The following is a 144,179-nucleotide window of genomic DNA, read 5'->3' on the forward strand; positions in this document are numbered from 1 at the left end:
ATGCACTGCTTCCTCATAGGAAGACGTGTTCGTGGGATTGAGGAGGTATTCGAAGTATTCCCTCCACCGATCCACAACATCCGTAGTCGAGGTCAGCAGAACACCATCCTCACCATACACGGTGTTGACAGTGCACTGCTTCCCCTTCCTGAGGCGGCGGCTGGTGGTCCAGATCGCTTCGAAGCCGTCCGGAAGTCGTTTTCCATGGCTTCCCCGAACTCCTCCCATGTCCGAGTTTTTGCCTCCACGACCGCTGAAGCCGCACACCGCTTGGCCTGTCGGTACAAGTCCGCTGACTCCGGAGTCCTATGAGCCAAAAGAACCCGATAGGACTCTTTCTTCAGCTTGACAGCATCCCTCACCGCCTGTGTCCACCAACGGGTTCTAGGATTACCGCCACGACAGGTACCAACTACCTTGCGGCCACAGCTCCAATCAGCCGCCTCGACAATAGAGGTGCGGAACATGATCCACTAGGACTCAATGTCCAGCACCTCCGTCGTGACATGTTCAAAGTTCTTCCGGAGGTGGGAATTGAAATTGTCTCTGACAGGAGACTCTGACAGACGTTCCCAGCAGACCCTCACAATGCGTTTGGGCCCGCCAGGTCTGTCCGGCATCCTCCCCCACCATCGCAGCCAACTCACCACCAGGTGGTGATCGGTAGAAAGCTCCGCCCCTCTCTTCACCCGAGTGTCCAAAACATGAGGCCGTAAATCCGATGACACAACTACAAAGTCGATCATGGAACTGCAGCCTAGGGTGTCCTGGTGCCAAGTGCACATATGGACACCCTTATGTTTGAACATGGTGTTTGTTATGGACAATTTGTGACGGGCACAAAAGTCTAATAACAAAACACCACTCGGGTTCAGATCCGGACGGCCATTCTTCCCAATCACGCCTCTCCAGGTTTCACTGTTGTTGCCAACATGAACGTTGAAGTCCCCCAGTAGGACAAAGGAATCACCCGGGGGACCACTTTCCAGTACTCCCTCGAGTGTATCCAAAAAAAGCATTCGCCGTTTTCCGTAGTCTTCCCTCGACGCTACCTTTTTTATCACATCCATGGGAGCCCGCATTCTCGTTTACTCTCCTTCGACAAATGGACAAAGTTTTTCGGTAAGTAGAATCACAGCTGACCTGGACATTCGAATGTTCTCTTGTCGTTTGAGAAGTGTTGTATCCCAAATAGCTGCAATCGCTTTTTCTTAAGGTATCCATGTGTGAATTCCACAAGCGTCTGTACATGTAGAAGAAGGAGAAAGCTTTGACTGTAAGCAGAAACTTAGAGTCAAATAATAATTTTACAAGGTTAAAATATAAATTAAAATGCATTAAACACATTGGACTTGTCTCGTTGCACTCAAATAACAATTTACAATTTTCCATATTACATATAGTCTGCTATAATCAAGGATTAGATTAGAATAGAACATAAAGTTTTACTGACATTATATTAAATTATTCATGATTTATGGTTGCCACTCCTGGTCTGTGCTTTAAGAAATATACAATTATTAATTAAGTACTAAAAACAAAACTATGGATAAATGCACACAGATAAGCCATGTAGCAGGTAAAACACATTTATTAAAGACAAAACATTGTAGGAATTTGTTACAAAATGGAGTCATTTCACTTGCATTAGTTGACTGCTAATTGGGCAGTTTTAACTGCGCTAATATTTGGCATCAAGTTAACCAGCAGGGGAGCTGGTTAACTTATGAGAGTAGTATGTGTGTTTGTGAGAATGTCAACGTGTTGTCTGAGTGACGTCAGTGAGTGAGCGGGCGAGTAAGGAGAGGTAGTGGTAGCATGTGCAGGAGTGTTAATAGCATGGTGGATGTCCGGTTGAGCCCTGTGGAAATAATAAATAAAGTGACCAAGTTGTAACTAATCGACGGCCTCGTCCTTCCGACCAAAGAGTGGAGCTTAATGGACCCAGTCTTACCCCCGACAAAACATGGGCCCTGGAGTAAGTCACCGCCGCACAACGGCATTCAGATGAAAGAACTGTACCGGTTCTTTTCAAAGGTGGTATAGTACCGATTTCAATTGATTACTACCACGATACTTTATTAGTAGCAGTATACTGTACAACCCTACTACACACACATACAGTACATAGAAGAAAGTGTGTTTTCGTTGTTTGTGTCTTGCAGACGTCCAGCAGCTGATCGGTAATCCAGAAGAAGTTACCCCTCAGTTAGGGGGGAGCTCCACTTTGAAGCAGGAGACTCCACAACCACCCTGCATCAAAAAGGAAGAGGAGGAACTCTGCATCACTCAGGAGGGAGAGTGTCTTCTAGGACGAGAGGAAGCTGATTACACCAAGTTTCCACAGAGTATTCTCTCTGTGAAGACTGAAGATGATGAAGAGAAACCACAAGTAGACAACCTCTTAGCTCCACTATCAGACAGTGAGGCTGAAGATGATGAAGAGAAACCACAAGTAGACAACCTCTTAGCTCCACTATCAGATAGTGAGGCTGAAGACGAGGTTGAAGAACCTTTGAGCAGCGATAAAGACTGTGAAGGTGATATGAGGACTCACACTGACAACAAACACTCTGAATGCTCTACAAAGAAGAGAGGTAAAACATGTTTGAGCTGCTCAGTTTGTGCTGAAAGTTTTACTAAAAAGAGCCATTTGACTCGACACATGAGAACACACACAGGAGAAAAAACATTTATTTGTTCAGTATGTGGCAAAAGCTTTTCTCAAAATAGGTCTTTGACTCGACACATGAGAACACACACAGGAGAAAAACCATGTACTTGTTCAGTTTGTGGCAAAGGCTTTTATGAAAATAGCTATTTGACTAAACACATGAGAACACACACAGGTGAAAAACCATTTAGTTGTTCAGTTTGTGGCAACAGCTTTTCTCAAAATAGCCATCTGACTCAACACATGAGAACACACACAGGAGAAAAAACATGTAATTGTTCAGTTTGTGGCAAAGGCTATTCTCAAAATAGCATTTTGACTAAACACATGAGAACACACACAGGTGAAAAACCATTTAATTGTTCAGTTTGTGGCATAAGCTTTTCTCAAAATAGCTGTTTGACTCACCACATGAGAATACACACAGGAGAAAAACCATGTACTTGTTCAGTTTGTGGCAAAGGCTTTTCTCAAAATAGCTATATGACTAAACACATGAGAACACACACAGGTGAAAAACCATATAGTTGTTCAGTTTGTGGCAACAGCTTTTCTCAAAATAGCAATCTGACTCAACACATGAGAACACACACAGGAGAAAAAACATGTAATTGTTCTGTTTGTGGCAAAAGCTTTTCTTTTAAGGGTAATTTGACTGAACACATGAGAACACACACAGGTGTAAAACCATATAAGTGTTCAGTTTGTGGCAAAAGCTTTTCTGTTAAGAGCAAATTGACTCAACACATGAGAACACACACTGGAGAAAAACCATTTAGTTGTTCAGTGTGCTGTAAAAGGTTCCAACATAATGCAGACGCAGTAAAACACATGAGAACACACAAGGGAAATTAACCAATTAGTTGTTTAGTTTGTGGTATGTTGCTCATATGTGGCGACATCCACCCTACCCAGGACCTCCTCACTGCTTCTTTCACAAATATCTGAGGTATTCATACAAACTTGGATTATTTGAAGCATAATCTTATCTACTCATGACCCCATGTCTTCTCTGTATCTGAAACCTTCCTGAACAGTAAGATAGATGATGCTTCAAGTGCTTGGTTACTCCTTCTTCAGTCCAGGGACCTGGGGCCTCATGTGTCAAGTTTGTACATGCTCAAAAACCTGCACTACACCCTTTTTCACTGCAAAATTGAGATGTATCAAAACTGACTAACGCATAAGTGATGCTGGGTAACTGTTTGCATAACCAAGTGCCAACTTTTACTCCTCAGACTGATTGATGTGCAAATCAGAGACATATGAACAATTAACCCCCAACACCCACAACCCAACCCCCACCTCCCTCGACATGGTCCTGGTGGAGATCTACACTCTTAGTGCTTTTCGTCTTTATTCAGAGTAATGATTTGACTTTCTAAAGGTTTTGAACTACTAAGTGGGTTGAAAAATATGTATGTGTTTCTTTTAGTATTTAAAATGTAGAATTGTTTTTCTTCAATGTTTGCCCTTTTTCTGGTTTGAACAACAGCCATGGAAAAAGTCTGTGCACATGCTTGTATATATACATTTTTTATTTTCAAACAGTAGTTGTCCGTTATTTGATGTTAGATACTTTTGCCAACCATTGTTTTAAAACAAGATTAAATTGCCTTTATTTTGAAAAACATCTGTTGTGGAGTAGGAAACAAAAGTGTCTGTATTCTAGCGCAAATGTACTTGACACCAAGCAAAAAGACAAAGACCGCATGCTATGATTTTTTGGAGAATTTTCGAATTCACGATCTTAAAGTCATATGATTCACAGCAAATATAGCAACAAATATCTCAATCCGTATTTTCCAAAGCCACGAAACGTGCATTGAGTTTGGAGCGATATCTGAAGTGAAGATTGAAGACGTGATAGAAGATGGACGACTACTGCTATGCTAAGATGGCGACGTCCGCTAAAAGAGAACATGAAAGAGAATCAACTTCCAGCAAATCACCAACGGAGATAAAGACGAAAGATGAAGGTGAGTGAGTTGAAGTTTTGTCATTTGAAAGCTATTTCAAGCCCTTAAAGTCTAAATGAGCCGACCTTGTTGAAGAATGTAAAGAAAGAGCCGCCATGATTCAGAGGTGGGACCAAGTGATTGTTTTGCAAGTCACAAGTAAGTCTCAAGTCTTTGCCCTCAAGTCTCGAGCCAAGAATGGAAAGTCTCAAGTCAAGTCCCAAATCCTACATTTTGAGTTTCGAGTCCTTTCAAGTCCTTTTAACCACAGACTAGGGCTGGGCGATATGGCCTTTTTTTAATATCGCAATATTTTAATACCATATCACGATACACGATATATATGTGGATATTTTGCCTTAGCCTTGAATGAACACTTGATGCATATAATCACAGCAGTATGATGATTCTATGTGTCTACATTAAAACATTCTTCTTCATACTGCATTAATATATGCTACTTTTAAACTTTCATGCAGAGAAGGAAATCACAACTAAAAAAATCACCATTTTTTTCATACAGTGTTGATCTGGAAATGTTTGCCTCGGCATTTTGATGGTGTGGGCGTGTGGCACCGAAAGGAGATGTTGACGTGCGGAGTAAGCACAGTTCATTCTCTAGCGGGTGACTTTTCAAATGATGCTACATATTAGCAGAAAGGCTCATTTTTATAGCAACGCTTTCGCCCCACATTTGACAAATTACGGTTGTCTGTTCAACATATTCCCACTTGAAGCCAAACCACCGCCAGACGATGGACCCCCTGCTGTTTTTTGGGGGAATTAATTATTCCTTCATTTGTTACCAGATTCGCACCTTCTTTCTCTCGTATTACCGCTAGCATCACAGCTAACGTTAGCCATGCTGCTACCTCTCTGCTGCGAGAGGTCGTATACGTATGTGACGTCTGACGTGACAGTATGTGACGTATGTAGAAGCTGCACTTGCTGTCTGAGAGAAGGAGACACAGGAAAGAGCGAGTAGAGCCTGTAGTGTAATGCCAGCAGCTAAAAGCAACGACGTGAGAACGCATACTCGAATATCACGATAGTCATTTTCTATATCGCACAGAGACGAACCCGCGATATATCGCGCATACCGATATATCGCCCAGCCCTACCACAGACTAATATATTTACACAGATTGTGTATGCTTATCAAACGCTGTTTTTATTTATTAAAACAAGTGCATTTGAAATTGCAGGAAAAAAATAGTGCTGATATTGCACTTCATAATAGCACTATTAACCAGTGCAACTGTACTTATTTGCACAAAAGTGTAAACATTGTATTTCCATGGCATATTGCATTGTAACTAGTTCCATAGCGGTTTCTATCCTGTTCTTACCTTATCTCATTGATCTCATCTCATACTGTATGTGTGTTTATGTGTGCGTACACATGAAAAACATAACAAATACATGAACATGACAATGAACCGAGTTGGTACTTTTTAGATGTCAGGGCTCTATGCAATATGTACACATATTCTTAATATAGTATACATTTTAACTGACCTTTATTTGACTATGTTTGTCTTTTTGTAGGTGGCTAAAATCCGCGGTGCTGCTGACCGCCGTCTAACGTTACGTTGCTGTGTGTGATACATTGACTAACGTAACGTTACGTGTAGGTACCTCATGCAAGCCTGCTTAAATAAAATCACTTGACAAAAAGTATGAATACGGTAGCGAACTGCAGTGGACGCAACAGATTGCCGTGTTTGCAATGAAGTTATAACCATAGACATCTTATAAGTAGACGCAGCATTGGCTGCTGTGACGCGAGCAATTTGGCCGCCATCTTGAAGTGGTTATGAGGGGCCGGCGAGCAGCCTAAACTGACAGTTGACAGGTAGAAAACAAAGATGCCGAGCTGGTGTTCAGCGTTTTCCTGCTCAAATGAGCGGACTGTTGAAAATAGGAATCGGGGGACTACTTTTCGTAAGTAAGATTTGACATTAACGTACTATTGGTTTGTTTTGTGAAAAGAATAGCACAGAGTTGAGAAGGAGCAAAGATCTTCAATATTTGTATGTGAAAATCACAAAGAAATCTTCTGGGGGGCGGATAACCTCCCTACATACCATACCAACTTTATTTATAAAGCCATTTAAAAACAAGCACAGTTGAAAAACAAAGGGCTGTACACCACAAATAAATAGAGGCAAAGGACAGACTAAAAAATAACATTTAAAACAGAAATAAAAATACACATTTAAAAAGCAAATATAAATTACCCTAAGAACAGTTTGTTAGATAAAAAACAGTTTAAAAAAACAGGGGTTTGGTTTACAAACTTTCAGCCCCACCTAAAACAAAATTCACCAACCGCCACTGATTATGATGCATTCTCATTTTAGGCAAAATATAAAATAATACTTTCTTAACAGTATAATTGTAACCAGGAATAAGTCTTCAAGTAACAATAATCAAATACTAACATTGTTGGGTAAACCAGAATTTGGTTTTATTCGGAATCCAGTGAAACAGATTGGTGGTTTTAGCTGATATAAAGACTTTAAGGTGTTTATATATGTTTATGTTGAAGTATTTGGCAGACGCTTTTATCCAAAGCCACTTACGTAAAAAATACATATAAAACAATCACTATAAACATGATCATTTAAGGGAAGAATGTAATACAAAATATCAATACAATGTGTCAAGACAGAATAAACTCTCTGCTGCTGAAGCAACAGAGATACAGTCTATAAAGTATATAGATATCTAATGTATTCATACATTGTTTATGCAGGATATACACATGTATATATAACCTAATCATATTGTTTCTTCAACTTAAAAATAGTTTACCGTTTTTTCCCCTTCTCTGGGATTATATTCCCAGTTTTGATCTCGGAAGTCTGGTCACTTATAGCATATAAGAATATTACATTACTGTTAAGCAAACTATTAATAATAAATCATGTGTCTGTTATCATAGCTACACGTATGACAAAAAAGTGCGTGAAAATCAGTGGGATTCAGTGAGGTAAAATGAATTAAATGCGCTGACAGTTCATTGCTCCTGCCAAATGAATTGCTCTGAGTGGAGCGGATCACCACTCCAAGATGGCGGCCACGCGTCTCGTCTGCGCCAGTAGGCAGTAGCGCTCTATGCTGCGTCTACTTATAAGATGTCTATGGTTATAACGTTAGCAGTGAGTTTGCAGCCTCACTGATTTAACTACACAGCAAATAAAAGTCACGTTACTTAGCCAATAAACGTTATTTTGCATTCAAAACTTACCCTTCTTTGTGCAACTTCAAATGTCGAACGAAGTTGGAAGTTGTTGCATCTCCGTATGTAATATTCGAACTGCGTGATTTGCATATGGCAATTCGTTTTTTGTTGACCAAGTCGTAGTTTTTATACCCGAACGAAACCAACTTTGGCATAATTGTTTCTCACCGCCGTGTTGTTTGACAACTCTTGGTCATTAGTTCTCCTGCAATTCGATTGGATGAATGCTGCGTGATGAAAACAACGTAGTTCTAATTTGATTGGCTGTTGTACTGAGAGCACACCAGCTGACAGGAACAACACGCTGAGAGACACAGACGAAGAAAATGAAAGATACGGAGCGCTCCAAAATAACTTTTTAAGCTTTGGGTTTTGGGGAAAGTAGCAAGTCAAAAGGCTCAAGTCCAAGTGAAGTCACAAGTCATTGATGTTAAAGTCTAAGTCGAGTTGCAAGTCTCTTTACATTTTGTCAAGTCGAGTCTAAAGTTATCAAATTCATGACTCGAGTCTGACTCGAGTCCAAGTCATGTGACTCGAGTCCACACCTCTGGTATTTAAAATGTATGATTTTTTTCTTCAATGTTTGCCCTTTTTCTGGTTTGAACAACAGCCATGGAAAAAGTCTGTGCACGTGCTTGTATATATATATTTTTTTTATTTTCAAAGAGTTGTTGTCCATTATTTAATGTTAGATACTTTTGCCAACCATTGTTTTAAAACAAGATTAAATTTACTTTATTTTGAAAAACATCTGTTGTGGAGTAGGAAACGGAAGTTGCTGTCTTTTAGCGCATGCGCAAATGTACTTGAAGCCAAGCAAAAAGACGAGGACTGCATGCTATTGTTGTTCGGAGATTCTTCGAATTCACGATCTTAAAGTCATATGATTCACAGCAAATATAGCAACAAATATCTCAATTCGTATTTCCCAAAGCCACGAAACGTGCATTGAGATTGGAGCGATATCTGAAGTGAAGATTGAAGACGTGATAGAAGATGGACGACTACTGCTATGCTAAGATGGCGACGTCCGCTAAAAGAGAACATGAAAGAGAATCAACTTCCAGCAAATCACCAACGGAGATAAAGACGAAAGATGAAGGTGAGTGAGTTGAAGTTTTGTCCTTTGAAAACTATTTCAAGCCCTTAAAGTGGAAATTAGGCGACCTTGTTGAAGAATGTAAAGAAAGAGCCGCCATGATTGTTAGCTTGAAGAAGGCAGTGGAGTTCACATCAGAGGAGATGAAAGAATGCAAAAGTCACATTTAGAAACTAAAAGCAAAACAACAACTCTGTTAGGCTCGTTTGGTGTGTGTAAGGAAGGGATAGTAGTTCTTTTAGAGTTGGGACACGATGGACAGATTCCGGCCAGAGAATCCTTTAATCATCTTTATTGCTGAAAGGTAGATGTGAAAGTGTGTGTGTGTGTGTGTGTGTGTGTGTGTGTGTGTGTGTGTGTGTGTGTGTGTGTGTGTGGTCTAAACAAATAGAGAAAAGAGGAAAAATTACAATCCAATTATATACTCATTAATATGCAGCAATATACATGTATATGCATACATAATATAATATAATATAATATAAAGGTGTGCATGACAACAACATATATACTGCATTTAACTATGCATGAACTTCAAACAAGTTTCTAAGCTTCAGAGCCATAAATGGCGATTATGTGGTCTCTGTCGCCATCTAAAGGCCAAACTCCGCCATCGCAGTTGCAATGACGTTAAATAAACTACTCGTGAATGTAAACGCCGTCAACGAGACTATCCATCCATCCATCCATTTTCTACCGCTTATTCCCTTTGGGGTCGCGGGGGGCGCTGGAGCCTATCTCAGCTACAATCGGGCGGAAGGCGGGGTACACCCTGGACAAGTCGCCACCTCATCGCAGGGCCAACACAGATAGACAGACAACATTCACACTCACATCCACACACTAGGGCCAATTTAGTGTTGCCAATCAACTTATCCCCAGGTGCATGTCTTTGGAAGTGGGAGGAAGCCGGAGTACCCGGAGGGAACCCACGCAGTCACGGGGAGAACATGCAAACTCCACACAGAAAGATCCCGAGCCCGGGATTGAACCCAAGACTACTCAGGACCTTCGTATTGTGAGGCAGATGCACTAACCCCTCTGCCACCGTGAAGAGACTAATTATCTCTCAATTGACCCAAACACAACTGAACTTAGCATACGATGCACCAAACATTTGCAGAAGTAGCAAGGCACGACATTCAGTTCAAATGCTGTAACAGTATGTGACAAAACTTACATTTAGTCGTCAACGCACACAAGGCTGGCTGCCACCATTGATTGAAACCGGCTATTCTGACAAAGACGTGCTTTAAAGGGGAAATGACGTCACAGATTGACCTATCAACTTAAAGACACAGGAACATTACAAAACTGGTTAAAGACACACAATAGGCTTTCGTTTGGTGTGTTTTTATTTTCATCATGTCGTGGTCTTGAGGTGAGGTGAGTATTTAGTCACATTTAACAAAGTCTCTGTACAGTTTGTCGTGTCGTCAAGTAACAGAAAAGAATGGACGTGTTCAAGTCGCGAGCAACGACTCGTTTGCAGCGTGTTTTGAAGACTAGCCTACAGTTGTTTGGTCACTGTCTGAATTTTTTAATCAAAACAGAAGAGTTTCTTTTTCCTATGTTTGGCAAATGCCACTAATAAAAAAGTTAGCGAGCATTACTAAACTAAGTTGTTCCTCGAGTCCATCAAGTTATTGGATGGATTTTTGAGTGGACATAACAGCCACTATCTCTAAGGCCCCTTCTACACTAAGCAAGCTAAGGTTATCCAGGATAAATCCCACCTAACCTTATCCTTGTCCACACACACACAATGCCACCGTTTAAGACCCCCTCCCACTCCGTCTGCCGGCGCAACACGACCTAATACGCATGCGTGGAAAATGCGCCCTCATAGCCATCTCCAGTGTTGCTTTGTGTGCAAGTTCTTAAATGTAACTTATCTGAACAATATCCAGTGTTGTGGTATTTCAATTAACTGGAATCCAGTGTGCTGTGGGGCCTTATTGTAGTGAATCACACCTGAGCCATCTTCTATCCATCATCTTCCGCTTATCCGAGGTCGGGTCGCGGGGGCAGCAGCATAAGCAGGGAAGGCCAGACTTCCCTCTCCCCAGCCACTTCCACCAGCTCTTCCCGGGGATCCCGAGGTGTTCCCAGGCCAGCCGGGAGACATAGTCTTCCCAACGTGTCCTCGGTTTTCCCCCTGGCCTCCCACCGGTTGGACATGCCCTACACACCTCCCTAGGGAGGCTTTCAGGTGGCATCCTGACCAGATGCCTGAACCACCTCATCTGGTTCCTCTCCATGTGTTGGAGCAGAAGCTTTACTTTGAGCTCCCCCCGGATGGCAGAGCTTCTCACCCTATCTCTAAGGGAGAGACCCGCCACCCGGCGGAGGAAACTCATTTTGGCCGCTTGTACCCGTGATCTTGTTCTTTCGGTTTTAACCCAAAGCTCATGACCATAGGTGAGGATGGGAACGTAGATCGACCGGTAAATTGAGAGTTTTTCCTTCCAACTCAGCTCCTTCACCACAACGGATCAATACAGCGTCCGCATTACTGAAGACGCCGCACCGATCCGCCTGTCGATCTCACGATCCACTCTTCCCTCATTCGTGAACAAGACTCAGAGGTACTTGAACTCCTCCACTTGGGGCATGGTCTCCTCCCCAACCCGGAGATGGCACTCCACCCTTTTCCGGGCAACAACCATGGACTCGGACTTGGAGGTGCTGATTCTCATCCCAGTCGCTTCACACTCGGGTGCAAACCGATCCAGTGAGAGCTGAAGATGCTGGCCAGATGAAGCCATCAGGACCACATCATCTGCAAAAAGCAGAGACCTAATCCTGCAGCCACCAAACCGGATCCCCTCAACGCCTTGACTGCGCCTAGTAATTCTGTCCATAAAAGTTATGAACAGAATGGGTGACAAAGGGCAGCCTTGGCGGAGTCCAACCCTCACTGGAAACGTGTCCGACTTACTGCCGGCAATGCAGACCAAGCTCTGACACTGATCGCACAGGGAGCGGACCGACACAATCAGACATTCCGATACTCCATACTCTCTGAGCACTCCGCACAGGATTTTCCGAGGGACACGATCGAATGCCTTCTCCAAGTCCACAAAGCACATGTAGACTGGTTGGGCAAACTCCCATGCACCCTCAAGGACCCTGCCGAGAGTATAGAGATGGTCCACAGTTCCACGACCAGGATGTCCACGCGATGCTGCAGAGTCTTGTCAACCAAGACAGCGCCACAGCATCCAGAGCCTGAAGGAACTCCGGGCGGATCTCATCTACCCCCGGGGCCTTGCCACCGAGGAGCTTTTTAACTACCTCAGCAACCTCAGCCCCAGAAATAGGAGAGCCCACCACAGATTCCCCAGGCACTGCTTCCTCATAGGAAGACGCAGCCAACTCACCACCAGGTGGTGATCGGTAGAAAGCTCCGCCCCTCTCTTCACCCGAGTGTCCAAAATCGGTAAATCCGATGACACAACTACAAAGTCGATCATGGAACTGCGGTTTAGGGTGTCCTGGTGCCAAGTGCACATATGGACACCCTTATGTTTGAACATGGTGTTTGTTATGGACAATCTGTGACAGACACAAAAGTCTAATAACAAAACACCACTCGGGTTCAGATCCGGATGGCCATTCTTCCCAATCACGCCTCTCCAGGTTTCGCTGTCGTTGCCAACATGAACGTTGAAGTCCCCCAGTAGGACAAGGGAATCACCCGGGGGACCACGTTCCAGTACTCCCTCGAGTGTATCCAAAAAAAGCATTTGCCATTTTCCGTAGTCTTCCCTCGACACTACCTTTTTTTTTATCTAATCCATGGGAGCCCGTATTCTCGTTAACTCTCCTTCGACAAATGGACAAAGTTTTTCGGTAAGTAGAATCACAGCTCACCTGGACATTCGAATGTTCTCTTGTCGTTTGAGAAGTGTTGTATCCCAAATAGCTGCAATCGCTTTTTCTTAAGGTATCCATGTGTGAATTCCACAAGCGTCTGTACATGTAGAAGAAGGAGAAAGCTTTGACTGTAAACAGAAACTTAGAGTCAATTAATAATTTTACAAGGTTAAAATATGAATTAAAATGCATTAAACACATTGGACTTGTCTCGTTGCACTCAAATAACAATTTACAATTTTCCATATTACATATAGTCTGCTATAATCAAGGATTAGATTAGAATAGAACATAAAGTTTTACTGACATTATATTAAATTATTCATGATTTAACGTTGCCACTCCTGGTCCGTGTTTTAAGAAAAATACAATTATTAATTAAGTACTAAAAACAAAACTATGAATACATGTACACAGATAAGCCATGTAGCAGGTAAAACACATTTATTAAAGACAAAACATTGTAGGAATTTGTTACAAAATGTAGTCATTTCACTTGCATTAGTTGACTGCTAATTGGGCAGTTTTAACTGCGCTAATATTTGGCATCAAGTTAACCAGCAGGGGAGCTGGTTAACTTATGAGAGTAGTATGTGTGTTTGTGAGAATGTCAACGTGTTGTCTGAGTGACGTCAGTGAGTGAGCGGGCGAGTAAGGAGAGGTAGTGGTAGCATGTGCAGGAGTGTTAATAGCATGGTGGATGTCCGGTTGTGCCCTGTGGAAATAATAAATAAAGTGACCAAGTTGTAACTAATCGACGGCCTCGTCCTTCTGACCAAAGAGTGGAGCTTAATGGACCCAGTGTTACCCCCGACAAAACATGGGCCCTGGAGGTAGTCACCGTCGCACAGCGGCATTCAGATGAAAGAGCGGTACCGGTTCTTTTCAAAGGTGGTATAGTACCGATTTCAATTGATTAGTACCACAATGCTTTATTAGTAGCAGTATACTGTACAACCCTACTACACACACATACAGTACATAGAAGAAAGTGTGTTTTTGTTGTTTGTGTCTTGCAGACGTCCAGCAGCTGATCGGTAATCCAGAAGAAGTTTCCCCTCAGTTAGGGGGGAGCTCCACTTTGAAGCAGGAGACTCCACAACCACCCTGCATTAAAAAGGAAGAGGAGGAACTCTGCATCACTCAGGAGGGAGAGTGTCTTCTAGGACGAGAGGAAGCTGATTACACCAAGTTTCCACTGAGTATTCTCTCTGTGAAGACTGAAGATGATGAAGAGAAACCACAAGTAGACAACCTCTTAGCTCCACTATCAGACAGTGAGGCTGAAGATGATGAAGAAAAACCACAAGTAGACAACCTCTTAGCTCCACTATCAGATAGTGAGGCTGAAGACGAGGTTGAAGAACCTTTGAGCAGCGATACAGACTGTGAAGGTGATATGAGGACTCACACTGACAACAAACACTCTGAATGCTCTACAAAGAAGAGAGGTGAAACATGTTTGAGCTGCTCAGTTTGTGCTGAAAGTTTTACTAAAAAGAGCCATTTGCCTCGACACATGAGAACACACACAGGTGAAAAACCATGTACTTGTTCAGTTTGTGGCAAAGGCTTTTCTCAAAATAGCTATTTGACTAAACACATGAGAACACACACAGTTGAAAAACCATTTAGTTGTTCAGTTTGTGGCAAAAGCTTTTCTCAAAATAGCTATTTGACTAAACACATGAGAACACACACAGGTGCAAAACCATTTAGTTGTTCAGTTTGTGGCAACAGCTTTTCTCAAAATATCAATCTGACTGTACACATGAGAACACACACAGGAGAAAAAACATTTATTTGTTCAGTTTGTGGCCAAAGCTTTTCTCAAAATAGCTCTTTGACTCGACACATGAGAACACACACAGGAGAAAAACCATGTAATTGTTCAGTTTGTGGCAAAAGCTTTTCTCGAAATAGCATTTTGACTGAACACATGAGAACACACACAGGAGAAAAACCATATAAGTGTTCAGTGTGTGACAAAAGCTTTTGTGTTAAGACCAATTTGACTAAACACATGAGAACACACACAGGTGAAAAACCATTTAATTGTTCAGTTTGTGGCAAAAGCTTTTCTCAACATAGCTATTTGATTAAACACATGAGAACACACACAGGTGAAAAACCATTTAATTGTTTAGTTTGCGGCATAAGCTTTTCTCAAAATAGCTATATGACTAAACACATGAGAACACACACAGGAGAAAAATCATGTAATTGTTCAGTTTGTGGCAAAAGCTTTTCTGTTAAGAGTCATTTGACTGAACACATGAGAACACACACAGGTGAAAAACCATTTAATTGTTCAGTTTGTGGCAAAAGCTTTTCTGGTAAGAGCAATTTGACTAAACACATGAGAACACACGCTGGAGAAAAACCATTTAGTTGTTCAGTGTGCTGTAAAAGGTTCCAACATAATGCAGACGCAGTAAAACACACAAGAACACACAAGGGAAAATAACCAATTAGTTGTTTAGTTTGTGGTATGTTGCTCATATGTGGCGACATCCACCCTACCCAGGACCTCCTCACTGCTTCTTTCACAAATATCTGAGGTATTCATACAAACTTGGATTATTTGAAGCATAATCTTATCCACTCATGACCCCATGTCTTCTCTGTATCTGAAACCTTCCTGAACAGTAAGATAGATGATGCTTCAAGTGCTTGGTTACTCCTTCTTCAGTCCAGGGACCTGGGGCCTCATGTGTCAAGTTTGTACACGCTCAAAAACCTGCACTACACCCTTTTTCACTGCAAAATTGAGATGTATCAAAACTGACTAACGCATAAGTGATGCTGGGTAACTGTTTGCATAACAAATTGCCAACTTTTACTCCTTAGACTGATTGATGTGCAAATCAGAGACATATGAACAATTAACCCCCAACACCCACAACCCAACCCCCACCTCCCTCAACATGGTCCTGGTGGAGATCTACACTCTTAGTGCTTTTCTTCTTTATTCAGAGTAATGATTTGACTTTCTAAAGGTTTTGAACTACTAAGTGGGTTGAAAAATATGTATGTGTTTCTTGTAGTATTTAAAATGTAGAATTGTTTTTCTTCAATGTTTGCCCTTTTTCTGGTTTGAACAACAGCCATGGAAAAAGTCTGTGCACGTGCTTGTATATATACATTTTTTATTTTCAAAGAGTTGTTGTCCTTTATTTGATGTTAGATACTTTTGCCAACCATTGTTTTAAAACAAGATTAAATTGCCTTTATTTTGAAAAACATCTGTTGTGGAGTAGGAAACGGAAGTGTCTGTATTCTAGCGCAAATGTACTTGACGCCAAGCAAAAAGACAAAGACCGCATGCTATGATTTTTTTGGAGAATTTTCGAATTCACGATCTTAAAGTCATATGATTCACAGCAAAAATAGCAACAAATATCTCAATTGGTATTTTCCAAAGCCACGAAACGTGCACTACTGCTATGCTAAGATGGCGACGTCCGCTAAAAGAGAACATGAAAGAGAATCAACTTCCAGCAAATCACCAACGGAGATAAAGACGAAAGATGAAGGTGAGTCAGTTGAAGTTTTGTCATTTGAAAGCTATTTCAAGCCCTTCAAAAAGTGTTGATGAGAAATTAGCCGATTTTTCAACACTGTACAAACCCCGTTTCCATATGAGTTGGGAAATGGTGTTAGATGTAAATATAAACGGAATACAATGATTTGCAAATCCTTTTCAACCCATATTCAGTTGAATATGCTACAAAGACAACATATTTGATGTTCAAACCGATAAACTTTTTTTTTTTTTTGCAAATAATCATTAACTTTAGAATTTGATGCCAGCAACACGTGACAAAGAAGTTGGGAAAGGTGGCAATAAATACTGATAAAGTTGAGGAATGCTCATCAAACACTTATTTGGAACATCCCACAGGTGAACAGGCAAATTGGGAACAGGTGGGTGCCATGATTGGGTATAAAAGTAGATTCCATGAAATGCTCAGTCATTCACAAACAAGGATGGGGCGAGGGTCACCACTTTGTCAACAAATGCGTGAGCAAATTGTTGAACAGTTTAAGAAAAACTTTTCTCAACCAGCTATAGCAAGGAATTTAGGGATTTCACCATCTACGGTCCGTAATATCATCAAAGGGTTCAGAGAATCTGGAGAAATCACTGCACGTAAGCAGCTAAGCCCGTGACCTTCGATCCCTCAGGCTGTACGGCATCAACAAGCGACATCAGTGTGTAAAGGATATCACCAAATGGGCTCAAGAACACTTCAGAAACCCACTGTCAGTAACTACAGTTGGTCGCTACATCTGTGTGTGCAAGTTAAAACTCTCCTATGCAAGGCGAAAACCGTTTATCAACAACACCCAGAAACGCCGTCGGCTAATATGAACTGATACAAAGTGGAAAAAAGTTCTGTGGTCTGACGAGTCCACATTTTAAATTGTTTTTGGAAACTGTGGACGTCGTGTCCTCCGGACCAAAGAGGAAAAGAACCATCCGGATTGTTATAGGCGCAAAGTTGAAAAGCCAGCATCTGTGATGGTATGGGGGTGTATTAGTGCCCAAGACATGGTTAACTTACACATCTGTGAAGGCGCCATTAATGCTGAAAGGTACATACAGGTTTTGGAGCAACATATGTTGCCAACCAAGCAACGTTACCATGGACGCCCCTGCTTATATCATCAAGACAATGCCAAGCCACGTGTTACATCAACGTGGCTTCATAGTAAAAGAGTGCGGGTACTAGACTGGCCTGCATGTAGTCCAGACCTGTCTCCCATTGAAAATGTGTGGTGCATTATGAAGCCTAAAATAGCACAACGGAGACCCCCGGACTGTTGAACAACTTAAGCTGTACATCAAGCAAGAATGGGAAAGAATTCCACCTGAGAAGCTTCAAAAATGTGTCTCCTTAGTTCCCAAACGTTTACTGAGTGTTGTTAAAAGGAAAGGCCATGTATGTCATACCAGCACACGATACACATGAGATGGCACACAATTTAGTAGCACGTGAACAATAGGATTGGTCCTGGTGGAGATCTACACTCTTAGTGCTTTTCTTCTTTATTCAGAGTAATCATTTGACTTTCTAAAGTTTTTAACTAAAACAACTAAGTATGTTGAAAAATATTTCTGTTTCTTGTAGTATTTAAAATGTATGATTTTTTTCTTCAATGTTTGCCCTTAGATTAAATTTACTTTATTTTGAAAAACAACTGTTGTGGAGTAGGAAACGGAAGTGGCGGGCTTTTAGCGCATGCGCAAATGTACTTGAAGCGAAGCAAAAAGACGTAGACCGCATGCTATGGTTGTTCGGAGATTCTTCGATTTCACGATCTTAAAGTCATATGATTCACAGCAAATATAGCAACAAATATCTCAATTGGTATTTTCCAAAGCCACGAAACGTGCATTGAGTTTGGAGCGATATGTGAAGTGAAGATTGAAGACGTGATAGAAGATGGACGACTACTGCTATGCTAAGATGGCGACGTCCGCTAAAAGAGAACATGAAAGAGAATCAACTTCCAGCAAATCACCAACGGAGATAAAGACGAAAGATGAAGGTGAGTGAGTTGAAGTTTTGTCATTTGAAAGCTATTTGAATTTCAAGCCCTTAAAGTCTAAATGAGCCGACCTTGTTGAAGAATGTAAAGAAAGAGCCGCCATGATTCAGAGGTGGGACCAAGTCATTGTTTTGCAAGTCACAAGTAAGTCTCAAGTCTTTGCCATCAAGTCTCGAGCCAAGAATGGAAAGTCTGAAGTCAAGTCCCAAATCCTACATTTTGAGTTTCGAGTCCTTTCAAGTCCTTTTAACCACAGACTAGGGCTGGGCGATATGGCCTTTTTTTAATATTGCGATATTTTAATACCATATCACGATACACGATATATATGTGGATATTTTGCCTTAGCCTTGAATGAACACTTGATGCATATAATCACAGCAGTATGATGATTCTATGTGTCTACATTAAAACATTCTTCTTCATACTGCATTAATATATGCTACTTTTAAACTTTCATGCAGAGAAGGAAATCACAACTAAAAAAATCACCATTTTTTTCATACAGTGTTGATCTGGAAATGTTTGCCTCGGCATTTTGATGGTGTGGGCGTGTGGCACCGAACGGAGATGTTGACGTGCGGAGTAAGCACAGTTCATTCTCTAGCGGGTGACTTTTTAAATGATGCTACATATTAGCAGAAAGGCTCATTTTTATAGCAACGCTTTCGCCCCACATTTGACAAATTACGGTTGTCTGTTTAAAATATTCCCACTTGAAGCCAAACCACCGCCAGACGATGGACCCCCTGCTGTTTTTGGGGGAATTAATTATTCCTTCATTTGTTACCAGATTCGCACCTTCTTTCTCTCGTATTACCGCTAGCATCACAGCTAACGGTAGCCATGCTGCTACCTCTCTGCTGCGAGAGGTCGTATACGTATGTGACGTATGACGTGACAGTATGTGACGTATGTAGGAGCTGCGCTTGCTGTCTGAGAGAAGGAGACACAGGAAAGAGCGAGAAGAGCCTGTAGTGTAATGCCAGCAGCTAAAAGCAACGGCGTGAGAACGCATACTCGAATATCACGATAGTCATTTTCTATATCGCACAGAGACGAACCCGCGATATATCGTGCATATCGATATATCGCCCAGCCCTACCACAGACTAATATATTTACACAGATTGTGTATGCTTATCAAACGCTGTTTTTATTTATTAAAACAAGTGCATTTGAAATTGCAGGAAAAAAATAGTGCTGATATTGCACTTCATAATAGCACTATTAACCAGTTCCACTGTACTTATTTGCACAAAAGTGTTAACATTGTATTTCCATGGCATATTGCATTGTAACTAGTTCCATAGCGGTTTCTATCCTGTTCTCACCTTATCTCATTGATCTCATCTCATACTGTATGTGTGTTTATGTGTGCGTACACATGAAAAACATAACAAATACATGAACATGACAATGAACCGAGTTGGTACTTTTTAGATATCAGGGCTCTATGCAATATGTACATATATTCTTAATATAGTATACATTTTAACTGACCTTTATTTGACTATGTTTGTCTTTTTGTAGGTGGCTAAAATCCGCGGTGCTGCTGACCGCCGTCTAAAGTTACGTTGCTGTGTGTGATACATTCACTAACGTAACGTTACGTGTAGGTACCTTATGCAAGCCTGCTTAAAAAAATCACTTGACAAAAAGTATGAATACGGTAGCGAACTGCAGTGGACGCAACAGATTGCCGTGTTTGCAATGAAGTTATAACCATAGACATCTTATAAGTAGACGCAGCATTGGCTGCTGTGACGCGAGCAATTTGGCCGCCATCTTGAAGTGGTGATGAGGAGCCGGCGAGCAGCCTAAACTGACAGTTGACAGGTAGAAAACACAGATGCCGGCCGGGCTGGTGTTCAGCGTTTTCCTGCTCAAATGAGCGGACTGTTGAAAATAGGAATCGGGGGACTACTTTTCGTAAGTAAGATTTGACATTAACGTACTATTGGTTTGTTTTGTGAAAAGAATATTAGCACAGAGTTGAGAAGGAGCAAAGATCTTCAATATTTGTATGTGAAAATCACAAAGAAATCTTCTGGGGGGCGGATAACCTCCCTACATACCATACCAACTTTATTTATAAAGCCATTTAAAAACAAGCACAGTTGAAAAACAAAGGGCTGTACACCACAAATAAATAGAGGCAAAGGACAGACTAAAAAATAACATTTAAAACAGAAATAAAAATACACATTTAAAAAGCAAATATAAATTACCCTAAGAACAGTTTGTTAGATAAAAAACAATTTAAAAAAACAGGGGTTTGGTTTACAAACTTTCAGCCCCACCTAAAACAAAATTCACCAACCGCCACTGATTATGATGCATTCTCATTTTAGGCAAAATATAAAATAATACTTTCTTAACAGTATAATTGTAACCAGGAATAAGTCTTCAAGTAACAATAATCAAATGCTAACATTGTTGGGTAAACCAGAATTTGGTTTTATTCTGAATCCAGTGAAACAGATTGGTGGTTTTAGCTGATATAAAGACTTTAAGGTGTTTATATATGTTTATGTTGAAGTATTTGGCAGACGCTTTTATCCAAAGCAACTTACATAAAAAATACATATAAAACAATCACTATAAACATGATCATTTAAGGAAAGAAAGTAATAGAAAATATAAATTCAAAGTGTCAAGACAGAATAAACTCTCTGCTGCTGCAGCAACAGAGATACAGTCTATAAGATGTATAGATATCTAATGTATTCATACATTGTTTGTGTAGGATTTACGCATGTATATATAACCTAATCATATTGTTTCTTCAATTTAAAAATAGCTGACCATTTTTTTCCCCTTCTCTGGGATTATATTCCCAGTTTTGATCTCGGATGTCTGGTCACTTATAGCATATAAGATTATTCTATTACTGTTAAGCAAACTTTGAATAATAAAAACATGTGTCCTTTATCATAGCTACACGTATGACAAAAAAGGGGGTGAAAATCAGTGGTATTCAGTGAGGTAAAATGAATTAAATGCGCTGACAGTTCATTGCTCCTGCCAAATGAATTGCTCTGAGTGGAGCGGATCACCACTCCAAGATGGCGGCCACGCGTCTCGTCTGCGCCAGTAGGCAGTAGCGCTCGATGCTGCGTCTACTTATAAGATGTCTATGGTTATAACGTTAGCAGTGAGTTTGCAGCCTCACTGATTTAACTACACAGCAAATAAAAGTCATGTTACTTAGCCAATAAACGTTATTTTGAATTCAAAACTTACCCTTCTTTGTGCAACTTCAAATGTCGAACGAAGTTGGAAGTTGTTGCGTCTCCGTATGTAATATTCGAACTGCGTGATTTGCATATGGCAATTCGTTTTTTGTTGACCAAGTCGTAGTTTTTATACCCGAACAAAACCAACTTTGGCATAATTGTTTCTCACCGCCGCGTTGTTTGACAACTCTTGGTCATTAGTTCTCCTGCAATTCGATTGGATGAATGCTGCGTGATGAAAACAACGTAGATCTAATTTGATTGGCTGTTGTACTGAGAGCACACCAGCTGACAGGAACAACACGCTGAGAGACACAGACGAAGAAAATGAAAGATACGGAGCGCTCCCAAATAACTTTTTAAGCTTTGGGTTTTGGGGAAAGTAGCAAGTCAAAAGGCTCAAGTCCAAGTGAAGTCACAAGTCATTGATGTTAAAGTCTAAGTCGAGTTGCAAGTCTCTTTACATTTTGTCAAGTCGAGTCTAAAGTTATCAAATTCATGACTCGAGTCTGACTCGAGTCCAAGTCATGTGACTCGAGTCCACACCTCTGGTATTTAAAATGTATGATTTTTTTCTTCAATGTTTGCCCTTTTTCTGGTTTGAACAACAGCCATGGAAAAAGTCTGTGCACGTGCTTGTATATATATATTTTTTATTTTCAAAGAGTTGTTGTCCATTATTTAGTGTTAGATACTTTTGCCAACCATTGTTTTAAAACAAGATTACATTTACTTTATTTTGAAAAACATCTGTTGTGAAGGAGGAAACGGAAGTGGCGGGCTTGTAGCGCATGCGCAAATGTACTTGACGTGAAGCAAAAAGACGAGGACCGCATGCTATGGTTGTTCGGAGATTCTTCGAATTCACGATCTTAAAGTCATATGATTCACAGCAAATATAGCAACAAATATCTCAATTGGTATTTTCCAAAGCCACGAAACGTGCATTGAGTTTGGAGCGATATCTGAAGTGAAGATTGAAGACGTGATAGAAGATGGACGACTACTGCTATGCTAAGATGGCGACGTCCGCTAAAAGAGAACATGAAAGAGAATCAACTTCCAGCAAATCACCAACGGAGATAAAGACGAAAGATGAAGGTGAGTGAGTTGAAGTTTTATCTTTTGAAAACTATTTGAATTTCAAGCCCTTAAAGTGTAAATGAGCCGACCTTGTTGAAGAATGTAAAGAAAGAGCCGCCATGATTGTTAGCTTGAAGAAGGCAGTGGAGTTCACATCAGAGGAGATGAAAGAATGCAAAAGTCACATTTAGAAACTAAAAGCAAAACAATAACTCTGTTAGGCTCGTTTGGTGTGTGTAAGGAAGGGATAGTAGTTCTTTTAGAGTTGGGACACGATGGACAGATTCCGGCCAGAGAATCCTTTAATCATCTTTATTGCTGAAATTGTGTGTGTGTGTGTGTGTGTGTGTGTGTGTGTGTGTGTGTGGTCTAAACAAATAGAGAAAAGAGGAAAAATTACAATCCAATTATATACTCATTAATATGCAGCAATATACATGTATATGCATACATAATATAATATAATATAATATAAAGGTGTGCATGACAACAACATATATACTGCATTTAACTATGCATGAACTTCAAACAAGTTTCTAAGCTTCAGAGCCATAAATGGCGATTATGTGGTCTCTGTCGCCATCTAAAGGCCAAACTCCGCCATCGCAGTTGCAATGACGTTAAATAAACTACACGTGAATGTAAACGCCGTCAACGAGACTAATTATCTCTCAATTGACCCAAACACAACTGAACTTAGCATACGATGCACCAAACATTTGCAGAAGTAGCAAGGCACGACATTCAGTTCAAATGCTGTAACAGTATGTGACAAAACTTACATTTAGTCGTCAACGCACACAAGGCTGGCTGCCACCATTGATTGAAACCGGCTATTCTGACAAAGACGTGCTTTAAAGGGGAAATGACGTCACAGATTGACCTATCAACTTAAAGACACAGGAACATTACAAAACTGGTTAAAGACACACAAGAGGCTTTCGTACACAGCCGCCCCCAACTGTCCGTATGGCAGTTGAAACCAGGAGAAAGTCTATGAGGTAGTGTCCTTGTCATCAAGAGGTGGAAGCATGATCAGTCGGGCGACTGGGCGAAGGTAGGTGCGATTCTTCACTTGTACTCTGGCAGTCCGGACCCGTCCATCTGCTCCTGGATGTGTCTGAATGATCCGTCCTACAGGCCACGATCCTCGGGGGAGTTGGGGATCCACTATCAAGACAACTTGACCAGCCAAAAGGGTCTTGCCATCGTTCCTCCACTTGTTACGCTCTTGAAGCCCTGGCAGGTAATGCTGGGTTAAAGACGACCAGAAGTGATCTGCTAGGACTTGGCTGTGCCTCCGTCTTTTTCCGAGACCACAGGGATCGTAGATTGCTTGAGGTAGAGATGAATCGTGACGGCCCATAAGAAGGAGATTTGGCGTGACAGGGTCTGGGTCTGAGGCGTCCGAAGACAGGTAACCAAGAGGTTTAGCATTCATTATGCCTTCAACCTCTATCAATGTTGTCAGTAATACTGGTTCAGGGACTGTTTGGTCTTTGGGAACAACTCTGAGTGCTGTCTTAATGGATTTTACTTCTCTCTCCCATGTGCCCCCAAAATGCGGCTTTCGTACAGTGTGTTTTTATTTTCATCATGTCGTGGTTTTGAGGTGAGGTGAGTATTTAGTCACATTTAACAAAGTCTCTGTACAGTTTGTCGTGTCGTCAAGTAACAGAAAAGAATGGACGTGTTCAAGTCGCGAGCAACGACTCGTTAGCAGCGTGTTTTGAAGACTAGCCTACAGTTGTTTGGTCACTCTCTGAATTTTTTAATTAAAACAGAAGAGTTTCTTTTTCCTATGTTTGGCAAATGCCACTAATAAAAAAGTTAGCGAGCATTACTAAACTAAGTTGTTCCTCGAGTCCATCAAGTTATTTAATGGATTTTTGAGTGGACATAACAGCCACTATCTCTAAGGCCCCTTCTACACTAAGCAAGCTAAGGTTATCCAGGATAAATCCCACCTAACCTTATCCTTGTCCACACACACACAATGCCACCGTTTAAGACCCCCTCCCACTCCGTCTGCCGGCGCAACACGACCTAATACGCATGCGTGGAAAATGCGCCCTCATAGCCATCTCCAGTGTTGCTTTGTGTGCAAGTTCTTAAATGTAACTTATCTGAACAATATCCAGTGTTGTGGTATTTCAATTAACTGGAATCCAGTGTGCTGTGGGGCCTTATTGTAGTGAATCACACCCGAGCCATCTTCTATCCATCATCTTCCGCCTATCCGAGGTCGGGTCGCGGGGGCAGCAGCTTAAGCAGGGAAGCCCAGACTTCCCTCTCCCCAGCCACTTCGTCCAGCTCTTCCCGGGGATCCCGAGGTGTTCCCAGGCCAGCCGGGAGACATAGTCTTCCCAACGTGTCCTCGGTTTTCCCCCTGGCCTCCTACCGGTTGGACATGCCCTACACACCTCCCTAGGGAGGCTTTCAGGTGGCATCCTGACCAGATGCCTGAACCACCTCATCTGGTTCCTCTCCATGTGTTGGAGCAGAAGCTTTACTTTGAGCTCCCCCCGGATGGCAGAGCTTCTCACCCTATCTCTAAGGGAGAGCCCCGCCACCCGGCGGAGGAAACTCATTTTGGCCACTTGAACCCGTGATCTTGTTTTTTCGGTTTTAACCCAAAGCTCATGACCATAGGTGAGGATGGGAACGTAGATCGACCGGTAAATTGAGAGTTTTGCCTTCCAACTCAGCTCCTTCACCACAACGGATCAATACAGCGTCCGCATTACTGAAGACGCCGCACCGATCCGCCTGTCGATCTCACGATCCACTCTTCCTTCATTCGTGAACAAGACTCAGAGGTACTTGAACTCCTCCACTTGGGGCATGGTCTCCTCCCCAACCCGGAGATGGCACTCCACCCTTTTCCGGGCAACAACCATGGACTCGGACTTGGAGGTGCTGATTCTCATCCCAGTCGCTTCACACTCGGCTGCAAACCGATCCAGTGAGAGCTGAAGATGCTGGCCAGATGAAGCCATCAGGACCACATCATCTGCAAAAAGCAGAGACCTAATCCTGCAGCCACCAAACCGGATCCCCTCAACGCCTTGACTGCGCCTAGTAATTCTGTCCATAAAAGTTATGAACAGAATGGGTGACAAAGGGCAGCCTTGGCGGAGTCCAACCCTCACTGGAAACGTGTCCGACTTACTGCCGGCAATGCAGACCAAGCTCTGACACTGATCGCACAGGGAGCGGACCGACACAATCAGACAGTCCGATACTCCATACTCTCTGAGCACTCCCCACAGGATTTTCCGAGGGACACGATCGAATGCCTTCTCCAAGTCCACAAAGCACATGTAGACTGGTTGGGCAAACTCCCATGCACCCTCAAGGACCCTGCAGAGAGTATAGAGATGGTCCACAGTTCCACGACCAGGATGTCCACGCGATGCTGCAGAGTCTTGTCAACCAAGACAGCGCCACAGCATCCAGAGCCTGAAGGAACTCCGGGCGGATCTCATCTACCCCCGGGGCCTTGCCACCGAGGAGCTTTTTAACTACCTCAGCAACCTCAGCCCCAGAAATAGGAGAGCCCACCACAGATTCCCCAGGCACTGCTTCCTCATAGGAAGACGCAGCCAACTCACCACCAGGTGGTGATCGGTAGAAAGCTCCGCCCCTCTCTTCACCCGAGTGTCCAAAATCGGTAAATCCGATGACACAACTACAAAATCGATCATGGAACTGCGGTTTAGGGTGTCCTGGTGCCAAGTGCACATATGGACACCCTTATGTTTGAACATGGTGTTTGTTATGGACAATCTGTGACAGACACAAAAGTCTAATAACAAAACACCACTCGGGTTCAGATCCGGACGGCCATTCTTCCCAATCACGCCTCTCCAGGTTTCGCTGTCGTTGCCAACATGAACGTTGAAGTCCCCCAGTAGGACAAGGGAATCACCCGGGGGACCACGTTCCAGTACTCCCTCGAGTGTATCCAAAAAAAGCATTTGCCATTTTCCGTAGTCTTCCCTCGACACTACCTTTTTTTTTATCTAATCCATGGGAGCCCGTATTCTCGTTATCTCTCCTTCGACAAATGGACAAAGTTTTTCGGTAAGTAGAATCACAGCTGACCTGGACATTCGAATGTTCTCTTGTCGTTTGAGAAGTGTTGTATCCCAAATAGCTGCAATCGCTTTTTCTTAAGGTATCCATGTGTGAATTCCACAAGCGTCTGTACATGTAGAAGAAGGAGAAAGCTTTGACTGTAAACAGAAACTTAGAGTCAATTAATAATTTTACAAGGTTAAAATATGAATTAAAATGCATTAAACACATTGGACTTGTCTCGTTGCACTCAAATAACAATTTACAATTTTCCATATTACATATAGTCTGCTATAATCAAGGATTAGATTAGAATAGAACATAAAGTTTTACTGACATTATATTAAATTATTCATGATTTATGGTTGCCACTCCTGGTCTGTGCTTTAAGAAAAATACAATTATTAATTAAGTACTAAAAACAAAACTATGAATACATGTACACAGATAAGCCATGTAGCAGGTAAAACACATTTATTAAAGACAAAACATTGTAGGAATTTGTTACAAAATGTAGTCATTTCACTTGCATTAGTTGACTGCTAATTGGGCAGTTTTAACTGCGCTAATATTTGGCATCAAGTTAACCAGCAGGGGAGCTGGTTAACTTATGAGAGTAGTATGTGTGTTTGTGAGAATGTCAACGTGTTGTCTGAGTGACGTCAGTGAGTGAGCGGGCGAGTAAGGAGAGGTAGTGGTAGCATGTGCAGGAGTGTTAATAGCATGGTGGATGTCCGATTGAGCCCTGTGGAAATAATAAATAAAGTGAGCAAGTTGTAACTAATCGACGGCCTCGTCCTTCCGACCAAAGAGCGGCGCTTTATGGACCCAGTGTTACCCCCGACAAAACATGGGCCCTGGAGGTAGTCACCGTCGCACAGCGGCATTCAGATGAAAGAGCGGTAGCGGTTCTTTTCAAAGGTGGTATAGTACCGATTTCAATTGATTAGTACCACGATACTTTATTAGTAGCAGTATACTGTACAACCCTACTACACACACATACAGTACATAGAAGAAAGTGTGTTTTTGTTGTTTGTGTCTTGCAGACGTCCAGCAGCTGATCGGTAATCCAGAAGAAGTTACCCCTCAGTTAGCGGGGAGCTACACTTTGAAGCAGGAGACTCCACAACCACCCTGCATTAAAAAGGAAGAGGAGGAACTCTGCATCACTCAGGAGGGAGAGTGTCTTCTAGGACGAGAGGAAGCTGATTACACCAAGTTTCCACTGAGTATTCTCTCTGTGAAGACTGAAGATGATGAAGAGAAACCACAAGTAGACAACCTCTTAGCTCCACTATCAGATAGTGAGGCTGAAGACGAGGTTGAAGTAACTTTGAGCAGCGATAAAGACTGTGAAGGTGATATGAGGACTCACACTGACAACAAACACTCTGAATGCTCTACAAAGAAGAGAGGTAAAACATGTTTGAGCTGCTCAGTTTGTGCTGAAAGTTTTACTCAAAAGAGCAGTTTGACTCGACACATGAGAACACACACAGGTGAAAAGCCATTCAGTTGTTCAGTTTGTGCCAAAAGCTTTTCTCGAAAATGTGGTTTGACTGAACACATGAGAACACACACAGGAGAAAAAACATTTAATTGTTCAGTTTGTGGCAAAAGCTTTTCTCAAAATAGCTGTTTGACTCGACACATGAGAACACACGCAGGAGAAAAACCATGTACTTGTTCAGTTTGTGGCAAAGGCTTTTCTCAAAATAGCTATTTGACTCTACACATGAGAACACACACAGGTGAAAAACCATTTAATTGTTCAGTTTGTGGCAAACGCTTTTCTCAAAATAACTATTTGTCTAAACACATGAGAACACACACAGGTGAAAAACCATTTAATTGTTCAGTTTGTGGCATAAGCTTTTCTCAAAATAGCTGTTTGACTCGACACATGAGAACACACGCAGGAGAAAAACCATGTACTTGTTCAGTTTGTGGCAAAGGCTTTTCTCAAAATAGCTATTTGACTCTACACATGAGAACACACACAGGTGAAAAACCATTTAATTGTTCAGTTTGTGGTGAAAGCTTTTCTCAAAATAACTATTTGTCTAAACACATGAGAACACACACAGGTGAAAAACCATTTAATTGTTCAGTTTGTGGCATAAGCTTTTCTCAAAATAGCTGTTTGACTCGACACATGAGAACACACGCAGGAGAAAAACCATGTACTTGTTCAGTTTGTGGCAAAGGCTTTTCTCAAAATAGCTATTTGACTAAACACATGAGAACACACACAGGTGAAAAACCATTTAGTTGTTCAGTTTGTGGCAACAGCTTTTCTCAAAATAGCAATCTGACTCAACACATGAGAACACACACTGGACAAAAATCATTTAGTTGTTCAGTTTGCTGTAAAAGGTTCTCACGTAATGCAGACGCAGTAAAACACATGAGAACACACAAGGGAAAATAACCAATTAGCTGTTTAGTTTGTGGTATGTTGCTCATATGTGGCGACATCCACCCTACCCAGGACCTCCTCACTGCTTCTTTCACAAATATCTGAGGTATTCATACAAACTTGGATTATTTGAAGCATAATCTTATCTACTCATGACCCCATGTCTTCTCTGTATCTGAAACCTTCCTGAACAGTAAGATAGATGATGCTTCAAGTGCTTGGTTACTCCTTCTTCAGTCCAGGGACCTGGGGCCTCATGTGTCAAGTTTGTACACGCTCAAAAACCTGCACTACACCCTTTTTCACTGCAAAGTTGAGATGTATCAAAACTGACTAACGCATAAGTGATGCTGGGTAACTGTTTGCATAACAAAGTGCCAACTTTTACTCCTCAGACTGATTGATGTGCAAATCAGAGACATATGAACAATTAACCCCCAACACCCACAACCCAACCCCCACCTCCCTCGACATGGTCCTGGTGGAGATCTACACTCTTAGTGCTTTTCTTCTTTATTCAGAGTAATGATTTGACTTTCTAAAGGTTTTGAACTACTAAGTGGGTTGAAAAATATGTATGTGTTTCTTGTAGTATTTAAAATGTAGAATTGTTTTTCTTCAATGTTTGCCCTTTTTCTGGTTTGAACAACAGCCATGGAAAAAGTCTGTGCACATGCTTGTATATATACATTTTTTATTTTCAAACAGTAGTTGTCCGTTATTTGATGTTAGATACTTTTGCCAACCATTGTTTTAAAACAAGATTAAATTGCCTTTATTTTGAAAAACATCTGTTGTGGAGTAGGAAACGGAAGTGTCTGTATTCTAGCGCAAATGTACTTGACGCCAAGCAAAAAGACAAAGACCGCATGCTATGATTTTTTTGGAGAATTTTCGAATTCACAATCTTAAAGGCTATACCGAGGATGTCGTTGTGGCTTGTGCAGCCCTTTGAGACACTTGTGATTTAGGGCTATATAAATAAACATTGATTGATTGATTGATTGATATGATTCACAGCAAATATAGCAACAAATATCTCAATTGGTATTTTCCAAAGCCACGAAACGTGCATTGAGTTTGGAGCGATATGTGAAGTGAAGATTGAAGACGTGATAGAAGATGGACGACTACTGCTATGCTAAGATGGCGACGTCCGCTAAAAGAGAACATGAAAGAGAATCAACTTCCAGCAAATCACCAACGGAGATAAAGACGAAAGATGAAGGTGAGTGACTTGAAGTTTTGTCATTTGAAAACTATTTCAAGCCCTTAAAAAAGTGTTTAACAATGTACAAACCCCGTTTCCATATGAGTTGGGAAATTGTGTTAGATGTAAATAAAAACGGAATACAATGATTTGCAAATCATTTTCAACCCATATTCAGTTGAATATGCTACAAAGACAACATATTTGATGTTCAAACTGATAAACTTTTTTTTTTTTTTCAAATAATCATTAACTTTAGAATTTGATGCCAGCAACACGTGACAAAGAAGTTGGGAAAGGTGGCAATAAATACTGATAAAGTTGAGGAATGCTCATCAAACACTTATTTGGAACATCCCACAGGTGAACAGGCAAATTGGGAACAGGTGGGTGCCATGACTGGGTATAATAGTAGATTCCATGAAATGCTCAGTCATTGACAAACAAGGATGGGGCGAGGGTCCCCACTTTGTCAAAAAATGCGTGAGCAAATAGTTGAACAGTTTAAGAAAAACCTCTCTCAACCTGCTATTGCAAGGAATTTAGGGATTTCACCATCTACGGTCCGTAATATCATCAAAGGGTTCAGAGAATCTGGAGAAATCACTGCACGTAAGCAGCTAAGCCCGTGACCTTCGATCCCTCAGGCTGTACTGCATCAACAAGCGACACCAGTGTGTAAAGGATATCACCACATGGGCTCAGGAACACTTCAGAAACCCACTGTCATTAACTACAGTTGGTCGCTACATCTGTGTGTGCAAGTTAAAACTCTCCTATGCAAGGCGAAAACTGTTTATCAACAACACCCAGAAACGCCGTAGGCTAATATGAACTGATACAAAGTGGAAAAAAGTTCTGTGGTCTGACGAGTCCACATTTTAAATTGTTTTTGGAAACTGTGGACGTCGTGTCCTCCGGACCAAAGAGGAAAAGAACCATCCGGATTGTTATAGGCGCAAAGTTGAAAAGCCAGCATGTGTGATGGTATGGGGGTGTATTAGTGCCCAAGACATGGGTAACTTACACATCTGTGAAGGCGCCATTAATGTTGAAAGGTACATACAGGTTTTGGAGCAACATATGTTGCCATCCAAGCAACGTTACCATGGACGCCCCTGCTTATTTCAGCAAGACAATGCCAAGCCACGTGTTACGTCAACGTGGCTTCATAGTAAAAGAGTGCGGGTACAAGACTGGCCTGCTTGTAGTCCAGACCTGTCTCCCATTGAAAATGTGTGGTGCATTATGAAGCCTAAAATACCACAACGGAGACCCACGGACTGTTGAACAACTTAAGCTGTACATCAAGCAAGAATGGAAAATAATTCCACCTGGGAAGCTTCAAAAATGTGTCTCCACAGTTCCCAAACGTTTACTGAGTGTTGTTAAAAGGAAAGGCCATGTAACACAGTGGTGAACATGCCCTTTCCCAACTACTCTGGCACGTGTTGCAGCCATGAAATTCTAAGTTAATTATTATTTGCAAAAAAAGTTTATCAGTTTGAACATCAAATATCTTGTCTTTGTAGTGCATTCAACTGAATATGGGTTGAATATGATTTGCAAATCATTGTATTCCGTTTATATTTACATCTAACTCAATTTCCCAAATATATGGAAACAGGTTTGGAAAGAAAGAGATGCCATGATTGTTAGCTTGAAGAAGGCAGTGGAGTTCACATCAGAGGAGATGAAAGAATGCAAAAGTCAAAATAAGAAAGTGAAAGAGCAAAACCACCGCTTCCTATTTTGGGCAAATGCCACTAATGAATTATTTAGCTTGCATTACTAAGCTCAAAATAGCTATTTGAGTCGACACAAGAGAACACGTAGGTGAAAAAACATTTAATTGTTCAGTTTGTGGTAAAAACCTTTTTTGAAATTGCAGTTTGACTTAACACATGAGAACACACACAGGTGAAAAACCATTTAATTGTTCAGTTTTTTTGGCAAAAGCTTTTCTCAAAATGTCAATTTGACTCAACACATTAGAACACACTTAGGTGAAAAACCTTGTAATTGTTCAGTTTGTGGCAAAAGCTTTTCTCAAATAGCTATTTGAGTCGACACATGAGAACAAACACAGGAGAAAAAACATTTAATGGTTAAATTTATGGTAAAAGCTTTTCTCGAAATTGCAGTTTAACTGACCAGATGAGAACACGCGTGGAAATCCATTTAATTGTTCAGTTTGTGGCAAAAGTTTTTCTCAAAATAGCATTTTGACTCAACACATGAGAACACACACAGGTGAAAAACCATTTAACTGTTCAATTTGTGGTGAAAACTTTTCTATTAAGAACCGTTTGACGGAACACATGAGAACAGACACATGTGAAAAACCATTTAGTTGTTCAGTGTATTGTAAAATGTTCCAACATAAAGCTGTCACAGTAAAACACATAAGAACACACAAGAGAAAATAACCAATTAGCTTTTTAGTTTGTGGTATGTTGCTCATATGTGGCGACATCCACCCTACCCAGGACCTCCTCACTGCTTCTTTCACAAATATCTGAGGTATTCATACAAACTTGGATTATTTGAAGCATAATCTTATCCACTCATGACCCCATGTCTTCTCTGTATCTGAAACCTTCCTGAACAGTAAGATAGATGATGCTTCAAGTGCTTGGTTACTCCTTCTTCAGTCCAGGGACCTGGGGCCTCATGTGTCAAGTTTGTGCACACTCAAAAACCTGCACTACACCCTTTTTCACTGCAAAATTGAGATGTATCAAAACTGACATAATTAAAATGCAGCATGAGACACTGCACACTGATATAGTTCTGTGAAAATGATTGTCTTCTGTGCAAATGTAAAGAAAGTGAACAGTGTGTGATTTACTGCAATACTGTCAGTCTTTGAACTTTTTATTTGTGCTTTCTTGAAATTGTTCACACATTGCACAGCTTTTATTTTTCTATCAATACACATTATGTCTAGAAGACAGGAAGTAACTCAACACTCTTGAATAGTTTCTACCTCAGTTTGTATGGTTTGTTGAGTTAGCACAGGATTAATATGTGGAAATGACAAATGAGGTAGTTGATACATAGAATAGTTTTTCTCTATGCTTTATTTTGTTTTTTGTTCAAACCTAGATGGGTTGTGACTTAAAGTTTAATAGAAACACTGAGATTAAGTCTAAGTTCATTGTGTTCTTCAAGGTGTTTTTGAAAAGGTGCCATTTTTTTCCCTCAAAATATTTTACTAACTTGGAGTATTTGTCAAGATGATTATTTGTGATAAGTACATTTTCAGGATGTGCTTGTTCTATGGCCGAAGTAAAAAATAAAGAAAATACTCTGAAGTTGTCGTAGTCGTATTTTTAAGTTATCATGCCATGATTTTACCCGTCCCGCCCACGTGGAAATAGATTTTCCTCCATGTGGCCCCTGAGCTAAAATGAGTTTGACACCCCTGCTGTAATGTGACTCATGTGAGCAGGTTACTGTATAAACACATTTTGTTATAAGTTATAAAAATGTGTTCAGTTCTCAGAGACACATCAATGTCAGGCTGACAATCGCTCTTCCGCTTTCTCCAAACACGAGAACAAAGCAGCTCCTACTGACTTGTGATTGGTCAGACCGTGCCCATCTTAATCACATGGCTAATTTCAATATAATAAATTGCGATGTAACACAATTGAATATCTTATATGCTCAGACAGTAATGTGTTTATATAAGTTTAGATTGTGTTATGATGTTTGTAATGGGGAAAGATGTTAATGTGTCTTGTTTTCATGTTTGCATTTAAGATAGTTGGCATTTAGCATGATAGCTGTTAACTGGCGATTAGTGATGTTAAGTGCCTAAGATGGTAGTTATTGATTAGCAGTGTGATGAGGGCTTTCTGCTGGTGAGTGATTAGCACTACAGTTAGAGCCACCTATCGCTAGGTAGAAATGAGCAGTTTCACCAACATTTTTATGTGAAACCATATTACTAACTGTCTGGTGTTTGACAGGATTCATGGAAGTTTATTGTCATACCAGCACACGATACACATGAGATGGCACACAATTTAGTAGCACGTGAACAATAGGATTGGTCCTGGTGGAGATCTACACTCTTAGTGCTTTTCTTCTTTATTCAGAGTAATCATTTGACTTTCTAAAGGTTTTTAACTAAAACAACTAAGTAGGTTGAAAAATATTTCTGTTTCTTGTAGTATTTAAAATGTATGATTTTTTTCTTCAATGTTTGCCCTTTTTCTGGTTTGAACAACAGCCATGGAAAAAGTCTGTGCACGTGCTTGTATATATATATTTTTTATTTTCAAAGAGTTGTTGTCCATTATTTAATGTTAGATACTTTTGCCAACCATTGTTTTAAAACGAGATTATATTTACTTTATTTTGAAAAACAACTGTTGTGGAGTAGGAAACGGAAGAGGCGGGCTTCTAGCGCATGCGCAAATGTACTTGAAGCCAAGCAAAAAGACTTAAAGACCGCAAGCTATGGTTCTACGGAGAATGTTCGAATTCACGATCTTAAAGTCATATGATTCACAGCAAATATAGCAACAAATATCTCAATTGGTATTTTCCAAAGCCACGAAACGTGCATTGAGTTTGGAGCGATATGTGAAGTGAAGATTGAAGACGTGATAGAAGATGGACGACTACTGCTATGCTAAGATGGCGACGTCTGCTAAAAGAGAACATGAAAGAGAATCAACTTCCAGCAAATCACCAACGGAGATAAAGACGAAAGATGAAGGTGAGTGAGTTGAAGTTTTGTCATTTGAAAGCTATTTCAAGCCCTTAAAGTCTAAATGAGCCGACCTTGTTGAAGAATGTAAAGAAAGAGCCGCCATGATTGTTAGCTTGAAGAAGGCAGTGGAGTTCACATCAGAGGAGATGAAAGAATGCAAAAGTCAAATTTAGAAACTAAAAGCAAAACAACAACTCTGTTAGGCTCGTTTGGTGTGTGTAAGGAAGGGATAGTAGTTATTTTAGAGTTGGGACACGTTGACAGATTCCGGCCAGAGAATCCTTTAATCATCTTTATTGCTGAAAGGTAGATGTGTGTGTGTGTGTGTGTGTGTGTGTGTGTGTGTGTGTGTGTGTGTGTGTGTGTGTGTGTGTGTGTGTGTGTGTGTGTGTGTGTGTGTGTGTGTGTGTGTGTGTGTGGTCTAAACAAATAGAGAAAAGAGGAAAAATTACAATCCCATTATATACTCATTAATATGCAGCAATATACATGTATATGCATACATAATATAATATAATATAATATAAAGGTGTGCATGACAACAACATATATACTGCATTTAACTATGCATGAACTTCAAACAAGTTTCTAAGCTTCAGAGCCATAAATGGCGATTATGTGGTCTCTGTCGCCATCTAAAGGCCAAACTCCGCCATCGCAGTTGCAATGACGTTAAATAAACTACTCGTGAATGTAAACGCCGTCAACGAGACTAATTATCTCTCAATTGACCCAAACACAACAGAACTTAGCATACGATGCACCAAACATTTGCAGAAGTAGCAAGGCACGACATTCAGTTCAAATGCTGTAACAGTATGTGACAAAACTTACATTTAGTCGTCAACGCACACAAGGCTGGCTGCCACCATTGATTGAAACCGGCTATTCTGACAAAGACGTGCTTTAAAGGGGAAATGACGACACAGATTGACCTATCAACTTAAGGACACAGGAACATTACAAAACTGGTTAAAGACACACAATAGGCTTTCGTTTGGTGTGTTTTTATTTTCATCATGTCGTGGTCTTGAGGTGAGGTGAGTATTTAGTCACATTTAACAAAGTCTCTGTACAGTTTGTCGTGTCGTCAAGTAACAGAAAAGAATGGACGTGTTCAAGTCGCGAGCAACGACTCGTTAGCAGCGTGTTTTGAAGACTAGCCTACAGTTGTTTGGTCGCTGTCTGAATTTTTTAATTTAAACAGAAGAGTTTCTCTTTCCTATGTTTGGCAAATGCCACTAATAAAAAAGTTAGCGAGCATTACTAAACTAAGTTGTTCCTCGAGTCCATCAAGTTATTGGATGGATTTTTGAGTGGACATAACAGCCACTATCTCTAAGGCCCCTTCTACACTAAGCAAGCTAAGGTTATCCAGGATAAATCCCACCTAACCTTATCCTTGTCCACACACACACAATGCCACCGTTTAAGACCCCCTCCCACTCCGTCTGCCGGCGCAACGCGACCTAATACGCATGCGCGGAAAATGCGCCCTCATAGCCATCTCCAGTGTTGCTTTGTGTGCAAGTTCTTAAATGTAACTTATCTGAACAATATCCAGTGTTGTGGTATTTCAATTAACTGGAATCCAGTGTGCTGTGGGCAGGCCCACCTAACCAATCTGGCGCCCTAGGCAAGATTTTAGGTGGCGCCCCCCCACATCGGCAGTGAAGTGTATATACTCACAAGAAACCAAATAGCTTTGTCTTTGACCTTTTTTTTTTTACTTAAAGAAAGCAAATTAACAATCAGAATAGTTAACAAGATAAAAAAAAAATATGAATAAATAAATGAATATAAAAAATGAATACCGTATTTTCCGCACTATAAGCCGCCCTGGGTTATAAGCCGCGCCTTCAATGAACGGCATATTTCAAAACTTTGTTCACCTATAAGGCGCCCCGGGTTATAAGCCGCGCCTTCAATGAATGGCATATTTCAAAACTTTGTTCACCTATAAGCCGCCCCGCGTTATAATTCGCGCCTACGCTGCGCTAAAGGGAATGTCAAAAAAACAGTCAGATAGGTCAGTCAAACTTTAATAATATATTACAAACCAGCGTTCTAACAACTCTGTTCACCCCCAAAATGTAATGTGCAAATGTGCAATCACAAAAATAGTAACACTCAAAATAGTGCAGAGTAATAGCAACATCAATAACTCAACGTTGCTCGAACGTTAATGTCACACAACACACAAAATAAACATTTAAAGCTTTTTTTTTGAAATTATTCCTCATCCATAAATCCCTCGAATTCTTCTTCAGTGTCTGACTTAAAAAGTTGGGCGAATACGGCATCCAAAATGGCCGGCTCCGTCTCGTCGAAGTCATCAGAGTCAATGTTGCTGTTGTTGTCCAGCAGTTCCGTGAATCCTGCCTTCCGGAAAGCTCGGGCCACAGTTGAGACCGATATATCCGCTCAGGCATTTACAATCCACTGGCAGATGTTGGCGTATGTCGTCCGGCGCTGTCTCCCTGTCTTAGTGGCGCAGGTCATCTTGTTGCTTCCTCTACCTACGCACCATTGATTAATTTATGTTCAATTCTCTCGCTGCTGCTCTATTTCCGTGTTCTACTGCGTGACTTATTGCCTTGAGTTTGAATTCTGCGTTGTACGCGTGTCTCTTAATAGGAGCCATTTTGTGGTCTTTACAGATGTAAACACAAATGAAATGAAACGTAATATCCGCGCGCTTCTTCTTCCACGGGGGCGGGTGCTTACCTTGGTGGTTGCTTACAGTAGAAGAAGAAGCGCTTCCTCTTCTATGGGGGCGGGTGCTTACCTTGGCGGTTGCTTACCGTAGAAGAAGAAGCGCTTCCTCTTCTGTCATGGGTCAGAGTAGCACTCAGGGTTTGGCACTGCTGTAGCAGCTCTTCTTTTTGTAAGTTGTGGAAATTGAGGAGTACTCCAAACTTGTCATTCACCTCTCCAAGGCTCTGAAATCTCTCATCAAGGGAAGAGATGGCTGTATCCACTACGGTGGTTTCCATTTTTTTAAGTGCATCTTGTATGGGCTCATCTGGAGACTCATAACCGAAGTGCCTTTTGGTGGTTCTCAATCGCTTTTGTTTGAGTTCAGCCTCCACATTCATTTCTTCACACATCTCCTTTGCCGTTGTCTGTGCATCAGAAAATCCAGTGTTTCTGTAGCTGGTGAGGGAATCTTTGGTTTTCTTCAGCAAGTCGACAGCCACATCGAGCTGCATGGAGGGCGACTGCATGAGTTTACTCACATACTGGATCTTGCTGAGAATGTCATACCAGATGGCTGTACAAATGCAAAAACGATAGGATCCAATCTCCTCAGCCAAAGACTGGGCTTCAACTCTCACCACAGGGTCTGTAGTTGTTTCCCTCACCTCCAGAAGAGCCTCTCTGACTTGCCGAGCCTGATATCTGACTGCCTCAATGCTTTTTATCCTGCTTTCCCATCTGGTCTCAGCCCATGATTTCAAAGTGGTTTTAACATGTTTCAGCAGGACACCCCACCTATGGGTGGAGGCTGAGAAGAGCTTGAATAACTTTGCTAAATGCCCAAAGTAGCCAAGGGCATCTGGTGAGCTTTTTCCAGCATCAGCTACTACCAGATTTAAAGTGTGGGCACCACATGGGACAAAAAAAGCTCTTGAGTTTAGCTGAAGCAACCTTGCCTGAACACCTTTAATTTTTCCCTTCATGTTGGCCCCATTGTCATAAGACTGTCCTCTGCAGTCTTCAAAAGGAATGTTAAGCTCCTCTAACCGTTTTAGGATGAGAGTTGACAAATGATCTCCTGTTGATTCCTCTGCAACAAGAAAGCCCAGGAAATGCTCTTTAACTTGTGGTATGTCTTCTTGTGACACTATCCTGACTATGACAGACAGCTGTTCCTTATGACTCAGGTCAGGTGTGCAATCTAAAATGATGGAGAAATACTTTGATGTTTTGATCTCTTCCACGATGCGTTTTATTATTCTTGAACTGATGGAGTCAATCAGTTCATTTTGGATTGTTTTTCCCAGATAATGTACGTGACTGCCAGCTCCACTTTCTACTCTACTGACATGCTGCTTCATCACTGGATCAAATTTGGCCATAAGCTCCACTTCTTTCAGAAAATTGCCATTGTCTGGTTTATTTAATGTGTCTGTGGACCCCCTGAAAGCCATGTTTCTTTCAGCTAAGGACTGAATTATTGCCACCAAACGATGTAGAACTTCACGCCACCTTTTTCTCTCAGCCTCAGCAAGTGCCATCTCTTGTTTATCTATTGTGAGTCCTTTCGCAAAACGGACCTCCAAGTCCTTCCATGTTGCCATGTGAGCATTATGCTCCTGGCTATCCTCATGGACCTTGAGCAAGTGGCTTGCATTTTTCCAGTCCTTCAGACCTTCCCTAGTCAGTTTGTAATCTCTCTTGGAAAACATTTTGCAGCAGAAGCAGTGCAAGATATCCTCTTTTTTCGAGTACATAAGCCAGGTTCTTCTCACCTTTTCCCCATTGATTAAGAGTCTGTTAAAATAATCATGCTGACACCTTCGTCCGTCTTTCTGTTTCGGGAATGTGAAGTCACCATCAATTACAAATGGACCTCTGTGAACTAACTCTGTTCGTAACTTTTCAGTTAAAGCAGAAGGCCAGTCAGCAGGGTCTATTGGTGCAGCAGGAGGACCGCTTGATGCGGCTGCATCACTGCTGGGTTGTGCTGCTGAGGTAGAGGCAACAGGAGGAGCGCTTGATGCTGCTGCAAAACTGGTGGGTTGTGCTGCTGAGGTGGAGGCAACAGGAAGACCGCTTGATGCTGCTGCATCACTGCTGGGTTGTGCTGCTAATGCTGCATCACTGGTGGGTTGTGCTGCTGAGGTGGAGGCAACAGGAAGACCGCTTGATGCTGCTGCATCATGGCTGGGTTGTGCTGCTGATGCTGCATCACTGGTGGGTTGTGCTGCTGAAGTGGAGGCAGCAGCGGTAGATGTGGTAGATGGCCCAGGGGTGGGATTTAGAAACTTCAACAGTGCATCTGAAGAGAGGAGGAGTATGTGACACCATTGAGTATTACAGTCTAATAATAAAAACATATGATTCCAGGAATAAAATTAAATGATATAATATAGATGAAAAACCAAAGAGATATATGTATGATGTTGACTGATATGCAAATTAAATTAGATTCAATTTATTGTCATCATTACAGTGAAATGCTGAATAGCAGAATTCAAAGTAACAGTATAATATATTATATGAGAATGTTATGTTATGATTATCTTTAACCGAATCACAGCAGTGCTCAAATTTAAAAAACAGCATTCCCTCTCATGTGATATTGCTTAATTAACATTAATGATGTGCACTTTAACAACTAGGCTTACAACTATACCTAATATATAAAGGGGTGGAAAAGTGACTATTACCTGCAGGGCAAACATTAGCTAACCAGAAGGCAATAACAATGTAAACAAAAAACACCTGCTTAAAAGATCTAATACAAATGTCCCTGAGGAATGTAAGGTGGGAGTACTGTAATTACCTAACGTTACATTATTATTTTCCATAACAATTTAGCCCCCTCCACAATATTAACCCGACGTTAAAACAGAACTCGCTATTTATTGATTAGCAATTGCCGAATCATGTAACATTAGCTTAATGCTAAAAAGCCAGGTTACTATCACATTCTGGAACATACAAATAATTTCATGTAGGCTACCTCTGTCTTTTTCTCGTTTCTCCTCCTCTTCTTTTCTCTTTTTTCTTCCCTGGGCACCTGACAGTTTTGGCCGTTTTGACATCTTGTGTTGAATTTTTTGATGTGGTGACGTCCAAAAAGAGTCATGTTACGGGAAGGGAGGGGGCGCACCGTGCCACTTCGACCAGCTCTTCCCGGGGATCCAGAGGCGTTCCCAGGCCAGCCGGGTGACATCGTCTTCCCAACGTGTCCTGGGTTTTCCCCCTGGCCTCCTACCGGTTGGATATGCCCTACTCACCTCCCTAGGGAGGCATTCAGGTGGCATCCTGACCAGATGCCTGAACCACCTCATCTGGTTCCTCTCCATGTGGTGGAGCAGAAGCTTTACTTTGAGTTCCCCCCGGATGGCAGAGCTTCTCACCCTATCTCCAAGGGAGAGCCCCGCCACCCGGCGGAGGAAACTCATTTTGGCCGCTTGTACCCTTGATCTTGTTCTTTCGATTTTAACCCAAAGCTCATGACCATAGGTGAGGATGGGAACGTAGATCGACCGGTAAATAGAGAGTTTTCCCTTCCAACTCAGCTCCTTCACCACAACGGATCGATACAGCGTCTGCATTACTGAAGACGCCGCACCGATCCGCCTGTCGATCTCACGATCCACTCTTCCCTCATTCGTGAACAAGACTCCGAGGTACTTGAACTCCTCCACTTGGGGCATAGTCTCCTACCCAACCCGGAGATGGAGGAGCTGATTCTCATCCCAGTCGCTTCACACTCGGCTGCAAACCGATCCAGTGAGAGCTGAAGATGCTGGCCAGATGAAGCCATCAGGACCACATCATCTGCAAAAAGCAGAGACCTAATCCTGCAGCCACCAAACCGGATCCCCTCAACGCCTTGACTGCGCCTAGTAATTCTGTCCATAAAAGTTATGAACAGAATGGGTGACAAAGGGCAGCCTTGGCGGAGTCCAACCCTCACTGAAAACGTGTCCGACTTACTGCCGGCAATGCAGACCAAGCTCTGACACTGATCGCACAGGGAGCGGACCGACACAATCAGACAGTCCGATACTCCATACTCTCTGAGCACTCCCCACAGGATTTTCCGAGGGACACGGTCGAATGCCTTCTGCAAGTCCACAAAGCACATGTAGACTGGTTGGGCAAACTCCCATGCACCCTCAAGGACCCTGCCGAGAGTATAGAGATGGTCCACTGTTCCAGGACCAGGATGTCCACGCGATGCTGCAGAGTCTTGTCAACCAAGACAGCGCCACAGCATCCAGAGCCTTAAAGAACTCCGGGCGGGTCTCATCTACCCCCGGGGCCTTGCCACCGAGGAGCTTTTTAACTACCTCAGCAACCTCAGCCCCAGAAATAGGAGAGCCCACCACAGATTCCCCAGGCACTGCTTCCTCATAGGAAGACCTGTTGGTGGGATTGAGGAGGTATTCGAAGTATTCCCTCCACCGATCCACAACATCCGCAGTCGAGGTCAGCAGAACACCATCTTCGCCATACACGGTGTTGATAGTGCACTGCTTCCCCTTCCTGAGGCGGCGGATGGTGGTCCATAATTGCTTCGAAGCCGTCCGAAAGTCGTTTTCCATGGCTTCCCCAAACTCCTCCCATGTCCGAGTTTTTGCCTCCACGACCGCTGAAGCCGCACACCGCTTGGCCTGTGGGTACCTGTCCGCTGCCTCCGGAGTCCTATGAGCCAAAAGAACCCGATAGGACTCCTTCTTCAGCTTGACAGCATCCCTCACCGCCGGTGTCCACCAACGGGTTCTAGGATTACCGCCACGACAGGTACCAACTACCTTGCGGCCACAGCTCCAATCAGCCGCCTCGACAATAGAGGTGCGGAACATGATCCACTAGGACTCAATGTCCAGCACCTCCCTCGTGACATGTTCAAAGTTCTTCCGGAGGTGGGAATTGAAATTGTCTCTGACAGGAGACTCTGCCAGACGTCCCCAGCAAACCCTCACTATGCGTTTGGGCCCGCCAGGTCTGTCCGGCATCCTCCCCCACCATCGGAGCCAACTCACCACCAGGTGGTGATCGGTAGAAAGCTCCGCCCCTCTCTTCACCCGAGTGTCCAAAACATGAGACCGCAAATCTGATGACACAATTACAAAGTCGATCATGGAACTGCGGCCTAGGGTGTCCTGGTGCCAAGTGCACATATGGACACCCTTATGTTTGAACATGGTGTTTGTTATGGACAATCTGTGACGGGCACAAATGTCTAATAACAAAACACCACTAGGGTTCAGATCCAGGTGGCCATTCTTCCCAATCACGCCTCTCCATGTTTCGCTGTCATTGCCAACATGAACATTGAAGTCCCCCAGTAGGACAAGGGAATCACCCGGGGGACCACGTTCCAGTACTCCCTCGAGTGTATCCAAAAAAAGCATTTGCCATTTTCCGTAGTCTTCCCTCGACGCTACTTTTTTTTTAATCTAATCCATGGGAGCCCGCATTCTCGTTATCTCTCCTTCGACAAATGGACAAAGTTTTTCGGTAAGTAGAATCACAGCTGACCTGGATATTCGAATGTTCTCTTGTCGTTTGAGAAGTGTTGTATCCCAAATAGCTGCAATCGCTTTTTCTTAAGGTATCCATGTGTGAATTCCACAAGCGTCTGTACATGTAGAAGAAGGAGAAAGCTTTGACTGTAAGCAGAAACTTCGAGTCAAATAATAATTTTACAAGGTTAAAATATAAATTAAAATGCATTAAACACATTGGACTTGTCTTGTTGCACTCAAATAACAATTTACAATTTTCCATATTACATATAGTCTGCTATAATCAAGGATTAGATTAGAATAGAACATAAAGTTTTACTGACATTATATTAAATTATTCATGATTTATGGTTGCCACTCCTGGTCTGTGCTTTAAGAAAAATACAATTATTAATTAAGTACTAAAAACAAAACTATGGATAAATGCACACAGATAAGCCATGTAGCAGGTAAAACACATTTATTAAAGACAAAACATTGTAGGAATTTGTTACAAAATGTAGTCATTTCACTTGCATTAGTTGACTGCTGTTGTTCACGAGTGAGGGAAGAGTGGATCGTGAGATCGACAGGCGGATCGGTGCGGCGTCTTCAGTAATGCAGACGCTGTATCGATCCGTTGTGGTGAAGAAGGAGCTGAGCCGGAAGGCAAAACTCTCAATTTACCGGTCGATCTACGTTCCCATCCTCACCTATGGTCATGAGCTTTGGGTTAAAACCGAAAGAACAAGATCACGGGTACAAGCGGCCGAAATGAGTTTCCTCCGCCGGGTGGCGGGGCTCTCCCTTAGAGATAGGGTGAGAAGCTCTGTCATCCGGGAGGAGCTCAAAGTAAAGCCGCTGCTCCTCCACATCGAGAGGAGCCAGATGAGGTGGTTCGGGCATCTGGTCAGGATGCCACCCGAACGCCTCCCTAGGGAGGTGTTTAGGGCACGTCCGACCGGTAGGAGGCCGCGAGGAAGACCCAGGACACGTTGGGAAGACTATGTCTCCCGGCTGGCCTGGGAACGCCTCGGGGTCCCACAGGAAGAGCTGGACGAAGTGGCTGGGGAGAGGGAAGTCTGGGCTTCCCTGCTTAGGCTGCTGCCCCCGCGACCCGACCTCGGATAAGCGGAAGAAGATGGATGGATGGATGGATAGTTGACTGCTAATTGGGCAGTTTTAACTGCGCTAATATTTGGCATCAAGCCAAGCAGCTGTGTGCGCGTCTACGTATCTACATGTGCACAGCAGGGGAGCTGGTTAACTTATGAGAGTAGTATGTGTGTTTGTGAGAATGTCAACGTGTTGTCTGAGTGACGTCAGTGAGTGAGCGGGCGAGTAAGGAGAGGTAGTGGTAGCATGTGCAGGAGTGTTAATAGCATGGTGGATGTCCGGTTGTGCCCTGTGGAAATAATAAATAAAGTGAGCAAGTTGTAACTAATCGACGGCCTCGTCCTTCCGACCAAAGAGTGGAGCTTAATGGACCCAGTGTTACCCCCGACAAAACATGGGCCCTGGAGGTAGTCACCGCCGCACAGCGGCATTCAGATGAAAGAACGGTACCGGTACTTTTCAAAGGTGGTATAGTACCGATTTCAATTGATTAGTACCACAATGATTTATTAGTAGCAGTATACTGTACAACCCTACTACACACACATACAGTACATAGAAGAAAGTGTGTTTTTGTTGTTTGTGTCTTGCAGACGTCCAGCAGCTGATCGGTAATCCAGAAGAAGTTTCCCGTCAGTTAGGGGGGAGCTCCACTTTGAAGCAGGAGACTCCACAACCACCCTGCATTAAAAAGGAAGAGGAGGAACTCTGCATCACTCAGGAGGGAGAGTGTCTTCAAGGACGAGAGGAAGCTGATTACACCAAGTTTCCACTGAGTATTCTCTCTGTGAAGACTGAAGATGATGAAGAGAAACCACAAGTAGACAACCTCTTAGCTCCACTATCAGATAGTGAGGCTGAAGACGAGGTTGAAGAACCTTTGAGCAGCGATAAAGACTGTGAAGGTGATATGAGGACTCACACTGACAACAAACACTCTGAATGCTCTACAAAGAAGAGAGGTGAAACATGTTTGAGCTGCTCAGTTTGTGCTGAAAGTTTTACTAAAAAGAGCCATTTGACTCGACACATGAGAACACACAAAGGAGAAAAAACATTTATTTGTTCAGTTTGTGGCAAAAGCTTTTCTCAAAATAGATCTTTGACTCGACACATGAGAACACACACAGGAGAAAAACCATATACTTGTTCAGTTTGTGGCAAAGGCTTTTCTCAAAATAGCTATTTGACTAAACACATGAGAACACACACAGGTGAAAAACCATTTAGTTGTTCAGTTTGTGGCATAAGCTTTTCTCAAAATAGCTGTTTGACTCACCACATGAGAATACACACAGGAGAAAAACCATGTACTTGTTCAGTTTGTGGCAAAGGCTTTTCTCAAAATAGCTATATGACTAAACACATGAGAACACACACTGGAGAAAAAACATGTAATTGTTCTGTTTGTGGCAAAAGCTTTTCTTTTAAGGGTCATTTGACTGAACACATGAGAACACACACAGGTGTAAAACCATATAAGTGTTCAGTTTGTGGCAAAAGCTTTTTTGTTAAGAGCAAATTGACTCAACACATGAGAACACACACTGGAGAAAAACCATTTAGTTGTTCAGTGTGCTGTAAAAGGTTCCAACATAATGCAGACGCAGTAAAACACATAAGAACACACAAGGGAAAATAACCAATTAGTTGTTTAGTTTGTGGTATGTTGCTCATATGTGGCGACATCCACCCTACCCAGGACCTCCTCACTGCTTCTTTCACAAATGTCTGAGGTATTCATACAAACTTGATTTATTTGAAGCATAATCTTATCTACTCATGACCCCATGTCTTCTCTGTATCTGAAACCTTCCTGAACAGTAAGATAGATGATGCTTCAAGTGCTTGGTTAGTCCTTCTTCAGTCCAGGGACCTGGGGCCTCATGTGTCAAGTTTGTACACGCTCAAAAACCTGCACTACACCCTTTTTCACTGCAAAATTGAGATGTATCAAAACCGACTAACGCATAAGTGATGCTGGGTAACTGTTTGCATAACAAAGTGCCAACTTTTACTCTTCAGACTGATTGATGTGCAAATCAGAGACATATGAACAATTAACCCCCAACACCCACAACCCAACCCCCACCTCCCTCGACATGGTCCTGGTGGAGATCTACACTCGTAGTGCTTTTCTTCTTTATTCAGAGTAATGATTTGACTTTCTAAAGGTTTTGAACTACTAAGTGGGTTGAAAAATATGTATGTGTTTCTTGTAGTATTTAAAATGTAGAATTGTTTTTCTTCAATGTTTGCCCTTTTTCTGGTTTGAACAACAGCCATGGAAAAAGTCTGTGCACATGCTTGTATATATACATTTTTTATTTTCAAACAGTAGTTGTCCGTTTTTTGATGTTAGATACTTTTGCCAACCATTGTTTAAAACAAGATTAAATTGCCTTTATTTTGAAAAACATCTGTTGTGGAGTAGGAATTGGAAGTGTCTGTATTCTAGCGCAAATGTACTTGACGCCAAGCAAAAAGACAAAGACCGCATGCTATGATTTTTTTGGAGAATTTTCAAATTCACGATCTTAAAGTCATATGATTCACAGCAAATATAGCAACAAATATCTCAATTGGTATTTTCCAAAGCCACGAAACGTGCATTGAGTTTGGAGCGATATCTGAAGTGAAGATTGAAGACGTGATAGAAGATGGACGACTACTGCTATGCTAAGATGGCGACGTCCGCTAAAAGAGAACATGAAAGAGAATCAACTTCCAGCAAATCACCAACGGAGATAAAGACGAAAGATGAAGGTGAGTGAGTTGAAGTTTTGTCATTTGAAAACTATTTCAAGCCCTGAAAAAAGTGCCGACCTTGTTGAAGAATGTAAAGAAAGAGCCGCCATGATTCAGAGGTGGGACCAAGTCATTGTTTTGCAAGTCACAAGTAAGTCTCAAGTCTTTGCCCTCAAGTCTCGAGTCAAGTCCAAAGTCAAGACTGGAAAGTCTCAAGTCAAGTCCTAAATCCTGCATTTTAAGTTTTGAGTCTTTTCAAGTCCTTTTAACCACAGACTAGGGCTGGGCGATATGGCCTTTTTTTAATATCGCGATATTTTAAGGCCATATCACGATACACGATATATATGTGGATATTTTGCCTTAGCCTTGAATGAACACTTGATGCATATAATCACAGCAGTATGATGATTCTATGTGTCTACATTAAAACATTCTTCTTCATACTGCATTAATATATGCTACTTTTAAACTTTCATGCAGAGAAGGAAATCACAACTAAAAAAATCACCATTTTTTCATACGGTGTTGATCTAGAAATGTTTGCTTTGGCATTTTAATGGTATGGGCGTGTGGCACCGAACGGAGATGTTGACGTGCGGAGTAAGCACAGTTCATTCTCTAGCGGGTGACTTTTTAAATGATGCTACATATTAGCAGAAATGCTAATTTTTATAGCAACGCTTTCGCCCCACATTTGACAAATTACGGTTGTCTGTTCAACATATTCTCACTTGAAGCCAAACCACCGCCAGACGATGGACCCCCTGCTGTTTTGTGGGGGAATTAATTATTCCTTCATTTGTTACCAGATTCGCACCTTCTTTCTCTCGTATTATTGCTAGCATCACAGCTAACGTTAGCCATGCTGCTACCTCTCTGCTGCGAGAGGTCGTATACGTATGTGACGTCTGACGTGACAGTATGTGACGTATGTAGAAGCTGCGCTTGCTGTCTGAGAGAAGGAGACACAGGAAAGAGCGAGAAGAGCCTGTAGTGTAATGCCAGCAGCTAAAAGCAACGGCGTGAGAACGCATACTCGAATATCACGATATAGTCATTTTCTATATCGCACAGAGACGAACCCGCGATAAATCGCGCATATCGATATATCGCCCAGCCCTACCACAGTCTAATATATTTACACAGATTGTGTATGCTTTTCAAACGCTGCTTTTATTTATTAAAACAAGTGCATTTGAAATTGCAGGAAAAAAAATAGTGCCGACATTGCATTTCATAATATCACTGTTAACCAGTGCAACTGTACTTATTTGCACAAAAGTGTTAACATTGTATTTCCATGGCATATTGCATTGTAACTAGTTCCATAGCGGTTTCTATCCTGTTCTCACCTTTTCTCATTGATCTCATCCCATACTGTATGTGTGTTTATGTGTGCGTACACATGAAAAACATAACAAATACATGAACATGACAATGAACCGAGTTGGTACTTTTTAGATGTCAGGGCTATATGCAATATGTACACATATTCTTAATATAGTATACATTTTAACTGACCTTTATTTGACTATGTTTGTCTTTTTGTAGGTGGCTAAAATCCGCGGTGCTGCTGACCGCCGTCTAACGTTACGTTGCTGTGTGTGATACATTGACTAACGTAACGTTACGTGTAGATACCTCATGCAAGCCTGCTTAAAAAAAATCACTTGACAAAAAGTATGAATACGGTAGCGAACTGCAGTGGACGCAACAGATTGCCGTGTTTGCCATGAAGTTATAACCATAGACATCTTATAAGTAGACGCAGCATTGGCTGCTGTGACGCGAGCAATTTGGCCGCCATCTTGAAGTGGTGATGAGGAGCCGGCGAGCAGCCTAAACTGACAGTTGACAGGTAGAAAACAAAGATGCCGGCCGGGCTGGTGTTCAGCGTTTTCCTGCTCAAATGAGCGGACTGTTGAAAATAGGAATCGGGGGACTACTTTTCGTAAGTAAGATTTGACATTAACGTACTATTGGTTTGTTTTGTGAAAAGAATATTAGCACAGAGTTGAGAAGGAGCAAAGATCTTCAATATTTGTATGTGAAAATCACAAAGAAATCTTCTGGGGGGCGGATAACCTCCCTACATACCATACCAACTTTATTTATAAAGCCATTTAAAAACAAGCACAGTTGAAAAACAAAGGGCTGTACACCACAAATAAATAGAGGCAAAGGACAGACTAAAAAATAACATTTAAAACAGAAATAAAAATACACAGTTAAAAAGCAAATATAAATTACCCTAAGAACAGTTTGTTAGATAAAAAACAGTTTAAAAAAACAGGGGTTTGGTTTACAAACTTTCAGCCCCACCTAAAACAAAATTCACCAGCCGCCACTGATTATGATGCATTCTCATTTTAGGCAAAGTATAAGACAATAATTTCTTAACAGTATAATTGTAACCAGGAATAAGTCTTCAAGTAACAATAATCAAATACTAACATTGTTGGGTAAACCAGAATTTGGTTTTATTCTGAATCCAGTGAAACAGATTGGTGGTTTTAGCTGATATAAAGACTTTAAGGTGTTTATATATGTTTATGTTGAAGTATTTGGCAGACGCTTTTATCCAAAGCAACATACATAAAAAAATACATATAAAACAATCACTATAAACATGATCATTTAAGGGAAGAAAGTAATAGAAAATATCAATACAAAGTGTCAAGACAGAATAAACTCTCTGCTGCTGCAGCAACAGAGATACAGTCTATAAGATGTATAGATATCTAATGTATTCATACATTGTTTGTGTAGGATTTACGCATGTATATATAACCTAATCATATTGTTTCTTCAATTTAAAAATAGCTGACCATTTTTTTCCCCCTTCTCTGGGATTATATTCCCAGTTTTGATCTCGGATGTCTGGTCACTTATAGCATATAAGATTATTCTATTACTGTTAAGCAAACTTTGAATAATAAAAACATGTGTCCTTTATCATAGCTACACGTATGACAAAAAAGGGGGTGAAAATCAGTGGTATTCAGTGAGGTAAAATGAATTAAATGCGCTGACAGTTCATTGCTCCTGCCAAATGAATTGCTCTGAGTGGAGCGGATCACCACTCCAAGATGGCGGCCACGCGTCTCGTCTGCGCCAGTAGGCAGTAGCGCTCGATGCTGCGTCTACTTATAAGATGTCTATGGTTATAACGTTAGCAGTGAGTTTGCAGCCTCACTGATTTAACTACACAGCAAATAAAAGTCACGTTACTTAGCCAATAAACGTTATTTTGCATTCAAAACTTACCCTTCTTTGTGCAACTTCAAATGTCGAACGAAGTTGGAAGTTGTTGCGTCTCCGTATGTAATATTCGAACTGCGTGATTTGCATATGGCAATTCGTTTTTTGTTGACCAAGTCGTAGTTTTTATACCCGAACGAAACCAACTTTGGCATAATTGTTTCTCACCGCCGCGTTGTTTGACAACTCTTGGTCATTAGTTCTCCTGCAATTCGATTGGATGAATGCTGCGTGATGAAAACAACGTAGATCTAATTTGATTGGCTGTTGTACTGAGAGCACACCAGCTGACAGGAACAACACGCTGAGAGACACAGACGAAGAAAATGAAAGATACGGAGCGCTCCAAAATAACTTTTTAAGCTTTGGGTTTTGGGGAAAGTAGCAAGTCAAAAGGCTCAAGTCCAAGTGAAGTCACAAGTCATTGATGTTAAAGTCTAAGTCGAGTTGCAAGTCTCTTTACATTTTGTCAAGTCGAGTCTAAAGTTATCAAATTCATGACTCGAGTCTGACTCGAGTCCAAGTCATGTGACTCGAGTCCACACCTCTGGTATTTAAAATGTATGATTTTTTTCTTCAATGTTTGCCCTTTTTCTGGTTTGAACAACAGCCATGGAAAAAGTCTGTGCACGTGCTTGTATATATATATTTTTATTTTCAAAGAGTTGTTGTCCATTATTTAGTGTTGGATACTTTTGCCAACCATTGTTTTAAAACAAGATTAAATTTACTTTATTTTGAAAAACATCTGTTGTGGAGTAGGAAACGGAAGTGGCGGGCTTTTAGCGCATGCGCAAATGTACTTGAAGCGAAGCAAAAAGACGTAGACCGCATGCTATGGTTGTTCGGAGATTCTTCGAATTCACGATCTTAAAGTCATATGATTCACAGCAAATATAGCAACAAATATCTCAATTGGTATTTTCCAAAGCCACGAAACGTGCATTGAGTTTGGAGCGATATCTGAAGTGAAGATTGAAGACGTGATAGAAGATGGACGACTACTGCTATGCTAAGATGGCGACGTCCGCTAAAAGAGAACATGAAAGAGAATCAACTTCCAGCAAATCACCAACGGAGATAAAGACGAAAGATGAAGGTGAGTGAGTTGAAGTTTTGTCATTTGAAAGCTATTTCAAGCCCTTAAAGACGAAATGAGCTGACCTTGTTGAAGAATGTAAACAAAGGACCGCCATGATTGTTAGCTTGAAGAAGGCAGTGGAGTTCACATCAGAGGAGATGAAAGAATGCAAAAGTCAAATTTAGAAACTAAAAGCAAAACAACAACTCTGTTAGGCTCGTTTGGTGTGTAAGGAAGGGATAGTAGTTATTTTAGAGTTGGGACACGATGGACAGATTCCGGCCAGAGAATCCTTTAATCATCTTTATTGCTGAAAGGTAGATGTGAATGTGTGTGTGTGTGTGTGTGTGTGTGTGTGTGTGTGTGTGTGTGTGTGTGTGTGTGTGTGTGTGTGTGTGTGTGTGTGTGTGGTCTAAACAAATAGAGAAAAGAGGAAAAATTACAATCCAATTATATACTCATTAATATGCAGCAATATACATGTATATGCATACATAATATAATATAATATAATATAAAGGTGTGCATGACAACAACATATATACTGCATTTAACTATGCATGAACTTCAAACAAGTTTCTAAGCTTCAGAGCCATAAATGGCGATTATGTGGTCTCTGTCGCCATCTAAAGGCCAAACTCCGCCATCGCAGTTGCAATGACGTTAAATAAACTACACGTGAATGTAAACGCCGTCAACGAGACTAATTATCTCTCAATTGACCCAAACACAACTGAACTTAGCATACGATGCACCAAACATTTGCAGAAGTAGCAAGGCACGACATTCAGTTCAAATGCTGTAACAGTATGTGACAAAACTTACATTTAGTCGTCAACGCACACAAGGCTGGCTGCCACCATTGATTGAAACCGGCTATTCTGACAAAGACGTGCTTTAAAGGGGAAATGACGTCACAGATTGACCTATCAACTTAAAGACACAAGAACATTACAAAACTGGTTAAAGACACACAATAGGCTTTCGTTTGGTGTGTTTTTATTTTCATCATGTCGTGGTCTTGAGGTGAGGTGAGTATTTAGTCACATTTAACAAAGTCTCTGTACAGTTTGTCGTGTCGTCAAGTAACAGAAAAGAATGGACGTGTTCAAGTCGCGAGCAACGACTCGTTAGCAGCGTGTTTTGAAGACTAGCCTACAGTTGTTTGGTCGCTGTCTGAATTTTTTAATTTAAACAGAAGAGTTTCTCTTTCCTATGTTTTGGCAAATGCCACTAATAAAAAAGTTAGCGAGCATTACTAAACTAAGTTGTTCCTCGAGTCCAACAAGTTATTTAATGGATTTTTGGACATAACAGCCACTATCTCTAAGGCCCCTTCTACACTAAGCAAGCTAAGGTTATCCAGGATAAATCCCACCTAACCTTATCCTTGTCCACACACACACAATGCCACCGTTTAAGACCCCCTCCCACTCCGTCTGCCGGCGCAACGCGACCTAATACGCATGCGCGGAAAATGCGCCCTCATAGCCATCTCCAGTGTTGCTTTGTGTGCAAGTTCTTAAATGTAACTTATCTGAACAATATCCAGTGTTGTGGTATTTCAATTAACTGGAATCAAGTGTGCTGTGGGGCCTTATTGTAGTGAATCACACCTGAGCCATCTTCTATCCATCATCTTCCGCTTATCTGAGGTCGGGTCGCGGGGGCAGCAGCCTGAGCAGGAAAGGCCAGACTTCCCTCTCCCCAGCCACTTCCACCAGCTCTTCCCGGGGATCCCAAGGTGTTCCCAGGCCAGCCGGGTGACATTGTCTTCCCAACGTGTCCTGGGTTTTCCCCCTGGCCTCCTACCGGTTGGCCATGCCCTACACACCTCCCTAGGGAGGCGTTCAGGTGGCATTCTGACCAGATGCCTGAACCACCTCATCTGGTTCCTCTCCATGTGGTGGAGCAGAAGCTTTACTTTGAGCTCCCCCGGATGGCAGGGCTTCTCACCCTATCTCTAAGGGAGAGACCCGCCACCCGGCGGAGGAAACTCATTTTGGCCGCTTGTACCCGTGATCTTGTTCTTTCGGTCATAACCCAAAGCTCATGACCATAGTTGAGGATGGGAACGTAGATCGACCGGTAAATTGAGAGTTTTGCCTTCCAACTCAGCTCCTTCACCACAACGGATCGATACAGCGTCTGCATTACTGAAGACGCCGCACTGATCCGCCTGTCGATCTCACGATCCACTCTTCCCTCACTCGTGAACAAGACTCCGAGGTACTTGAACTCCTCCACTTGGGGCATGGTCTCCTCCCCAACCCGGAGATGGAGGTGCTGATTCTCATCCCAGTCGCTTCACACTCGGCTGCAAACCGATCCAGTGAGAGCTGAAGATGCTGGCCAGATGAAGCCATCAGGACCACATCATCTGCAAAAAGCAGAGACCTAATCCTGCAGCCACCAAACCAGATCCCCTCAACGCCTTGACTGCGCCTAGAAATTCTGTCCATAAAAGTTATGAACAGAATGGGTGACAAAGGGCAGCCTTGGCGGAGTCGAACCCTCACTGGAAACGTGTCCGACTTACTGCCGGCAATGCAGACCAAGTTCTGACACTGATCGCACAGGGAGCGGACCGCCAAAATCAGACAGTCCGATACTCCATACTCTCTGAGCACTCCCCACAGGATTTTCCGAGGGACACGGTCGATCGAATGCCTTCTCCAAGTCCACAAAGCACATGTAGACTGGTTGGGCAAACTCCCATGCACCCTCAAGGACCCTGCCGAGAGTATAGAGATGGTCCACAGTTCCACGACCAGGATGTCCACGCGATGCTGCAGAGTCTTGTCAACCAAGACAGCGCCACAGCATCCAGAGCCTTAAGGAACTCCAGGCGGATCTCATCTACCCCCGGGGCCTTGCCACCGAGGAGCTTTTTAACTACCTCAGCAACCTCAGCCCCAGAAATAGGAGAGCCCACCACAGATTCCCCAGGCACTGCTTCCTCATAGGAAGACGTGTTGGTGGGATTGAGGAGGTATTTGAAGTATTTCCTCCACCGATCCACAACATCCGCAGTTGAGGTCAGCAGAACACCATCCTCGCCATACACGGTGTTGATAGTGCACTGCTTCCCCTACCTGAGGCGGCGGATGGTGGTCCTAAATTGCTTCGAAGCCATCCGGAAGTCGTTTTCCATGGCTTCCCCAAACTCCTCCCATGTCCGAGTTTTTGCCTCCACGACCGCTGAAGCCGCACACCGCTTGGCCTGTCGGTACCTGTCCGCTGCCTCCGGAGTCCTATGAGCCAAAAGAACCCGATAGGACTCCTTCTTCAGCTTGACAGCATCCCTCACCGCCGGTGTCCACCAACAGGTTCTAGGATTACCGCCACGACAGGTACCAACTACCTTGCGGCCACAGCTCCAATCAGCCGCCTCGACAATAGAGGTGCGGAACATGATCCACTAGGACTCAATGTCCAGCACCTCCCTCGTGACATGTTCAAAGTTCTTCCGGAGGTGGGAATTGAAATTGTCTCTGACAGGAGACTCTGACAGACGTTCCCAGCAGACCCTCACAATGCGTCTGGGCCCGCCAGGTCTGTCCGGCATCCTCCCCCACCATCGCAGCCAACTCACCACCAGGTGGTGATCGGTAGAAAGCTCCGCCCCTCTCTTCACCCGAGTGTCCAAAACATGAGGCCGTAAATCCGATGACACAACTACAAAGTCGATCATGGAACTGCAGCCTAGGGTGTCCTGGTGCCAAGTGCACATATGGACACCCTTATGTTTGAACATGGTGTTTGTTATGGACAATCTGTGACGGGCACAAAAGTCTAATAACAAAACACCACTCGGGTTCAGATCCGGATGGCCATTCTTCCCAATCACGCCTCTCCAGGTTTCGCTGTTGTTGCCAACATGAACGTTGAAGTCCCCCAGTAGGACAAGGGAATCACCCGGGGGACCACTTTCCAGTACTCCCTCGTGTGTATCCAAAAAAAGCATTTGCCATTTTCCGTAGTCTTCCCTCGACGCTACCTTTTTTTTATCTAATCCATGGGAGCCCGCATTCTCGTTAACTCTCCTTCGACAAATGGACAAAGTTTTTCGGTAAGTAGAATCACAGCTGACCTGGACATTCGAATGTTCTCTTGTCGTTTGAGAAGTGTTGTATCCCAAATAGCTGCAATCGCTTTTTCTTAAGGTATCCATGTGTGAATTCCACAAGTGTCTGTACATGTAGAAGAAGGAGAAAGCTTTGACTGTAAACAGAAACTTAGAGTCAAATAATAATTTTACAAGGTTAAAATATAAATTAAAATGCATTAAACACATTGGACTTGTCTCGTTGCACTCAAATAACAATTGACAATTTTCCATATTACATATAGTCTGCTATAATCAAGGATTAGATTAGAATAGAACATAAAGTTTTACTGACATTAAATTAAATTATTCATGATTTATGGTTGCCACTCCTGGTCTGTGCTTTAAGAAAAATACAATTATTAATTAAGTACTAAAAACAAAACTATGGATAAATGCACACAGATAAGCCATGTAGCAGGTAAAACACATTTATTAAAGACAAAACATTGTAGGAATTTGTTACAAAATGTAGTCATTTCACTTGCATTAGTTGACTACCGTATTTTCCGCACTATAAGGCGCACCTAAAAACCACAAATGTTCTCAAAAGCTGACAGTGCGCCTTATAACCCGGTGCGCTTTATTACGATTCATTTTCATAAAGTTTCGATCTCGCAACTTCGGTAAACAGCCGCCATCTTTTTTCCCGGTAGAACAGGAAGCGCTTCTTCTTCTACGCAAGCAACCGCCAAGGAAAGCATCCGCCCCCATAGAACAGGAAGCGCTTCTTCTTCTACCCGCCCCCGGAAGAAGAAGAAAAAACGCGCGGATATCACCGTACGTTTCATTTCCTGTTTACATCTGTAAAGACCACAAAATGGCTCCTACTAAGCGATCCGGTTCATAAAAAGACGCAATCTCTCCATCCGCACACGGATTACTACCGTATTTCACAGCAACTGAACCGCACTGTGGAACGGGAGCACGTACGGTGAATATTCGCACCACAGGGAATGAGAAGTCATCCTTCACTGTGGTTCTAGCTTGCCATGCTAACTTCCACCCGTGGTGATATTCAAAAGGAAGACCTTGCCAAAAGAGACCTTTCCAGCCGGCGTCATCATAAAAGCTAACTCGAAGGGATGGATGGATGAAGAAAAGATGAGCGAGTGGTTAAGGGAAGTTTACGCGAAGAGGCCGGGTGGCTTTTTTCACACAGCTCCGAAGGCGAACACACCTTCACTAAGACGGGCAGACAGCCTCGGACGACATACGCCAACATTTGCCAGTGGATCGTAAATGCCTGGGCAGATATTTCGGTCACAACTGTGGTCCGAGCTTTCCGGAAGGCAGGATTCACAGAACAACAGCGACACTGACTCCCGATGACTTCTACGAGACGGAACCGGCCATTTTGGATACCACGCTTGCGCAACTTTTCAATTCGGACACCGAAGACGAAGAATTCGAAGGATTTACGAATGAAGAATAACTTCAGAAGGTGAGCGCTATGTTTATTTTGTGTGTTGTGACATTAACGTTCGAGCAACATTATGTTACTATTGCTCTACACCATTTTGAATTTTACTATGTTTGTGATTGCACATTTGCGTACATTTTGGGACAGAGTTGTTAGAACGCTGGTTTTCAATATATTATTAAAGTTTGACTGAACTATCTGACTGTTTTTTTGACATTCACTTTAGCGCAGCGTTTTTTTGACATTCACTTTAGCGCAGCGTAGGCGCGGCTTATAGTCCGGGGCGGCTTATTGGTGGACAAAATTATGAAATATGTAATTCATAGAAGGTGCGGCTAATAATCCGGTGCGCCTTATAGTGCGGAAAATACGGTAATTGGGCAGTTTTAACTGCGCTAATATTTGGCATCAAGTTAACCAGCAGGGGAGCTGGTTAACTTATGAGAGTAGTATGTGTGTTTGTGAGAATGTCAACGTGTTGTCTGAGTGACGTCAGTGAGTGAGCGGGCGAGTAAGGGGAGGTAGTGGTAGCATGTGCAGGAGTGTTAATAGCATGGTGGATGTCTGGTTGTGCCCTGTGGAAATAATAAATAAAGTGAGCAAGTTGTAACTAATCGACCGCCTCGTCCTTCCGACCAAAGAGTGGAGCTTAATGGACCCAGTGTTACCCTCGACAAAAATGGGCCCTGGAGTAAGTCACCGCCGCACAGCGGCATTTAGATGAAAGAACGGTACCGGTTCTTTTCAAAGGTGGTATAGTACCGCTTTCAATTGATTAGTACCACGATATTTTATTAGTAGCAGTATACTGTACAACCCTACTACACACACATACAGTACATAGAAGAAAGTGTGTTTTTGTTGTTTGTGTCTTGCAGACGTCCAGCAGCTGATCAGTAATCCAGAAGAAGTTTCCGCTCAGTTAGGGGGGAGCTCCACTTTGAAGCAGGAGACTCCACAACCACCCTGCATTAAAAAGGAAGAGGAGGAACTCTGCATCACTCAGGAGGGAGAGTGTCTTCTAGGACGAGAGGAAGCTGATTACACCAAGTTTCCACTGAGTATTCTCTCTGTGAAGACTGAAGATGATGAAGAGAAACCACAAGTAGACAACCTCTTAGCTCCACTATCAGATAGTGAGGCTGAAGACGAGGTTGAAGTAACTTTGAGCAGCGATAAAGACTGTGAAGGTGATATGAGGACTCACACTGACAACAAACACTCTGAATGCTCTACAAAGAAGAGAGGTGAAACATGTTTGAGCTGCTCAGTTTGTGCTGAAAGTTTTACTAAAAAGAGCCATTTGACTCGACACATGAGAACACACACAGGTGAAAAAACATTTATTTGTTCAGTTTGTGGCAAAAGCTTTTCTCAAAATTGCATTTTGACTGAACACATGAGAACACACACAGGAGAAAAACCATATAAGTGTTCAGTGTGTGGCAAAAGCTTTTGTGTTAAGACCAATTTGACTAAACACATGAGAACACACACTGGTGAAAAACCATTTAGTTGTTCAGTTTGTGGCATAAGCTTTTCTCAAAATAGCTATTTGACTCGACACATGAGAACACACACAGGAGAAAAACCATGTACTTGTTCAGTTTGTGGCAAAGGCTTTTTTCAAAATAGCTATTTGACTAAACACATGAGAACACACACAGGTGAAAAACCATTTAGTTGTTCAGTTTGTGGCAACAGCTTTTCTCAAAATAGCAATCTGACTCAACACATGAGAACACACACAGGAGAAAAAACATGTAATTGTTCAGTTTGTGGCAAAAGCTTTTCTGTTAAGGGTAATTTGACTGAACACATGAGAACACACACAGGTGAAAAACCATTTAATTGTTCAGTTTGTTCCAAAAGTTTTTCTGTTAAGAGTAATTTGACTGAACACATGAGAACACACATTGGTGAAAAAACATTTAATTGTTCAGTTTGTTGCAAAAGCTTTTCTGCTAAGAGCAATTTGACTGAACACATGAGAACACACACTGGACTAAAACCATTAAATTGTTCAGTTTGTGGTACAAGCTTTTCTCATAACGGCTCTTTGTGGCGACACATGAGAACACACGCTGGAGAAAAATCATTTAGTTGTTCAGTGTGCTGTAAAAGGTTCCAACATAATGCAGACGCAGTAAAACACATAAGAGCACACAAGGGAAAATAACCAATTAGCTGTTTAGTTTGTGGTATGTTGCTCATATGTGGCGACATCCACCTTACCCAGGACCTCCTCACTGCTTCTTTCACAAATATCTGAGGTATTCATACAAACTTGGATTATTTGAAGCATAATATTATCTACTCATGACCCCATGTCTTCTCTGTATCTGAAACCTTCCTGAACAGTAAGATAGATGATGCTTCAAGTGCTTGGTTACTCCTTCTTCAGTCCAGGGACCAGGGGCCTCATGTGTCAAGTTTGTACACGCTCAAAAACCTGCACTACACCCTTTTTCACTGCAAAGTTGAGATGTATCAAAACTGACTAACGCATAAGTGATGCTGGGTAACTGTTTGTATAACCAAGTGCCACTTTTTACTCCTCAGACTGATTGATGTGCAAATCAGAGACATATGAACAATTAACCCCCAACACCCACAACCCAACCCCCACCTCCCTCGACATGGTCCTGGTGGAGATCTACACTCTTAGTGCTATTCTTCTTTATTCAGAGTAATGATTTGACTTTCTAAAGGTTTTGAACTACTAAGTGGGTTGAAAAATATGTATGTGTTTCTTGTAGTATTTAAAATGTAGAATTGTTTTTCTTCAATGTTTGCCCTTTTTCTGGTTTGAACAACAGCCATGGAAAAAGTCTGTGCACATGCTTGTATATATACATTTTTTATTTTCAAACAGTAGTTGTCCGTTATTTGATGTTAGATACTTTTGCCAACCATTGTTTTAAAACAAGATTAAATTGCCTTTATTTTGAAAAACATCTGTTGTGGAGTAGGAAACGGAAGTGTCTGTATTCTAGCGCAAATGTACTTGACGCCAAGCAAAAAGACAAAGACCGCATGCCATGATTTTTGGAGAATTTTCGAATTCACGATCTTAAAGTCATATGATTCACAGCAAATATAGCAACAAATATCTCAATTGGTATTTTCCAAAGCCACGAAACGTGCATTGAGTTTGGAGCGATATCTGAAGTGAAGATTGAAGACGTGATAGAAGATGGACGACTACTGCTATGCTAAGATGGCGACGTCCGCTAAAAGAGAACATGAAAGAGAATCAACTTCCAGCAAATCACCAACGGAGATAAAGACGAAAGATGAAGGTGAGTGAGTTGAAGTTTTGTCATTTGAAAGCTATTTCAAGCCCTTAAAAAAAGTGTTGATGAGAAATTAGCCGATTGTTCAACAATGTACAAACCCCGTTTCCATATGAGTTGGGAAATTGTGTTAAATGTAAATATAAACGGAATACAATGATTTGCAAATCATTTTCAACCCATATTCAGTTGAATATGCTACAAAGACAACATATTTGATGTTCAAACTGATAAACTTTTTTTTTTTTCAAATAATCATTAACTTTAGAATTTGATGCCAGCAACACGTGACAAAGAAGTTGGGAAAGGTGGCAATAAATACTGATAAAGTTGAGGAATGCTCATCAAACACTTATTTGGAACATCCCACAGGTGAGCAGGCAAATTGGGAACAGGTGGGTGCCATGATTGGGTATAAAAGTAGATTCCATGAAATGCTCAGTCATTCACAAACAAGGATGGGGCGAGGGTCACCACTTTTTCAACAAATGTGTGAGCAAATTGTTGAACAGTTTAAGAAAAACCTTTCTCAACCTGCTATTGCAAGGAATTTAGGGATTTCACCATCTACGGTCCGTAATATCATCAAAGGGTTCAAAGAATCTGGAGAAATCACTGCACGTAAGCAGCTAAGCCCGTGACCTTCGATCCCTCAGGCTGTACGGCATCAACAAGCGACATCAGTGTGTAAAGGATATCACCAAATGGGCTTAGGAACACTTCAGAAACCCACTGTCAGTAACTACAGTTGGTCGCTACATCTGTGTGTGCAAGTTAAAACTCTCCTATGCAAGGCGAAAACCATTTATCAACAACACCCAGAAACGCCGTCGGCTAATATGAACTGATACAAAGTGGAAAAAAGTTATGTGGTCTGACGAGTCCACATTTCAAATTGTTTTTGGAAACTGTGGACGTCGTGTCCTCCGGACCAAAGAGGAAAAGAACCATCCGGATTGTTATAGGCGCATAGTTGAAAAGCCAGCATCTGTGATGGTATGGGGGTGTATTAGTGCCCAAGACATGGGTAACTTACACATCTGTGAAGGCGCCATTAATGTTGAAAGGTACATACAGGTTTTGGAGCAACATATGTTGCCATCCAAGCAACGTTACCATGGACGCCCCTGCTTATTTCAGCAAGACAATGCCAAGCCACGTGTTACGTCAACGTGGCTTCATAGTAAAAGAGTGCGGGTACTAGACTGGCCTGCATGTAGTCCAGACCTGTCTCCCATTGAAAATGTGTGGTGCATTATGAAGCCTAAAATAGCACAACGGAGACCCCCGGACTGTTGAACAACTTAAGTTGTACATCAAGCAAGAATGGGAAAGAATTCCACCTGAGAAGCTTAAAAAATGTGTCTCCACAGTTCCCAAACGTTTACTGAGTGTTGTTAAAAGGAAAGGCCATGTAACACAGTGGTGAACATGCCCTTTCCCAACTACTTTGACAAGTGTTGCAGCCATGAAATTCTAAGTTAATTGTTATTTGCAAAAAAAGTTCATGAGTTTGAACTTCAAATATCTTGTCTTTGTAGTGCATTCAACTGAATATGAGTTGAATATGATTTGCAAATCATTGTATTCCGTTTATATTTACATCTAACACAATTTCCCAACTCTATGGAAACAGGGTTTGTAAAGAAAGAGATGCCATGATTGTTAGCTTGAAGAAGTCAGTGGAGTTCACATCAGAGGAGATGAAAGAATGCAAAAGTCAAAATAAGAAAGTGAAAGAGCAAAACCACCGCTTCCTATTTTGGGCAAATGCCACTAATGAATTATTTAGCTTGCATTACTAAGCTCAAAATAGCTACCGTATTTTCCGCACTATAAGGCGCACCGGATTATTAGCCGCACCTTCTATGAATTACATATTTCATAATTTTGTCCACCAATAAGCCGCCCCGGACTAAAAGCCGCGCCTACGCTGCGCTAAAGTGAATGTCAAAAAAACGCTGCGCTAAAGTGAATGTCAAAAAAACAGTCAGATAGTTCAGTCAAACTTTAATAATATATTGAAAACCAGCGTTCTAACAACTCTGTCCCAAAATGTACGCAAATGTGCAATCACAAACATAGTAAAATTCAAAATGGTGTAGAACAATAGCAACATAATGTTGCTCGAACGTTAATGTCACAACACACAAAATAAACATAGCGCTCACCTTCTGAAGTTATTCTTCATTCGTAAATCCTTCGAATTCTTCGTCTTCGGTGTCCGAATTGAAAAGTTGGGCGAATACGGGATCCAAAATGGCCGGTTCCGTCTCGTCGAAGTCACCGGAGTCAGTGTCGCTGTTGTTGTGCAGCAGTTCTGTGAATCCTGCCTTCCGGAAAGGTCGGACCACAGTTGTGACCGAAACTATCTGCCCAGGCATTTACGATCCACTGGCAGATGTTGGCGTATGTCGACCGGCGCTATCTGCCCGTCTTAGTGAAGGTGTGTTCGCCTTCGGAGCTGTGTGAAAAAAGCCACCCGGCTTCTTCGCGTAAACTTCCCTTAACCACTCGCTCATCTTTTCTTCATCCATCCATCCCTTCGAGTTAGCTTTTATGATGACGCCGGCTGGAAAGGTCTCTTTTGGATGGGTGGAAGTTAGCATGGCAAGCTAGAACCACAGTGAAGGATGACTTCTCATTCCCTGTGGAGCGAATATTCACCGTACGTGCTCCCGTTCCACAGTGCGGTTCAGTTGCTGTGAAATACGGTAGTAATCCGTGTGCGGATGGAGAGATTGCGTCTTTTTATGAACCGGATCGTTTTGTAGGAGCCATTTTGTGGTCTTTACAGATGTAAACAGGAAATGAAACGTACGGTGATATCCGCGCGTTTTTTCTTCTTCTTCCGGGGGCGGGTGAAGCGCTTCCTGTTCTATGGGGGCGGATGAAGCGCTTCCTGTTCTATGGGGGCGAGTGCTTTCATTGGCGGTTGCTTGCGTAGAAGAAGAAGCGCTTCCTGTTCTACCGGGAAAAAAGATGGCGGCTGTTTACCGAAGTTGCGAGACCGAAACTTTATGAAAATTAATCGTAATAAAGCGCACCGGGTTATTAGGCGCACTGTCAGCTTTTGAGAAAAATTGTGGTTTTTAGGTGCGCCTTATAGTGCGGAAAATACGGTAATTGAGTCGACACAAGAGAACACGCAGGTGAAAAAACATTTAATTGTTCAGTTTGTGGTAAAAACCTTTTTCGAAATTGCAGTTTGACTTAAAACATGAGAAGACACACAGGTGAAAAACCATTTAATTGTTCAGTTTGTGGCAAAAGCTTTACTCAAAATGTCAATTTGACTCAACACATGAGAACACACTTAGGTGAAAAACCATGTAATTGTTCAGTTTGTGGCAAAAGCTTTACTCAAAATGTCAATTTGACTCAACACATGAGAACACACTTACGTGAAAAACCTTGTAATTGTTCAGTTTGTGGCAAAAGCTTTTCTCAAATAGCTATTTGAGTCGACACATTAGAACAAAAACAGGAGAAAAAACATTTAATGGTTAAATTTAGGGTAAAAGCTTTTCTCGAAATTGCAGTTTAACTGAACAGATGAGAACACACAGGTGAAAAACCGTTTAATTGTTCAGTTTGTTGCAAAAGCTTTTCTCAAAATTGCTAATTGACTCGACAAATGAGAACACACACAGGTGAAAAAACATTTAATTGATCGGTTTTGTGGCAAAATCTTTTCTTAAAATACCTATTTGAGTCGACACATGAGAAAACACAGGTGAAAAAACATTTAATTGTTCAGTTTGTGGTAAAAACCTTTTTCGAAATTGCAGTTTGACTTAACACATGAGAACACACACAGATGAAAAACCATTTAATTGTTCAGTTTGTGGCAAAAGCTTTTCCCAAAATAGCAATTTGACTCAACACATGAGAACACACACAGTTGGAAAACTATTTAATTGTTCAGTTTGTGGCGAAAGTTGTGTTGACAGTTGGAAAACCATTTAATTGTACAGTTTGTGGCGAAAGTTGTGTTGAGTCAAAATGCTATTTTAAGAAAAGCTTTTGCCACAAACTGAACATTTATATGGTTATTCACCTGTGTGTGTTCTCATGTGTCGCGTCAAACGGCAATTTTGAGAAAAGCTTTCGCCACAAACTGAACAATTAAATGGTTTTCCAACTGTGTGTGTTCTCTTGTGTTGAGTCAAATGGCAATTTTGAGAAAAGCTTTTGCACAAACTGAAAATATATATGGTTTTTCACCTGTGTGTGTGTTCTCATGTGTTGAGTCAAACCACTATTTTGATAAAAGGTTTTGCCACAAATTGAACAATTAAATGGTTTTTCACCTGTGTGTGTGTGTGTGTGTGTGTGTGTGTGTGTGTGTGTGTGTGTGTGTGTGTGTGTGTGTGTGTGTGTGTGTGTTCTCATGTTTTGAGTCAAAGAGGTATTTCAATTAAAGATTTTGCCACAAAATGGACAGCTAAATGGTTTTTCACATGTGTGTTTTCTCATGTGTTGAGTCAAATGGCAACTTTGAGAAAAGCTTTTGCCACAAACTAATCGGGTTTTCACCTGTGTGTTCTCATCTGTTCAGTTAAATTGCAATTTCGAGAAAAGCTTTTACAACAAATTGAACCATTCAATATTTTTTCTCCTATGTGTGTTCTCATGTGTCGATTCAAAAAGCTATTTTGAGAAAAGCTTTTGACACAAATTGAACAATTAAATGGTTTTTCACCTGTGTGTTCTCATTTGTCGACTCAAATAGCTATTTTGAGAAAAGTTTATAACACAAACTGAAAGTGTATACCGTATTTTCCGCACTATAAGGCGCACCGGATTATTAGCCGCACCTTCTATGAATTACATATTTCATAATTTTGTCCACCAATAAGCCGCCCCGGACTATAAGCCGCGCCTACGCTGCGCTAAAGTGAATGTCAAAAAAACGCTGCGCTAAAGTGAATGTCAAAAAAACAGTCAGATAGTTCAGTCAAACTTTAATAATATATTGAAAACCAGCGTTCTAACAACTCTGTCCCAAAATGTACAAATGTGCAATCACAAACATAGTAAAATTCAAAATGGTGTAGAGCAATAGCAACATACCGGTAATGTTGCTCGAACGTTAATGTCACAACACACAACACACAAAATAAACATAGCGCTCACTTTCTGAAGTTATTCTTCATTCGTACCGGTAAATCCTTCGAATTCTTCGTCTTCGGTGTCCGAATTGAAAAGTTGCGCAAGCGTGGCTTCCAAAATGGCCGGCTCCGTCTCTTCGAAATCATCGGATTCAGTGTCGCTGTTGTTGTGCAGCAGTTCTGTGAATCCTGCCTTCCGGAAAGCTCGGACCACAGTTGTGACAGAAATATCTGCCCAGGCATTTACAATCCACTGGCAGATGTTGGCGTATGTCGTCCGGCGTTGTCTGCCCGTCTTAGTGAAGGTGTGTTCGCCTTCGGTCATCCATTTTTCCCACGCAGTTCGCAGTCGTGATTTGAATGCCCTGTTGACACCAATATCCAGCGGTTGGAGTTCTTTGGTTAATCCACCCGGAATGACGGCGAGTGTTGTATTTGTGTGCTTCACTTGTTTTTTGACACCATCTGTGATGTGGGCGCGCATAGAGTCGTATATCAACATGGACGGAGCAGCGTGAAAAAAGCCACCCGGCCTCTTCGCGTAAACTTCCCTTAACCACTCGCTCATCTTTTCTTCATCCATCCATCCCTTCGAGTTAGCTTTTATGATGACGCCGGCTGGAAAGGTCTCTTTTGGCAAGGTCTTCCTTTTGAATATGACCATGGGAGGAAGTTTCTGGCCATTAGCATGGCAAGCTAGAACCACAGTGAAGGACGACTTTTCATTCCCAGTGGTGCGAATATTCACCGTACGTGCTCCCGTTGTATCAACAGTGCGGTTCACAGGAATATCAAAAGTCAGTGGAACCTCGTCCATGTTGATAATGTTCTCTGGCCGGATCTTTTTTTCCGCTATCTTCTTTTTACAATATGCACGGAAAGTAGCCAGCTTTTCTTTAAAGTCGTTAGGCAGTTGCTGTGAAACAGTGGTCCGTGTGCGGATGGAGAGATTGCGTCTTTTCATAAACCGAAAACACCAAGAAGCACCACCTTTAAAATCATCCAGGTGAAGTTCGCTTGCTAGCGTTGTTGCCTTCATTCGAATAGTGATGGTGCTGACACTTCTGCTTGCTGCTCTCTGCTCAACAACCCACTGTTCGAGTTCGTCCTCCAACTGTTGCCATCGTGCTTTGTTCCCTCGGAAGCTCTGTTTTGTCTTCTTTACCTGGCGCAGGTCATCTTCTTGCTTCCTCCACCTACGCACCATTGATTCATTTATGTTATATTCTCTTGCTGCTGCTCTATTTCCGTGTTCTTCGGCATGACTTATTGCCTTAAGTTTAAATTCTGCGTTATAAGCGTGTCGTTTAGTAGGAGCCATTTTGTAGTCTGGTCTTTACAGATGTAGACAAACAAAGGAAATGAAACGAAATATCCGCGCGCTTCTTTTTCTTCCGGGGGCGGGCGGTAGCGCTTCCTGTTCTATGGGGGCGGGTGCTTACCTTGGCGGTTGCTTGCGTAGAAGAAGAAGCACTTCCTGTTCTACCGGGAAAAAAGATGGCGGCTGTTTACCGAAGTTGCGAGATCGAAACTTTATGAAAATGAATCGTAATAAAGCGCACCGGGTTATAAGGCGCACTGTTAGCTTTTGAGAAAAATTGTGGTTTTTAGGTGCGCCTTATAGTGCGGAAAATACGGTATGTCTTTTTTCCTATGTGTGTTCTCATGTGTCGAGTCAAACCACAATTTTGAGAAAAGCTTTTGCCACTAACTAAACAATTAATTGGTTTTTCACCTGTGTGTGCTCTCATGTGTTCAGTCAAACTGCAATGTTTGAGAAAAGTTTTTACCACAAACTGAACTGAACAATTAAATGGTTTTCCTCCTGTGTGTGTGTTCTCATGTGATCAGTCAAACTGCAATTTAGAGAAAAACTTTCGCCACAAACTGAACAATTAAATGGTTTTCCACCTGTGTGTGTTCACATGCGTTGAGTCAAATTGGTGTTTTGAGAAAAGCTTTTGCCACAAACTGAACGATTAAATGGGTTTTCACCTGTGTGTGTTCTCATGTGTTGAGTCAAACTACAATTTCGAGAAAAGCTTTCACCACAAACTGAACAATTTAATGGTTTTTCACCTGTGTGTATTCCATGTGTTGTGTCAAACGGAAATTTTGAGAAAAACTGAACAATTAAATAGTTTTTCACCTGTGTGTGTTCCATGTGTTGCGTTAAACCGCAATTTTGACAAAAACCTTCGCCAAAAACTGAACAATCAAATGGTTTTCCACCTGTGTGTGTTCTCATGTGTTGAGTCAAATTGCTATTTTCAGAAAAGCTTTTGCCACAAACTGAACAAAAAAATGTTTTTTCACCTGTGTGTGTGTTCTCATGTATTGAGTCAAAGAGGTATTTCGATAAAAGATTTTGCCACAAACTGAACAAATATGTGGTTTTTCATCTGTGTGTGTTCTCATGTGTTCTATCAAACTACCCTTAAAAGAAAAGCTTTTGCCACAAACTGAACAGCTAAATGGGTTTTCACCTGTGTGTGTTCTCATGTGTCACGTCAAATGGCAATTTTGAGAAAAGCTTTCGCCACAAACTGAACAATTAAATGGTTTTCCAACTGTGTGTGTGCTCATGTGTTGAGTCAAATGGCAATTTTGAGAAAGGCTTTTTGCCACAAACTAAAAATATATATGGGGTTTCACCTGTCTGTGTTCTCATGTGTGGAGTCAAACTACAATTTAGAGAAAAGCTTTTACCACGAACTGAACAATTAAATGGTTTTTCACCTGTGTGTATTCCATGTGATGTGTCAAACGGCAATTTTGAGAAAAACCTTCGCCACAAACTGAACAATTAAATAGTTTTTCACCTGTGTGTGTTCCATGTGTTGCGTTAAACCGCAATTTTGACATAAAACTATCGCCACAAACTGAACAATTAAATGGTTTTCCACCTGTGTGTGTTCTCATGTGTTGAGTCAAATTGCTATTTTCAGAAAAGCTTTTGCCACAAACTGAACAAAAAAATGTTTTTTCACCTGTGTGTGTGTTCTCATGTATTGAGTCAAAGAGGTATTTCGATAAAAGATTTTGCCACAAACTGAACAAATATGTGGTTTTTCATCTGTGTGTGTTCTCATGTGTTCTATCAAACTTGTTGTGTTTACTGAGAGAGGTGACGGCTCACACACCAGGGGGCAGTATATACAATAATTTATTATATATAATAAATATATATAATAATAAACAATACAACTAAACTATAGAAATAGAGTGTGTGACTAAAATACAAGAGTGTGTGTGGTGTAAGACTATGTGTGTAGATATCTGAAGTGTGTTACCAAGTGTTGATGAGAAAAGGCAGACAAGTCCAAAGAGGGCAAGGCAAAAGGGGTCCAAGATCAGCGAGGGGTCCGTGGGGGCAGAGAGAGACGTCAGAGTCCAGGGGCAAGTGAGGAGTCGGGAAACGAAGAAGGCAGTCCAAAACACCGGGGAAACAACGGGAGATCTCGAGGAGGGAAGACTCGGGAAGGCACTGCGGAAGAGCAACAGACGTCAGAATCACGGAGGGAAAAACAACACAGTAAGAGCGCATAAGGCTTACGGTACACCATGAGAAAAACTAAGTTCCCGCCTCGATCCTTGGGTACACTGGTCCTTTATTGATCTCACTCTGATCAGTCGCAGGTGTGCAGATTGCCAGCGAGTGATTGCAGCTGGTGGCTGCAGCAGGGCGGAGACGCGCACGGCGCGTCCCTGGATGTGCGCACCCGTGGGCGTGTCCCGAGGTGCGCACAAACGGATGAGCGGCGTTGGCAGGAGCCTGAGCCGTAACAGTATCCCCCCCCTATGGACAGATTCCAGATGTCCAACATACTCACGAAACAAGGGAGGGTGGAGGGGAGAACTGGTGGTGGGTCGCCGGCCCCAGTGTCCCCGAATCCACCGAGGACGAGTCTGATGGCGGCGGCGAGAAGAACACCGCTGAAGCCGGCGAGGCGGGCGACCAAGGGACGGCCACCATCTTGGCCGTCGGGAAGGCGGACGTGATTGGCGCCATGGTGCGTCTCGCCGGAAACGAGGATATGACATCGGCGGCGGCGTGGAGGAAGACGTCATCGGCGAGGCAGGCGTGGAGGAAGACGTCATCGGCGAGGCAGGCGTGGAGGAAGACTTCATCGGCGGCGTGGAAGCGGCAGACGTCATCGGCGGCGTGGAAGCGGCAGACGTCATCGGCGGCGTGGAAGCGGAAGACGTCATCGGCGCCGTGGAAGCGGCAGACGTCATCGGCGCCGTGGAAGCGGCAGACGTCATCGGCGCCGTGGAAGCGGCAGACGTCAAAGGCGTGGAAGCAGCGGACGTCAAAGCCGGAGACGAGGAGGGCAGCTGAGGAGCTGGCCGAGGTGCTGAAGTCGGCGGAGCAGGCCGAGGTGCTGGAGTCGGCGGAGCAGGCCGAGGTACTGGAGTCGGCGGAGCAGGCAGAGGGGCAGAGGTCGAGGCCAGCCTGGGAGCTGGTGGAGACGTGGGGGCCAGCCTGGGAGCTGGTGGAGACGTGGGGGCCAGCCTGGGAGCTGGTGCTAGCTCGGAGGCTAGCCGAGGGGCTGGTGCTAGCTCGGAGGCTAGCCGAGGGGCTGGTGCTAGCTCGGACGCTAGCCGAGGGGCTGGTGCTAGCTCGGACGCTAGCCGAGGGGCTGGTGCTAGCTCGGACGCTAGCCGAGGGACTGGTGCTAGCTCGGGCGCTAGCCGAGGGACTGGTGCTAGCTCGGGCGCTAGCCGAGGGACTGGTGCTAGCTCAGACGCTAGCCGAGGGACTGGTGCTAGCTCGGACGCTAGCCGAGGGACAGGTGCTAGCTCGGACGCTAGCCGAGGGACAGGTGCTAGCTCGGACGCTAGCCGAGGAACAGGTGCTAGCTCGGACGCTAGCCGAGGGACAGGTGCTAGCTCGGACGCTAGCCGAGGGACAGGTGCTAGCTCGGACGCTAGCCGAGGGACAGGTGCTAGCTCGGACGCTAGCCGAGGGACAGGAGCTAGCTCGGACGCTAGCCGAGGGACAGGTGCTAGCTCGGACGCTAGCCGAGGGACAGGTGCTAGCTCAGGGGCTAGCCAGGGGGCTGGTGGCTTCGGCTGGGAAAAGCGGAAGACAGATGGTATTTGTCTGGCAGGGGGTAGTCTGGCTGGGTGCAACTGCGCCACCACACCAGCACAGCCACCAGTACTATCCCCCCCCTCTGAAAGCGGATGCCAGACGCTTCCTGCTGACTGAGTCTCTAAGCGTGGGAGGAGGGTGTCCAGGCGACGAGAAAATTCCTCCTTGCTTATCTCGCTACTGAACATGCCTTTCCAAGACTGCTCGGAAGGACAAGACAAATCCTCTGGTTTGAAGCGAAAAAAAGAAAAAGACATGGTGAATGGGGCAAGAGGCAGAAAAAAAAATGTTCACAGGGGGCGGAACTAAAGTCACTGGGGGCGGGGCTAAAGAACTGTGCCGTCAGATCCTTAATTTTGGCGGGAACTTACTGTTGTGTTTACTGAGAGAGGTGACGGCTCACACACCAGGGGGCAGTATATACAATAATTTATTATATATAATAAATATATATAATAATAAACAATACAACTAAACTATAGAAATAGAGTGTGTGACTAAAATACAAGAGTGTGTGTGGTGTAAGACTATGTGTGTAGATATCTGAAGTGTGTTACCAAGTGTTGATGAGAAAAGGCAGACAAGTCCAAAGAGGGCAAGGCAAAAGGGGTCCAAGATCAGCGAGGGGTCCGTGGGGGCAGAGAGAGACGTCAGAGTCCAGGGGCAAGTGAGGAGTCGGGAAACGAAGAAGGCAGTCCAAAACACCGGGGAAACAACGGGAGATCTCGAGGAGGGAAGACTCGGGAAGGCACTGCGGAAGAGCAACAGACGTCAGAATCACGGAGGGAAAAACAACACAGTAAGAGCGCATAAGGCTTACGGTACACCATGAGAAAAACTAAGTTCCCACCTCGATCCTTGGGTCCACTGGTCCTTTATTGATCTCACTCTGATCAGTCGCAGGTGTGCAGATTGCCAGCGAGTGATTGCAGCTGGTGGCTACAGCAGGGCGGAGACGCGCGCGGCGCGTCCCTGGATGTGCGCACCCGTGGGCGTGTCCCGAGGTGCGCACAAACGGATGAGCGGCGTTGGCAGGAGCCTGAGCCGTAACAAAACTACCCTTAAAAGAAAAGCTTTTGCCACAAACTGAACAGCTAAATGGTTTTTCACCTGTGTGTGTTCTCATGTGTCACGTCAAATGGCAATTTTGAGAAAAGCTTTCGCCACAAACTGAACAATTAAATGGTTTTCCAACTGTGTGTGTGCTCATGTGTTGAGTCAGATGGCAATTTTGAGAAAAGCTTTTGCCACAAACTAAAAATATATATGGGGTTTCACCTGTGTGTGTTCTCATGTGTGGAGTCAAACTACAATTTAGAGAAAAGCTTTTACCACGAACTGAACAATTTAATGGTTTTTCACCTGTGTGTATTCCATGTGATGTGTCAAACGGCAATTTTGAGAAAAACCTTCGCCACAAACTGAACAATTAAATAGTTTTTCACCTGTGTGTGTTCCATGTGTTGCGTTAAACCGCAATTTTGACATAAAACTATCGCCACAAACTGAACAATTAAATGGTTTTCCACCTGTGTGTGTTCTCATGTGTTGAGTCAAATTGCTATTTTCAGAAAAGCTTTTGCCACAAACTGAACAAAAAAATGTTTTTTCACCTGTGTGTGTGTTCTCATGTATTGAGTCAAAGAGGTATTTCGATAAAAGATTTTGCCACAAACTGAACAAATATGTGGTTTTTCATCTGTGTGTGTTCTCATGTGTTCTATCAAACTACCATTAAAAGAAAAGCTTTTGCCACAAACTGAACAGCTAAATGGTTTTTCACCTGTGTGTGTTCTCATGTGTCACGTCAAATGGCAATTTTGAGAAAAGCTTTCGCCACAAACTGAACAATTAAATGGTTTTCCAACTGTGTGTGTGCTCATGTGTTGAGTCAGATGGCAATTTTGAGAAAAGCTTTTGCCACAAACTAAAAATATATATGGGGTTTCACCTGTGTGTGTTCTCATGTGTGGAGTCAAACTACAATTTAGAGAAAAGCTTTTACCACGAACTGAACAATTTAATGGTTTTTCACCTGTGTGTATTCCATGTGATGTGTCAAACGGCAATTTTGAGAAAAACCTTCGCCACAAACTGAACAATTAAATAGTTTTTCACCTGTGTGTGTTCCATGTGTTGCGTTAAACCGCAATTTTGACATAAAACTATCGCCACAAACTGAACAATTAAATGGTTTTCCACCTGTGTGTGTTCTCATGTGTTGAGTCAAATTGCTATTTTCAGAAAAGCTTTTGCCACAAACTGAACAAAAAAATGTTTTTTCACCTGTGTGCGTGTTCTCATGTATTGAGTCAAAGAGGTATTTCGATAAAAGATTTTGCCACAAACTGAACAAATATGTGGTTTTTCATCTGTGTGTGTTCTCATGTGTTCTATCAAACTACCCTTAAAAGAAAAGCTTTTGCCACAAACTGAACAGCTAAATGGGTTTTCACCTGTGTGTGTTCTCATGTGTCACGTCAAATGGCAATTTTGAGAAAAGCTTTCGCCACAAACTGAACAATTAAATGGTTTTCCAACTGTGTGTGTGCTCATGTGTTGAGTCAAATAGCAATTTTGAGAAAAGCTTTTGCCACAAACTAAGAATATATATGGGGTTTCACCTGTCTGTGTTCTCATGTGTGGAGTCAAACTACAATTTAGAGAAAAGCTTTCACCACGAACTGAACAATTAAATGGTTTTTCACCTGTGTGTATTCCATGTGATGTGTCAAACGGCAATTTTGAGAAAAACCTTCGCCACAAACTGAACAATTAAATAGTTTTTCACCTGTGTGTGTTCCATGTGTTGCGTTAAACCGCAATTTTGACATAAAACTATCGCCACAAACTGAACAATTAAATGGTTTTCCACCTGTGTGTGTTCTCATGTGTTGAGTCAAATTGCTATTTTCAGAAAAGCTTTTGCCACAAACTGAACAAAAAAATGTTTTTTCACCTGTGTGTGTGTTCTCATGTATTGAGTCAAAGAGGTATTTCGATAAAAGATTTTGCCACAAACTGAACAAATATGTGGTTTTTCATCTGTGTGTGTTCTCATGTGTTCTATCAAACTACCCTTAAAAGAAAAGCTTTTGCCACTAACTGAACAGCTAAATGGTTTTTCACCTGTGTGTGTGTTCTCATGTGTCACGTCAAATGGCAATTTTGAGAAAAGCTTTCGCCACAAACTGAACAATTAAATGGTTTTCCAACTGTGTGTGTGCTCATGTGTTGAGTCAGATGGCAATTTTGAGAAAAGCTTTTGCCACAAACTAAAAATATATATGGGGTTTCACCTGTCTGTGTTCTCATGTGTGGAGTCAAACTACAATTTAGAGAAAAGCTTTTACCACGAACTGAGCAATTAAATGGTTTTTCACCTGTGTGTATTCCATGTGATGTGTCAAACGGCAATTTTGAGAAAAACCTTCGCCACAAACTGAACAATTAAATAGTTTTTCACCTGTGTGTGTTCCATGTGTTGCGTTAAACCGCAATTTTGACATAAAACTATCGCCACAAACTGAACAATTAAATGGTTTTCCACCTGTGTGTGTTCTCATGTGTTGAGTCAAATTGCTATTTTCAGAAAAGCTTTTGCCACAAACTGAACAAAAAAATGTTTTTTCACCTGTGTGTGTGTTCTCATGTATTGAGTCAAAGAGGTATTTCGATAAAAGATTTTGCCACAAACTGAACAAATATGTGGTTTTTCATCTGTGTGTGTTCTCATGTGTTCTATCAAACTACCCTTAAAAGAAAAGCTTTTGCCACAAACTGAACAGCTAAATGGGTTTTCACCTGTGTGTGTTCTCATGTGTCACGTCAAATGGCAATTTTGAGAAAAGCTTTCGCCACAAACTGAACAATTAAATGGTTTTCCAACTGTGTGTGTGCTCATGTGTTGAGTCAAATAGCAATTTTGAGAAAAGCTTTTGCCACAAACTAAGAATATATATGGGGTTTCACCTGTCTGTGTTCTCATGTGTGGAGTCAAACTACAATTTAGAGAAAAGCTTTCACCACGAACTGAACAATTAAATGGTTTTTCACCTGTGTGTATTCCATGTGATGTGTCAAACGGCAATTTTGAGAAAAACCTTCGCCACAAACTGAACAATTAAATAGTTTTTCACCTGTGTGTGTTCCATGTGTTGCGTTAAACCGCAATTTTGACATAAAACTATCGCCACAAACTGAACAATTAAATGGTTTTCCACCTGTGTGTGTTCTCATGTGTTGAGTCAAATTGCTATTTTCAGAAAAGCTTTTGCCACAAACTGAACAAAAAAATGTTTTTTCACCTGTGTGCGTGTTCTCATGTATTGAGTCAAAGAGGTATTTCGATAAAAGATTTTGCCACAAACTGAACAAATATGTGGTTTTTCATCTGTGTGTGTTCTCATGTGTTCTATCAAACTACCCTTAAAAGAAAAGCTTTTGCCACAAACTGAACAGCTAAATGGGTTTTCACCTGTGTGTGTTCTCATGTGTCACGTCAAATGGCAATTTTGAGAAAAGCTTTCGCCACAAACTGAACAATTAAATGGTTTTCCAACTGTGTGTGTGCTCATGTGTTGAGTCAAATAGCAATTTTGAGAAAAGCTTTTGCCACAAACTAAGAATATATATGGGGTTTCACCTGTCTGTGTTCTCATGTGTGGAGTCAAACTACAATTTAGAGAAAAGCTTTCACCACGAACTGAACAATTAAATGGTTTTTCACCTGTGTGTATTCCATGTGATGTGTCAAACGGCAATTTTGAGAAAAACCTTCGCCACAAACTGAACAATTAAATAGTTTTTCACCTGTGTGTGTTCCATGTGTTGCGTTAAACCGCAATTTTGACATAAAACTATCGCCACAAACTGAACAATTAAATGGTTTTCCACCTGTGTGTGTTCTCATGTGTTGAGTCAAATTGCTATTTTCAGAAAAGCTTTTGCCACAAACTGAACAAAAAAATGTTTTTTCACCTGTGTGTGTGTTCTCATGTATTGAGTCAAAGAGGTATTTCGATAAAAGATTTTGCCACAAACTGAACAAATATGTGGTTTTTCATCTGTGTGTGTTCTCATGTGTTCTATCAAACTACCCTTAAAAGAAAAGCTTTTGCCACTAACTGAACAGCTAAATGGTTTTTCACCTGTGTGTGTGTTCTCATGTGTCACGTCAAATGGCAATTTTGAGAAAAGCTTTCGCCACGAACTGAACAATTAAATGGTTTTCCAACTGTGTGTGTGCTCATGTGTTGAGTCAGATGGCAATTTTGAGAAAAGCTTTTGCCACAAACTAAAAATATATATGGGGTTTCACCTGTCTGTGTTCTCATGTGTGGAGTCAAACTACAATTTAGAGAAAAGCTTTTACCACGAACTGAACAATTAAATGATTTTTCACCTGTGTGTATTCCATGTGATGCGTCATACGGCAATTTTGAGAAAAACCTTCGCCACAAACTCAACAATTAAATAGTTTTTCACCTGTGTGTGTTCCATGTGTTGCGTTAAACCGCAATTTTGACATAAAACTATCGCCACAAACTGAACAATTAAATGGTTTTCCACCTGTGTGTGTTCTCATGTGTTGAGTCAAATTGCTATTTTCAGAAAAGCTTTTGCCACAAACTGAACAAAAAAATTTGTTTACACCTGTGTGTGTGTTCTCATGTATTGAGTCAAAGAGGTATTTCGATAAAAGATTTTGCCACAAACTGAACAAATATGTGGTTTTTCATCTGTGTGTGTTCTCATGTGTTCTATCAAACTACCCTTAAAAGAAAAGCTTTTGCCACTAACTGAACAGCTAAATGGTTTTTCACCTGTGTGTTCTCATGTGTCACGTCAAATGGCAATTTTGAGAAAAGCTTTCGCCACAAACTGAACAATTAAATGGTTTTCCAACTGTGTGTGTGCTCATGTGTTGAGTCAAATAGCAATTTTGAGAAAAGCTTTTGCCACAAACTAAGAATATATATGGGGTTTCACCTGTCTGTGTTCTCATGTGTGGAGTCAAACTACAATTTAGAGAAAAGCTTTCACCACGAACTGAACAATTAAATGGTTTTTCACCTGTGTGTATTCCATGTGATGTGTCAAACGGCAATTTTGAGAAAAACCTTCGCCACAAACTGAACAATTAAATAGTTTTTCACCTGTGTGTGTTCCATGTGTTGCGTTAAACCGCAATTTTGACATAAAACTATCGCCACAAACTGAACAATTAAATGGTTTTCCACCTGTGTGTGTTCTCATGTGTTGAGTCAAATTGCTATTTTCAGAAAAGCTTTTGCCACAAACTGAACAAAAAAAATGTTTTTTCACCTGTGTGTGTGTTCTCATGTATTGAGTCAAAGAGGTATTTCGATAAAAGATTTTGCCACAAACTGAACAAATATGTGGTTTTTCATCTGTGTGTGTTCTCATGTGTTCTATCAAACTACCCTTAAAAGAAAAGCTTTTGCCACTAACTGAACAGCTAAATGGTTTTTCACCTGTGTGTGTGTTCTCATGTGTCACGTCAAATGGCAATTTTGAGAAAAGCTTTCGCCACAAACTGAACAATTAAATGGTTTTCCAACTGTGTGTGTGCTCATGTGTTGAGTCAGATGGCAATTTTGAGAAAAGCTTTTGCCACAAACTAAAAATATATATGGGGTTTCACCTGTCTGTGTTCTCATGTGTGGAGTCAAACTACAATTTAGAGAAAAGCTTTTACCACGAACTGAGCAATTAAATGGTTTTTCACCTGTGTGTATTCCATGTGATGTGTCAAACGGCAATTTTGAGAAAAACCTTCGCCACAAACTGAACAATTAAATAGTTTTTCACCTGTGTGTGTTCCATGTGTTGCGTTAAACCGCAATTTTGACATAAAACTATCGCCACAAACTGAACAATTAAATGGTTTTCCACCTGTGTGTGTTCTCATGTGTTGAGTCAAATTGCTATTTTCAGAAAAGCTTTTGCCACAAACTGAACAAAAAAATGTTTTTTCACCTGTGTGTGTGTTCTCATGTATTGAGTCAAAGAGGTATTTCGATAAAAGATTTTGCCACAAACTGAACAAATATGTGGTTTTTCATCTGTGTGTGTTCTCGTGTTCTATCAAACTACCCTTAAAAGAAAAGCTTTTGCCACAAACTGAACAGCTAAATGGATTTTCACCTGTGTGTGTTCTCATGTGTCACGTCAAATGGCAATTTTGAGAAAAGCTTTCGCCACAAACTGAACATTTAAATGGTTTTCCAACTGTGTGTGTGCTCATGTGTTGAGTCAAATAGCAATTTTGAGAAAAGCTTTTGCCACAAACTAAGAATATATATGGGGTTTCACCTGTCTGTGTTCTCATGTGTGGAGTCAAACTACAATTTAGAGAAAAGCTTTCACCACGAACTGAACAATTAAATGGTTTTTCACCTGTGTGTATTCCATGTGATGTGTCAAACGGCAATTTTGAGAAAAACCTTCGCCACAAACTGAACAATTAAATAGTTTTTCACCTGTGTGTGTTCCATGTGTTGCGTTAAACCGCAATTTTGACATAAAACTATCGCCACAAACTGAACAATTAAATGGTTTTCCACCTGTGTGTGTTCTCATGTGTTGAGTCAAATTGCTATTTTCAGAAAAGCTTTTGCCACAAACTGAACAAAAAAATGTTTTTTCACCTGTGTGTGTGTTCTCATGTATTGAGTCAAAGAGGTATTTCGATAAAAGATTTTGCCACAAACTGAACAAATATGTGGTTTTTCATCTGTGTGTGTTCTCATGTGTTCTATCAAACTACCCTTAAAAGAAAAGCTTTTGCCACTAACTGAACAGCTAAATGGTTTTTCACCTGTGTGTGTGTTCTCATGTGTCACGTCAAATGGCAATTTTGAGAAAAGCTTTCGCCACAAACTGAACAATTAAATGGTTTTCCAACTGTGTGTGTGCTCATGTGTTGAGTCAGATGGCAATTTTGAGAAAAGCTTTTGCCACAAACTAAAAATATATATGGGGTTTCACCTGTGTGTGTTCTCATGTGTGGAGTCAAACTACAATTTAGAGAAAAGCTTTTACCACGAACTGAACAATTTAATGGTTTTTCACCTGTGTGTATTCCATGTGATGTGTCAAACGGCAATTTTGAGAAAAACCTTCGCCACAAACTGAACAATTAAATAGTTTTTCACCTGTGTGTGTTCCATGTGTTGCGTTAAACCGCAATTTTGACATAAAACTATCGCCACAAACTGAACAATTAAATGGTTTTCCACCTGTGTGTGTTCTCATGTGTTGAGTCAAATTGCTATTTTCAGAAAAGCTTTTGCCACAAACTGAACAAAAAAATGTTTTTTCACCTGTGTGTGTGTTCTCATGTATTGAGTCAAAGAGGTATTTCGATAAAAGATTTTGCCACAAACTGAACAAATATGTGGTTTTTCATCTGTGTGTGTTCTCATGTGTTCTATCAAACTACCCTTAAAAGAAAAGCTTTTGCCACAAACTGAACAGCTAAATGGGTTTTCACCTGTGTGTGTTCTCATGTGTCACGTCAAATGGCAATTTTGAGAAAAGCTTTCGCCACAAACTGAACAATTAAATGGTTTTCCAACTGTGTGTGTGCTCATGTGTTGAGTCAAATAGCAATTTTGAGAAAAGCTTTTGCCACAAACTAAGAATATATATGGGGTTTCACCTGTCTGTGTTCTCATGTGTGGAGTCAAACTACAATTTAGAGAAAAGCTTTCACCACGAACTGAACAATTAAATGGTTTTTCACCTGTGTGTATTCCATGTGATGTGTCAAACGGCAATTTTGAGAAAAACCTTCGCCACAAACTGAACAATTAAATAGTTTTTCACCTGTGTGTGTTCCATGTGTTGCGTTAAACCGCAGTTTTGACATAAAACTATCGCCACAAACTGAACAATTAAATGGTTTTCCACCTGTGTGTGTTCTCATGTGTCGAGTCAAATTGCTATTTTCAGAAAAGCTTTTGCCACAAACTGAACAAAAAAATGTTTTTTCACCTGTGTGTGTGTTCTCATGTATTGAGTCAAAGAGGTATTTCGATAAAAGATTTTGCCACAAACTGAACAAATATGTGGTTTTTCATCTGTGTGTGTTCTCATGTGTTCTATCAAACTACCCTTAAAAGAAAAGCTTTTGCCACTAACTGAACAGCTAAATGGTTTTTCACCTGTGTGTGTGTTCTCATGTGTCACGTCAAATGGCAATTTTGAGAAAAGCTTTCGCCACAAACTGAACAATTAAATGGTTTTCCAACTGTGTGTGTGCTCATGTGTTGAGTCAGATGGCAATTTTGAGAAAAGCTTTTGCCACAAACTAAAAATATATATGGGGTTTCACCTGTGTGTGTTCTCATGTGTGGAGTCAAACTACAATTTAGAGAAAAGCTTTTACCACGAACTGAACAATTTAATGGTTTTTCACCTGTGTGTATTCCATGTGATGTGTCAAATGGCAATTTTGAGAAAAACCTTCGCCACAAACTGAACAATTAAATAGTTTTTCACCTGTGTGTGTTCCATGTGTTGCGTTAAACCGCAATTTTGACATAAAACTATCGCCACAAACTGAACAATTAAATGGTTTTCCACCTGTGTGTGTTCTCATGTGTTGAGTCAAATTGCTATTTTCAGAAAAGCTTTTGCCACAAACTGAACAAAAAAATGTTTTTTCACCTGTGTGTGTGTTCTCATGTATTGAGTCAAAGAGGTATTTCGATAAAAGATTTTGCCACAAACTGAACAAATATGTGGTTTTTCATCTGTGTGTGTTCTCATGTGTTCTATCAAACTACCCTTAAAAGAAAAGCTTTTGCCACAAACTGAACAGCTAAATGGGTTTTCACCTGTGTGTGTTCTCATGTGTCACGTCAAATGGCAATTTTGAGAAAAGCTTTCGCCACAAACTGAACAATTAAATGGTTTTCCAACTGTGTGTGTGCTCATGTGTTGAGTCAAATAGCAATTTTGAGAAAAGCTTTTGCCACAAACTAAGAATATATATGGGGTTTCACCTGTCTGTGTTCTCATGTGTGGAGTCAAACTACAATTTAGAGAAAAGCTTTCACCACGAACTGAACAATTAAATGGTTTTTCACCTGTGTGTATTCCATGTGATGTGTCAAACGGCAATTTTGAGAAAAACCTTCGCCACAAACTGAACAATTAAATAGTTTTTCACCTGTGTGTGTTCCATGTGTTGCGTTAAACCGCAATTTTGACATAAAACTATCGCCACAAACTGAACAATTAAATGGTTTTCCACCTGTGTGTGTTCTCATGTGTTGAGTCAAATTGCTATTTTCAGAAAAGCTTTTGCCACAAACTGAACAAAAAAATGTTTTTTCACCTGTGTGTGTGTTCTCATGTATTGAGTCAAAGAGGTATTTCGATAAAAGATTTTGCCACAAACTGAACAAATATGTGGTTTTTCATCTGTGTGTGTTCTCATGTGTTCTATCAAACTACCCTTAAAAGAAAAGCTTTTGCCACTAACTGAACAGCTAAATGTTTTTTTCACCTGTGTGTGTTCTCATGTGTTGAGTCAAATTGCAATTTTGAGAAAAGTTTTTGCCACAAACAGAACATTTATATGGTTTTTCACCTGATTTTCAGGTGAAAAACCATTTAAATATTCAGTTTGTGGCAAAGGTTTTTCTCAAATAGCTATTTGAGTCGACACATGAGAACACACACAGAAGAAAAAACATTTAATGGTTCAATTTGTGGAAAAAGCTTTTTTTCGAAACTGCAGTTTAACTGAACATCTGAGAACACACAGGTGAAAAACTGTTTAATTGTTCTGTTTGTTGCAAAAACTTTTCTCAAAATAGCTATTTCAGTCGACACATGAGAACACGCAGGTGAAAAACCATTTAATTGTTCAGTTCGTGGCAAAAGTTTTTCTCAAATAGCTATTTGATTCGACACATGAGAACACAGAGGAGAAAAAACATTTATTGCTTCAATTTGTGGTAAAAGCTTTTCTCAAAATTGCGGTTTGACTCGACAAATGAGAACACACACAGGTGAAAAACCGTGTAATTGTTCAGTTTGCGGTAAAATATTTTCTCTAAATTGCAACTCGACTGATCACATGAGAACACACACAGGAGAAAAACCATTTAATTGTTTAGTTTGTGGCAAAATATTTTCTCAAAATTGCGGTTTGACTCGACAAATGAGAACACACACAGGTGAAAAACCATTTAATTGTTCAGTTTGTGGCAAAGGTTTTTCTCAAAATTGCCATTTGACTCAACACATGAGAACACACACAGGTGAAAAACAATATAGCTGTTCAGTTTGTGGCAAATACTTTTTCTCAAATAGCTATTTGAGTCGACAAATGAGAACACACAGGTGAAAAGCCATTTAATTGTTCAGTTCATGCCAAAAGCTTTTCTCAAAATAACTATTTGAGTTGACACATGAGAAAACACACAGGTGAAAAACCATATAAATGTTGAGTTTTGGGCAAAATCTTTTCTCAAAATTGCAATTTGACTCAACACATGAGAACACACACAGGTGAAACCCCATTTAGCTGTTCAGTTTGTGGCAAAAGCTTTTCTTTTAAGGGTAGTTTGATAGAATACATGAGAACACAGAGATGAAAAACCATATATTTGTTCAGTTTGTGGCAAAAACTTTTCTCAAAATGTGAATTTGACTCAACACACACAGGTGAAAAACCATTTAGTTGTTCAGTTTGTGGCAAAAGCTTTTCTCAAAGTAGCTATTTGAGTCGACACATGAGAACACACACAGGTGAAAAAACATTTAATTGTTCAGTATGTGGCAAAAGCTTTTCTTTTAAGGGTAGTTTAATAGAACACATGAGAACACACACAGATGAAAAACCATATACATGTTCAGTTTGTGGCTAATTATTTTATCGAAATACCTCTTTGACTCAACACATGAGAACACACACAGGTGAAAAAACATTTAATTGTTCAGTTTGTGGCAAATTCTTTTATCGAAATACCTCTTTGACTCAACACTTGGGAACACACACACAGGTGAAAAAACATTTAATTGTTCAGTTTGTGGCAAATTCTTTTATCGAAATACCTCTTTGACTCAACACTTGGGAACACACACACGGGTAAAAAACCATTTAAATGTTCAGTTTGTGGCAAAAGCTTTTCTTGAAATTGCAGTGTGACTGAACACATGAGAACACACACAGTTGAAAAAACATTTAATTGTTCAGTATGTGGCAAAAGCTTTTCTCAAAATTGTGGTTTGACTTAACACATGAGAACACACACAGGTGAAAAACCATTTAGCTGTTCAGTTTTTGGCAAAAACTTTTCTTTTAAGGGTAGTTTGATGGAACACATGAGAACACACACAGGTGAAAAACCATTTAGCTGTTCAGTTTGTGGCAAAAGCTTTTCTTTTTAGGGTAGTTTGATAGAATACATAAGAACACACAGAGATGAAAAACCATACAATTGTTAAAGTTTGTAGCAAAAACTTTTCTCAAAATGACAATTTGACTCAACACATGACAACACACAGGTGAAAAACCATTTAATTGTTCAGTTTGTGGTAAAATATTTTTTCTAAATTGCAGTTTGACTGATCACATGAGAACACACACAGGAGGAAAACCATTTAATTGTTCAGTTTGTGGCAAAACTTTTTTCAAAATAGCAATTTGAATCAACACATGAGAAAATACACAGGTGAAAAACCATAAAGATGTTCAGTTTGTGGCAAAAACTTTTCTCAAAATAGCATTTTGACTCAACACATGAGAACACACACAGGTGAAAAACCATTTAGCTGTTCAGTTTGTGGCAAAAGCTTTTCTTTTAAAGGTAGTTTGATAGAATACATGAGAAGACACACAGATGAAAAACCATATAATTGTTCAGTTTGTGGCAAAAGCTTTTCTCAAAATGAAAGTTTGACTCAACACATGAGAACACACAGGTGAAAAACCATTTAGTTGTTCAGTTTGTGGCAAAAGCTTTTCTCAAAATAGCTATTTGTTGTCACATGATAAAACACAGGTGAAAAACCATTTAATTGTTCAGTTTGTGGTAAAATATTTTTTCTAAATTGCAGTTTGACTGATTACATGAGAACGCACACAGGAGGAAGACCACTTAATTGTTCAGTTTGTGGCAAAATGTTTCTCAAAATAGCAATTTGAATCAACAAATGGAACACACACAGTTGGAAAACCATTTAATTGTTCAGTTTGTGGCGAAAGTTGTTCTCAAACTTGCCATTTGACGCGACACATGAGAAAATAAACAGGTGAAAAACCATATAAATGTTCAGTTTGTGGCAAAAGCTTTTCTCAAAATAGCATTTTGACTCAACACATGAGAACACACACAGGTGAAAAAACCATTTAATTGTTCAGTTTGTGGTAAAAGATTTTCTCTAAATTGCAGTTTGACTGATGACCTGAGAACGCACACAGGAGGAAAACCATTTTAATGTTCAGTGTGTGGCGAAGTTTTTTTTTTCAAAATTGCCGTTTGACGTGACACATGAGAAAATACACAGGTGAAAAACCACATAAATGTTCAGTTTGTGGCAAAAGCTTTACTCAAAATAGCATTTTGACTCAACACATGAGAACACACACAGGTTAAAAACGATTTAATTGTTCAGTTTGTCGCAAAAGCTTTTCTCAAAATAACTATTTGAGTCGACACATGAGAACACACACAGGAGAAAAAACATTTAATTGTTCAATTTGTGGCAAAAGCTTTTCTCAAAATTGCAGTTTAACTGAACACATGAGAACACATAGGTGAAAAACCATTTAATTGTTCAGTTTGTGGTAAAAGATTTTCTCTAAATTGCAGTTTGACTGATCACCTGAGAACACACACAGGTTAAAAACTATTTAATTGTTCAGTTTGTCGCAAAAGCTTTTCTCAAAATAACAATTTGACTCAACACATGAGAACACTCAGGTGAAAAAACATTTAATTTTTCAGTTTGTGGCAAAAGCTTTTCTCAAAATAGCAATTTGACTTAACACATGAGAACACACACAGGTGAAAAACCATTGAATTGTTTAGTTTGTGGTAAAATATTTTCTCTAAATTGAAATTTGACTTAACACATGAGAACACACACACACAGGTGAATAAACATTTAACTGTTCGATTTGTGGTGAAAACTTTTCTATTCAGAGTCGTTTGACTGAACACATGAGAACACACACAGTTGAAAAACCATTTAGTTGTTCAGTGTGCTGTAAAAGATTCCCACGTAATGCAGACGCAGTAAAACACATAAAAACACACAAGGGAAAATAACCAATTAGCTGTTTAGTTTGTGGTATGTTGCTCATATGTGGTGACATCCACCCTACCCAGGACCTCCTCACTGCTTCTTTCACAAATATCTGAGGTTTTTATACAAACTTGGATTATTTGGAGCATAATCTTATCTACTCATGACCCCATGTCTTCTCTGTATCTGAAACCTTCCTGAACAGTAAAATAGATGATGCTTCAAGTGCTTGGTTACTCCTTCTTCAGTCCAGGGACCTGGGGCCTCATGTGTCAAGTTTGTGCACGCTCAAAAACCTGCACGGCACCCTTTTTCACGGCAAAGTTGAGATGTATCAAAAGTGACATAATTATAATGCAGCATGAGACACTGCACACTGATATAGTTCTGTGAAAATGATTGTCTTTTTTGATCATCATGGCGCCAATCACGGCTGCTCCGGTGCTCTCGTGCGCTCTGTTTTGTTTGTTTTTGTGCGTAAATTGTGTGTGTGCATGCTCTTTACACCCGCGAAGAGCTACCTAACATCAGATCCATCATCCTTACAGACTTATTACGGGTCATAGTAGCGTCAGCTGCGGATTTGGTCCATTCTTTACTCAAAAGAGGGAAACCGCACCGAAGAGGAAAGCGAGCGGGCGCCCTCGTCCGTCTCCGCGGACGGAGATTACGCACGCCTCTACCAGGCATCAGAATCAGAATCAGAATCAGAATCAGAATCAGAATCAGCTTTATTGTCATTACGCAAGGTAACGAGATTGAGGCCAATCCATACAGTGCGATGTGTGCATGCTAGAAAAACAATGTGCAAATATATAAAAATATAAAAAATGTAGAAGTGCAATGAATATGGTGTGAAATGAATATATACATGAAAAAATAAAAATTAAAAATAAAAAAATAAATAAAAAACAGGGTGGTTGGTGGAATGGGTTATTGCACCGAAAAGAAGGCAGTTATGAGGGACAATGGGGCAGTCCGTTCAGGATGGTTATGGCCCTGGGGAAGAAGCTGTTCTTTAGCCTGTTTGTTTTGGTTTTAATGCACCTGTAGCGCTTCCCAGAGGGCAGCAGGTGGAACAGGTCAGAGCCAGGGTGGGTGCTGTCCTTGATGATGGCACTGGCTCTGTTGAGGCAGCGGGAGGTGTAGATGTCCGTCAGAGAGGGGAGAGGGCGGCCGATGATCTTCTGAGCCGTCTTGACCACTCTTTGCAGCCTCTCCCTGTCTGCTGCAGTGCAGCTGCCGTACCATACCGTAATACAGTAGGTCAGCAGGCTCTCGATGGACGAGCGGTAGAAGGTCAGCAGCAGGTCAGGCTTCAGGTTGTACTTCCCGAGGACTCTAAGGAAGTGTAGCCGCTGCTGAGCCTTCTTGATGATTGATGTGGTGTTGACTGTCCAGGAGAAGTCATTAGAGATGTGGACTCCAAGGTACCTGAAGGTGTGGACCCTCTCTACACGCTCGCCGTTGATGTAGAGGGGGGCAGGGTCGGTGCTGCTCCTCCTGAAGTCGACGATGATCTCTCTGGTCTTGCTGGTGTTGAGAGCGAGGTTGTTCTCCGAAGACCAGGCCGTCAGCTTCAGGACCTCCTCTCTGTAGGCAGCCTCGTCACCCCTGGAGATGAGATGAGCATCTTTCTCTCCAACATCCGCTTACTTGCCAACAAGATGGACGAGCTAGCGTTGCTGATGAGAAGAAACAAGGACTTTTCCTCATCTTGTGTGTTGTGCTTCACGGAGACGTGGCTGAGCGCGAGTGTCCCGGACAGCGCGGTTCAACTGGAGGGCTTTCATCTTCTCCGCGCGGACCGAGACCCGGGGCTCTCCGGCAAAAAAAGAGGCGGAGGAGTCTGCTTCTTCATCAACAACAGCTGGTGTACAGACGTGATGGTGATATCCCAACACTGCTCTCCTGCTCTGGAATATCTTTTCATTCACTGTAAGCCCTTTTACTCACCGTGTGAGATTGTTTCATTCATACTGGTGGCTGTCTACATACTGCCCAACGCGGACGTGCTTGACGCTCAGCGCACGCTTGCAGGCCAGATCTTACATGTGGAACGGTCTTTTCCGGACTCTCTTGTTATCAAACTTGGTGACTTTAACAAGGGAAATTTGAGCCAGGAATTACCCAAGTATAGGCAGTTTATTAAATGCCCGACCAGAGAGGAGAACACTGTGGATCACTGTTACACCACAATAAGCAAGGCATATCATGCAGTCCCGCGCGCTGCTCTCGGACTATCAGATCACGTGATGGTGCACTTAATCCCTTCATACAGACAGAGACTGAAACTGGCTAAACCTGCTATGAGGACCATTAAGTGTCTCACCAATGAGGCTGTAGAGGAGCTGCGCGCATGTTTGGAGACGACAGACTGGGAGGCAATTGGAGCGGCCACGTATACTGGACGAGTATACGGACACTGTGACCTCATACATTCAGTTCAATGAGGCGCGCATCATTCCAACGCACACCAGGGCTTATTATAACAACGACAAGCCCTGGTTCACACCTAAGCTCCGACAGCTGCGCAAGAAGAAAGAGGCTGCGTGGAGAAGCGGGGACCGGAGTACCTACAGAGAAGCGAAGTACCACTTCAACAGGGAAGTGGAGAAAGCTAAATCTGTGTACTCTAACCGTCTACAGGAACAGTTCCGCTCCAATGATTCTGCGGCCGTTTGGAGAGGGCTAAGGGCCCTTACGAATTATAAGCCCAAAGCCCCCCAGGCCCTGAATGACCGGACTCTCGCTCAGGGCCTCAACATACATTACTGTTGTCATGAACGGCCTTCAGCTCATCAAAGCTCTGCTCCCCCCACCAACGCTAGCACTTTATTAAAGGATTTAAAGGACTCAAAAGACTTAAAGGACTCCAAGGACATCAAAGGACTCCAAGAACATCACAGGACTTCAAAGGCCCTCTCCATCCGAGAGGAGGATGTACGCCGGCAGTTCTTGAAGCTGAACACGCGGAAGGCCCCCGGGCCGGATGGTGTCTCCCCCTCCACCCTCAGACACTGCGCGGATCAGCTGGCTCCTGTCTTCACTGACATTTTTAACACCTCTCTGGAGCTATGCCGCGTGCCCTCCTGCTTCAAGACCTCCACCATTCTTCCTGTCCCCAAGAAAGCACGGGTCACAGGACTTAATGACTACAGGCCAGTTGCGCTGACGTCTGTGGTCATGAAGTCCTTTGAGCGCTTGATCCTGCCCCACCTCAAGGACATCAACGCCCCCCTCCTGGACCCACTGCAGTTCGCCTACAGAGCCAACAGGTCTGTGGATGATGCAGTGAACCTGGCCCTCCACTTCATCCTGGAGCATCTGGACTCCCCAGGAACCTACGCTAGGATCCTGTTTGTGGACCTCAGCTCTGCCTTCAACACCATCCTCCCTGGACTGCTACGAGACAAGCTCTACCAGCTCAGCGTGCTCGACTCCCTCTGCAGTTGGATCAATGACTTCCTGACAGACAGAAGACAGCACGTGCGGCTGGGGAAGATTGTCTCGGACAGTCGAACCACGAACACTGGTACTCTTCAGGACTGTGTACTTTCCCCCTGGCTCTTCTCCCTGTACACAAACTGCTGCACGTCCAGTCACCAGTCCGTAAAGCTGCTCAAGTTTGCGGATGACACTACCCTCATCGGGCTCATCTCGGATGGCGACGAGTCCGCCTACAGGAGAGAGGTGGACCGGCTGGCGTCCTGGTGCAGCCTCAACAACCTGGAGCTGAACGCCCAGAAAACAGTGGAGATGATCATGGACTTCAGGAAAGTCACAACCCCACCATCCCCCTTCACCCTGATTGACTCTCCCACCCCCGTCTCCATTGTGGACTCCTTCCGTTTCTTGGGCACCACCATCACCCAGGACCTCAAGTGGGAGCTGACCATCAGCTCCCTCATCAAGAAGGCCCAGCAGAGGATGTACTTCCTGCGGCCGCTGAGGAAACTTAAGGTGCCGACCGAGATGCTGGTGCAGTTTTACTCAGCCATCATCGAGTCCATCCTCACCTCTTCCATCACCGTGTGGTTCCCCAGGCGCCACAGTCCAGGATAAGCATTGACTGCAGAGCATGGTACGTGCTGCTGAGAAGGTGATTGGCTGCAAGCTCCCATCCCTCCAGGACCTGTTCTCCTCCAGAACCAGGAGGCGTGTGGGTCAGATGACAGCTGACTCTGCTCACCCTGGATACAAACTATTCTCCCCTCTTCCCTCAGACAGGAGACTACGGTCCATCCAGACCCACACCTCCCACCACATGAACAGTTTTTTTCCCCTCGGTCATCAGGCACATGAACAATTACAAGATCTGATTGTCACGGCCAGGGCGCATTCCAATGCGCCCTCATCTGTGCGTCCTGATAAGCTCACCGCGGGCCACGCCCACATGCGCTTTCTCTCTGCTGACAGCGCCCTCGGACACGCCCCCGCTCACGCTGAGCGCAGCACGCCCACGCAGCGACAAGCCTGCACGCAATCTCCTATCTGCACACCTGGGACTGATGAGGGCGAGCTGGATAAAGGACCAGTGGACCCATGGATCCACGCGGGAACTTAGTTTCTCTATGGTGTACAGTAAGCGATCATCCTGCTTGATGCAATCCTGCTTTCTCCGTCTGTTTTCCCTTCCGTGTTTCATTGTCGTCTCATCCTACCGCAGACCTCCGTTCCCGTGTTTGACGTTGCTGTGTGTCTCGTCATTTCCTCGTCGTCGTTCCCCTGCTTCTCGGACTGCCCCTTGGATCTCGACCTCCCGCTTGGACACGGATCTCTCTCTTCCCTTGGACTGCCTCGTTCCTTCGCTTTCGTCAACTTTTGGTAACACACACTTCAGCTAATCTACACTGTAAAAAAAAAAACTATTTTTATGGTTAATTTACTCTAAATTTCTACTGTAATTTTTCTATTTTTTTAAAGTAGTTTATAAAACTGTAGAATTGAAGACATTATCTGTAAATAAACAATCCGCCTGTTATTTTCAGTAATGTGCCAGTAATGACAAACTATGTATATTTCTATTTTTTTTACAGAAAAATACCAAATTAATTATACATAGCATTTTCTGTTTTCTTAAAGGGGAACATTATCACCAGACCTATGTAAGCGTCAATATATACCTTGATGTTGCAGAAAAAAGACCATATATTTTTTTGATCAATTTCCGAACTCTAAATGGGTGAATTTTGGCGAATTAAACGCCTTTCTATTATTCGCTCTCGGAGCGATGACGTCACAACGTGACGTCACATCGGGAAGCAATCCGCCATTTTCTCAAACACCGAGTCAAATCAGCTCTGTTATTTTCCGTTTTTTCGACTGTTTTTCGTACCTTGGAGACATCATGCCTCGTCGGTGTGTTGTCGGAGGGTGTAACAACACGAACAGGGACGGATTCAAGTTGCACCAGTGGCCCAAAGATGCGAAAGTGGCAAGAAATTGGACGTTTGTTCCGCACACTTTACCGACGAAAGCTATGCTACGACAGAGATGGCAAGAATGTGTGGATATCCTGCGACACTCAAAGCAGATGCATTTCCAACGATAAAGTCAAAGAAATCTGCCGCCAGACCCCCATTGAATCTGCCGGAGTGTGTGAGCAATTCAGGGACAAAGGACCTCGGTAGCACGGCAAGCAATGGCGGCAGTTTGTTCCCGCAGACGAGCGAGCTAAACCCCCTGGATGTCTTGGCTCACACCGTCCCTTATGCCACCGAAGATGATCAAGAGAAGAATATCGACCCTAACTTCCCTGGCCTGCTGACATGAGGGTATGTCTACAGAATATATTAATTGATGAAAATTGGGCTGCCTGCACTCTCAACGTGCATGTTGTTGCCAAATGTATTTCATATGCTGTAAACCTAGTTCATAGTTGTTAGTTTCCTTTAATGCCAAACAAACACATACCAATCGTTGGTTAGAAGGCGATCGCCGAATTCGTCCTCGCTTTCTCCCGTGTCGCTGGCTGTCGTGTCGTTTTCGTCGGTTTCGCTTGCATACGGTTCAAACCGATATGGCTCAATAGCTTCAGTTTCTTCTTCAATTTCGTTTTCGCTACCTGCCTCCACACTACAACCATCCGTTTCAATACATGCGTAATCTGTTGAATTGCCTAAGCCGCTGAAATCCGAGTCTGAATCCGAGCTAATGTCGCTATAGCTTGCTGTTCTATGCGCCATGTTTGTTTGTGTTGGCATCACTGTGTGACGTCACAGGAAAATGGACGGGTGTATATAACAATGGCTAAAATCAGGCACTTTGAAGCTTTTTTTTAGGGATATTGCGTGATGGGTAACATTTTGAAAAAAACTTCGAAAAATAAAATAAGCCACTGGGAACTGATTTTTAATGGTTTTAACCCTTCTGAAATTGTGATAATTTTCCCCTTTAAATTACTTTCAAATTCATGTAAAATTAAGGTAATTATCTTTCATTAAATATGGAGCTTGTTATATAAAAGGGGGTATCAAACTCAAATACAGAGTGGGCCAAAATTTAAAACTGAACAAAGCTGCGGGCCAAGGTTGAACAAATTAACCTTTAACATACTCTAAGAGCTGTCGTCACGTCCGCTTTTCATCCATTCTAACATCGTTCAGACCCAGTCACAAGATATGTGCGGCTTCTGTACGCACACACGAGCGAATGCAACGCATACTTCATCAACAGCGATACAGGTTACACTGAGGGTGCCAGTATAAAAAACTTAAACACTGTTAGAAATATACGCCACACCGTGAATCCACACTAAACAAGAATGACAAACACATTTCGGGAGAACATCCGCACCGTAACACAACATAAACACAACAGAACAAATACCCAGAATCCTCCGCAGCATTAACTCTTCCGGGACGCTACAAAATACACCCCCGCTACCTCCAAACCCCCCCCCCCCCCCCCCCCCCCCCCCCACACACACACACACACCTTGTAGCGTCCCGGAAGAGTTAGTGCTGCAAAGGGTTCTGGTTTGGTGTGGATTCACAGTGTGGCGTATATTTCTAACAGTGTTAAAGTTTTTTATTCGGCAACCTTCAGTGTAACCTGTATCGCTGTTGATGAAGTATGTGTTGCATTCTAATGTGTGTGCGTGCTGAAGCCGCACATGTTATGTGACAGCACTCGTTTGGCTGGCTGGGCTGGGCTGGGCTGGGCTGGGCTGGGCTGGCTGCCGGGAGGATTGGCGGGCCAGCTTTAGTGTTAATTTGATATCGCCTCAAGGGCCAAGTCAAATAACACGGCGGGCCAAATTTGGCCCGCGGGCCACAGTTTGACACCCATGCTGTAGAATAAAGGTATTTTTCTGTAGAACTGTTTGCATCATCACTTTATTAAAGGTGGTTGATGTTAACAATTCAGAAAAAATCTGTAAAATAATGGTATTTTTCTGTGGAACTGCCAGCATTGTCACTTCATTAAAGGTGTTTGATCGCAATAATTTGGAAAAACTCTGTAGAATAAAGGTATTTTTCTGCAGAACTGTTTGCATCGTCACTTTATTAAAGGTGGTTGATGTTAACAATTCAGAAAAAATCTGTAAAATAATGGTATTTTCCTGTGGAACTGCCAGCATTGTCACTTCATTAAAGGTGTTTGATCGCAATAATTTGGAAAAACTCTGTAGAATAAAGGTATTTTTCTGCAGAACTGTTTGCATCATCACTTTATTAAAGGTGGTTGATGTTAACAATTCAGAAAAAATCTGTAAAATAATGGTATTTTTCTGTGGAACTGCCAGCATTGTCACTTCATTAAAGGTGTTTGATCGCAATAATTTGGAAAAACTCTGTAGAATAAAGGTATTTTTCTGCAGAACTGTTTGCATCGTCACTTTATTAAAGGTGGTTGATCTTAATAATTTAGTAAAAATCTGTAAAATTACGATATTTTTCCGCAAAACGTTTCATGAAAATTTCTGTAAATATAATGTTTTTGATCATTATTTGGTTTACAAAGTTTTACTTTAATTGTATGGTTTTCGTTTGGCAGCCATAGCTGCCAGTAGATGACGGTTTTTTTTACAGAATTTGTTTTTACAGTGTACACACATAGTCACACCATACACTCTTGGATTTTGTCACACACCCTTCTATAGTTGATTAGTATTGTTAATTATTATATATATATATATATATATATATATATATATATATATATATATATATATATATATATATATATATATATATATATATATATATATATATATATATATATATAATAAATCTTTGTATATACTTTCCCCCTGGTGTCTGAGCCGTCACCTCCCCTTAGTCCAACCTTAACACTGATAGCTCAGTTACAGCTCTTTTTATTACCAAATCTGTGTTATATGTGTTTTATGTTGCACCATTGCACCAAGAACAATTCCTAGTTTGTGAACCCGTTCTCAAACAATGGCAATAAAACTATTCTGATTCTGATTCTGATTCTGAGTTTTATAATACACCTCACGGTGCAACCTGGACACATCATCAGTGATTCTCCCGGGGTCATAGGGTGTTTTGGGTCTTAATCAAACACCCTCTCCCGGGCGACCCAGCCGAGGGTAATCAGTCCCTCGACTTGTGTCCAGGTAGCGCTGTACGCCACGCGTCCACCCTCTGACTGTCTGCTTTGGAGTTGCGCCGGTGGTGCTTGTAGGTTCTGGGCACTGTGGGGAGTGTCCGGACCTGGATCCTCCTCCGTCTCATCAGGTGCCGTACAGGGTACTGGCACTGTGCGTTGCACCACAGGTTTCCTTAGGCAGCCTATCTTGGTCTGATGTGTCTGACGTAAAGAAAGTGAACAGTGTATGATTTACTGCAATACTGTCAGTCTTTTCACTTTTTATTTGTGCTTTGTTGAAATTGTTCACACATTGCACAGCTTTTATTTTTCTATCAATACACATTATGTCTCGAAGACAGGAAGTAACTCAACACTCTTGAATAGTTTCTACCTCAGTTTGTATGGTTTGTTGAGTTAGCACAGGATTAATAGAATAGTTTTTATTCATGCTTTATTTTGTTTTTGTTCAATCCTAAATGGGTTGTGACTTAAAGTTTAAAAGAAACACTGAGATTAAGTCTAAATTCATTGTGTTTTTTAAGGTGTTTTTGGAAATGCACCATTTTTTCCCTTCTAAATTTTTCAACTCACTTGAAGTGTTTTGTCAAGAAGATTATTTGTGATATGTACATTTTCAGAATGTGCTTGTTCTATTTTTGGCCAAAGTAAAGCAAAGAAAACAATCTGAAGTTGTCGTAGTCGTATTTTTAAGTTATCATGCCATGATTTTACCCGTCCCGCCCAGGTGGAAATAGATTTTCCTCCATGTGGCCCCTGAGCTAAAATGAGTTTGACACCCCTGCTGTAATCTGACTCATGTGAGCAGGTTACTGTATAAACACATTTTGTTATAAGTTATAAAAATGTGTTCAGTTCTCAGAGACACATCAATGTCAGGCTGACAATCGCTCTTCCGCTTTCTTCAAACACGAGAACAAAGCAGCTCCTACTGACTTGTGATTGGTCAGACCGTGCCCATCTTAATCACATGGCTAATTTCAATATAATAAATTGTGATGTAACACAATTGAATATCTTATATGCTCAGACAGTCATGTGTTTATATAAGTTTAGATTGTGTTATGATGTTTGTAATGGGGAAAGACGTTAATGTGTCTTGTTTTCATGTTTGCATTTAATATAGTTGACATTTAGCATGATAGCTGTTAACTGGCGATTAGTGATGTTAAGTGCCTAAGATGGTAGTTATTGATTAGCAGTGCGATGAGGGCTTTCTGCTGGTGAGTGATTAGCACTACAGTTAGAGCCACCTATCGCTAGGTAGAAATGAGCAGTTTCACCAACATTTTTATGTGAAACCATATTACTAACTGTCTGGTGTTTGACAGGATTCATGGAAGTTTATTGTCATACCAGCACACGATACACATGAGATGGCACACAATTTAGTAGCACGTGAACAATAGGATTGGTCCTGGTGGAGATCTACACTCTTAGTGCTTTTCTTCTTTATTCCGAGTAATTATTTGACTTTCTAAAGGTTTTTACTAAAACAACTAAGTAGGTTGAAAAATATTTCTGTGTTTCCTGTAGTATCTAAAATGTATGATTTTTTTTCTTCAATGTGTGCCCTTTTTCTGGTTTGAACAACAGCCGTAGAAAAAGTCTGTGCACGTGCTTGTTTATATATATCCATCCATCCATCCATTTTCTACCGCTTATTCCCTTTGGGGTCGCGGGGGGCGCTGGAGCCTATCTCAGCTACAACCGGGCGGAAGGCGGCGTACACCCTGGACAAGTCGCTACCTCATCGCAGGGCCAACACAGATAGACAGACAACATTCACACTCACATCCACACACTAGGGCCAATTTAGTGTTGCCAATCAACTTATCCCCAGGTGCATGTCTTTGGAGGTGGGAGGTGGCCGGAGTACCCGGAGGGAACCCACGCAGTCACGGGGAGAACATGCAAACTCCACACAGAAAGATCCCGAGCCCGGGATTGAACCCAAGACTACTCAGGACCTTCGTATTGTGAGGCAGATGCACTAACCCCTCTGCCACCGTGAAGCCCTGTTTATATATATATATATATATTTATTTTTTTCAAAGAGTAGTTATTGATTATTTGATGATAGATACGTTTGCCAACCATTGTTTTAAAACAAGATTAAAATGCCATTATTTTGAAAAACCACTGCTGTGGAGTAGGAAACGGAATTTGCGGGATTCAAGCGCATGCGCAAATGTACTTGAAGCGAAGCAGTAAAAAGATGAAGACCGTATACTATGGTTGTTCGGAGAATGTTCGAATTCACGACCTTAAAGTCATATGATTCACAGCAAATATAGCAACAAATATCTCAATTGGTATTTTCCAAAGCCACGAAACGTGCATTGAGTTTGGAGCGATATCTGAAGTGAAGATTGAAGACGTGATAGAAGATGGACGACTACTGCTATGCTAAGATGGCGACGTCCGCTAAAAGAGAACATGAAAGAGAATCAACTTCCAGCAAATCACCAACGGAGATAAAGACGAAAGATGAAGGTGAGTGAGTTGAAGTTTTGTCATTTGAAAACTATTTGAATTTCAAGCCCTTAAAGTGAAAATGAGCCGACCTTGTTGAAGAATGTAAAGAAAGAGCCGCCATGATTGTTAGCTTGAAGAAGGCAGTGGAGTTCACATCAGAGGAGATGAAAGAATGCAAAAGTCAAATAAGGAAACTGGAAGAGCAAAACAAGCGCTTCCCATGTTTGGCAAACGCCACATTTAAAATATTTAGCTCGCATTAGCTAAGTTATTGATGGAGTCCATCAAGTTATTGGATGGATGTTAGAGTGGACATAACAGCCACTATCTCTAACCCTAACCCTCCATCTTGTAAACACTGTAGCAGCTAGTGAAAGATTAAAATGATGTTGTTGCGCCAGGATTTGATTTTGAGCATTTTTGAATTGTATTTCCTAGTTCTTAGTAGGGCTGAGTTAGGGCTGGACAATTAATCTAATTTTAACCTCAATTTCAATTAAGACATGACACAATCATAAACATGTTATCGTACAAAAAAGATGAACTGCCCGCGGAACGTGCATGCAAATTCTTGAGCCTGTAACGGTTAAAGGGATGAGTGAGCGTATGATTGAAAAAAAGACCATGTCTACTGGAATGTGCTACTTTTTATTTGACACAGTGCTAGTATGTCTAATCAGTAATCACTGAACTTAACAAAAAAGTAAGACCACATGATTTTCTCTTTAACGTAACTTCGGAATTGGCCACTAAAACAGAATCTGCTGGTAAATGCAACATTTCTCGGACATTGACATAAATGTGAGTGAAATAAAGTGAGGCGAAGGAACATTTGTTTGGGACAATAATGTGTCCGGTACCCCTCGTTCATCCTCGAAACACTCAACCACCCTGTCCTGAACTAAACAATGTGGAGACGGCCACTTGAAACAGCGACTAAACTATGAAGCTAAAGCTATCAAGAACAACCCATACACCACAAAACACTTCTTGTGTTGTTGTGAACGGCATCACGATGTAAGATCAATGTACAAACAGGACAGCAGTCGCAACTTGAGAGGCTTTCTTTATTTTACAGCCCAAAGATTTCTCAAAACTCACACTTTCCGCTTTGATTGATTGATTTTAGAAAAGTTTATTTTTGACATAAAGAGCAAATAATCTCTTGTGGTGAATTAAATGTGAGAGGTAAGAAATGGAATTCAGAAAAAATTAAACAGAAAACCTGAATTTGATTTGTTTTTCATATTGCTATACTCATTTTATATTTATTGTTACTATGATTTTTATTTTACATGTTATTTATTTGTTACTAACGTATATCTGGTTGTATATTTAAAATAGAGTTTTGGTGGTACTGTTTTTACGTTTCAAATTAATAAATAATTGTGATTCCAAAATCACTTGAAATAATTGTGATTATTATGTTTTGCCATAATTGTCCAGCCCTAGACGAGGTATTGGAAAGGACTTCATGATAAAATATGTATCACGGTAATTGAATCACGATACAATGATCTATTGTGATATTGTGACATGGAGTTTTACTGCGATTTTCACAGTCACTGAAAATTTTTAAAAAAACTACTTAAAATGAATGTATATAAGTACACTCGATGCCAGTTGGGGCGGTATAGCTCGGTTGGTAGAGTGGCCGTGCCAGCAACTTGAGGATTCCAGGTTCGATCCCCGCTCTGCCTTCCTAGTCACTGCCGTTGTGTCCTTGGGCAATAAACTTTACCCACCTGCTCCCAGTGCCACCCACACTGGTTTAAATGTAACTTAGATATTGGGTTTCACTATGTAAAAGCACTTTGAGTCACTAGAGAACAGCGCTATATAAATATAATTCAATTCACTTATAATTTTTTGGACAAACTGTGTCAAAAACAAATTAAATACAATTATCATTACAATTGCACAGAAAGTGGATCCAATTTATTGCATTTTACATCTAAAAAAGTCCTCTACTTCTTAACTACAGACTTCTTTGGGATATATAACATATTTTTTAGTTGTGCGATGTATTTCAATATTGACTTTTTCCCCACTGTTAGTTTGTGGTATCTTAATGTCCATCGAAGCAGATGTTTTCTACTTTCTGTGATTCTAGCTGAACTTTTCTGAGTCTATGACAAGTCATGTAAACATTGATCCATCATTCTGGCAAGGCACTACAGTCGCCAACACGCACCGAGCAGGCATCTTGTCAGTGCAGCAGATAACTAAAGTCAGTGTACAAAAGTGAAAATAGAAGTGTTCTGCTGTCTATGCTTGCAATAAGAGCAATATTAATGAAATATATATAATAAAAACATTCTGAAATAATCGTTAAATAATAATAATAATCGTTAAACACATTATTTTACGGTACCTCAAATTCAAAATGTACTTTTATTAAATATAAAACTTCACAATCGGGTCACCGCTCGCCTTTTTCCAAGCACTGGTAAAAAGTACTGACGTTTTCAAGTATCCATCCACCCATCCATCTTCTTCTGCTTATCCGAGGTCGGGTCACGGGAGAGCAGCCTAAGCAGAGAAGCCCAGACTTCCCTCTCCCCAGCCACTTGGTCCAGCTCCTCCCGGGGGATCCCGAGGCGTTCCCAGGCCAGCCGGGAGACATAGTCTTCCCAACGTGTCCTGGGTCTTCCCCGTGGCCTCCTACTGGACGGACGTGCCCGAAACACCTCCTTAGGGAGACGTTTGGGTGGCATCCTGACCAGATGCCCTAACCACCTCATCTGGCCCCTCTCGATGTGGAGGAGCAGCGGCTTTACTTTGAGTTCCTCCCGGATGACAGAGCTTCTCACCCTATCTCTAAGGGAGAGACCCACCACCCGGCGAAGGAAACTCATTTGGGCCGCTTGTACCCGTGATCTTGTCCTTTCGGTCATAACCCAAAGCTCATGACCATAGGTGAGGATGGGAACGTAGATCGACCGGTAAATTGAGAGCTTTGCCTTCCGGCTCAGCTCCTTCTTCACCACAACGGATCGATACAGCTTCCGCATTACTGAAGATGCCTGCCGATCTCACCATCCACTCTTCCCTCACTCGTGAACAAGACTCCGAGGTACTTGAACTCCTCCACTTGGGGAAAGATCTCCTCCTCTACCCTTTTCCTCTCTGAGCTGCCACCTTATCGTGGTAGAGGAGTCCGTAGGGTCTCCCAAGACAAACTGGTCCTAGGTGAGGGATCAGACAAAGAGCAGCTCGAAAACCTCTATGAAGAATACAAACGAACGACCCAGATTTCCCTCGCCCGGACGGCGTTCACCGGGGCCCCCCTCTGGAACCAGGCCCGGAGGTGGGGAACGATGGCGAGCGCCTGGTGGCCGGGCCTGTTCCCATGGGGCCGGGCCAGGCACAGCCCGAAGAGGCAACGTGGGTACCCCCTCCAATGGGCTCTCCACCCATAGCAGGGGCCATAGAGGTCGGGTACAATGTGAGCTGGGCGGCAGCCAAAGGCAGGGCACTTGGCGGTCCGATCCTCAACTGCATAAGCTAGCTCTTGGGACGTGGAACGTCACCTCGCTGGGGGAGGGGGGGGGGGGGGAGCCTGAGCTAGTGCGCGAAGTGGAGAAGTTACGGCTAGATATAGTCTGACTCACTTTGACGCACAGCAAGGGCTCTAGAACCAGTTCTCTCGAGAGGGGCTGGACTCTCTTCCACTCTGGCGTTGCCAGCAGTGAAAGGCGACGGGCTGGGGTGGAAATTCTTGTTGCCCCCCGGCTCAAAGCCTGCACGTTGGAGTTCAACCCAGTGGACGAGAGGGTAGCTTCCCTTCGCCTTCGGGTGGGGGGACGGGTCCTGACTGTTTGCGCTTACGCGCCAAACGGCAGCTCAGAGTACCCACCCTTTTTGGATTCACTCGAGGGAGTACTGGAGAGTGCTCCCCCGGGTGATTCCCTCGTTCTACTGGGGAACGTTTTCAAGTAAATAAAGAATATACTTTTTTTTTTGGAAAATATTGTTAGAAATGTTAACTAGAAATAAAAATTCTACAGTATTCAGTACACCAGTGATACTTTGTTTCCTGCAGAATGTTTGTGATGACAAGCAAAAAAAAAACACTAAAGAACTTTGAGAAGAAAAAAGGTTGTTCACTCAAAATAATCGTTATAATTATGTTTTGCCATAATTTTGCTAATATTTGGCATCAAGCCAAGCAGCTGTGTGCGTGTCTACGTATCTACATGTGCACAGCAGGGGAGCTGGTTAACTTATGAGAGTAGTATGTGTGTTTGTGAGAATGTCAACGTGTTGTCTGAGTGACGTCAGTGAGTGAGCGGGCGAGTAAAGAGAGAGCAGCAGGACAGGTGTAACAACTACATTATACCTGTCACTATTTAAACTCCTTGTGCAGATCTGAATGCTTATTATTTAAATGTTGACCTAAGTCTGAAGCAAAGGTGGTAATACTAATCACCACATTTGGCGAGGCGTGTTTTAAAGCAGCTGTTGTGAGAGTAGCGTATGTGTGTGTGCACCTTTAAGAGTGGCAGTATGTGGGGTGAGTGACGTGAGTAAGTGAGTGGGCAAGTGAAGAAGTAGTGGTAGCATGTGCAGGAGTGTTAATAGCATGGTGGATGTCCGGTTGTGCCCTGTGGAAATAATAAATAAAGTGAGCAAGTTGTAACTAATCGACGGCCTCGTCCTTCCGACCAAAGGGCGTAGCTTTATGGACCCAGTGTTACCCCCGACAAAACATGGGCCCTGGAGGGAACGTCTCCCCTGCGCTCCTCGACCACGGTCTGAGAGCCTACAAACAGGAAAGGTGTAAAGCAACCCTTGCAGAGCGGCGGCTCCCTGTTTAAAATGTCACCATTATTGTTAGTTTAGAAGCCCAAATACCTCCATATTGCACTTCACTCACCCTCTTTATTAACCAGTAGATGTGTCCTTTGTTGCCTTTCTTCCTCTCCACCATGTTATTGCTTATATGCACTTTGTGTGTGCGTTTTGACACACTCAACATCATGCGCCTCCACTCTGTAGTCACCGCCGCACAGCGGCATTCAGATGAAAGAACGGTACCGGTACTTTTCAAAGGTGGTATAGTACCGATTTCAATTGATTAGTACCGCAATACTTTATTGGTAGCGGTATACTGTACAACCCTACTACACACACATACAGTACATAGAAGAAAGTGTGTTTTTATTGTTTGTGTCTTGCAGACGTCCAGCAGCTGATCGGTAATCCAGAAGAAGTTTCCCCTCAGTTAGGGGGGAGCTCCACTTTGAAGCAGGAGACTCCACAACCACCCTGCATTAAAAAGGAAGAGGAGGAACTCTGCATCACTCAGGAGGGAGAGTGTCTTCTAGGACGAGAGGAAGCTGATTACACCAAGTTTCCACTGAGTATTCTCTCTGTGGAGACTGAAGATGATGAAGAGAAACCACAAGTAGACAACCTCTTAGCTCCACTATCAGATAGTGAGGCTGAAGATGAGGTTGAAGTAACTTTGAGCAGCGATACAGACTGTGAAGGTGATATGAGGACTCACACTGACAACAAACACTCTGAATGCTCTACAAAGAAGAGAGGTAAAACATGTTTGAGCTGCTCAGTTTGTGCTGAAGGTTTTACTACAGAGTGCAATTTGACTCGACACATGAGAACACACACAGGAGAAAAAACATTTAAGTGTTCAGTTTGTGGCAAAAGCTTTTCTCAAAATAGCCATTTGACTCAACACATGAGAACACACACAGGTGAAAAACCATTTCATTGTTCAGTTTGTGGCAAAAGCTTTTCTCAAAATAGCCATTTGACTCAACACATGAGAATACACACAGGAGAAAAAGCATGTAATTGTTCAGTTTGTGGCAAAGGCTTTTTTCGAAATAGCCATTTGACTCAACACATGACAACACACACAGGTGAAAAACCATTTAATTGTTCAGTTTGTGGCAAAAGCTTTACTGTAAAGAATAATTTGACTAAACACATGAGAACACACACAGGTGAAAAACCGTTTAGTTGTTCAGTTTGTGGCAAACTTTTTTTTAGTAAGAGCAATTTGACTGAACACATGAAAACGCACACAGGTAAAAAGCCATTTAGTTGTACAGTTTGTGGCAAAAGTTTTTTTGGTAAGAGCAATTTGACTGAACACATTAGAATACACACAGGTGAAAAACCATTTAGTTGTACAGTTTGTGGCAAAAGCTTTACTGGTAAGAGCAATTTGACTAAACACATGACAACACACACAGGTGAAAAACCATATAAGTGTTCAGTTTGTGGCAAAAGCTTTTCTAGAAATAGCCAATTGACTCGACACATGAGAACACACGCTGGAGAAAAAACATTTAGTTGTTCAGTGTGCTGTAAAAGGTTCACACATAAAGCAGACACAGTAAAACACATGAGAACACACAAGGGAAAATAACCAATTAGCTGTTTAGTTTGTGGTATGTTGCTCATATGTGGCGACATCCACCCTACCCAGGACCTCCTCACTGCTTCTTTCACAAATATCTGAGGTATTCATACAAACTTGGATTAGTTGAAGCATAATATTATCCACTCATGACCCCATGTCTTCTCTGTATCTGAAACCTTCCTGAACAGTAAGATAGATGATGCTTCAAGTGCTTGGTTACTCCTTCTTCAGTCCAGGGACCTGGGGCCTCATGTGTCAAGTTTGTGCACGCTCAAAAACCTGCACTACACCCTTTTTCACTGCAAAGTTGAGATGTATCAAAACTGACGTTGGGATGCTAGGTAACTGTTTACATAAGCAAGTGCCAACTTTTACTCCTCAGACTGATTGATGTGCAAATCAGAGACATATGAACAATTAACCCCCAACACCCACAACCCAACCCCCACCTCCCTCGACATTCGGGCATAACAGGTTCAATCCGGCCCGCGAGGAGAGTTTGCAAAGTGTAAAATTCAGCTGCATTTTTTTATGAAATAAACTGCTGTTCTAATTGTGTCCACCGGATGTCGCAATAGTAATTCTGTTAGGCAAGCAAATAGTTTATACCGGGGCGAGCAAGCATACCAAGCAAGAGGTACACGGTAAAGCGGGGCTGTGACTCCTCCCCCTTAACCCAATCAATAACCCCACTTAAAATAGAATAGAGTACAATAGAGTTTTATTGCCATTATTACAGTTAACCGGTTCAAAGAACAACGCATTTGGAGCAGATCCCCTAAGGTGCATACACAATAATTTAATGTCTGATCCTTACCTCATAAAATTCAAAGTTCTGACTCATTGTCAACAAGCTAATAATAATAACCACTGCTATAGCTGCCACAACATTAATGCTGCCACAACGATGACTCTTGCTGGCCGACTGCCTTTAATGGAACCATTCCCAAATTATGTGGGCTCTATTGATAACCTCACTAACAACTTTGACGACGGTCTGCGCGAAACCATTGATAGTATAGCACCCCTAAAGCTAAAAAGGGCCCCTAAAAGGCGCACCCCATGGTTTGCAGAAGAAACTAGAGCTCATAAATTACCATGTAGAAAGCTGGAACGCAAATGGCGCGCGACTAAACTTGAGGTTTTCCATCAAGCATGGAGTGATAGTTTAATAACTTATTAACGCATGCTTACCTTAGCTAAAGCTAAATATTACTCAAATCCCATCCGCCTCAACAAAAACGATCCTAAATTTTTGTTTAGTACAGTAGCATCGCATACCCAACAAGGGACTCCTCCCAGTAGCTCCACCCACTCGGCAGATGACTTTATGAATTTCTTTAATAAGAAAATTGAACTCATTAGAAATGAATTACCATGAATTTATTACGTGCACCCTGACTTAAACAAGTTGAAAAACTTATTGGGTTTTACCATTTAGTGGTCAATTGTACGGAATATGTACTGAACTGCGCAATCTACTAATAAAAGTTTCAATCAATCAATCAAGATTAAAGGCATCCCAGCTACAACTGGGTTATATTAACACAGATAGGACTGTATATACGACGGATACTGCCCTCCAAAATAGTCTCTCTCTTTTTGATGAAATAACATTAGAGGATTTATTATGGCGTGTAAATGGGATAAAACAACATGTGTACTTGACCCACTTCCTGGGAAACTTATCAAGGAGCTTTTTGTATTATTAGGTCCATCAGTGCTAAATATTATAAACGTATCACTTTCCTCTGGGACTTTTTGCAACTCAACGCCAAGAAAATGGAAACGCTGATTATCGGTCCTACTAGACACCGACACCTATTTAATAATACCACCTTAACATTTGACAACCAAACAATTACACAAAGCGACTCGGTAAAGAATCTGGGTATTATCTTCCACCCAACTCTCTCGTTTGAGTCACACATTAAGAGTGTTACTAAAACGGCCTTCTTTCATCTCCGTAATATCGCAAAAATGTGTTCCATTTTGTCCACTAGCGACGCTTAGATCATTATTCATGCGTTCGTTACGTCTCGTCTCATTTACTGTAACGTATTATTTTCGGGTCTCCCTATGGCATTAAAAGATTACAGTTGGTACAAAATGCGGCTGCTAGACTTTTGACAAGAACAAGAAAGTTTGATCATATTACGCCTATACTGTATATACCTTTATTTATATATATATATATATATATATATATATATATATATATATATATATATATATATATATATACCTATACTGGCTCACCTGCACTGGCTTCCTGTGCACTTAAGATGTGACTTTAAGGTTTTACTACTTACGTATAAAATACTACACGGTCTAGCTCCATCCTATCTTGCTGATTGTATTGTACCATATGTCCCGGCAAGAAATCTGCCTTCAAAGAACTCCGGCTTATTAGTGATTCCCAGAGCCCAAAAAAAGTCTGCGGGCTATAGAGCGTTTTCTATTGGGGCTCCAGTACTATGGAATTCCCTCCTGGTAACAGTTAGAGATGCTGCCTCAGTAGAAGTATTTAAGTCCCTATCTTAAAACTCATTTGTATACTCTAGCCTTTAAATAGACCCCCTTTTTAGACCAGTTGATCTGCCGTTTCTTTTCTTTTCTCCTCTGCCCCCCTCTCCCTTGTGGAGGGGGGGGGACCCAGGTCCAGTGGCCATGGATAAAGTGCTGGCTGTCCAGAGTCGGGACCCGGGGTGGACCGCTCGCCTGTACACCGGTTGGGGACATCTCTGCGCTGCTGACCCGTCTCCGCTCGGGATGGTTTCCTGCTGGCCCCACTATGGACTGGACTCTTACTATTATGTTAGATCCACTATGGACTGGACTCTCACTATTATGTTAGATCCACTATGGACTGGACTCTTACTATTATGTTAGATCCACTATGGACTGGACTCTCACTATTATGTTAGATCCACTATGGACTGGACTCTCACTATTATGTTAGATCCACTATGGACTGGATTCTCACACTATTATGTTAGATCCACTATGGACTGGACTCTCACACTATTATGTTAGATCCACTATGGACTGGACTCACTATTATATTAGATCCACTATGAACTGGACTTTCACTAATATGTTAGATCCACTATGGACTGGACTTTCACAATATTATGTCAGACCCACTCGACATCCATTGCTTTCGGTCTCCCCTAGAGGGGGAGGGGGGCGGGGGTTACCCACATATGCGGTCCTCTCAAAGTCATTCTCATCGACGTCGCACTGGGGTGAGTTTTTCCTTGCCCTTATGTGGGCTCTGTACCGCGGATGTCGTTGTGGCTTGTGCAGCCCTTTGAGACACTTGTGATTTAGGGCTATATAAATAAACATTGATTGATGTGTTATGATGTTTGTAATGGGGAAAGACGTTAATGTGTCTTGTTTTCATGTTTGCATTTAAGATAGTTGACATTTAGCATGATAGCTGTTAACTGGCGATTAGTGATGTTAAGTGCCTAAGATGGTAGTTATTGATTAGCAGTGTGATGAGGGCTTTCTGCTGGTGAGTGATTAGCACTACAGTTAGAGCCACCTATCGCTAGGTAGAAATGAGCAGTTTCACCAACATTTTTATGTGAAACCATATTACTAACTGTCTGGTGTTTTACAGGATTCATGGAAGTTTATTGTCATACCAGCACACGATACACATGAGATGGCACACAATTTAGTAGCACGTGAACAATAGGATTGGTCCTGGTGGAGATCTACACTCTTAGTGCTTTTCTTCTTTATTCAGAGTAATCATTTGACTTTCTAAAGGATTTTAACTAAAACAACTAAGTAGGTTGAAAAATATTTCTGTGTTTCTTGTAGTATTTAAAATGTAGGATTGTTTTTCTTCAATGTTTGCCCTTTTTCTGGTTTGAACAACAGCCATGGAAAAAAGTCTGTGCACGTGCTTGTATATATATATTTTTTATTTTCAAACAGTAGTTGTCCATTATTTAATGTTAGATACAAGATTAAAATGCTTTTATTTTGAAAAATAACTGCTGTGGTGTAGGAATCGGAAGTTGCTGGCTTCTCGCGCATGCGCAAATTTACTTGAAGCCAAACAAAAAGAACAAGACCGCCTGCTTTGGTTGTCCGGAGAATTTTCGAATTCACGATCTTATAGTCATATGATTCACAGCAAATATAGCAACAAATATCTCAATTGGTATTTTCCAAAGCCACGAAACGTGCATTGAGTTTGGAGCGATATGTGAAGTGAAGATTGAAGACGTGATAGAAGATGGACGACTACTGCTATGCTAAGATGGCGACGTCCGCTAAAAGAGAACATGAAAGAGAATCAACTTCCAGCAAATCACCAACGGAGATAAAGACGAAAGATGAAGGTGAGTGAGTTGAAGTTTTGTCATTTGAAAACCATTTCAAGCCCTTAAAGTCTAAATGAGCCGACCTTGTTGAAGAATGTAAAGAAAGAGCCGCCATGATTGTTAGCTTGAAGAAGGCAGTGGAGTTCACATCAGAGGAGATGAAAGAATGCAAAAGTCAAATGAAGAAAGTGGAAGAGCAAAACAAGCGCTTGTGTAAAGAAAAGAATGATGTGAAAGAAGAGATGTTGGGGAAGAGTAAGAGATGTGAAGAGAAGACTGGACCACATGTCTACATCAACGTGCAGAGGATTGGAGGTAATAAAGAACAAGAAAATAACAAATGTATGCTTTGTTCAAACACTAATGGTAAAATAAGATAGCTGGCAGTGGTTTTGTTGTACTGCAAAGTTCAAATTTGAATGACAACAAAAATAGGTCTAAGTCTAAGTTACAAACATCTGAGCCTCTTTAAATATTTGTATTTATTTCTAATTCTTATCTTCTTGTTTTTCTAAAAAAAGTTGTATTGAATTCCTTTGGTGGTGGTATGGTATGATATGTTTTAATAACAGATAGTTTATGTTAAAAATGTGCCTGAAATTAAACAAAGCCCCAAATTCAAAAAGACAACTTTCACCAGGGTGTGACACTAATATTCAAGAAACGGAATTCAGAAAAATGTAAACAGAAAACCTGAATTAGATTAGTTTTTCATATTGCTATAGTCATTTTCATTTATTATTACTATGATTTTTATTCTACATGTTATTTATGTGTTACTAATCTTTTAGATTATATTTAAAATTGAGTTTTAGTGATACTGTTTTTACGTTTTCTAATTAATAAATAAATTAGTTATTTATCGTGATTCCAAAATCCCTCAAAATAATCGTGATTATGTTTTGCCAAAATTGTCCAGCCCTAGACGAGATATTGGAAAGGACTTCATGATAAACTATGTATCACGGTACTTGAGTCACGATACAATAGTCTATTGCAGGGGTCGGCAACCCGCGGCTCTAGAGCCGCCCTAGTGGCTCTCTGGAGCTTTTTCAAAAATGTATGAAAAATGGAAAAAGATGAGGGGAAAAATATTTTTTGTTTTAATATGGTTTCTGTAGGAGGACAAACATGACACAAACCTCCCTAATTGTTATAAATCACACTGTTTATATTAAACATGCGTCACTGAATTCGAGTATTTGGCTAGCGCCGTTTTGTCCTACTAATTATGGCGGTCCCTGAACTCACCGTAGTTTGTTTACATGTATAACTTTCTTCGACTTTCTAGGACGTGTTTTATGCCACTTCTTTTTCTGTCTCATTTTGTCCACCAAACTTTTAAGGTTGTGCATGAATGCACAAAGGTGAGTTTTGTTGATGTTATTGACTTGTGTGGAGTGCTAATCAGACATATTTGGTCACTGCATGACTGCAAGCTAATCGATGCTAACATGCTATTTAGGCTAGCTATATGTACATATTGCATCATTATGCCTCGTTTGTAGGTATATTTGAGGTCATTTAGTTTCTTTTAAGTCCTTCATTCAATTTATATCTCATGACACACTATCTCTATGTAATATGGCTTTTAATTTTTTGCGGCTCCAGACAGATTTGTTTTTGTATTTTTGGTCCAATATGGCTCTTTCAACATTTTGGGTTGCCGACCCCTGGTCTATTGCAATATTGTGACATGGAGTTTTACTTTCATTTTTACAAAGTCACTGAAAAATTAAAAAAAAAACTACTTAAAATTAATGTTGTATAAATGTATACTTGAGGACAGTTAATATTTATTGGACAAACTGTGTGACAAACAAAGTAAATAAAATGATCATTGCAATTGTACAGAAAGTGGATCACATTTTTTGCATTTAATATCTAAAAATGTTCTCTACTTCTTAACTACAGACTTCTTTCAGATAGATATTATCTTTTTTTGTTTTGCAATGTATTTCAATATTGACTTTTTCCCCACTGTTAGTTTGTAGTATCCTAATGTCCATCGAAGCAGATGTTTTCTACTTTCTGTGATTCTAGCTGAACTTTTCTGAGTCTATGACAAGTCATGTAAACATTGATCCATCATTCTGGCAAGGCACTAAATGAATGGCCATGAAACACTACACACTAGGGTTGTCCCCATACCAATAATTTAGTACCAGTACTAAATGTATAGATACTTTTCTAAATAAAAGGAACTATGAACAATGTCAATATTGGCTTTATTCTAAACAGAAAATCTTACACTCACAGTCAAAGAACAATTTTACAAGGTTAAAATATGAATTAAAAGGCATTAAACACATTGGGCTTTTCTTGTTGCACTCAAAGAGCATTTTTCCATATTACATATAGTCTGCTATAATCAAGGATTAGATTAAAATAGAACAGAAAGTTTTACTGAAATTATATAAAGTTATTCTTAATTTATGGTTGCCACTCCTGGTCTGTGCTTGAAGAACAATACAATTATTAATTAAGTACTAAAAACAAAAGTATGGCTAAATGTACACAGATAAGCCATGTAGCAGGTAAAACACATTTATTAAAGACAAAACACAAATTGTAGGAATTTGTTACAAAATGCTAATTGGGCAGTTTTAACTGTGCTAATATTTGGCATCAAGCCAAGCAGCTGTGTGCGCGTCTACGTATCTACAAACCCCAAAACCAGTGAAGTTTGCACGATGTGTAAATGGTAAATAAAAACAGAATACAATGATTTGCAAATACCTTTCAATCCATATTCAATTGAATAGACTGCAAAGACAAGATATTTAACGTTCAAACTGGAAAACTTTATTTTTTGCAAATATTAGCTCATTTGGAATTTGATGCCTGCAACATGTTTCAAAAAAGTTGGCACAAGTGGCAAAAAAATCCCACAGGTGAACAGGCAAATTGGGAACAGGTGGCTGCCATGATTGGGTATAAAAGCAGCTTCCATGAAATGCTCAGTTATTCACAAACAAGGATAGGAGGAGGGTCACCAGTTTGAGAACAAATATGTGAGCAAATTGTCGAACAGTTTAGGAACAACATTGCTCAACCAGCTATTGCAGAGAATTTAGGGATTTCACCATCTAAGGTCTATAATATCATCAAAAGGTTCAGAGAATCTGGAGAAATCACTGCACGTAACATTAAATGCCTGTGACCTTGGATCCTTCAGGCGGTACTGCATCAAAAAACGGACATCAGTGTGTAAAGGATATCTCCACACGGGCTCAGGAACACTTCAGAAAACCACTGTCAGTAACTACAGTCGTAAGTACATTCTGTAAGTGCAAGTTAAAACTCTACTAAACTCTCCAAAGCCATTTATCAACAACAACCAGAAGGAAAATAATCTCATAGCCATCGCACACATAAAGACGTTAATCAATAAAACTCGCGACAGAGGGGAGGGTGGGTTAAAAGTTAAGTTAAAGTTAAAGGACCAATGATTTTCACACACACTAGGTGTGGTGAAATGTGTCCTCTGCATTTGACCCATCCCCTTGTTCACCCCCTGGGAGATGAGGGGAGCAGTGAGCAGCAGCAGTGGCCACGCCAGGGAACCATTTTTGGTGATTTAACCCCGAATTCCAACCCTTGATGCCGAGTGCCAAGCAGGGAGGTAATGGGTCCCATTTTTATAGTCTTTGGTATGACTCGGTCTGAGTTTGAACTCACAACCTACCGATCACAGGGCAGACACTCCAACCACTAGGTCACTGAGTAGGGGCCACGAAGGCCAGTCGCTGCTCCGTCCATTGCCCCAAGGGAAATAAGCAGTGGCAGAGGCGTATGTGTGTGTGTGTGTGTGTGTGTGTGTGTGTGTGTGTGTGTGTGTGTGTGTGTGTGTGCGCGCTCATCGTTCAGGGTGAGTTGTTGAGTCTATAGGCCCGGAGTCGCTCTACAGGCAGTGCAAGCAAAGTTCAACTCCCAGATGTTGTTGAGAAGGGAGGGAGGGTAGTCAGAGTGTCCCTCGCTGAGGTGTCCTTCGGGGATGTTTTCCCAACAGCCTTTCTTCTGTTTTTGAGCAGCGTCAAGGCCATGCGAGGGAGTCAGATCGTAGATTAGGAATGTTGTTTTCCAAGCGAGCAGAGATTTTCATGGCCTGTCTTCTCTAAGCGTCCATGCCAGCTCTCAATCCAATTTTTTCCAATCCAGCAAGCCTCTCTATGATGTGATCCATCTTGCCATTTAGTTCAGAAATCGCCACAGTCTGTGATCCCACAGCTCGACCCATGCCTTCCATTGTGACGGACAGCCTTTGTAAGTGAGTGGGCGAGTAAGGAGAGGTATTGGTAGCATGTGCAGGAGTGTTAATAGTATGGTGGATGTCCGGTTGTGCCCTGTGGAAATAATAAATAAAGTGAGCAAGTTGTAACTAATCGACGGCCTCGTCCTTCCGACCAAAGAGCGGAGCTTTATGGACCCAGTGTCACCCCCGACAAAACATGGGCCCTGGAGGGAACGTCTCCCCTGCGCACCTCGACCACGGTCTGGGAGCCCACAAACAGGAAAGGTGTACAGCAACCCTTGCAGAGCGGCGGTTCCCTGTTTAAAGTGTCACCTTTATTGTTAGTTTAGAATAAGGCTGCAGCTAACGATTATTTTTCTATCGATTAATCTATAGATTATTTTTTCGATTAATCGGTTAATCTATAGATCCTCCCGGGATCCCCCGGGAGGAGCTGGACGAAGTGGCTGGGGAGAGGGAAGTCTGGGCTTCCCTGCTCAGGCTGCTGCCCCCGCGACCCGACCTCAGATAAGCGGAAGAAGATGGATGGATGGATGGATGGATGGAATCTATAGATTATTTTTTTCGATTAATCTATAGATTATTTTTCCTTTTACCGATTATTTTTTTTATTTAAAATGAAGATGAAAAAATAAATGTAGGCCAGTTTTTTCAAAAGGCATGGCTTTTATTTACAAAAAAAAAAAGTATGGCCACTCAGTCAACATTGACAACAACATGACAAAATATTCTGTAACAATGTAAACATTTAACAAAATTAAAAGTAGCTTATTTGCTTTTAATGTGCAAATATAAAAGTAAACATCCAGTGCAAATCTTAATATTCTGCAATAGTATAAGCATTTCAAAAGTAAAAGTATTGCTTATTTTGCTTTAAAATGTGCAAAAATAAAGATAAACATCCAATTCAAAAAAGTGCAAAACGGAAATATTCTGTAACAACAGTGTAAACATTTCAACAAAAGTAAAAGTATTGCTTATTTGCTAAAATGTGCAAAAATAAAGATGAACATCCAATACAAAAAAGTGCAAAACGAAATATTCTGTAACAACAGTGTAAACATTTCAACAAAAGTAAAACTTTTGCTTATTTTGCTTAATAACACAACAATGATAGTATGATTAAAGTGAAAGTTAATTGTTCGTTTGTACATAGTATACGTAATTGTTAATGTTGTAAAAGGTATTTGCACAACTAATTAACGTTAGCGTTAAAGAGGAGCGCGTCTTTGTAAACACTGAACAGGCACGCCAAACGCTCCTCTCAGAGCGAAACGGTGCTTTAGTTTATGAATTTACAACGCAGATACAAATGACACATTCATGTTTTTGTGTAATGATGACAACGTATACTCACGCGGACGATTGACTAGTTGATGGTGATGGCAAGAACGCTGCCGTTGTGCTGCTATGATAGGCCATTTCCGCTCGACACAGTGTGCATACAACAACATTATTAGCAGAGGTGGGTAGAGTAGCCAGAAATTGTACTCAAGTAAGAGTACTGTTACTTTAGAGATTTATTACTCAAGTAAAAGTAAGGAGTAGTCACCCAAATATTTACTTGAGTAAAAGTAAAAAGTATGTTGTGAAAAAACTACTCAAGTACTGAGTAACATACACACACATATCATATATATATATATATATATATATATATATATATATATATATATATATATGTGTGTGTATATATATATATATACACACACACACACACACACACACACACACATATATATATATATATATATATATATATATATATATATATATATATATATATACACATACATTGATATATACAGTATATAATTTATATTTATTTATTTTGCCGTGTTTGTTTACATGTTAAAGGTGTTTTAATAATTATACATGCATGTTTAACATATAGATTCCTTTCTTTCATGAAGACAAGAATATAAGTTGGTGTATTACCTGATTCTGATGACTTGCATTGATTGTAATCAGGAAGCAGTGCTGGTAACGTCCACGTTTTCAAATGGAGGAGAAAAAAAGTTCCTCCTTTCTGTCTAATACCACATGAAAGTGGTTGTTATTTGGCATCTTATTTGTCCACCTTCCATATTCGTTTTTATACCCTTTACAAGAAATACATTGGCGGCAAACTCCGTAGCTTGCTAGCTTGTTTGTGCTGGCTTTCGGAGACTCTTATTTTGAAAGCGCAGGCGCGATGGAGCGGGACTTTTATTCTGAAGACAGGAACTGTGCAGTCAGTCTTTACGGTTGAAATAAAAAAAGGGTCTTTTTTCCTTCACACTTTTGATTGATTGATTGGAACTTTTATTAGTAGATTGCACAGTACAGTGCATATTCCGTACAATTGACCACTAAATGGTAACACCCGAAGTTAGCTCGGAGCCAGTCAGGTCATGTGACCCCTGGCTCTGTTTGATTGGTCCAACGTCACCAGTGACTGCATCTGATTGGTGGAACGAAGTGAAACGTCACCAGTAAGGCAGGCACTTTGAAGGTCTGTCTGACAGACCAAAACAAACAAAGCGTGCATTAACAGATCGATAAAAATTAGTAGCGAGTAGCGAGCTGAATGTAGATAAAAGTAGCAAAGTAAAAGTAGCGTTTCTTCTTAGGCCGTTTATTGAAATACTCCCACACTTTTGACGACTTTTGGCGTGCTTTTTTCCCCTCGCTCGCATCGTCTGCTTTGCGCTCCGCCATGACGGTAGTGTGACGTAAATATGCGACGCGTCGACGAACAAAAACGTCCTCGACGTTTTTACGTAACCGATGACGTCGACGCGTCGTTTCAACCCTAGTTTAGAAGCCCAAATACCTCCATATTGCACTTCACGCACCCTTTTTATTAACCAGTAGAATTGTCCTTTATTGCCTTTCTTCCTCTCCACCATGTTATTGCTTGTATGCACTCTGGAGTCACCGCCACACAGCAGCATTCAGAAGAAAGAACGGTACCGGTACTTTTCAAAGGTGGTATAGTACCGATTTCAATTAATTAGTACCACAATACTTTATTAGTAGCAGTAGACTGTACAACCCTACTACACACACATACAGTACATAGAAGAAAGTGTGTTTTTGTTGTTTGTGTCTTGCAGACGTCCAGCAGCTGATCGGTAATCCAGAAGAAGTTTCCCCTCAGTTAGGGGGGAGCTCCACTTTGAAGCAGGAGACTCCACAACCACCCTGCATTAAAAAGGAAGAGGAGGAACTCTGCATCACTCAGGAGGGAGAGTGTCTTCTAGGACGAGAAGAAGCTGGTTACACCAAGTTTCCACTGAGTATTCTCTCTGTGAAGACTGAAGATGATGAAGAGAAACCACAAGTAAACAACCTCTTAGCTCCACTATCAGATAGTGAGGCTGAAGACGAGGTTGAAGAACCTCTGAGCAGCGATAAAGACTGTGAAGGTGATATGAGGACTCACACTGACAACAAACACTCTGAATGCTCTTCAAAGAAGAGAGGTCAAACATGTTTGAGTTGTTCAATTTGTGGTCAAAGTTTTACTAAAAAGAGCCAATTGACTCAACACATGAGAATACACACAGGTGAAAAACCATTTAAGTGTTCAGTTTGTGGCAAACGCTTTTCTCGAAATAGCCATGTGACTCGACACATGAGAACACACACAGGAGAAAAAACATGTAATTGTTCAGTTGGTGGCAAAAGCTTTTCTGCAAATTGCCATGTGACTCAACACATGAGAACACACACAGGAGAAAAAACATTCAGTTGTTCAGTTTGTGGCAAAAGCTTTTCTCGAAATTGTGATTTGACTGAACACATGAGAACACACACAGGTGAAAAACCATTTAGTTGTTCAGTTTGTGCAAAAAGCTTTTCTCGAAATTTCAATTTGACTCACCACATGAGAACACACAGAGATGAAAAACCATTTAATTGTTCAGTTTGTGGCAACAGCTTTTCTCAAAATAGCAATTTGACTCGACACATGAGAACACACACAGGTGAAAAACCGTTTAATTGTTCAGTATGTGGCAAAAGCTTTTCTCAGAATAGCTATTTGACTCGACACATGAGAATACACACAGGTGAAAAACCATTTAGTTGTTCAGTTTGTGGCAAAAGCTTTTCTGTTAAGAAAATATTGACACGACACATGAGAACACACTGGACTAAGACCATTTAATTGTTCAGTTTGTGGTAAAAACTTTAATCAAAACAGCTTTTTGTGGTGACACATGAGAACACACGCTGGAGAAAAAACATTTAGTTGTTCAGTGTGCTGTAAAAGGTTCACACATATTGCAGACACAGTAAAACCCATAAGAACACACAAGAGAAAATAACCAATTAGCTGTTTAGTTTGTGTCAAGTTTGTGCACGCTCAAAAACCTGCACTACACCCTTTTTCACTGCAAAGTTGATATCTATCATAACTGACTAACGCATATGTGATGCTGGGTAACTGTTTGCATAACCAAGTGCCAACTTTTACTCCTCAGACTGATTGATGTGCAAATCAGAGACATATGAACAATTAACCCCCAACACCCACAACCCAACCCCCACCTCCCTCGACATTCGGGCATAACAGGTTCAATCCGGCCCGCGAGGTGAGTTTGCAAAGAGTAAAAGTCAGCTGCATTTTTTTAATGAAAGAAACTGCTGTTCTAATTGTGTCCACTGGATGTCGCAATAACAATTTACTTAGGCAAGCAAATAGTTTATACTTGGGCGAACAAGTATACCAAGCAAGAGGTACACGGTAAAGCGGGGCTGTGACTCCTCCCCCTCCACCCAACATAAAACAGGAGTAAAATAAGCAATCTGTAACCCCACTTAAAATGCAGCATGAGACACTGCACACTGATATAGTTCTGTGAAAATGATTGTCTTCTGTGCAAATGTAAAGAAAGTGAACAGTGTGTGATTTACTGCAATACTGTCAGTCTTTGAACTTTTTATTTGTGCTTTGTTGAAATTGTTCACACATTGCACAGCTTTTATTTTTCTATCAAAACACATTATGTCTAGAAGACAGGAAGTAACACAACACTCTTGAATAGTTTCTACCAGGGGCGTCACTAGCTTTTAAGGACAGGGGGGGCTTAGCCCCCAGGAGAACGAACGTAGCGCACGAGCACAAAACTACACAAAATACTAACAAATACTTAGAAATTATTCATTGTTATTATTATTTAAAAATGCACGGGACGAAATGAAATGCTCCCCGGGACGATGGCTTTTAACCATTTTTTTTTCTTTTTCTTTTTATGTATTTATTCATTTAACATGTTATATTAAATGTCTTGGTTTTTCCTCCCTCTGAAAATCATATGAACTGTTTAGCAAGCCATCCTATAATAATACAACAGCTATTAATGTAACAATACAATAAAACAAATATATTTAATTATGTTTTTTTCATTATTTTAACATTAGGCTAATGTATATTACTTTATATAGATTCTACAAGAGTGATGTGGGCATTTTCTATATGAACAAGTCCAAGGACCGCAGGCAAGGTCGCAGAGAAAATGCGGACTGGATTTTGAGTGATGTGGGCATTTTCTATATGAACAAGTGAAATGGATTGGATACCGACACACTAAAGGGGCTCTTTACCTTAAAGTACCAATGATTGTCACACACACACACACTAGGTGTGGTGAAATGTGTCCTCTGCATTTGACCCATCCCCTTGTTCACCCCCTGGGAGGTGAGGGGAGCAGTGGGCAGCAGCGGTGCCGCGCCCGGGAATAATTTTTGGTGATTTACGCTATGAAGTGAGGGGAAACTGAGTGAATAATGACAGTTTATATGATTATTTATTTAAACTCATATTCGGGCCACTTTATAATGAATATGTCGGCATGTAGTTGTTAAAAAAAATATACAAATAAAAAAATTATATATATATATATATAACACCAAATTATTTAGGGGGGCTTAAGAATATTTAATAATCACTGAACTCAACAAAAAATAGGCCTAACAACGCCAATGGTTTGTACCTCAGTTTGTATGGTTTGTTGAGTTAGCACAGGATTAATATGTGGAAATGACAAATGAGGTAGTTGATACATAGAATAGTTTTTATACATGCTTTATTTAGTTTTTTGTTCAATCCTAGATGCGTTGTGACTTAAAGTTTAATAGAAACACTGAGATTAAGTCTAAGTTCATTTTTTTCCCCTCTAAATGTTTAACTAACTGGAAGTGTTTTGTCAAGAGGATTATTTGTGATATGTACATTTTCAGAATGTGCTTGTTCTATTTTGGACAAAAGTAAAACAAAGAAAACAATCTGAAGTTGTCGTAGTCATATTTTTTGTTATATAGTGCCATGATTTTACTCGTCCCGCCCACGTGGAAATAGATTTTCCTCCATGCGGCCCCTGAGCTAAAATGAGTTTGACACCCCTGCTGTAATGTGACTCATGTGAGCAGGTTACTGTATAAACACATTTTGTTATAAGTTATAAAAATGTGTTCAGTTCTCAGAGACACATCAATGTCAGGCTGACAATCGCTCTTCCGCTTTCTCCAAACAAGAAAACAAAGCAGCTCCTACTGACTTGTGATTGGTCAGACCGTGCCCATCTTAATCACATGGCTAATTTCAATATAATAAATTGTGATGTAACACAATTGAATATCTTATATGCTCAGACAGTAATGTGTTTATATAAGTTTAGATAGTAATATTATGTTTGTAATGGGGAAAGACATTAATGTGTCTTGTTTTCATGTTTGCATTTAAGATAGTTGACATTTAGCATGATAGCTGTTAACTGGCGATTAGTGATGTTAAGTGCCTAAGATGGTAGTTATTGATTAGCAGTGCGATGAGGGCTTTCTGCTGGTGAGTGATTAGCACTACAGTTAGAGCCACCTATCGCTAGGTAGAAATGAGCAGTTTCACCAACATTTTTATGTGAAACCATATTACTAACTGTCTGGTGTTTGACAGGATTCATGGAAGTTTATTGTCATACCAGCACACGATACACATGAGATGGCACACAATTTAGTAGCACGTGAACAATAGGATTGGTCCTGGTGGAGATCTACACTCTTAGTGCTTTTCTTCTTTATTCAGAGTAATCATTTGACTTTCTAAAGGTTTTTAACTAAAACAACTAAGTAGGTTGAAAAATATTTGTGTTTCTTGTAGTATTTAAAATGTAGGATTGTTTTTCTTCAATGTTTGCCCTTTTTCTGGTTTGAACAACAGCCATGGAAAAAGTCTGTGCATGTGCTTGTATATATATATTTTTTATTTTCAAAGAGTAGTTGTCCATTATTTAATGTTACATACTTTTGCTAACCGTTGTTTTAAAACAAGATTAAAATGCCTTTATTTTGAAAAACAACTGATGTCAAGTAGGAAACGGAAGTTGCTGGTTTATAGCGCATGCGCAAATGCTCTTGAAGCCAAGCAAAAAGACAAAGACCGCAGGCTATGGTTGTTCGGAGATTCTTCGAATTCACGATCTTAAAGTCATGTGATTCACAGCAAATATAGCAACAAATATCTCAATTGATATTTTCCAAAGCCACGAAACGTGCATTGAGTTTGGAGCGATATGTGAAGTGAAGATTGAAGACGTGATAGAAGATGGACGACTACTGCTATGCTAAGATGGCGACGTCCGCTAAAAGAGAACATGAAAGAGAATCAACTTCCAGCAAATCACCAACGGAGATAAAGACGAAAGATGAAGGTGAGTGAGTTAAAGTTTTGTCACATGAAAGCCATTTGAATTTCAAGCCCTTAAAGTGTAAATGAGCCGACCTTGTTGAAGAATGTAAAGAAAGAGCCGCCATGATTGTTAGCTTGAAGAAGGCAGTGGAGTTCACATCAGAGGAGATGAAAGAATGCAAAAGTCAAATGAAGAAAGTGGAAGAGCAAAACAAGCGCTTCCTAATAATGAAATATTTAGCTCGCATTACTAAGCTAAGTTATTGATGGAGTCCATCAAGTTATTGGATGGATGTTAGAGTGGACATAACAGCCACTATCTCTAAGTCATCCTCCATCTTGTAAACACTGTAGCAGCTAGTGAAAGATTTAAATGATGTTGTTGCGCCAGGATTTGATTTTGAGCATTTTTGAATTGTATTTCCTAGTTCTTAGTAGGGCTGAGTTAGGACTGGACAATTGATCCCATTTTAATCTCAATATCAATTAAGACATGACACGATCATAAGCATGTTATCGCAGGCCCGGCCCTAACCAATCTGGCGCCCTAGGCAAGATTTTAGGTGGCGCCCCCCCACATCGGCAGTGAAGTGTATATACTCACAAGAAACCGAATAGCTTTGTCTTTGACCTTTTTTTTTTTTTTACTTACAACTATACCTAGAGGTGGGTAGAGTAGCCAGAAATTGTACTCAAGTAAGAGTACTGTTACTTTAGAGATTTATTACTCAAGTAAAAGTAAGGAGTAGTCACCCAAATATTTACTTGAGTAAAAGTAAAAAGTATGTTGTGAAAAAACTACTCAAGTACTGAGTAACTGATGAGTAACATACACACTCATATCATATATATATATATATATATACAGGTAAAAGCCAGTAAATTAGAATATTTTGAAAAACTTGATTTATTTCAGTAATTGCATTCAAAAGGTGTAACTTGTACATTATATTTATTCATTGCACACAGACTGATGCATTCAAATGTTTATTTCATTTAATTTTGATGATTTGAAGTGGCAACAAATGAAAATCCAAAATTCCGTGTGTCACACAATTAGAATATTACTTAAGGCTAATACAAAAAAGGGATTTTTAGAAATGTTGGCCAACTGAAAAGTATGAAAATGACAAATATGAGCATGTACAATACTCAATACTTGGTTGGAGCTCCTTTTGCCTCAATTACTGCGTTAATGCGGCGTGGCATGGAGTCGATGAGTTTCTGGCACTGCTCAGGTGTTATGAGAGCCCAGGTTGCTCTGATAGTGGCCTTCAACTCTTCTGCGTTTTTGGGTCTGGCATTCTGCATCTTCCTTTTCACAATACCCCACAGATTTTCTATGGGGCTAAGGTCAGGGGAGTTGGCGGGCCAATTTAGAACAGAAATACCATGGTCCGTAAACCAGGCACGGGTAGATTTTGCGCTGTGTGCAGGCGCCAAGTCCTGTTGGAACTTGAAATCTCCATCTCCATAGAGCAGGTCAGCAGCAGGAAGCATGAAGTGCTCTAAAACTTGCTGGTAGACGGCTGCGTTGACCCTGGATCTCAGGAAACAGAGTGGACCGACACCAGCAGATGACATGGCACCCCAAACCATCACCCAACCATGCAAATTTTGCATTTCCTTTGGAAATCGAGGTCCCAGAGTCTGGAGGAAGACAGGAGAGGCACAGGATCCACGTTGCCTGAAGTCTAGTGTAAAGTTTCCACCATCAGTGATGGTTTGGGGTGCCATGTCATCTGCTGGTGTCGGTCCACTCTGTTTCCTGAGATCCAGGGTCAACGCAAGAGTTGAAGGCCACTATCAGAGCAACCTGGGCTCTCATAACACCTGAGCAGTGCCAGAAACTCATCGACTCCATGCCACGCCGCATTAACGCAGTAATTGAGGCAAAAGGAGCTCCAACCAAGTGTTGAGTATTGTACATGCTCATATTTTTCATTTTCATACTTTTCAGTTGGCCAACATTTCTAAAAATCCCTTTTTTGTATTAGCCTTAAGTAATATTCTAATTTTGTGACACACGGAATTTTGGATTTTCATTTGTTGCCACTTCAAATCATCAAAATTAAATGAAATAAACATTTGAATGCATCAGTCTGTGTGCAATGAATAAATATAATGTACAAGTTACACCCTTTGAATGCAATTACTGAAATAAATCAAGTTTTTCAAAATATTCTAATTTACTGGCTTTTACCTGTGTGTGTGTGTATATATATATATATATATATATATATATATATATATATATACACATACATACATACATATACATTGATATATACAGTATATAATTTATATGTATTTATTTTGCTGTTTTTGTTTACATGTTAAAGGTGTTTTAATGAATACACATGCATGTTTAACATATAGATTCCTTTCTTTCATGAAGACTAGAATATAAGTTGGTGTATTACCTGATTCTGATGACTTGCGTTGATTGTAATCAGACAGTAGTGATGATAACGTCCACGTTTTCAAATGGAGGAGAAGAAAAGTTCCTTCTTTCTGTCTAATACCACATGAAAGTGGTGGATTTTTGGCATCTTATTTGTCCAGCTTCCATATTCGTTTTTATACACTTTACAAGAAATATATTGGCATCAAACTCCGTAGCTTGCTAGCTTGTTTGCGCTGGCTTTCGGAGACTCTTGTTTTGAAAGCGCAGGCGCGATGGAGCGGCACTTTTATTGTGAAGACAGGGAACATCCTCATGTGCGGTCAGTCTTTAGGCTTTGGACGGGATGTACGGTGGAAATAAAAAAGTAAATTTTTTCCTTCACACTTTTGATTGATTGATTGGAACTTTTATTATTAGATTGCACAGTACAGTACATATTCCGTACAATTGACCACTAAATGGTAACACCCCAATAAGTTTTTCAACTTGTTTAAGTCAGGTCATGTGACCACCTGGCTCTGTTTGATTGGTCCAACGTCACCAGAGACTGCATCTGATTGGTGGAACGAAGTGAAACGTCACCAGTAAGGCAGGCACTTTGAAGGTCTGTCTGACAGACCAAAACAAATAAAGCGTGCATTAACAGATCAATAAAAATTAGTAGCGAGTAGCGAGCTGAATGTAGATAAAAGTAGCGTTCCTTCTCTATGAATATACTTAAGTAAAAGTAAAAGTATGTTGCATTAAAACTACTCTTAGAAGTACAATTTATCCCAAAAGTTACTCAAGTAGATGTAACGGAGTAAATGTAGCGCGTTACTACCCACCTCTGACTATACCTAATATATAAAGGGGTGGACAAGTGACTATTACCTGCAGGGCAAACATTAGCTAACCAGAAGGCTATAACAATGTAAACAAAAAACACCTGCTTAAAAGATCTAATACAAATGTCCCTGAGGAATGTAAGGTAGTACTGTAATTACCTAACGTTACATTATTATTTTCCATAACAATTTAGCCCCCTCCACAATATTAACCCGACGTTAAAACAGAACTAGCTGAGGTGCCGTGGCATGCCGGCTGTGGGCGCAGGGCTGGGCCCTTATGGCTTTTTGCCGGATGGGATGCCTGGTGGGTGGTGGGCGGGGGGGGCCTGGACGTGCGGGAGGGGCTGCGGGGTTTGGTGGCGTTGGGCACTGTTGGCGACCAGGCCTCTTGTTTATTTTTATTTATTTTATTTTATTTAAAGGGTTTATTTTTATTTTTTTTTTATTATTATTCTTTTTTTTTCTTTCTTTCTTTTTTTTTTTTTTTTTTGTGTGTTGTGTATGTATGTGTTTGTGTATATGTGGGCTTATGTATATGTGTGTGGTTGTATTAATGTGTATATATGTGTGGATGTGTATGTTTATATGTATATGCATGCGTGTGTATATGTGTGTATGTGTATGTATATGTATATGCATATATGTATGTGTGTATGTATGTGTATATGAATGTGTAGGTGTGTGCATGGGTGTGGATGTCCGGTGGCTCAATTGGCCTGGCTGTGGATGAGTTGGGGTAGGTGGGTTGGTGGCCTCGGTGGTAGCCGGGGGTGTGCGTTGTTGTGGTTTACGGGGTCGGTCGCTTTTTTGTTTTGGTTTCGGCGGCCGCGGGTGTTTACGCTGCGGACGGGCGGTGGTGGTGATGGTTGCTGCGGTGATACCAGCGGTTGGCATCACTGTGTTGGGTTGGAGTGGTTGGGGGACTGTGGCTGGTGTCTGTGCGCTTGTGGGGTTGTGGGGCTGGCTGGCGTTGGCTTGCCGGCTGGTTTGGGGGCTGGCGGGCGGACGGGATGCATTGGCTTCTTCCCCCGTTGGGGGGCTCCTTCCCCTGGCCGGGACTCGTATGGGCACGTTGCTGTGTGGATGGCCGGGATGCGGTGTTTGCATTGGGCGTGGGGGCTGTGCGGTTTTTCTGCGTTTGGTTGCCGGTATGGGCTCTGCAGGGTTGGGTTGGGGCAGGCGGGGGCTGGCTTTGTTTGGCGGGGTGAGGGCTCGTGTGGCGTCACGTTAAAGTGGTCTGGTGTGGGTCACGGGCTGTGGCGGGGGGTGGCGGCCTCCTGGCCGTAGTTCCTGGTTGTCGGCCGCGTGGACTGGGGGGATGTCCGGGCCCTCTACTCCTCCTACTTATAGCGCACACAGTCACACATATATAGGACTTTGGGGATTGTCCTGCGGGGAGGCATGGCGGGGGGTTGAGGATGCCTCCAATGGGGCTCCAGTCCTCCTGTCTTGTCCCCTGCTCGTCCATCCCTCAATCTTAGCTGCATATTAGACACTTAGGATTTGGGGGGCTTGGTTTGGTTGGGACCCACCATGACCTTGATGTCCCCCAATTTTAATCGCATTATTAGTTCCCACAAGCATACATATCTCACTCACGCTACAGTACACACATCAATAGGGACTGGAGGTCGGCTGTAACGGCTGACCTCCTAATTTTAACTACACAGTAGACACTCTGGGGGCCTTGTACACATGCATGGGGGGTTTGGGGTTCGGCGCACCCCTCATTGCCTCGTCGGCCGGCGGGGACTGCGGTCTGGTGGCCTGCCAGGCTTTTATTCATTTATTATTGTTATATATATTTTTTTGTTTTTAATGTATTTATTATTTTTATTTTTATTATTTACTTATTTTTATTTTATTTTATTTTTTAAATTTTATTTTTTATTTTATTTTATTTTTTAATTTTATTTTTTATTTTTTTAATCTTATTATTTATTTGTGTGTGGCGTCGCGCGGGTCTCACTTCCTGTTGGGTGGGGTCCGTGCCCGTGTGGCCCGACCTTGCGCTGTGGGGTCTCTGTTGGTGACTTGGTGTGGTGGCGGCGCAGCCCCCGTGTCTGGTCTGGATGCTGTGTCTCGGTTGTTTGGGCGGTGGTGTGTTTGTGCGGGTTTGGGTTGGGGTGAGGGGCCTTTTGGTTGGGGGGGTTGTTGGTGTCTCTTGTTTGCGTGTTGGCGTTCGGGCTGACTGGCGGGCTGGCGCCGGCTGGTCTCCGTGGTCCTGGTGGCGTGTGGTTGCTGGTCGCAGTTTTTTTTTGATCGCTTTGATTTGATTGGCTGGTGCTGGCTGTCTGGGGTTATTGCGGCTGCTGTTTCTGCTGCCGTTTGTTTGTGGTGTGGGCGCCCGTGGCTGCTGGGTCTGGTGCAGGGGTGTGGCTGATGTTGTGACTGGTGGCAGCGCGCGCGCGTGATGGCTGTCGGGGCTGACGAACTGTGTATATGTATGTATATGTGTGTGTATGTATGTATGTTTATATATGTGTATGTGTACATATGTGTACATATGTATATGTATATATGTGTATGTGTATGTGTGGGTATGTATACATGTATGTGTGTACGTGTATGTATATATGTATGTATGTATGTATATTTCTGGGGGTACGCTCTGGGCCTGCCTGTCAGACGGGGGTCGACGCCTCAGGCTACTGCATCCGAACTGCGTGTCTGGAGCTCCTGGGTCCCGCTGTCCATCCCTTCCGGGTGCCCGTCTTGGTTGGGGCCTGTTGGGCCTAGTCCCTGCGTCTATTGTGGTAGCTTGGTGCTGCAAGGTATTCCGAGGTGCTGCGAGTCGGCCAGTTGCTGGGGTAGTGACCTTGTTTGTCAGCATGTCTGTGATCTTCTTTTAATTCTTTTTTTTTTAATTAATTAATTAATTTATTTATTTATTTATTTTTTAATATATTTTATTAATATTATTTTTTAATTTTCCCCTCCCTCAGGGGGGGGGCTCGGCGGGGCGGTTGCTGGTTGTTCCATCTCCATCGTTGGGGTCCCTGCGGGTGGGGTGGGTGGTTCCCGTGGCCCTGTGCCTGGGTGGTCCTGCGGCGGCCGGTTTGGGTGGGGTGGCCGGGGGCTGGCCTCGCCGCGCTCTCCGGGGGTGGGGGGTAGGCTCGTGGGGGCCCGGTTGCCGGTGGGGCGGGGGCGGTCTTCCCGTCCGGTTGCGGGGAGTCTCTGGGTCCCTCGGGCGGGGCGTCTCGCCTTTCTGCCCGTGTGGGGTGTGGTCTCTCGCTGGCTTGGGGTCTGGCTGTCCCCTGCTTTTCTCGTGCCCTGTCCTCTGCCGGGTGCGTCTGTCTGCGGCCTGCTGCTGGCCCTTGTGGGCGGTACGGTGGGTCGGGCTCTGGGGTTCCTGTCGCTGGCCGTCTTGGCTGCGTGGGGGCGGTGGTCCCTGGTTCCCTGGGCACCACGCCTCCTGTTTGTGGGTTGGGCTCTCGGGGGTGATGGGGCCGTGCTCTGGCTCCCACGCACTCTGGGAGTCGAATGTATTGTACATGCAAATTCACATATGCTCACATACGTACATAGGTACCTACGCTCCCACATACATACACAAATACAGTACATATTTACCTACCTAATGTTCGTACATCCACACGCACATTCAATATGCAAACATACACATACACATACTGTACATATACATTCACTGTACAAACACATATACACATTCTGTACATATACATTCATTGTACAAACACATATACACATTCTGTACATATACAAGTACATATGCATACTTACACTCATGCACATAATCACGTTTCATCAAACATATATTAACGTTGTTGCCCTAGGGTAAACTGGGTGTAACACATGGCACACTGACAAAACTTAACCTATTGTGACTATAACAATCTACAAGGTTAATGTAGGTTGCTTCTCTTTCTCCCCCTCCATTTTTCTGCATTCTTTCGTATCTCAAGTTATCATTACGTATATGTATTGTTGTATTTAAACAACTGTATTGTTGATAATAAAGGTAAATTATTGGTATTGTTCATTATCAATAGCGCTATTTCTATTGGTATTTGTATTGATCCATTTGTAGTGTAATAATGCTCATTGTCATTTCTGTATTATTTTTTATTTTTCGCTAACTGCTTATTTGCTATTACTTTTACCATCATATTTGTACATGTCATATTTGCTGATGTTGCTCTATTGTTGTTGTTGTTGTTGTTTGCTGTTGTTGTTTTTGTCTCTCTGTCTAATCCCCCTCTTGTCCCCACAATTTCCCCCTCTGTCTTCTTTTTTTTTCTCTTTCTATGCCCTCCTGCTCCGGCCCGGCTGCACTAAATGATAATATAAATACATTTAATAAAGTCAAATACAAATAAGGCAACAAGAGAAGTATCCTACACTTCTCTTTTGTAAAGTAAATCTGAACAGCCGACATGGGCATCTACATCAACTATATGATTGGCCTGAGAAGCTGGACAGGACACACAAAAAATAAATAAATAAATAAATAAATTTAAAAAAAAACAGAACTAGCTATTTATTGATTAGCAATTGCCGAATCATGTAACATTAGCTTAATGCTAAAAAGCCTAGGTTACTATCACATTCTGTAACAGACAAATAATTTCATGTAGGCTAACGTTACCTACCTGCTAACTCTGTCTTTTCTCGTTTCTACTCCTCTTCTTTTCTCTTTTTTCTTCCCTGGGCACCTGACAGTTTTGGCCGTTTTGACATCTTGTGTTGATTTTTTGATGTGGTGACGTCCAAAAAGAGTCATGATACGGGAAGGGAGGGGGCGCACCGTGCGGGGGAGAGGGGGGGGGCGTAATGTTGTAACAAATAATATTTCTATTAAATAGGCTTTACTTTGCATTTTAATTAACGTGGGATTATTTTTTGTATTTAGAAATAATAATACCAACTTTTTTTCTCTTTTTTTTTTTTCTCCCACATTTATGGCACTGGCGTGGCGCCCCCAATGGACGGCGCCCTTAGCATTTGCCTATACGGCCTATGCCACGGGCCGGCCCTGTGTTATCGTAAAAAAAAGATGAACGGCCCGCGGAACGTGCATTCAAATTCTTGAGCCTGTAACAGTTAAAGGGATGAGTGAGGTATGATTGATAAATAGACCATGTCTACTAGAATGTGCTACTTTTTATTTGACACAGTGCTAGTATGTCTAATCAGTAATCACTGGACTCAACAAAAAAGTAACAGCGACTAAACTATGAAGCTAAAGCTAGCAAGAACAATCCATACACCACAAAACACTTCTTGTGTTGTTGTGAACGGCATCACCATGTAAGATCAATGTACAAACAGGAAAGCCGTCGCAACTTGAGAGGCTTTCTTTATTTTACAGCCTCAAGTTTTCTCAAAACTCACACTTTCCGCTTTTATTGATTGGTTGATTGATTGATTTAAATATTTTTATTTCTATGACACAAAAAGCAAACATCTGCTGTGGTAAAATAAATGTGAGAGGTAAGAAACAAAATTCAGAAAAATGTAAACTGAAAACTTGAATTTGATTTGTTTTTCATATTGCTATTGTCATTTTAATTTATTGTTACTATGATTGTTATTTTACGTGTTATTTATTTGTTACTAATGTATATCTGGTTGTTCTTTTATATTAAATTTAAAATTGAATTTTGGTGGTTGTACGGGAGCCAGTAAAGGACTGTATGTTACCGTAGGGCAGGGGTCGGCAACCCGCGGCTCCGGAGCCACATGCGGCTCTTTGATCACTCTGATGCGGCTCAGCAGCTTACTTGCCGAACCCCCCGATTTTCCCGGGAGACTTCCGGATTTCAGTGCCTCTCGCAGAAAACTCACCGATTTTCACCGCGTTATAATAAGGGCGTGCCATGATGGTACAGCATTTGGCGCCCTCTACAATCTGTATTAACAGCGTGCCAGCCCAACCAATTGTTATAAAGTATGCATCTTCTGCTTGCACACGTACGCGACAGCAAGGCATACTTGGTCACAGCCGCACAGGTTACACTGACGGTGACCATATAAAACAACTTTAACACTCTTACTAATAATGCGCCACACTTTGAACCAAAACCAAACAAGAATGACAAACACATTTCGGGAGAACATCTGCACCTTAACACAACATAAACACAACAGAACAAATACCCAGAATCCCATGCAGCCCTGACTCTTCCGGGCTACATTATACACCCCTGCTACCACCAAACCCCGCCCCCACCCCAACCCTGCTCCCTCACACATCAACCCCCCTCTGTGCGTCGGTTGAGGTGGGCGGGGTTTGGTAGCGGGGGTGTATAATGTATCCCGGAAGAGTTAGGGCTGCATGGGATTCTGGGTATTTGTCCTGTTGTGTTTATGTTGTGTTACGGTGCAGATGTCCTCCCGAAATGTGTTTGTCATTCTTGTTTGGTGTGGGTTCACAGTGTGGCGCATTATTAGTAAGAGTATTAACGTTTTTTTTTATACCGCCACCGTCAGTGTAACCTGTGTGGTTGTTGACTAATTATGCATTGCTGTCACCTATGTGAGCAAGCGGAAGCCCCATACAACGTGTGGCTAATCAGGCACGCTGGTTGTAGTGGGTGTTATATGCTGTATCATCACGGCACGCGTGACGCTGACAAGCGCCATTCATATAAAACCCGTGTGCCGCACCAGCATTCAAATTCCTTATTAAGGTGTGGGCAGCGTGTCTGAGACCCCTGGTTTATACATAGCACAAAGCAAAAAAAAACTTAGTATGCAGTGTTATTTCAATTTAAATTTCAAAAAAATTTTGTGGCTCCCATTGTTTTCTATAATTTGTGAAACTGGTCAAAATGGCTCTTTGACTGGTAAAGGTTGCCGACCCCTGCCTTAGGGGGACGCTTGAATTATTCACTATTTACCACAGAAATCTAGTCTAAGCGAGAGTGAGAGGAGACGACTTACATAGTTGAACAATTGACTATATACCACATAAACATACAATAACCAGACAATAATAAACACATAAATTACACTCATGCCCACTCACACACTGCCTCCCCAATAGAACCTCCCACACTAAAGCAATCACACAACACACACACACTGTCCAACCTGGGCCCCTTGGCTGGGACAGAAGATTGTCCGTTGCGGTCCTGCTGAATGGGTGGTGCACGTAGGGGTGGTCCTGCTGAATGGATGGTGCACGTAGGAGTGGTCCTGCTGAATGGGTGGTGCACGTAGGGGTGGGGTGGGGTGAGTTGAAACTGCTGGATACAAAGGGGGCGTTGGAGAGGGGGGACACCTCCCGTTGTAATCTCATTATATGCACATATAATGACAATAAAGTCCATTCTATTCTATTCTATTGTAGAGAAGAGAAACTCGGCCGTGCTTCCTTTCGCTCGCCTCACGAGCCCAGTCTGGAGCGGGAGGAGAACCAGCCTCTTCCTGGGTCACCTCTCTGTCGACTAGTCCGTGAGCGCGTGCAATTAACACTCCAAACTCACGCTGTCTGTTGAGTATTAAACTCTGTGACTGTTTTTTTCGGATATTGATCACGTTGGGGTTCCGGTCAGAGAACACACAGTCATCATTTGGACTCTTCCAACTTTAATGGTGCATATTGGTTTAGGTTCATTTCTTTAGTTAGTTAGTATATCGTCAAAGACTAGAGCACCGATTAAACGTAGCAGAGAAACAAGTCAGCACACATTAACACACGTCAAAAGGGAAGCGAAAGTGACTCCTACAGGAAGGAAGCGGAAGTGACACTGTCAAGAAATGCTTAAAAATAAAGTATCTGAAAACATAGATAAACATGGAGAATTCTTAACAGCCGCCCCCACATTTGTACAACAAATGTGTAACTACAGGAATTCTTCAAGTGTCCTTACTGTCATCCTCTAAACTTGGAAGTGGGATCAAGCGAGCTACCGGTCTGGTGTAGACTTTACTCTTGACCATAACCTCAGCAGCCCTGACCTGTCCATCTTGACTCGGAATGGTCTTAACCACTCTGCCGATGGGCCACTGTGCTCTTGGAAGTGAAGGGTCCACCATCAGAACTACAGTGTTGATGGTTATGTTTTCGGACGACCTCTGCCATTTTGACCTGGTCTGCAAAGTGGGTAGATAACTGCGGATGAAGTGGATCCAAAACTGATCCACAAGTGTTTGACAATGGCGCCATCTCCGCCGCCCCATGACAGCTGGGACGTAAACTACTTGCGGCAGTGCAGAATCCCGCCGCCCCATGAGAAGGATGTTTGGGGTGATTGGGTCCAGATCAGAAACATCAGATGATACGTACCCTAGTGGTTTTGAGTTCAGTATCCCCTCCACTTCCACTAGAGTTGTGTGCAAGACATCTTCTGTGACTGACTGCCCTCCTACTGCGACTTGGAGACTGGCCTTGATGGATCTAATTTCCCGTTCCCATGCCCCACCAAAATGAGGTGCATTTGGAGGGTTAAATTTGAAGTCAATCTGATATTCTGTCAGTTGCTCTCTTAGTTGAGTTCTCTTTCGGCTCCTCGGAAGTTGGTCCCACAATCTGACAGTACCTCTCTTGGTCTTCCCCTCCTGGCAATGAACCGACGTAGAGCGAGAAGGAATGCATCGGCATCCAAGGAGTTGAGGAGTTCGATGTGAACTGCTCGAGTTGTAAGACACTTAAAAATGACACCCCACCGTTTCTCTGATCTTCTGCCCACTTTGACCAGATAAGGTCCAAAACAATCCACACCTGTTGAATGGAAGGGTGGACAGAGAAGTCTGAGGCGTTGTGGTGGCAGATCTGCCATCCTTGGGACTGTCGGTTGAGCTCGCCAGCGTTGACAAGATGGGCAATTGTGCTGATGGTGCCTGACTGCTTGTCGTCCTCGCAAAATCCAGTAATGTCTTCGAAGTTCTGCATACACTCGCTCTGTACCTGGGTGCAGAAGACGTTCGTCCATGTCCTTGATGAGGAGTTTAGTTATCTGATGTTTTGGGTCCAGCACAATAGGATGGATCTCTTCTAGGTCTGGGTGCTGGAGTCGTCGCAGCCTACCCCCAACTCGAATTAACCCTGTAGTTGAGTCCCACTCAGGGGAGAGGCACGCCAGACGACTCTTAGCTGACACTGCTTTCTGTGTTTTAAGAGACATGATGTCTGCGGGAAAGGTTTGAACTTGACCCCTTCTCAGCAACAGAAACTCAGCTTCTTGGGAGCTGATTGTCTGACTGTGTGTCGAACCTCCTGGTCCTTCCTGTCCCGCCTGCTGAGTGACCTTTACTAATTCTTTCCAGGTATTGAATAGAGAAGCATCCGGAATATTATTGTCGCTTTGCACTACTGCAAGACCACAGAAGGTGATGTTCTTTAGTTCGGATGAAGTCAGGGTTGAATCTTTCTCCGGTCTTTTTGGCCAGTATTCCGCACTTTGCCTGAGAAATGGGGGTCCTTGCCTCCAGCGCCCGTCCTCCGCAAGTTCCAGAAAGGGTTTCCTCCTGGTGATGTCATCAGCAGGATTGTTGTGGGTGTCCACAAGCCCAGGGAGGAGTTGGTCGTTCACAGACAATCCCTGATGTCGAAACGAGCAGTTGAAGACAAGTTTTGCCTTCTCATTGTGGAACACGAGATGATAGGGAAGATACCACGCTTCATTGGACTGTTCCGTCTCTTCATGCGAGAGCTTCTTGACATACCCTGCTTGAATGAGCGTAGCGATCTCAGCAGAAAAGGAAGGGACTTTCTCTGGATTCTTCTTGAGCCTTTTCTCTGTGCTTCTCAAGTGAGCCATAACGGTGGATATGGAACTGTTGAGTTTAGGCATATCTTTCTTTCTTAGGAGGGGTGTTGCATAGCGCTGGACACCCTCTATGTCGACTCGCTGAGTTCTTGTCTCCAATAGGGTGATTGCTTCCTGATCTTCACGAGAGCGAACAACCATCTTTTCGTTCCTGAAAGGCAAAACATCAAGTTGCCATTACTTTTCCACATTACGAAACAAGATGTCATTGGGAGTGGCGAGTGAGGTAAAGAGACACAATTGTGTTGAGCTCTGTCCTTGTGTCCTTTCCTCCGCCCCCTGTAAAGTCCATCCAAGTGCTGTGTGGATGGCTATGGGTCCTCCATTATTTCCCTGGCGGACTGGCTTCGTGGCAGTGATCAGGTGCACATTGTCTGACCCAATTAGCACTAGGGGGCGTGCATTGGAAAATGGTTGCAACGAAATCCCACGTAGATGTGTGTACTTCCTCTGAAGTCTCTGAACTGGGTAGGTCTGCTCCATCAGATCCAAACCTTGTGCAGTAAACGCACCTTGCACTTGGTACCGTTTCCCTGGGTTCTTTATAGGGGAAATCTCAAAGTCAACTGTTAAACCCTTGAGGTGGGTAAGGTCTGTGCGCACGGTGCGCAGGGCAAGAATTTCATGTTGGCCATGCAAGTGTAGATGTTGTGCTGCGTCAGGTAAAATCATAGTTCGTTGAGCCCCATCATCTAAGACAGCAAATGTCTCCATTGATTTTGAATTATGGTGCAGCAGTACAGGAACAACTTTCAGGAGCACTCTACTTGAGGTGATGCTGGGAGTCAAATAGACACGACTCTCTGTGGGAGTCATCTGGGTGTCTTCAGTATACCTTTGAGCTACATTGTGGAGAACTTGGAGGTGAATACCATTGCAGTCGCTGCAGGGCTACTTGAGAGTACATGCGTCGGGTGCATGAGCACGTGCACATCTCCAGCATCGTCCTTCTTCTACTATCCATTTATCCAGGTGCGCCGCAGAATGTTTTCTGATCTGTTGACAGCGACTAATATAGTGTTCCTTGCTATTGCAGAAGAGACAATGCATTTTGTTAGCTTTGTTGGTGTCAGCAAGAGCGTGCGTAGTGGAGGCACCCTGTCGTGTTGGCGCTGCTCCATGATATACAGCTGTAGCTTGACCTTTGACCCTGAAGGGACCTTTTTCTGTTGCGCTCCCCGATGGTTTCTCCTGTTGATAGCGTTGCACCAATCTGCTGGAAAGGCGCTGCTGTTGTGCTTTACCTTGAAGCCATCCATTTAGGTCCTGCAGGTTGTAGTGGTTCAGACTTGTGCCATTTAATTTGCCTTGTAACTGTAGATGCTCGATGAACCCATCTCTGTGGTACTTTGGCAGCTTGCTAAGTAGGCGGTCGACATGTGAGCAGCAGTTCAGTTCCATGCCTTGTGGTCCCTCTAAGGAGAGCAGCATGCTTACTAGGAGATGGATACGCAGAGCAAAGCTCTGAAAGGTGCGAGCATCAGTCGGCTTGACATCTGGGGAGGTCAGAATGGCAGCTATTTCGCTTTGAGCAAGCTGATGTGGTTGACCATACTGGAACTGCAAAGCTTGCATTGTGGCTGTATATGGGTATGGATGGTGGCGGCACGACTGACCTATCATTTGGGCTTCTGGAAGCTTGAGATGTTCAAGTATCACATGATATTTATAATTCTCACTTAAGTCTGGATGGGGTTCGAGTAGGTTACAAAGAGCAAGCTTGAGGTTAGCAAACTCTCTTTCACTATCTGCAGTAAAATCTGGAATTTTAGGTTGTGGCACCCCGTAAGTTGAGCGTTGTGACACACCATATGTTGAGCGTTGTGACAAGTTAGTGGGTAATGGGGGAACATTGTGACTTGACAGCATCTGTGGCTGATAGACTGTGGGCATGCTACCCTCTAGTGGTGAAGTGTATAATGGGTACTGAGGTGTTGGTACTGCTGTGAGCCCAGGGAGGTGTAATGAGTTACGTTCGCACCTGAGTGAGCGTCCAGTATTGCAGGTGGAAAGGGATGACTGAGCACATTCAGGGGGTTGTAAGAAGCAACTGTAGGTGTACAGGTTGCTGTAGTACGTTGATGATCGGCTGGTTGGATGTATTCTCCAGATTTGCCACAGTGCTGGGGGGGGGCCCTTGAGTTGTAGTAATAATGTGTCTTGGCTGGGGAGTTGTTCCTGATGTACAGCAGGCAACACCATTCTATATGAAGCAACAGAGGAGGGGGAGCTTGGGCATTGTGGTGAGAATGCTTGTGTTAATGTAAGTGGGGAAGCAGCTCTCTCACGTGCAGCTGCGGAAATGATGTCCACTTTATTAGTTTCATTCCCTGACACTGATTGCGTGCTTGCTGTTATACATCCCCCAAGTGGAGGCTTTACAAAGTGCAGCTGCTTTGTTACTGGTTCAGGTGAGGGAGTATGTGGAGTGGAAATTGCAGCACAACTGTCGCTCACTGAAGGAGGTTGTGCTGGTGAAGGCTCCTTATCCGTATGAAGGTCATTTCCATCCATTTCTTCATCCATGAGGAAGGAAGATATGTGTTTCATCAGCTGTTGCCGTCGCCGTTGTCTGCTTTCATATTGGCGGAGTTTAGCAGTAAGTCGAGTAATTTCATCCGTCTCCTCCTTTTCCTTTACTGATACTGATTCCATTAGTTTCCTGAGTGAAGAAACATTCAGCATGTCGACTGACGTGGCACGATGTGAGGTTACTCTGTCATCTATTTGAAGCAATGCATCTGCTTGGCTACTGTTCACTGCGGCCGCTGCTCCTCTCTGCTCCTCCATCTCGGCAGGGGGGGAGGAAAGGGCAGGTCGGTGCACATTATAGGCAAGGATGTAGTCTTCAAGATGTTTTGGGGTACGGCGTTCCCTCACCGATCGGTCTCGTACATCAGGATGGAATGGAGAAGCAGATTCATTCTCTGATGACAATTCCATTGTAGCCAATTATATCCGGCTCGAAGGACCTTTGTTGAGTATTAAACTCTGCGACTGGTTTTTTCGGATATTGACCACGTTGGGGTTCCGGTCAGAGAACACACAGTCATCATTTGGACTCTTCCAACTTTAATGGTGCATATTGGTTTAGGTTAATTTCTTTAGTTAGTTAGTATATCGTCAAAGACTAGAGCACCGATTAAACGTAGCAGAGAAACAAGTCAGCACACATTAACACACGTCAAAAGGGAAGCGGAAGTGACTCCTACAGGAAGGAAGCAGAAGTGACACTGTCAAGAAATGCTTCAAAATAAAGTATCTGAAAACATAGATAAACATGGAGAATTCTTAACACTGTCCACGTCCCTCGCAGTGATGTAGCCAATATAGCACACAGCTAAACTCTCTCTAATGGTCCCACACTCGCTCTCTAGCTTGTACACAGTCACAGGGGAGAGTGTCTCTTGAATAACTTAACTCAAAACCTGACTAAACCTGTCGTTCGTGCAGTCACTGTGCAGCAAACAAAACACACATTAAGTTAAAGTACCAACGCACTCAGCATCAAGGGTTGGAATTGGGGGTTAAATCACCAAAAATGATTCCCGGGTGCGGCCACCGCTGCTGCTCATTGCTCCCCTCACCTCCCAGGGGGTGATCACATGCGAGCTGCGGTTCGCTTACTAGCGGTTAGCATACACGTCACAGCTACTGGCAACGTGAAGTGCCCAAACGTCCTTAAACCTTTAAAGGGGAACATTATCACAATTTCAGAATGGTTAAAACCATTAAAAATCAGTCCCCAGTGGCTTATTATATTTTTCGAAGTTTTTTTCAACATTTTACCCATCACGCAATATCCCTAAAAAAAGCTTAAAAGTGCCTGATTTTAACCACCCGTCCATTTTCCTGTGACGTCACATAGTGAAGCCAACACAAACAAACATGGCGGAAAGAACAGCAAGCTATAGCGACATTAGCTCGGATTCAGACTCGGATTTCAGCGGCTTAAGCGATTCAACAGATTACGCATGTATTGAAACGGATGGTTGTAGTGTGGAGGCAGGTAGCGAAAACGAAATTGAAGAAGAAACTGAAGCTATTGAGCCATATCGGTTTGAACCGTATGCAAGCGAAACCGAAGAAAACGACACGACAGCCAGCGACACGGGAGAAAGCGAGGACAAATTTGGCGATCGCCTTCTAACCAACGATTGGTATGTGTTTGTTTGGCATTAAAGGAAACTAACAACTATGAACTAGGTTTACAGCATATGAAATACATTTGGCAACAACATGCACTTTGAGAGTGCAGACAGCCCAATTTTCATCAATTCATATATTCTGTAGACATACCCTCATGTCAGCAGGCCAGGGAATCTAGGGTCGATATTTTTCTCTTGATCATCTTCGGTGGCATAAGGGACGGTGTGAGCCAAGATATCCAGGGGGTTTAGCTCGCTCGTCTGCGGGAACAAACTGCCGCCATTGCTTGCCGTGCTACAGAGTTCCTTTGTCCCTGAATTGCTCACACACTCCGGCAGATTCAATGGGGGTCTGGCGGCAGATTTCTTTGACTTTATCGTTGGAAATGCATCTGCTTTGAGTGTCGCAGGATATCCACACATTCTTGCCATCTCTGTCGTAGCATAGCTTTCGTCGGTAAAGTGTGCGGAACAAACGTCCAATTTCTTGCCACTTTCGCATCTTTGGGCCACTGGTGCAACTTGAATCCGTCCCTGTTCGTGTTGTTACACCCTCCGACAACACACCGACGAGGCATGATGTCTCCAAGGAAAAAACGGAAAATAACAGAGCTGTTTTGACCCGGTGTTTGAGAAAATGGCGGATTGCTTCCCGATGCGACGTCACGTTGTGACGTCATCGCTCCGAGAGCGAATATTTAATTCGCCAAAATTCACCCATTTAGAGTTCGGAAATCGGTTAAAAAAATATATGGTCTTTTTTCTGCAACATCAAGGTATATATTGACGCTTACATAGGTCTGGTGATAATGTTCCCCTTTAAGTAGTGCACGTTTATCAACTGTCACTTCTCACACTCTGAAGTAGGAAGCTTACAGTAGTTACTTCTCCAAGCTGCAACCGCGGTGAACTACCTCCCGTGCAGTGTTAACGATGCTACGTTGCTTGTTAACGCCGGAGCTCTCTAAACACTTTCACTCCTTTTACCTGCCGGCGGAAACGGAACTGCCCGTAACCATAGCAACCGCAACCATAGTAATGGTTAAAACAACTTACAGAAACACATTTTAGCTTCCCAAACGACACATATGACATAGAAATAAATAATAATAATAATTAATACCTGAACAGAAATGTTCTCCTGTCTGCAGGACGAAAGGGACAATTACACAAATATGCAAAACTTCAGAACAACTCGGCTTCTAAAACTTGTAGCTCATCCTCCTTATATTCAGGCTCAAAAATATAAGTTTCTGGATCATAATTTGTCCCAAAGTCTTCTTTGATGGCACTCATGAAGTCTGCCTTTATTAGTAATAGTTGGTGTTGTTGTTGAAGGAAATAGCGAACGTTGTGATGCGTCTGTGAAAATAATGTGCTGCCGTTTGCTTAAAATTATAAAAATATGTAAATATTACATGTTATTATGAATGTGCCTGTTATTACATTACATATTTTCTTACGGCATGTATATACAAAGTTGTTGGAAGCTTTTGGATATTTTTTTATAGGCGAAATAGTGTGTCCACATTACCTGCATTGTTAGCTGCCTTTTGCTAGCGTTTATTTACGAGTTAGAATCAGTGATGGGCAGTAGTGCACAACAAGTAGCGACGCTATGTAGCTTAACTACAGTTCCCAGTAGCGTGGCATTCGCCTTGTTCCTTTTTGAACCCGTAGTGATTCCTGTAGCTCAGCTTTTTTTCGACCCATGTAGTGACGTAGCGTCCATCAAACGCTACAAAGAGACAAAATAGACTGCTATTCAGGGGCTGGAAAAAAACAAAAAACATATTGCTATAATCATTTTAATGAAAAGTTACTAAGAATGTTAGTTTACGTGTTATTCATTTGTTACTAATGTATATCTGCTTGTTCTTTTAGATTATATTTGCAATTTAGTTTTGGTGGTACTGTTTTTACGTTTTCAAATGAATAAATCAAATCAAATCAAATCAAATCAACTTTATTTATAAAGCACATTTAAAATGTACCACAGGGGTAGCCAAAGTGCTGTACAATGAGCAGGTTAAAAGATAAAACGAGTACCGAGCAAACACAACACAACACAAACAGAACACGATAAAAAATAAATAATTAAAATAGAATTAATAAAAACATAAAAACAGGATCACAGCAGGTGTATTATGGGGCGCCATTGCAGGATGGATATCACTCAGTGTTAAAAGCCATGGAATAAAGTATGTTTTTAAGAGAGATTTAAAAACAGGAAGAGAGGAGGCTTGTCTAACACTCAGGGGTAGGTCGTTCCAGAGCTTGGGAGCAGCAACGGCGAAAGCTCTGTCACCTCTAAGCTTCAGCCTTGTGTCAGGGACCGTCAACAGCAGCTGATCGGCTGATCTTAAGGATCGGGTGGGGCAGTAAGGCTGAAGGAGGTCGGAGAGATAGGTTGGCGCGAGGTTGTTTAGACATTTAAAAACAAATAAAAGGAGTTTAAAATGTATTCGGTAACGCACAGGGAGCCAGTGAAGGGACGCTAAAATAGGGGTGATGTGCTCACGTCTGCGGGTCTGTGTTAGCAGACGAGCAGCAGAGTTCTGCACGAGCACGAAATAATGGTGTTATTTGTCGTGATTCCAAAATTACTCAAAAAAAATTGTGATTATTATGTTTTGCCATAATTGTCCAGCCCTAGACGAGGTATTGGAAATGACTTCACGATAAACTATGTATCACGGTACTTCACGATACAATAGTCTATTGTAATATTGTGACATGGAGTTTTACTGCCATTTTTACAAAGTCATTGAAAAATTAAAAAAACGACTTAAAATAAATGTATATAAGTACACTCGATGCCAGTAATAATTTATTGGACAGACTGTGTCAAAAACAAAGTAAATAAAATGATCATTACAATTGTGCAGAAAGTGGATCGGATTTATTGCATTAGGTATCTAAAAAAAAAGTCCTCTACTTTTTAAGTACAAACTTCTTAGAAGTAGATATTATCTTTTTTAGTTGTGCGAAGTATTTCAATATTGACTTTTCCCCCACTTTTAGTTTGTAGTATCCTAATGTCCATGGAAGCAGATGTTTTCTACTTTCTGTGATTCTAGCTGAACTTTTCTGAGTCTATGACAAGTCATGTAAACATTGATCCATCATTCTGGCAAGGCACTAAATGAATGGCCATGAAATGCGACACACACATACAGTCATACTTGCCAACCTTGAGACCTCCGATTACGGGAGGTGTGGTTGGGGGCGTGGTCGGGGGTGGGGCGGTGGCGTGGTTGGGGGCGTGGCTAAGAGGGGAGGAGTATATTTACAGCTAGAATTCACCAAGTCAAGTATTTCATATATATATATATATATATATATATATATATATATATATATATATAAGAAATACTTGATTTTCAGTGAATTCTAGCTATATATATATATATATATATATATATATATATATATATATGTATATATATATGTATATATATATTTGTTATATATATACAGGTAAAAGCCAGTAAATTAGAATATTTTGAAAAACTTGATTTATTTCAGTAATTGCATTCAAAAGGTGTAACTTGTACATTATATTTATTCATTGCACACAGACTGATGCATTCAAATGTTTATTTCATTTAATTTTGATGATTTGAAGTGGCAACAAATGAAAATCCAAAATTCCGTGTGTCACAAAATTAGAATATTACTTAAGGCTAATACAAAAAAGGGATTTTTAGAAATGTTGGCCAACTGAAAAGTATGAAAATGAAAAATATGAGCATGTACAATACTCAATACTTGGTTGGAGCTCCTTTTGCCTCAATTACTGCGTTAATGCGGCGTGGCATGGAGTCGATGAGTTTCTGGCACTGCTCAGGTGTTATGAGAGCCCAGGTTGCTCTGATAGTGGCCTTCAACTCTTCTGTGTTTTTGGGTCTGGCATTCTGCATCTTCCTTTTCACAATACCCCACAGATTTTCTATGGGGCTAAGGTCAGGGGAGTTGGCGGGCCAATTTAGAACAGAAATACCATGGTCCGTAAACCAGGCACGGGTAGATTTTGCGCTGTGTGCAGGCGCCAAATCCTGGTGGAACTTGAAATCTCCATCTCCATAGAGCAGGTCAGCAGCAGGAAGCATGAAGTGCTCTAAAACTTGCTGGTAGACGGCTGCGTTGACCCTGGATCTCAGGAAACAGAGTGGACCGACACCAGCAGATGACATGGCACGCCAAACCATCACCCAACCATGCAAATTTTGCATTTCCTTTGGAAATCGAGGTCCCAGAGTCTGGAGGAAGACAGGAGAGGCACAGGATCCACGTTGCCTGAAGTCTAGTGTAAAGTTTCCACCATCAGTGATGGTTTGGGGTGCCATGTCATCTGCTGGTGTCGGTCCACTCTGTTTCCTGAGATCCAGGGTCAACGCAGCCGTCTACCAGCAAGTTTTAGAGCACTTCATGCTTCCTGCTGCTGACCTGCTCTATGGAGATGGAGATTTCAAGTTCCAACAGGACTTGGCGCCTGCACACAGCGCAAAATCTACCCGTGCCTGGTTTACGGACCATGGTATTTCTGTTCTAAATTGGCCCGCCAACTCTCCTGACCTTAGCCCCATAGAAAATCTGTGGGGTATTGTGAAAAGGAAGATGCAGAATGCCAGACCCAAAAACGCAGAAGAGTTGAAGGCCACTATCAGAGCAACCTGGGCTCTCATAACACCTGAGCAGTGCCAGAAACTCATCGACTCCATGCCACGCCGCATTAACGCAGTAATTGAGGCAAAAGGAGCTCCAACCAAGTATTGAGTATTGTACATGCTCATATTTTTCATTTTCATACTTTTCAGTTGGCCAACATTTCTAAAAATCCCTTTTTTGTATTAGCCTTAAGTAATATTCTAATTTTGTGACACACGGAATTTTGGATTTTCATTTGTTGCCACTTCAAATCATCAAAATTAAATGAAATAAACATTTGAATGCATCAGTCTGTGTGCAATGAATAAATATAATGTACAAGTTACACCTTTTGAATGCAATTACTGAAATAAATCAAGTTTTTCAAAATATTCTAATTTACTGGCTTTTACCTGTGTGTGTGTGTGTGTGTGTATATATATATATATATATATATATATATATATATATATATATATATATATATATATATATATATATATATATATATATATATATATATATATATATATAATTAAAAGTAATACTTGAATTTCAGTGTTCATTTATTTACACATATACACACACCACTCATTTACTCATTGTTGAGTTAAGGGTTGAATTGTCCATCCATGTTCTATTCTCTGTCACTATTTTTCTAACCATGCTGAACACCCTACCCTCTCTGATGATGCATTGATGTGTGGCACGCACAAAAGTGCTTTCATCAAATGCACTAGAGTCTGGAGTCTTCCATCTCTCCCTAGCATGACCCAAAACCGGTCAATCTTTGCTTCCTGAGGAAGATCTTCACTGCCAAGCACTTGGTAGTCCACTACTTCTTCCCAGAGGCTAACCAGGTCCAATCGCAGCTGCGGCTTGGAACTTACAAGCGTATTTCTTCATCTTAATCGTCGTCGGCGTCTTCGCGGCTGTATCTTCCTCGTTCTTCTGCTTCGTCTCCTTGTTGTGTGCACTGCACTCTCTAAAAGCCCTAGATGTTATTGTCACATATGCATGTACAGTAGATGGCAGTATTGTCCTGTTTAAGAGTGTCACAACATTGCTGTTTACGGTAGACGAAAACGTGACTGCTGTTGTTGTGTGTTGTTACTGCGCTGGTAGGACGTTAATGAAACTGCCTAACAATAAACCCACATAAGGAACCAAGAACTCGCCCTCCATCATTCTACAGTTATAACGTCATTGGGCAGGTACGCTGTTTATATTGTAGGAAAGCGGACGTGAAAACAGGCTCACTCAGGTCCGCATGGAGCTGGAGGGGGCGTGGCCTCCAGCTCCGCCTGTATTTCGGGAGATTTTCGGGAGAAAATTTGTCCCGGGAGGTTTTCGGGAGAGGCGCTGAATTTCGGGAGTCTCCCGGAAAATCCGGGAGGGTTGGCAAGTATGCATACAGTTCATAGAAAAAAGTGTGTTTTTGTTGTTTGTGTCTTGCAGACGTCCAGCAGCTGATCGGTAATCCAGAAGAAGTTTCCCCTCAGTTAGGGGGGAGCTCCACTTTGAAGCAGGAGACTCCACAACCACCCTGCATTAAAAAGGAAGAGGAGGAACTCTGCATCACTCAGGAGGGAGAGTGTCTTCTAGGACGAGAGGAAGCTGATTACACCAAGTTTCCACTGAGTATTCTCTCTGTGAAGACTGAAGATGATGAAGAGAAACCACAAGTAGACAACCTCTTAGCTCCACTATCAGATAGTGAGGCTGAAGACGAGGTTGAAGAACATTTGAGCAGCGATACAGACTGTGAAGGTGATATGAGGACTCACACTGACAACAAACACTCTGAATGCTCTACAAAGAAGAGAGGTCAAACATGTTTGAGCTGCTCAGTTTGTGCTGAAAGTTTTACTAAAAAGAGCCATTTGACTCGACACATGAGAACACACACAGGAGAAAAAACATTTATTTGTTCAGTTTGTGGCAAAAGCTTTTCTCAAAATAGGTCTTTGACTCGACACATGAGAACACACACAGGAGAAAAACCATGTACTTGTTCAGTTTGTGCTAAAAGCTTTTCTGTTAAGAGGAATTTGACTGAACACATGAGAACACACACAGGTGAAAAAACATTTAAGTGCTCAGTTTGTGGCAAAAGGTTTTGTCAAAATAGCAATTTGACTGAACACATGAGAACACACACAGGTGAAAAACCATTTAGTTGTTCAGTTTGTGGCAACAGCTTTTCTCAAAATGGCTCTTTGACTTACCACATGAGAACACACACAGGAGAAAAAACATTTAAGTGTTCAGTTTGTGGCAAAAGCTTTTCTCGAAATAGCATTTTGACTCAACACATACGAACACACACAAGAGAAAAACTATTTAATTGTTCAATTTGTGGCAAACGCTTTTCTCAAAATGGCCATTTGACTGAACACATGAAAACACATACAGGTGAAAAACCATTTAAGTGTTCAGTTTGTGGCAAAAGCTTTTCTCGAAATAGCCATTTGACTGAACACATGAGAACACACACAGGAGAAAAAACATTTAATTGTTCAGTTTGTGGCATAAGTTTTTCTCAAAATAGCTATTTGACTAAACACATGAGAACACACACAGGAGAAAAACCATTTAACTGTTCAGTTTGTGGCAAAAGCTTCCCTCATAACAGCTCTTTGTGCCGACACATGAGAACACACGCTGGAGGAAAACCATTTAGTTGTTCAGTGTGCTGTAAAAGGTTTGCACATAATGTAGACGCAATAAAACACATAAGAACACACAAGGGAAAATAGCCAATTAGTTGTTTAGTTTGTGGTATGTTGCTCATATGTGGCGACATCCACCCTACCCAGGACCTCCTCACTGCTTCTTTCACAAATATCTGAGGTATTCATACAAACTTGGATTATTTCAATCAATCAATCAATCAATGTTTATTTATATAGCCCTAAATCACAAGTGTCTCAAAGGGCTGCACAAGCCACAACGACATCCTCGGTACAAAGCCCACATACGGGCAAGGAAAAACTCACCCCAGTGGGACGTCGATGTGAATGACTATGAGAAACCTTGGAGAGGACCGCATATGTGGGTAAACCCCCCCCCCTCTCTAGGGGAGACCAAAAGCAATGGATGTCGAGTGGGTCTGACATAATAAATTTATTTATTATTATTATTAATTTGGAGCATAATCTTATCTACTCATGACCCCATGTCTTCTCTGTATCTGAAACCTTCCTGAACAGTAAGAAAGATGATGCTTCAAGTGCTTGGTTACTCCTTCTTCAGTCCAGGGACCTGGGGCCTCATGTGTCAAGTTTGTGCACGCTCAAAAACCTGCACTACACCCTTTTTCACTGCAAAGTTGAGATGTCTCAAAACTGACGTTGATGCATAAGTGATGCTGGGTTACAGTTCCCACAATGGACCACAATGGAAACAAGCCTTTTGGCTTTTTGTGCCATCCATTTGCCTTTTTAAAGCATTACATGGATTCAATTCTTTAAGATGTCAATAAATTTCTCAATCAATCAATCCCATAAAGTGCCAACCTTTGACCTCAGAGACATATGAACAATTAACCCCCAAACCCCACCTCCCTCGACATTCGGGCATAACAGGTTCAATCCGGCCCGTGAGATTAGTTTGTTAAGAGTAAAAGTCAGCTGCATTTTTTATGACAGAAACTGCTGTACTAAATGTGTCCTCTGGATGTCGCAATTTCAATTATGTTAGGCAAGCAAATAGTTTTTTTCTGGGCGAGTAAGTATATCAAGCAAGAGGTACACAGTCTTTATTAAAGGTTATATAT

The 144,179-nt window shown here is 41.8% G+C and overlaps 8 protein-coding genes across 8 annotated transcripts in view; all 8 read left to right on the plus strand.

The window, feature by feature from the left end:
• Positions 1-1,938: 1,938 nt before the first annotated feature.
• LOC140676660 (uncharacterized) lies at positions 1,939-3,529 on the plus strand. Its single transcript, XM_072915519.1, has 2 exons — positions 1,939-1,978; positions 2,166-3,529. The coding sequence occupies exons 1-2, from the start codon at positions 1,939-1,941 to the stop codon at positions 3,527-3,529; spliced, it is 1,404 nt and encodes a 467-aa protein (XP_072771620.1).
• A 10,348-nt stretch (positions 3,530-13,877) lies between these two features.
• LOC140679625 (uncharacterized) lies at positions 13,878-15,572 on the plus strand. The gene has a single exon (XM_072915448.1). The coding sequence runs from the start codon at positions 14,257-14,259 to the stop codon at positions 15,322-15,324; it is 1,068 nt and encodes a 355-aa protein (XP_072771549.1). The 5' UTR covers positions 13,878-14,256; the 3' UTR covers positions 15,325-15,572.
• Positions 15,573-27,664: 12,092 nt separating this feature from the next.
• On the plus strand, positions 27,665-32,599 carry LOC140679665 (uncharacterized). Its single transcript, XM_072915520.1, has 4 exons — positions 27,665-27,677; positions 27,864-28,652; positions 28,821-29,179; positions 32,591-32,599. The coding sequence occupies exons 1-4, from the start codon at positions 27,665-27,667 to the stop codon at positions 32,597-32,599; spliced, it is 1,170 nt and encodes a 389-aa protein (XP_072771621.1).
• Positions 32,600-39,683: 7,084 nt separating this feature from the next.
• On the plus strand, positions 39,684-46,624 carry LOC133619377 (uncharacterized). The gene is made up of 3 exons (XM_072915521.1): positions 39,684-39,720; positions 39,782-40,066; positions 45,074-46,624. The coding sequence occupies exons 1-3, from the start codon at positions 39,684-39,686 to the stop codon at positions 46,120-46,122; spliced, it is 1,371 nt and encodes a 456-aa protein (XP_072771622.1). The 3' UTR covers positions 46,123-46,624.
• On the plus strand, positions 46,458-59,698 carry LOC133619348 (uncharacterized). The gene is made up of 2 exons (XM_061980323.2): positions 46,458-46,464; positions 57,983-59,698. Exons 1-2 carry the CDS (start codon positions 46,458-46,460, stop codon positions 59,281-59,283), a joined length of 1,308 nt encoding a protein of 435 aa, XP_061836307.2. The 3' UTR covers positions 59,284-59,698.
• Positions 59,699-101,124: 41,426 nt separating this feature from the next.
• Positions 101,125-103,109, plus strand: LOC133619359 (uncharacterized). The gene has a single exon (XM_061980338.2). The coding sequence runs from the start codon at positions 101,463-101,465 to the stop codon at positions 102,360-102,362; it is 900 nt and encodes a 299-aa protein (XP_061836322.1). The 5' UTR covers positions 101,125-101,462; the 3' UTR covers positions 102,363-103,109.
• A 3,835-nt stretch (positions 103,110-106,944) lies between these two features.
• Positions 106,945-116,789, plus strand: LOC133619375 (uncharacterized). Its single transcript, XM_061980354.2, has 2 exons — positions 106,945-107,017; positions 114,056-116,789. The coding sequence occupies exons 1-2, from the start codon at positions 106,945-106,947 to the stop codon at positions 115,108-115,110; spliced, it is 1,128 nt and encodes a 375-aa protein (XP_061836338.2). The 3' UTR covers positions 115,111-116,789.
• A 25,071-nt stretch (positions 116,790-141,860) lies between these two features.
• Positions 141,861-144,179, plus strand: part of LOC133619346 (uncharacterized) — a 3,016-nt gene continuing 697 nt past the window's right edge. Inside the window, exon 1 of the mRNA XM_061980321.1 lies at positions 141,861-144,179. This exon is cut by the window's right edge and continues 697 nt beyond it. Coding sequence (XP_061836305.1) covers positions 142,177-143,160 — 984 coding nt within the window. The 5' untranslated portion in view covers positions 141,861-142,176 and the 3' untranslated portion in view covers positions 143,161-144,179.

This window comes from Nerophis lumbriciformis, linkage group LG20 (genome assembly GCF_033978685.3).
Source record: "Nerophis lumbriciformis linkage group LG20, RoL_Nlum_v2.1, whole genome shotgun sequence".
NCBI lineage: Eukaryota > Metazoa > Chordata > Actinopteri > Syngnathiformes > Syngnathidae > Nerophis > Nerophis lumbriciformis.

Coding starts and splice junctions, on each gene's coding strand:
- LOC140676660 (XM_072915519.1), top strand. CDS start 1,939: ATGGACCCAGTCTTACCCCCGACAAAACATGGGCCCTGGA. Junction 1,979..2,165: donor GACAAAACATGGGCCCTGGA/GTAAGTCACCGC, acceptor TGTGTCTTGCAG/ACGTCCAGCAGCTGATCGGT.
- LOC140679625 (XM_072915448.1), top strand. CDS start 14,257: ATGAGGACTCACACTGACAACAAACACTCTGAATGCTCTACAAAGAAG.
- LOC140679665 (XM_072915520.1), top strand. Junction 28,653..28,820: donor ACACATGAGAACACACACAG/GTGAAAAACCAT, acceptor GAACACACACAG/GTGAAAAACCATTTAATTGT.
- LOC133619377 (XM_072915521.1), top strand. CDS start 39,684: ATGCTGACACCTTCGTCCGTCTTTCTGTTTCGGGAAT. Junction 39,721..39,781: donor CGTCTTTCTGTTTCGGGAAT/GTGAAGTCACCA, acceptor GTAACTTTTCAG/TTAAAGCAGAAGGCCAGTCA. Junction 40,067..45,073: donor TGCTGCTGCATCATGGCTGG/GTTGTGCTGCTG, acceptor TGTGTCTTGCAG/ACGTCCAGCAGCTGATCGGT.
- LOC133619359 (XM_061980338.2), top strand. CDS start 101,463: ATGAGGACTCACACTGACAACAAACACTCTGAATGCTCTACAAAGAAG.
- LOC133619375 (XM_061980354.2), top strand. CDS start 106,945: ATGTTGGGGAAGAGTAAGAGATGTGAAGAGAAGACTGGACCACATGTC. Junction 107,018..114,055: donor CAACGTGCAGAGGATTGGAG/GTAATAAAGAAC, acceptor TGTGTCTTGCAG/ACGTCCAGCAGCTGATCGGT.